Raw genomic sequence first — 144179 nt, 5'->3', positions numbered from 1 at the left:
ATTGTCCGGGTATTCAGTCATCCTGGCAGGAGGATCGTAGGCTTGAAAGTGCGCTGTAGATGGGCGTAGATGCGGAAATGTCCCGGGCACACGCTGGAGCTCTCAGTCTAAGCGTCCTAATTAGATACAAGTGAATGTGTTGTTTAGCTTTGACCTCACATTATGTGGTTTGTAGATCTAACAGAAAATTGTATGTAACGGGGTTTTGAGGGCGCCCCATAGTGTCTTTGGGTTCCCTAAACCTAGTTAACTCACTATGCCTGACAGGCGGATCCTGAGCCTCCGCTATCTGGGAGCTGGGGTACATGTCTGCGGCAGTGCCTCCACCCAGTGGGGCATCCGGGGTAGGGATGTGGGGTCCCACTGGGAACATACTTGGTGCAATGAGACTGACACAGCCTAACTGGAACTAACTTTATATAGTAAGTAGCAAATGAACCAACATACATGGGAAAATACAATAGAGTAACACAGATAACAATGCAATGTGGATTTTCCTCACCCACCCACTAGCACACCTGCGTCCTACCCCCTTATCTTCACCCTAATGGCCATTGGTGCACATAGGAGAGTTGGGGCCCTTATAAGTCCTGCTCCGCAGGGTCACTGAAGCAGCCTGAGATGTGCAATGTCCACTCTGGACCTCAGAGTCTTTACTGTGAGTGAGGAGACAGGTGCCCTGTGGTGATACAGGGAGAGGCTTGGCTTACCCTCACAACACCATTAACCCGATCAGTCCGCTGCAGTCTCCTCTCACTGGATTCACCAGACGTCTGGACTCAGCGCTTGTCTTTGCCAGGGGTCCCTCTCTCAGCTGGTGTGGTCTTGGGTGAAGCAAGTTCTCTCAGCAGGGTTCTATCTCTGTGCTGCAGTCTTTCACAGCTAGTCGCATGTCCTTTCTCTGGCTGAGCATGTGGTAACTTCTAGAAGTCTTCCATGACCTCCTTCCTCAGAGCTGTGTAGGAAGTCCTCCCAGGACATTAATAGGTGATAAAACCTGAGCAGAAGGATAAGAAGTCATCCAGAGCTGGTGTCTATCTCCCTCAGTCTTCTCATCTCCTCACACACCACTTCCTGGTCACACTGTGATGATGCCACAATCATGTGACTGAAAAAGCCAAGTCCTGTGATCAATGCTCAATGTTTTATTAACAGCATACTGAGTCCATCTGCCATCTACTGGGCATTTCAGATAATACAGCCTGTGTAAAATACACAGGGTTACATGTACAACAAAAGTTGAACATGTATGGCCAGCATTAATCAGTAGTAAGGGAAAACAAGGGGGAGTAAAGCAGGTTTATTGTACATAGGTATGAAAAATAAGTACTGCCATCTAGCGTTTGAAAGTGAGTTAGCATACAAGTAATCATCAGATTCAAACAGCAATTCTGTTCAGTACTTTAATGCCCTCTAGTGGCCTTAGTTAACATTGCAGCTCATAATAATTAAGTCTGGATGAGAAGGAAGCTGTCAGTTAGCAAACTGTGTGGTGTACCAATCTGACCATTGTTGCCATTTGGCTTTTTCTTTTTGGAATGATGCACACGAAGGAGTCATAAGCAGTTCATATGTATGATGAGTTTGTGTCGTGGATATAATCTCTGCGAGAGAAGGGGGTTGGATACAATTCCATTTTCTTGTGATAGAGATTCTGGTAGCCAAGAGTATGTGAAGGGCCACCGTGCGCGAGCGCACCAGGATTTGTTCAATTGATAGGTTCAGTAGGGCTAGTTCGAGGGAGGGAGGGATCGGCTGTTTCAGGATCGTGGAGAGCAAGATAAATACTTCAGTCCACAGCGTGGCTATGGGTACGCAGTTCCATAGAATGTGTTTAAGTTTGCCTACGTGTCCACACCCCTTCCAACATGCAGCTGGGGAGTCTCCCTTGAATTTTGCCAGAAGAGACGGTGTGATGTACCATCTGAGGGCGATTTTCATCTGTAGCTCTCTGAGCGAGGCGATAAGTGTGGCCTTGTGTCCTAAGGTGAAAGCTTTCATCCACTGAAGAGATGAGAAGGCGACCCCCATGTCACGCTCCCATTTCACCAGGGGATGGGTCTCCGTGAATATCGTTTTTTCTCCAAGGATAGGGTATATTGTGGAAATGCTCTTTGTCGTCCACGAGGAAGAGGATAGGTAAGTCCATAATGCAGAGGGGATCTGAGGACGTAGTTGGGGATTCTGGCGGAGGCAGGCAGTGATCTGACCATAGCAAAGCCATTCTGAGGGTCCTAAATGCAATTTCGTAGATATTTTGGCGAAGGTTTGGGTTTTCCCTTGGAGTATAGGGAGTCCAACTCGTTGGGCCCACCAGAGCTCTTTTTTACTTTAGGTTTTTCCACCAGAGCTCCACCTTATATCAGATGTGCCCACCAGATCTCCTTCTTACATCACGTGAACCCATCAAAGCTCCCTCTTACATCAGATGTGCCCGCCAGAGCTCCCCATTACATCAGAAATGCTCACCTGAGAACTTTTTTTTTACATCTGCTGTGCCAACCAGAGCTCCTTCTTATATCAGGGGTGCCCACCAGAGCTACTTCTTACATCAAGTGAACCCACTAGAGCTCCCTCTTACATCAGATGTGCCCACCAGAGCACCCCCTACATTAGATGTGCCCACCAGAGCTTCCTCTTACTTATGTGCCCACCAAAGCTCCCCCTTACATCATATGTGCTCACCAGAGCTGCTTCATACATCAGATGTGCCTACCAGAACTCCTTCTTACATAAGGTGTGCCTACCAGTACTCCTTCTTACATCAGGTTTGCCCACCAGAGCTCCTTTTTACATCAGGGGTGCCCACCAGTGCTCCCTCTTAAATCAGATATACCCGCCAGAGCTCCCCCTTATATCAGAAATGGCAACCAGAGTTCTTTCTTACATCAGATGTGCCCACCAGAGCTCCCCCCTACATTATATGTGCCCTCCAGAGCTTCCCTCTTACATTAGATGTGCCAACCAGAGCTCCCCCTTACATCATATGTGCCCACTAGTGCTGTTTCTTACATAAGGTGTGCTCACCAATGCCCCCCCCTTACATCACAGGTGCCCACCAGAGCTCCCTCTTACATCAGATGTGCCCACCAGAGCTACTCCTTTCATCAGATGTGCCTACCAAAGCTCCTTTTCACGTTAGATGTGCCCACCAGCCAAATGCCTGCTGTTCTGATCAATGTATTCTGACAGCGGCGGAATCCCCAGTGTTAGAATACAATAGCACATCGGAGAGGATTCCTTCATCATCCACTTCAAATGTGTGGATGGGGGGTCTATATTGCATCCACTGACATCAATGCTGAAAGGGGGTCTTTATTGCATCCACTGACATCAATGCTGAGGGGGGTCTTTATTGCCTTCACTGATATCAATGCTGGGGGTCTTTATTGCCTTCACTGACATCAATGCTGGGGGTCTTTATTGCATCCACTGACATCAATGTTGAGGGGGGTCTTTATTGCATCCACTGACATCAATGCTGAGGGTCTTTATTGCCTTCACTGACCTCAATGCTGAGGGTCTTTATTGCATCCACTGACATCAATGCTGAGGGTCTTTATTGCCTTCACTGACATCAATGCTGAGGGTCTTTATTGCCTTCACTGACATCAATGCTGGGGGTCTTTATTACATCCACTGACATCAATGCTGGGGGGGGGGTCTTTATTATGTCCACTAATATCAATGCTGGGGGTCTTTATTGCGTCCACTGACATCAATGCTGAGGGGGGTCTTTATTGCATCCACTGACATCAATGCTGGGGGTCTTTATTGCATCCACTGACATCAATGCTGCGGGGTTTTATTGCGTCCACTGACACCAATACTGGGGGGTTTAATGCGTTCACTGACACCAATACTGGGGGGTTTAATGCGTCCACTGACACCAATACTGGGGGGTTTAATGCATCCACTGACATCAATACTGGGGTGTTTAATGCGTTCACTGACACCAATACTGGGGGGTTTAATGCATTCACTGACATCAATACTTGGGGTTTTAATGCGTTCACTGACATCAATACTGGGGGGTTTAATGCGTCCACTGACATCAATACTGGGGGGTTTAATGCGTTCACTGACACCAATACTGGGGGGTTTAATGCGTTCACTGACACCAATACTGGGGGGGTTTAATGCGTTCACTGACATCAATACTGGGGGGGTTTAATGCGTCCACTGACATCAATACTGGGAGGGTTTAATGCGGCCACTGACATCAATACTGGGGGATCTTTAATGCGTTCACTGACATCAATACTTGGGGTTTTAATGCGTCCACTGACATCAATACTGGGGGGTTTAATGCGTCCACTGACATCAATACTGGGGGGTTTAATGTGTTCACTGACATCAATACTGGGGGGTTTAATGCGTCCACTGACATCAATACTGGGGGGTTTAATGCGTTCACTGACACCAATACTGGGGGGTTTAATGCGTTCACTGACACCAATACTGGGGGGGTTTAATGCGTTCACTGACATCAATACTGGGGGGGTTTAATGCGTCCACTGACATCAATACTGGGAGGGTTTAATGCGTCCACTGACATCAATGCTGAGGGGGGTCTTTATTGCATCCACTGACATCAATGCTGGGGGTCTTTATTGCATCCACTGACATCAATGCTGCTGGGTTTTATTGCGTCCACTGACACCAATACTGGGGGGTTTAATGCGTTCACTGACACCAATACTGGGGGGTTTAATGCGTCCACTGACACCAATACTGGGGGGTTTAATGCGTCCACTGACATCAATACTGGGGTGTTTAATGCGTTCACTGACACCAATACTGGGGGGTTTAATGCATTCACTGACATCAATACTTGGGGTTTTAATGCGTTCACTGACATCAATACTGGGGGGTTTAATGCGTCCACTGACATCAATACTGGGGGGTTTAATGCGTTCACTGACACCAATACTGGGGGGTTTAATGCGTTCACTGACACCAATACTGGGAGGGTTTAATGCGTTCACTGACATCAATACTGGGGGGGTTTAATGCGTCCACTGACATCAATACTGGGAGGGTTTAATGCGGCCACTGACATCAATACTGGGGGATCTTTAATGCGTTCACTGACATCAATACTTGGGGTTTTAATGCGTCCACTGACATCAATACTGGGGGGTTTAATGTGTTCACTGACATCAATACTGGGGGGTTTAATGCGTCCACTGACATCAATACTGGGGGGTTTAATGCGTTCACTGACACCAATACTGGGGGGTTTAATGCGTTCACTGACACCAATACTGGGGGGGTTTAATGCGTTCACTGACATCAATACTGGGGGGGTTTAATGCGTCCACTGACATCAATACTGGGAGGGTTTAATGCGTCCACTGACATCAATACTGGGGGATCTTTAATGCGTTCACTGACATCAATACTTGGGGTTTTAATGCGTCCACTGACATCAATACTGGGGGGTTTAATGCGTCCACTGACATCAATACTGGGGGGTTTAATGTGTTCACTGACATCAATACTGGGGGGTTTAATGTGTTCACTGACATCAATACTGGGGGGTTTAATGTGTTCACTGACATCAATACTGGGGGGTTTAATGCGTTCACTGACATCAATACTGGGGGGTTTAATGCGTTCACCGACATCAATACTGGGGGGTTTATTGTGCCCACTGAATTCAGTGCTGAGGGTCTTTATTGCATCCACTGACACCAATGCTGGGGGGTCTTTAATGCGTCCACCTGCACCAATGCTGGGGGTTATTAATGTGGGGGAGGGGTTTAATAATACTGACACCTGTGCTAGGAGTTAATAATGCAGCCTCTGACACCAATGCTTGGAGGTCTTTAATGCATCCACCGACATCAATGCTGGGGTTATTTAATGCGTCCACTGACATCAATGCTGGGGGGGGGGTCTTTTTTGCATTCACTGACATCAATGCTGGGAGTCTTTTTTGCATAGACTGACACTAATACTAGGGGGTCTTTATTGCGTCCACTTTCATTAATGCTGAGGGGGGTTTTTATTGCCTTCACTGACCTCAATGCTGAGGGTCTTTGTTGCCTTCACTGACATCAATGCTGGGGGTCTTTATTATGTCCACTGACATCAATGCTGGGGGGTCTTTATTATGTCCACTAATTTCAATGCTGGGGGTCTTCAATGCGTCCACTGACGTCAATGCTATAGGGTTTTTTAATGCATCCACTGTAATCCATGCTGAAGGGGGTCTTTATTGCCTTCACTGACATCAATGCTGAGGGTCTTTATTGCATCCACTGACATCAATGGTGGGGGTCTTTATTGCATCCACTGACATCAATGGTGGGGGTCTTTATTGCATCCACTGACATCAATGCTGGGGGGGGGGGTCTTTATTGCCTTCACTGACCTCAATGCTGGGGGTCTATATTGCATCCACTGACCTCAATGCTGGGGGTCTTTATTGCCTTCACTGACATCAATGCTGGGGGGGGGGGGGGGGGGGGTCTTTATTATGTCCACTAATATCAATGCTGGGGGTTTTTTAATGCGTCCACTGACATCAATGCTGGGGGTCTTTATTGCATCCACTGACATCAATGCTGGGGGTCTTTATTGCCTTCACTGACATCAATGCTGGGGGATCTTTATTGCCTTCACTGACATCAATGCTGAGGGGGGTCTTTATTGCATCCACTGACATCAATGCTGGGGGTCTTTTTTGCCTTCACTAACCTCAATGCTGGGGGTCTTTATTGCATCCACTGACATCAATGCTGAGGGGGGTCTTTATTGCCTTCACTGACATCAATGCTGAGGGGGGTCTTTATTGCCTTCACTGACCTCAATGCTGGGGGTCTTTATTGCCTTCACTGACATCAATGCTGGGGGTCTTTATTGTCTTTACTGACCTCAATGCTGGGGGTCTTTATTGCCTTCACTGACATCAATGCTGGGGGGGTCTTTATTTCCTTCACTGACATCAATGTTGGGGGTCTTTATTATGTCCACTAATATCAATGCTGGGGTCTTCAATGCGTCTACTGACATCAATGCTGGGGGTTTTAATGCATCCACTGTCATCCATGCTTCAGGTTTTAATGTGTCCACTGACATCAATGCTGAAGGGGGTTTTATTGCATCCACTGACATCAATGCTGGGGGTCTATATTGCATCCACTGACATCAATGCTGGGGGGGTCTTTATTGCATCCACTGACATCAATGCTGGGGGGGTCTTTATTGCCTTAACTGACATCAATGCTGGGGGGGGGGGGGGGGTCTTTATTGCCTTCTCTGACATCAATGCTAGGGGTCTTTATTGCATCCACTGACATCAATGCTGGGGGTCTTTATTGCCTTCACTGACATCAATGCTTGGGGTCTTTATTGCATCCACTGACATCAATGCTGGGGGTCTTTATTGCCTTCACTGACATCAATGCTGGGGGTCTTTATTATGTCCACTAATAGCAATGCTGGGGTCTTCAATGCGTCTACTGACATCAATGCTGGGGGGTTTTAATGCATCCACTGTCATCCATGCTTCAGGTTTTAATGTGTCCACTGACATCAATGCTGAAGGGGGTCTTTTTTGCATCCACTGACATCAATGCTGGGGGTCTTTATTGCATCCACTGACATCAATGCTGGGTGGTGGGGGTCTTTATTGCCTTCCCTGACATCAATGCTGGGGGGGGGGTCTTTATTGCCTTCACTGACATCAATGCTGGGGTCTTTATTGCCTTCACTGACATCAATGCTGGGGGTCTTTATTGCCTTCACTGACATCGATGCTGGGGGGGGGGGGGTGTCTTTATTGCATCCACTGACATCAATGCTGGGGGTCTTTATTGCCTTCACTGACATCAATGCTGGGGGGGGGGGGGGGTCTTTATTGCCTTCACTGACATCAATGTTGGGTTGTCTTTATTGCCTTCACTGCCATCAATGCTGAGGGGGGTCTTTGTTGCATCCACTGACATCAATGCTGGGGGTCTTTATTGCATCCACTGACATCAATGCTGGGGGTCTTTATTGCATCCACTGACATCAATGCTGGGGGTCTTTATTGCCTTTACTGACATCAATGCTGGGGGATCTTTATTGCCTTCACTGACATCAATGCTGAGGGGGGTCTTTATTGCATCCACTGACATCAATGCTGAGGGGGGTCTTTATTGCATCCACTGACATCAATGCTGAGGGGGGTCTTTTTTGCCTTCACTGACATCAATGCTGAGGGGGGGTCTTTATTGCATCCACTGACATCAATGCTGAGGGGGGTCTTTATTGCATCCACTGACATCGATGCTGGGGGTCTTTATTGCATCCACTGACATCAATGCTGGGGGTCTTTATTGCATCCACTGACATCAATGCTGGGGGGGTCTTTATTGCCTTCACTGACATCAATGCTGGGGGTCTTTATTGCCTTCACTGACATCAATGCTGGGGGTCTTTATTGCCTTTACTGACATCAATGCTGGGGGTGTTTATTGCCTTCACTGACATCAATGCTGGAGGTCTTTATTGCATCCACTGACATCAATGCTGAGGGTCTTTTTTGCCTTCACTGACATCAATGCTGAGGGTCTTTATTGCATCCACTGACATCAATGCTGGGGGTCTTTTTTGCCTTCACTGACATCAATGCTGGGGGGTCTTTATTGCATCCACTGACATCAATGCTGGGGGTCTTTATTGCCTTCACTGACATCAATGCTGGGTGTCTATATTGCATCCACTGATATTAATGCTGAGGTGGGTTTTTATTGCCTTCACTGACCTCAATGCTGGGGGTCTATATTGCATCCACTGACCTCAATGCTGAAGGGGGGTCTTTATTGCCTTCACTGACATCAATGCTGGGGGTCTTTATTACATCCACTGACATCAATGCTGGGGGGGGGTCTTTATTATGTCCACTAATATCAACGCTGGGGGTTTTTTAATGCGTCCACTGACATCAATGCTGAGGGGGTCTTTATTGCATCCACTGACATCAATGCTGGGGGTCTTTATTGCCTCCACTGACATCAATGCTGGGGGTCTTTATTGCCTTCACTGACATCAATGCTGGGGGATCTTTATTGCCTTCACTGACATCAATGCTGAGGGGGGTCTTTATTGCATCCACTGACATCAATGCTGAGGGGGGTCTTTATTGCATCCACTGACATCAATGCTGGGGGTCTTTATTGCCTTCACTGACATCAATGCTGGGGGTCTTTATTGCATCCACTGACATCAATGCTGGGGGTCTTTATTGCATCCACTGACATCAATGCTGAGGGGGGTCTTTATTGCATCCACTGACATCAATGCTGGGGGTCTTTATTGCCTTCACTGACCTCAATGCTGGGGGTCTGTATTGCATCCACTGACATCAATGCTGGGGGTCTTTATTGCATCCACTGATATCAATGGGGGGGGGGTCTTAATTTCATTCACTGACATCAATGCTGGGGGGTCTTTATTGCATCCACTGACATCAATGCTGAGGGTCTTTATTGCATCCACTGACATCAATGCTGGGGGTCTTTATTGCCTTCACTGACATCAATGCTGGGGGCCTTTATTGCATCCACTGACATCAATGCTGAGGGGGGTCTTTATTGCATCCACTGACATCAATGCTGAAGGGGGGTCTTTATTGCCTTCACTGACATCAATGCTAGGGGTGGTTATTGCATCCACTGACATCAATGCTGGGGGTCTTTATTGCCTTCACTGACATCAATGCTGGGGGCCTTTATTGCATCCACTGACATCAATGCTGAGGGGGGTCTTTATTGCATCCACTGACATCAATGCTGAAGGGGGGTCTTTATTGCCTTCACTGACATCAATGCTAGGGGTGGTTATTGCCTTCACTGACATCAATGCTGGGGGTCTTTATTGCATCCACTGACATCAATGCAGAGGGTCTTTATTGCCTTCTCTGACATCAATGCTGAGGGTCTTTATTGCCTTCACTGACATCAATGCTGGGGGTCTTTATTGCCTTCACTGACATCAATGCTGGGGGTCTTTATTGCCTTCACTGACATCAATGCTGAGGGGGGTCTTTATTGCCTTCACTGACATCAATGCTGGGGGTCTTTATTACATCCACTGACATCAATGCTGAGGGGGGTCTTTATTGCATCCACTGACATCAATGCTGGGGGTCTTTATTGCATCCACTGACATAAATGCTGGGGGTCTTTATTGCCTTCACTGACATCAATGCTGAGGGGGGTCTTTATTGCATCCACTGACATCAATGCTGGGGGTCTTTATTGCCTTCACTGACATCAATGCTGAGGGGGGTCTTTATTGCCTTCACTGACATCAATACGGGGGTCTTTATTGCATCCACTGACATCAATGCTGGGGGGGGTCTTTATTGCCTTCACTGACCTCAATGCTGGGGGCCTTTATTGCATCCACTGACATCAATGCTGGGGGTCTTTATTGCCTTCACTGACATCAATGCTGAGGGGGGTCTTTATTGCCTTCACTGACATCAATGCTGGGGGTCTTTATTGCATCCACTGACATCAATGCTGGGGGGTCTTTATTGCATCCACTGACATCAATGCTGGGGGTCTTTATTGCCTTCACTGACATCAATGCTGGGGGTCTTTATTGCATCCACTGACATCAATGCTGGGGGTCTTTATTGCATCCACTGACATCAATGCTTAGGGGGGTCTATATTGCATCCACTGACATCAATGCTGGGGGTCTTTATTGCATCCACTGACATCAATGCTGGGGGTCTTTATTGCATCCACTGACATCAATGCTTAGGGGGGTCTATATTGCGTTCACTGACATCAATGCTGGAGGTCTTTAACCACTTTATGACTGCCTGCCTCACGAGCAGGCAGCTAGGGGGCGAGTGCTCGTCAGCGGGAAAGCCGATGCACAGGGCAAGCGGCTCCAATTGCCGCCTGACACCCGCGATTGTTCCCCGCTGAGAGAGAAGAATGGTCAGCTGTTGTAAACACAGCCGGCCTTCCTTCTCCCTGGAATGATCATAGTGCCCCTGTGATCCTGCTATATAGGAACACAGGTCTCTGTGATCATTTCACAAGCCACGCCTCTAGGTACACATTTAACCCCTGATCACTCAGTGTTAACCCCTTCCCTGCCAGTGTCATTAGTACAGTAACAGTGCATATTTTAGCACTGATTACTGTAGTAATGTCACTGGTCCCCCCAAAAGTGTCAAAAATGTCAGTCAGGGGTCCGATCTGTCCACCACAATGTCGTAGTCCCGCTAAAAATCGCAGATCGCGACCATTATTAGTAAAAAAAAATTAAAATTACATAAATCTTTCCCATAGTTAGTAGACGCGATAACGTTTGCGCAAAGCAATCAAAATACGCTTATTGTGATTTTTGTTTACCAGAAATATGTAGCAGAAAACAAATTGGCCTAAAATGTTAAAAAATTTTGATTTTTTAATTTTTTTTTTTTTTGGGAATGTCATATAGCAGAATGTAAAAAAAATATATTTTTTTTTTTTTCAGAATTGTCGCTGTTTTTTTGTTTATAGCGCAAAAAATAAAAAACGCACAAATACCACCAAAAGAAAGCTCTATTTGTGGGAAATAAAGGACATCATTTTTATTTATGTACAGCGTCGCAGGACTGCGCAATTCAACGCAGTCCTGAATCACAAAATATTGCCTGGTTATTAAGGGGGCAAATCCTTCCGGTCCAGAAGTGGTTAATGCATCAATAGACACCAATGCTGGGGGATTTTAATGCATCCACTGACATCATTGCTGGGGGTCTTTAATGCATCTGCAGACATCAATGCTGGGCATTTTAATGTGTCCACCGGCACTAATGCTGGGGGTTTTAATGCATCCACTGACACCAATGCTGGGGGTTTTAATGCGTCCACTGACATCAATACTGGGGGGTTTAATGCGTCCACTGACCTCAATGCTGGGGAGTTTTAATGCGTGCACTGACATTAATGCTGGGGGTCTTTACCACATCCACTGAAATCAATGATGGGGGTCTTTAATGCGTCCACTGACATCAATGCTGGGGGTCTTTAATGCGTCCACTGACATCACTGATGAGGGGTCTTTATTATGTCCACTGACATCAATGCTGGGTCTCTTTAATGCGTCCACTGACATCAATGCTGGGGCTCTTTAATGCGTCCACTAACATCAATGCTGGGGGTCTATAAATGCATCCACTGACATCAATGCTGGGGGGTTTTATTGCGTCCACTGACATCAATGATGGGGTTTTTTTTGCGTCCACTGACACCAATGCTGGGGGGTCTATAAATGCGTCCACTGACATTGATGCTGGGGGTCTTTAATGCGTCCACTGACATCAATGATGGGGGGGGATGTAATGCGTCCACTGACATCAATGCTGGGGCTCTTTAATGCGTCCACTGACATCAATGCTGGGGGTCAATAAATGCATCCACTGACATTAATGCTGGGGGTCTTTAATGCGTCCACTGACATCAATGCTGGGGGGTTTTATTGCGTCCACTGACATCAATGATGGGGGGGGGGGGGTTTGCGTCCACCGAAATCAATGATGGGGGGGGTTTTATTGCATCCACTGACATCAATGCTGGGGGTTTTAGTGATGCGTCCACTGACATCAATGCTGGGGGTCAATAAATGCATCCACTGACATCAATGCTGGGGGGTTTTATTGCGTCCACTGACATCAATGATGGGGGGGGGTTTGCGTCCACCGAAATCAATGATGGGGGGGGTTTTATTGCGTCCACTGACCTCAATGCTGGGGGTTTTAGTGATGCGTCCACTGACATCAATGCTGGGGGTCTTTATTTCATCCACTGACACCAATGCTGAGGGGTCTTTAACCTCTTGCCGACCAGCAACTACAGTATTACTGGGGCAGGGCGGCTCGGCTGCGCAAAATCACATCGGTCTATGTGATTTTGTGCACGAGGCAGAGGCATGAGGTGTTTAGACACAGCAGAAGGTGGGCCATGGAAGAGGGGCAGCAATTGCCGCTGGCCTCCCGCAGTCGTCTGAGAAACTGATAGAAGACCCGCCTGCTTATGTAAACGAAGCAGGCAAGTCTTCTGTCAGACAGGCAGGGAGAGATCAGGAGTTTCAGCTAAGCTGAAACCCCGATCTCTCTGTGACTATTACAGAGCCCCCCCCAGTCAATCACTTTTAGGCATACATTAACTCCTTTGATCACCCTCAGTGTTAACCCCTTCCCTGCCAGTGTCATTTATACAGTAACCGTACATATTATTTAGCACTGAATACTGTTTTTTGTCACTGGTCCCCAAAAAGTGTCAAAAATGTCAGTTAGGGGGCCAATCTGTCTGCCAAAATGTCGCAGTCCTGCTAAAATAATACTGCTCGCCGCTATTTCTAATAAAAACAAACAAATGTATAAAAATTTAAAAAATCGATTCCGTAGTTTGTAAACACTATAACTTTTGAGCAAATCAATTAAAATACTCTTTTTGTGATTTTTGTGTCATATTGATAAATTTGCTACAGTTTTCTTTTTATGTATTGTATAGAAAGCTTGTATATGGTGTGACAGGAAGTCAGGTAAATCTGTGAATGTAGTCACAGACAGGAGCTACACTTCCACCTGGGTTAGACAAATCACCAATTACTATAGGGTGTCGGCTGCAGAGGTAGCCAGGACTGTCTAAGGAAGTTGAAAGGCCTTCAGTTGTTCAGAATGAGGAAATGAAGGCCTCTATAATTTGTCCAAAGGAAGTTCTATTGATTGCTGCCTCCTGTCGCCGTGTGGGCTGGGAGAGGAGGACAGACAGATGAGTGCCTCCCGACAAGCTGGTGAGCATGGGAGAAGACCCCCTGAAGTGATGTGCGCTAAGGAGGGTAAACAAGTGTGAAGACTACTCAAAGTGAGGTCTTGGATCGTATCTAGGTGAAAAGAAACCAATGGACATTTCCTGTGTGAAGGGGAAATTAACCAGTTGTGAAGACTTCTCAAAGGTGAGGACATGGACTGTTTTTCTATGTGGAGAGAAAACAAAGGGACATGTTCCATATGAAGAGGAAAAGGGACATGTTAAATGAACTTAGCTGTGTGAAGAGATTATAAATGAACTATTGATGGTCTGCTGTAGGATCAGCAAAGTCTGCCCAACAGTAGGTTGGAGACAGACTCTTAGGTAGGTTCCAGTGTGAGAAGGTAGACGCTCACATTGGCAAGGATTTATTTTGTCTTTTATTTTATTTTGCTGGTTTTGACACTTGCAGTCTGGTAAAGAAAAAATGCATTAATAAACCAAACTGTTGTTTGCAAGCACTTCTCGGCTATCTTCTTGTGAAAACGCACCCCCCAAGGGGTCATCCACGCCCGCCACCGAGCTAATCCCTCACAATGGGTAAACAAGATATGAAAATAAAGATGAATTGAATTAAAAAACAGAAAATTACTTGGCACACCCAAACATTATATATGTGTGTGTATATATATATAATATATATTTTCTCTTACGTCCTCCGACAGTCGCCGCCTCTTCATATTCGTCACAATGGGGTATTAGACTTTGCTCCGAAGGAGAAGCTAGGCAACAGAATATGTTAACATTAAAGCTTTTAACATATCCCACCCTCAAGGGGTGGTCCCCTCAGTCAATACCCTCCTACTTCCTGCAACCATATCTCAGTTTCAATGTCTAGCTTGTCAGGAGTAGCTGGTTCTCTCTGTGCTGGGGCTTTGTGCCCCAGCCTCTTTCTTTTTTTTTGATTTTTTGTTTGAGTTTTTTTTCTCTCTCTTTACTTAGCTGTTCTTTTTGTCAGCATTAGTTAGTTCTTCTGACGAAGAAGATCATGCGGGCTGGGTCTCGGGCTGATCCCCCTGGTCGCAGGTCGTGGATCAGTGGCTTCCCAGCCTGCCATCGAGCGTTCAGCCAGGTAACGCTCCTGGCACAGTGAACGACCCATCCCTGTTCGGTGCAGGGATGATTGGTGAGGTGGCTACCTCACTGGACGCTGTGCGGTTTCTTAACCCCAATTTTGTGCGTCTTGTATGCGACTCTCCCTGCCTCATGTGCAGCGGCTTGTTCGCCTGTGCGGGTCCCCCACACCATTGAGAGGTAAGTGTATCTATGTGGGGACCTGTCTGTCGGGGGGGGGGGTGTCAGTCTGGGACTGTGTAACCTGCCTCTGTTCACACTGTTTGTCTCCCTATCACTCTGCTGCATGCTGCGGGCTGCAAGGGGGGGGGGAGCTGTGTGACACTGTCTGTGTCAGCCTTGTTCAGTGTGAGAAGCTGTGTGCTGTGGGGCATGTTTTGTGGCATGTTGGGGCACGATACAGCGATCGCTGCGGCGATCTGCCATGTTTTTTTATATGGATGGTGTTATATGCATAACTGTACTGTAGGAGCGGCGGTTTCGGCGCCATACGGCGCCATTTTGCCTGCACTCGCTCCGGCCGCATGTTCTCCATGCAGGCGGCCATTTTCTTGTAGCCTCCCATAGGCTTTAATAGAGCGCCCTGGTTTCATCACTTCCTCTTCTCCTGGGTACACCGATCGAGGCAGCAGCAGCGGCGAGGGTCTCCTCAGGTTTTATCCTTCTGTTCTTGCTATATCCATTGCCTGTGTTCAGTTTATTGTTCCCTGTGGGGGTCTCATTGTGCTTGTGTGTGGTGCGGTGGGCTGCGCTCGCCGCGCTTGTTAAAGGGGCAGTTAACCCTTTATTCTCCGGCATATCATATTGGGGCAATGGATTCTCAGGAGGGCAAATTTCCTGCCAGCTTGGTGGAAAGCCAGGGGACCGCTGTTTCCCCCCCAGGGGGGGATTTGGCCACTATTGTGGTTGGCCTTGCTGCTCAGGTGCAGATGCTGGTGGCTACTCAATCTACTAAAAGACCCAGAGTTTCTATTTCCTCTGATTCTGAGGGTGAAGGTGATGGGGCTGTTATGGCGGGGGTCTCCTTATCAGGGTCCCGCTCCTCCCTGGATCTAGTGGGGTCCGAGGTGGAGGCTGAGGTTGAGGGGGTGATAATTCTCCCCCTGGCTCGCCTGAAGAGCTTGCAATCATGGATGAATTGATTGCTTCCATAAAACAAACGCTGCGTTTGCAGGATGAAGTGTGTCCCCCCGCTGCCTTGGCGGCTTATGGGACGCAGAGAAAACGCAGGACGCCGCAGGTTTTTCCCTGCAATGATGATTTTCAGTGCGCTGTTAAGGAACAATGGCGCAATTTACGCAAACCTTTTGCTGTGCCAAGTAGGTTCAAGCTGCGTTATCCTTTTTTGCCTTCCACTGATGAACGGTGGTGTGTGCCACCCCCGGTGGATCACGCAATTGGGGTTTTGAACAAATCCACTGCGATTCCTGCAGAGGATTCCCCGGTGTTCCGTGATGCCACGGATAGAAGACTGGAGTCTCTTGCCCGTCATACTTATTCTGTTACGGGTTCGATGCTTAAAGCTCTGTTTGCCTCTCTTATGGCGGCCCAGGCTGTCGCAAGTTGGACGCAGATGCTTAGGCGCTTCCTAGTGGCCGATTCGGCCTCGCCGGCGACCCTGGATATGGTGGATCAAATCCACCAGGGTGTCATGTATCTGTGTGATGCGGACTTGGACTTAGTCCCTGTTGGCTGCATGTGTACACAGCGTGGCGGTGTTGTCTCGCCGCCTGGTTTGGTTGAAGTGTTGGTCGGTGGACCAATCGTCGCGTAAGACCTTAGCCAATCTGCCTTATGATGGGTCTCGCCTTTTTGGGGAGTCCTTGGATGCGTTGATTAAGGGGATCACCGGAGGTAAGAGCACTCTCTTGCCCCATTTCCCCAAGGCTAAGGGGACTTCTGGGAAGAAACATGCTAATTTTCGGCCTCCTCAGGGGTCCTTTCGTGCCTTTCGGTCGCACTACAAGGGCAAACCGTTCAAGGGACAGGGCTCTCAAAAGAAGCCCTGGTCTGGTAAACAGAAGTCCGGTCAGTCCGGACCCGCTGCTCATAACAGTGCGGCCTGAAGGGGCGCCCTCACCCAGTTTTGAGGTGGGGGGACGCTTGCTCGGTTTTCTTCAACCCTGGTTGGCCCGCGTGCGGGACCGGTGGGTTCAGGAGATCGTTCGATCTGGTTACAAGATCGAGTTTCTCTCTCGGCCGGAGAGCAGATTTTTTCCCTCAACTCTTCAACTGTCTCCAGAGCGTTTACGGGACCTGCACCTGGCGGTGCGAGACCTGAGGGCTCAGGGAGTGGTGGTTCCGGTGCCTCATCGGGACAGATTTCGGGGGTTTTATTCCAATCTGTTCACCGTGCCCAGGAAGGAGGGCAAGGTTCGTCCAATTCTGGACTTGAAGGCTCTAAACCGCTCTGTGCGGGTTCGCAAGTTCCGCATGGAATCCCTGCGGTCGGTGGTGGCTGCCCTGGTTCCGGGGGAATTCATGGCCTCCATCGATTTGAAGGATGCGTATCTTCACATCCCCATTTTCGAGGGTCACCAGAGGTACCTTCGATTCGCCATTGCGGAGGATCATTACCAGTTCGTGGCGTTACCTTTTGGTCTCGCCTCGGCTCCACGGGTTTTCACCAAGGTGCTTGCACCGGTTCTGGCATTGCTGAGGGCCCAGGGCATCTCTGTCCTGGGGTATCTGGACGACATCCTGGTTCGGTCTGCGACCAGCCAGGGTCTGGAAAAGGACCTGTCTGTCACGATGCAAACTCTGCAGGAGTTTGGTTGGACGATAAATTTTCCAAAGTCGATGCTGAGTCCGTCGATTCGTCTTCCCTACCTGGGAATGATCCTGGACTCGGTTCAGGCAAAGGTCTTCCTGCCGGAAGACAAACTCAGGACTCTTCAGGAGGAAGTCAGGTCCCTCAGGGACGTTCCGCACTCGTCTCTGCGGACGTGCATGAGATGTCTTGGATTGATGGTCTCTGCCTTCGAGGCGATTCCCTTCGCCCAGTTTCACACGCGGGGTCTCCAATCGGAGATCCTGTCCATGTGGGACGGGCGACCTCAATCTCTGGATCTTCACATCTCGTTGGGCCATCGCACCAGAAGGGACCTTCTGTGGTGGCTCCAGTCCCCGATGGTGTCGGGGGGCAAGTCTTTTCGTCCTATCTCGTGGACGGTGATCACTACGGATGCCAGCCTGTCGGGCTGGGGTGGTGTTCTGGGCGTTCTGTCTGCCCAGGGAACTTGGTCGGAGGGGGAGTCCTCCCTTCCGATCAACATTCTGGAATTGCGTGCGATAAATCTCTGCCTTCATGATTGGACGGACCGGCTGCAGGGCTGTCCGGTTCGGGTGCAGACGGACAATGCCACGGCGGTGGCCTACATCAACCACCAAGGGGGCACCAGGAGTGCCCGAGCGGCTCGAGAAGTGGCCGACATTCTGTCTTGGGCCGAGACTCATGTCCCGGCGATAACGGCGGTTCACATTCCAGGGGTGGAGAACTGGCAGGCGGACTATCTGAGTCGCCAGACCCTGGATCAGGGGGAATGGTCTCTCCACCCGGTTGTCTTCCAGATGTTGTGCGCGAAGTGGGGTCTTCCAGATGTGGACCTGTTCGCGTCTCGTCTCAACAACAAGGTGAGAAGGTTCGTGGCAAGGACGCGCGACCCTCGGGCAGACTCGTTGGACGCGTTAGTGGCCCCGTGGCATCAGTACAAGCTGATGTATGCATTTCCACCGATTCAGTTGCTGTCCAGGTTCCTTCGCAGGTTGCACTCGGAACGCAGCACGGTGATTCTTGTGGCGCCGGATTGGCCTCGCTGGTCCTGGTACGCAGACCTCGTGAATCTGGCGGTCGACGCCCGTGGCGTCTGCCTCTTCGAGACGATCTCCTGTCTCAAGGGCCGATATACCATCCTGCTTTACAGTCGCTGGCTTTGACGGCCTGGCTGTCGAGACCGAGGTCCTGAAGGAGAGGGGTCTCTCCCCTGAGGTCGTTCATACCTTGATCAACGCGAGGAAGTCTTCCTCGGGGAAGGTTTACTACCGTACTTGGAAGGCCTATTTTGCCTGGTGTGAGTCCAGGGGGTTTTCACCCCGCACGTACTCGGTTTCTCGAGTATTGTCCTTCCTTCAAACAGGTGTCGATCAGCGTTTGGCGCTGGCTACGATAAAGGGTCAGGTGTCTGCGCTGGCCGTTCTTTTTCAACGTCCCGTGGCTTCCTTCCAACTCCTTGGTTGGCACTTTTGTTCAGGGTGTGCGGCATCTGGTTCCTCCTAGGAGGGAACCTCTGCCTCCTTGGGACTTGAATCTCGTTCTATCTGTGTTACAATGTGCTCCTTTTGAACAGATCAGGGAGATCTCGTTGTCTATGTTGTCCAAAAAGGTCGCCTTTTTGGTTGCGATCACTTCGGCTCGCAGAGTGTCGGAGCTGGTGGCTTTGTCCTGCAAGTCTCCGTATCTGGTTATTCACTTGGATAATGTGGTCTTGCGACCTAATCCTTCCTTTCTTCCGAAGCGAGTTTCGGAATTCCATCTCAATGAGGATATTGTCTTGCCTTCGCTGTGCGCGAAGCCTAAACATCCGAAAGAGGTGAGACTACATTCTTTGGATGTTGTTCGGGCGATTAAGGTTTACCTTAAATCGACTGAGTCTTTTCGAAAGACGGATTCTTTGTTTGTTCTTCCAGAGGGTCCTCGGAAGGGCATGGCGGCGTCGGCTTCTACCATCGCCAAATGGATCAGGCAGACCGTTGAACAGGCATATGTCTTGCAGGGGAAAGTTCCCCCTATGCCTGTGAAGGCGCACTCTACTAGATCTCTGAGTAGAGATGTATAGAACTGTTCGCCGGCGAACAGTTCCCGGCGAACTTCGCATGTTCGCGTTCGCCGCTGCGGGCGAACATATGCGATGTTCGGTCCGCCCCCCATAATACATCATTGAGGCAAACTTTGACCCTGAACCTCACAGTCAGCAGACACATTTCCAGCCAATCAGCATACCTCCCTCCCACAGCCTCCCACCTCCTATAAATAAGCAAGGGCAGCATCCATCTTAGATCATTCTGAAGCAGTGTGTGTAGTGAGAGTAGGGAGAGAGCTGCTGCTGCTGCTGCTGCTGTTAAGCTAGGGACAGTTAGTCAGTGTTCCTGGTCTTGCAGTGTTCTTGGTCCACTACTGCTGTAAGGACAGCACCCCAAAAAGCCCTTCCAAGGGCTGGTATTTGTGTATTTTTTTTATATATATATATATATATATATATATATCTAGCGTCCCCAAAAGCCCTTTTAAGGGCTGGTAATTGAGTTGTTTCTTCTTATATATATATATATATATATATATATCTATCTATCTAGTGTCCCCAAAAGCCCTTAATTGAGGTTTTTGGCTGGTAATTGAGGTTTTTTTTTTTTATATATATACATATATATATATATATATATATATATATTTAGCGTCCCCAAAAGCCCTTTTAAGGGCTGGTAACTGGTAATAGAGTTTTTCCTATATATATATATATATATATATATATATATATATATATATATATATTGTACACTGCAGTTGCCTGCCCGCTGTGTGTGAGAGGCCACAGACCTACCACAGACTGTACTGTGTGCACACCACACTCATTTCGGGTGGCACAGGCACAGTACCTGGCATTTTAAAAAATATTTTTTTTTTCCTCTGTCATAATTGCAGTGAGTGCTGTGTCAGGTCCACAGAGTGCACTGTACCCACTGCAGTGCACTGCCCACCACTGATATATATACGGTGGCACAGCATCTTGTTGCAATAAATTGAAAAAAAAAAATATTTTTTATTATTGCAGTTGCCTGGGCTGCCAGTGACTGTCAGGTCCACAGAGTGTACTGTGCCCACTGCAGTGCCACTGTGTGCCCACCCACCACTGATTTATAAGGTGGCACAGCAGCTTGCAAAGTAAAAAAATATATATATTTTTTTTAAATTGCAGTTGCCTGGGTGCCAGTGACTGCTGTCAGGTCCACAGAGAGTGTACTGTGCCACTGCCCACCCACCACTGATATATAAGGTGGCACAGCAGCTTGCAAAGTAAAAAAAAATATATATTTTTTTAAATTGCAGTTGCCTGGGTGCCAGTGACTGCTGTCAGGTCCGCAGAGAGTGTACTGTGCCACTGCCCACCCACCACTGATATATAAGGTGGCACAGCAGCTTGCAAAGTAAAAAAAAATATATATTTTTTTAAATTGCAGTTGCCTGGGTGCCAGTGACTGCTGTCAGGTCCACAGAGAGTGTACTGTGCCACTGCCCACCCACCACTGATATATAAGGTGGCACAGCAGCTTGCAAAGTAAAAAAATATATATATTTTTTAAATTGCAGTTGCCTGGGTGCCAGTGACTGCTGTCAGGTCCACAGAGAGTGTACTGTGCCACTGCCCACCCACCACTGATATATATGCCTGCAAGAGAAAAAGCCAGCCGCAGAGAAGCCGTATTCCTGAAAATATAAGAAAAATGCTGTTTTTTAGGGGTTCTGGACATGCTACAGAGCTGAAACTTGACAGGTACACTTTTTAGACCCCCCAGACACTGAATACAAAAAATGACATGCCTGCCTAAAAAAATGCCCGCTAAATGCCTGCAAGAAAAAAAGCCAGCCGCAGAGAAGCCGTATTCCTGAAAATATAAGAAAAATGCTGTTTTTTAGGGGTTCTGGACATGCTACAGAGCTGAAACTTGACAGGTACACGCTTTAGACCCCCCAGACACTGAATACAAAAAATGACATGCCTGCCTAAAAAAATGCCCGCTAAATGCCTGCAAGAAAAAAAGCCAGCCGCAGAGAAGCCATATTCCTGAAAATATAAGAAAAATGCTGTTTTTTAGGGGTTCTGGACATGCTACAGAGCTGAAACTTGACAGGTACACGCTTTAGACCCCCCAGACACTGAATACAAAAAATGACATGCCTGCCTAAAAAAATGCCCGCTAAATGCCTGCAAGAAAAAAAGCCAGCCGCAGAGAAGCCGTATTCCTGAAAATATAAGAAAAATTCTGTTTTTTAGGGGTTCTGGACATGCTACAGAGCTGAAACTTGACAGATACACTTTTAGACCCCCCAGATGCTAAATCCAAAGAAATTTTTTATTTTTATTTTTTTTTAATTTTTCCAATAATTGGCTCTCTATCAAAAAATTATAATTTTTAAGAACTTTTTTTTGCGTGATCCCTCTCCGGCATGCCACAGTCCAGGTGTTAGTCCCCTTGAAACAACTTTTCCATCACTATTGTGGCCAGAAAGAGTCCCTGTGTGTTTTAAAATTCGCCTGCCTATTGAAGTCTATGGCGGTTCGCCCGGTTCGCGAACATTTGCCGATGTTCGCGTTCGCCGTTCGCGAACGGCGAATTTTAGGTTCGCGACATCACTATCTCTGAGTACGTCTTGGGCCTGTCGTCATGGGGCTTCTGTAGCCCAGGTGTGTAAGGCGGCGACCTGGTCGACCGTACACACTTTCACAAAATTCTACAAGGTGGATGTTCAGGCATCGGCGGATGCTTCCTTTGGCCGCAAGGTTCTTAGTGCGGCTGTTCCCTAGGGTCACCTGTTGGGATCCCTGGCTGTTGGGATAAGTTTTTTTTTTTTGATCCCCTGGTTATTTGTTTTTCCTGGGTTGTTGCTCCTGTTGAGCAAGTTTTTTTCCTATTGCCCAGCTGGTTTCCTTCCTTTGGTAAGGTTCCTTTCTTTGATGCGGAGACTGCGTTGCCTTACGGCGCGGATGCGTTTCCCACCCCTCATGTTTGCACTGCTTTGGGACGTCCCCATTGTGACGAATATGAAGAGGCGGCGACTGTCGGAGGACGTAAGAGAAAACGGAATTTTTGTAAAATCTTACCTGTAAAATTCCTTTCTCTCAGTCCTCCGACAGTCGCCGCCCCCGCCCCTCTTTTGGGGTTTTTGGTTATATACTCTACTGCTATTCCACTGAAACTGAGATATGGTTGCAGGAAGTAGGAGGGTATTGACTGAGGGGACCACCCCTTGAGGGTGGGATATGTTAAAAGCTTTAATGTTAACATATTCTGTTGCCTAGCTACTCCTTCGGAGCAAAGTCTAATACCCCATTGTGACGAATATGAAGAGGCGGCAACTGTCGGAGGACTCAGAGAAAGGAATTTTACAGGTAAGATTTTACAAAAATTCCGTTTTTTTGTCGTTTTGAATACTTTGAAGCGCAGAGGAGGGGTTTGGAGTCTTTTAGACCCCAGATCCCTCCATAAAGAGTACCTGTTGCTGCCTATTACTGTCACAAGGGATGTTTACATTCCTTATCAAAGCAGTAAAAGCGATCAGGAAAACTATTTTAGAGGGACAGTGTAAAAAAGAGAAAAAAGACAAAAAAAATAAATTTTTTAAAATCGCCCCATCCCTTTATGCTTGCACCCCAAAGAAAACGCATACGTAAGTCGCGCCCACAAATGTAAACCGCATTCAAATCACAAATGTGAGGTATCGCCGTGATCTTTAGAGCGAGCGCAATAATTATACCACAATACCTCCTCTTTATCTCTAAACAGGTAAATGTTTAACATTTTTAAATCATGCGCTATGGAGATTTTTAAGTGCCGTAGTTGGTCGCCATTCCACAAGCGTGCGCAATTTTAAAGCATGACACATTAGCTATCTATTTACTCGGCATAACATCATCTTTCAAAAATTATACAAAAAAAAATAAGCAAATTGTAAGGGATTAGCTCGGTGGTAGGCGTATGGGTGACCCCTTGGGGGGGTCGGCACACAGGGAGATAGCCGAGGAGTGGTTGAAAAACAATAGTTTGGTTTATTAGGTCAATTTTCTTCATACCAGTGCATGCAGCAAAAACATCAAAATAAAATAAAACAGAAAATAAATCCTTGCCTCTGTGGGCGGCTACCTTCTCACAACTGGAACCTGCCTAAGTGTCTGTCTCCAACCTACCGTCGGGCAGACTTCCTTGTCCTACAGCGGACACTCAATAGTCCTTTTATAATAGCTTCACAGGGCAACACAGTCCTTTGTTTCTTTCACATCAACAGTTCGTCTTCTCACCTTTGAGACGTATTCACCCTTGGTTACCGTCCCGGGCACACATCACTCCGGGGGGTCTTCTCCCAGGCCCACACATCCTGTCGGGAGGCACACGCTGACTGTCCTCCTGCTCCCAGCCCACATGGCTTCAGGACACAGCTTCTGGAGGCAGCAAACAATAGGACTTTCTCTGAACAAATTATAGAGCCTTAACTCCCTCATTCTGAACAGGTGAAGGCCTTTCAACTTCCTGCTGGCTAGCTCTGTAGCCAACACCCTAAATTAATTAATGGACTTTCTAAATCAGGTGGAAATGTATCTCCTTCCTGTGACTACATTCCCAGATTTAGCTGACTTCCTGTCACATACCCCCCCCTCTTGTTTCAACCCTAGGGTTGGGACACATATTTCCAGGCACGCATGTGTCAGGCACTGCTGACTCACTGATAAGCCTCCTATTATCCTCAAGCTTCCGGATGAAACTGTTTTGTCATCTTCATTGACGGATTTCTCATAAATGCCACACAGTTTGTCTCTCATCTCATATACACATTCTTCAACTGCATTTTTGGCATTATTTTGCTCCTTCTCGTTTCTGTCATCTTCATTGACAGCTTTCTCATAAATGTCAGACAGCTTGTCCCTCATAACCGTCTGTCCAATCCACCATGGAGGACCGTGATCCATAGGCAACTCAATTGGGCTAGTCTTAATGTCTTCAACATTCTTAAGACGCCTCTCTCTGCAATCCATAAATGTTTTCCACAAAACTTTGAGAACCTTTGCTTCACTAAGCTTTGTTCCAAGTAGGGACTCTTGACATCCCTCTGTGACTTGAGTTGCCTCTCCATACAGCTGTACACAATCATTGACTTTTTGTTGTAAAAGGGAATGATCTTCCTTCTTGAGCTTTGCTTGCTCTAAGATGCTGTGCAGAGGATTTTCCAATTGAGACAACAGGCTGTCACACATTTCTTCAAAGTGACCCCTGTTCCTTTTCCCAGAGATATCAATATCATTCACCAAACATTTCATATTCATAGGCAGATCTGAAGCATTTGCACTCATCAACTTCTTAAACTTTTCGCCCTCCTGAGCGAGTCGCAGTAAAGGCCTACTATTTGATTTGATATTGAGTTTATATTTCTTGCCAAACTCTTCACAGAAGAAGCCAACCAGAACATTATCAATTTTCCTTCCACCAACATAGGGGTCAAAAGCAACAACACAGTTGAACCCAGCGATCTGGGTGGTATCCATTATAGACCTCCTCTCTGCATCAGTGAAGAAGCATGGAACTGCAACACATTCTTTTACAGGTTTCTTCAATGCACTTTCTGCTGAACTATTTGACCGCTCAAGGTCACCTAGTTCTTTTTCTCTATCTGAATTCCACATGGAATGCATCTCAAGATCACGATCAAACTTCTGCCACCCGTCTTTCACCAGTTCCATTTTGGAAACACTCCCTGAAAGGCACTTATTCATTTGCTTCACGTTTTCACCAACAGCCTTAGTTTTCTCCACTAGGTTTTCAGCCTGAACTGAGAAATCACCACATTTCTTACTCAGCTCCTTTGTTTGCTGAAGTTCTAATGATACATTTTCCAATGCTTGAAGTTTTTGAAGGAACGGTTTATTCCAAAGGGGTGATTCAAGCCACATGTCGTCACATTTCTGAGGCTCACTCAGGACAGACCCCAAAACACTGATCCTTTTAAAAACTGCATCAGGCACACTATCCCCTCTTTGGGACAGATCCTCTGTTGCCTGGAATTCCTCTTCCAGTTCCTGCAACGGAATCTTCATCTCTTCTACTTGCTGTTCTAAGGCTCGCTTAGACTTTTCTAGCTCCTGAACGCTTTTCACAACATCATCCTTGGAGCTGACCAATTCTTCCATTTCTGTACGCAGCTGTTTAACACTTTCTAGTTCAGCCTTACACTCTAGAGCTTCCTCCAAAGAGCGAGCCAAGAACAGGGCTTTGCTCTCGTTATCACGCACCTCCGTTTCTGCACGTGCGCGTTCTTCTGCATATTTTGCAGACACAGTCTTCTCTTCACCAAGCATCTGATCAAACTTCTTTTTCACATCTTCAACACACTGTAATGAACCAACGCTTTCTTCCATGCGTTTTTTCATATCCGCTATCTGAGCTTGCAATGTTGCGACTTGCTCTGATAGGTTTTTCTTTGCTTCCGCCTCCTCTTTTAATTGTTCCAGGAAGCCATTTTTCTCATCTTCCATTTGTTTGAGCTTTGTGCTAAAACTCAGCCTTTGACACCTCTCTTCCTGTAAGAGTTCCTGCGTGTCTTGCAGCTGCGATTCCAAGATAGAAAAATCTTCCGCAATTTCTCTAGATTTTCTGTCTGCTTGAGAAAGCTGATTTGTAACATTGTCCAACTCAACCTGCAGTCGGTTTGCCTTCTCTGACAGCTTAGCACACAATCGGTCACCTTCTGACACCTTGACTTGCGATTCCAGAAGCTGTGCCTCTACTTTTTCCCTCTTATATTCACAATCTCCTTTTCCCTGCATAAGAGCCTTCACCTCATTGGCTAGCATCTGGGAATAAGAATGTAATTCTGCCACACAGGCTTCTTTCTCCTTTAACTGCTGCTGGACACGTTGGGCTTCCCCTTTCCAACTTTCACAGTCCGCACGCCATTCATCTACCACATTGCTCAAAGTAGTGAGCTCATACACAGTACTCAGTAATTTAGCCTCTCTTTCACTTTTCTCGTTGTCGCTGAGAGACAATGTCGTTTTCAGAGCGACATTCTGTTCCTGCGACTCCTGCAGGTCTATTTTTGTAGCTCCCAAAGACTGAAGACTTTTTTCCAGCTGATTACGCAACTCCAACATATCAGCCATACTTTGCTTCTGCAAAGTCTGAATTTCACTTTCCTTTTCCATGAGGATGGTATCTTTCTCCATTATAGTCTCTCTGCGTTTTTGCAACTCGACCAAAAGAAGAGCAGTGGATTCTTCCCACTGTAACACATGAGACTTGAGTAGTTCATTCATTTCCTGCAAGTTTCTATGCTCCATTTTAAGCAATTCCAAGGCTTGTTCCTTTTCTTCCATTTTCCGTTGCAAGGCATCCAACTCAGCCCTGCACACATACTCGGTTTCCTCCAAACCGATGGCCTCCATTGGCTGCTGGCGTCTCTGTTTCCAGCCTGCCATGCTCTCTTGATGAGCCTTTTGTTGAGCTGCAAAGCTCTGCTGAAAATCCGCATTTGCCTGCTGTTGAGCTGCATTTGCTTGCTGTTGAGCTGCATTTGATATAATCAGATGTTTCAACATCTCCTCCATTTTGAGCTTACTTTTCATCTGAGCACACTGCGTCTCCATAGCAGTTTCATCAGTGTTGCTAGGGACAACAACCTTCCTCTTTAGTAGACTCTCTTTAGGCATGGATGGGGCTGGTTCAGACGGTAACATCCCCTCCATCCATAGAATCCGGTCTCTCATTTCATCTATCTTTGCATTCTTCAGGCGTTTTGAACGCCCCATCTTCAATAACTCCACAAACAAATTTTTCACAGTCCAGCAAAAAATTTTCAGACCACTGTCTCTTTAACACATGTAGTTTTTCTCTCTCTTGCAAGATCTCTTTTCCTGCACACACAGTTTGTACAGTCACTTGCACCAGACACAACAAAGTTCATCAAATAATTTTGAGACCGCTGTCTCTTTAAAACACTTTTTTTTTCTGTCAGGATCTTCTCTCCTGCACACATAGATTGTGCAATCTCATGCACCAGATAAAGTTCATCAAACATTTGCACTTCCTTGCAGGGATCTCTGCTTATGCCCACTGCATACCTCCACCATATGTAAGGGATTAGCTCGGTGGTAGGCGTATGGGTGACCCCTTGGGGGGGTCGGCACACAGGGAGATAGCCGAGGAGTGGTTGAAAAACAATAGTTTGGTTTATTAGGTCAATTTTCTTCATACCAGTGCATGCAGCAAAAACATCAAAATAAAATAAAACAGAAAATAAATCCTTGCCTCTGTGGGCGGCTACCTTCTCACAACTGGAACCTGCCTAAGTGTCTGTCTCCAACCTACCGTCGGGCAGACTTCCTTGTCCTACAGCGGACACTCAATAGTCCTTTTATAATAGCTTCACAGGGCAACACAGTCCTTTGTTTCTTTCACATCAACAGTTCGTCTTCTCACCTTTGAGACGTATTCACCCTTGGTTACCGTCCCGGGCACACATCACTCCGGGGGGTCTTTTCCCAGGCCCACACATCCTGTCGGGAGGCACACGCTGACTGTCCTCCTGCTCCCAGCCCACATGGCTTCAGGACACAGCTTCTGGAGGCAGCAAACAATAGGACTTTCTCTGAACAAATTATAGAGCCTTAACTCCCTCATTCTGAACAGGTGAAGGCCTTTCAACTTCCTGCTGGCTAGCTCTGTAGCCAACACCCTAAATTAATTAATGGACTTTCTAAATCAGGTGGAAATGTATCTCCTTCCTGTGACTACATTCCCAGATTTAGCTGACTTCCTGTCACAAAATTTTACGGTTTAGTTTTTTTTTTTTTAATTGAACTGTATTTTTTTAAAACAAATTGCGTTTAAAAGACCGCTGCGCAAATACAGTATGACATAAAATGTTGCAACAACGGTCATTTTATTAATTAGGGTCACTGCTAAAATATATCTGCATTTTTGAATACCTTGGATTTTTTCAATCTGCCTCTATTGGCTGCCGAGTAAACCGGAAGTGACGTCGCTTCCAGATTACATCGCTTCTGGGTTACTACATCGGAAACACACAACCACGTCAACAAAATGACATACGGGTACGTGATTTTGCGTGAAGTGGTTAACCACTTAAGCCCCGGAAGATTTTACCCCCTTCCTGACCAGGGGGTATTTTGCGATTCGGCACTGCGTGACTTTAACGGACAATTGCGCGGTCGTGCGACGCTGTACCTAAACGAATTTGACGTCCTTTTTTTCCCACAAACAGAGCTTTCTTTTGGTGGTATTTGATCACCTGTGCGATTTTTTGATCACGCGCTATAAACAAAAAAAGAGCGTCAATTTTGCAAAAATAACAATATTTTTCACATTTTTTTATATGAAATTCCCCCAAAAAAAAAAGTAAAAATCAAAATTTTTTTAAATTTTCGGCCAATTTGTTTTATGCTACATATGTTTGGTAAAAAAAATCGCAAAAAGTGTATTTTGATTGGTTTGGGCAAAAGTTATCGCGTTTACTAACAAAGGGAAAGATTTTTGTCATTTTTGTTGTTTTTTTTTTTAACGCGTAATGGCGGCGATCTGCGATTTTTTTTGCAGTACTGCGACATTGGGGCGGACAGATCGGACCCTTGACTGACATTTGTGACACTTTTGGGGTTACCAGTGACATTTCTACAGTAATCAGTGCTATACATATGCACTGTTACTGTAAAAATACACTGGTTGTGAAGGGGTTAACTTTATTTGGGAGGGAGGGGCTGTGTGTATCCCTAGGGGCGTGCTTTCTACTGTGATTGGCTGTGGCTTGAGCTGTAAGGACACTGATCAACGGATCTACATACTAGATCCGTTTGATCAGTGTCTTTACAGCGAGGAGAATGACAGGTGGCTTGTTTACACAAGCTGCCTGACATTCTCCCTCTCCCCCGCCGATCGCCGAGTGACCGGCGGACATCGGGTCCGCTGGTCACACGCGCGGGGGGGTCCGTGACCACGCGGGAGTGGGAGCGCGCCTCCGGGGGCGCGCGCTCGCTCCCTAGACCCTCACAAGCTAGTGACGTAGCCCTACGTCACTTTGCCTGTGAGGGGCTGACTGCCGACGTAGATCGGCGTTAGGCAGTCGGCAAGTGGTTAAAGTGTATTTTTTCCAAATTTAGGTTTGAAAGACTGCTGCGCAAATACAGTGTGACATAAAATATTACAACGACCGCCATTTTATTCTCTATTGTCTCTGCTAAAAAATAACTCTCTAATGTTTGAGGGTTCCAAGTAGCTTTCTAGCAACAAATACTGATTTTAACTTGTAAGCAACAAATGTCAGAAAAATCTCTGGTCTTCAAGTGGTTGATAAAGACCTACTGAAAGTAAAAACATGTTTGCAGCATGGCCCCAGCACCATTGATTCATTTAAAACATTATGTGTAACGCCTCACTCACTGTGTGCTGCCCAGTGCTTGCCGCGCTACCCGCCGCCATGATTGAACGTGATGATGACGCGGAAGGGGGCGGTAACCGTTTCGGTTACCGCACCCCCGCGTCATCACGTTCATGCTGCCGGCCCGTCCTCCAGTGACGCTTCCGATGCCTGTGATTGGTTTGCTGCTGCTGGCCAGTCACATCCAGGCAAACCGCGGCCGGCCCTCCCCGCTGCCAGTGATTGGTGCACGATCATCTCCTCGGCTGCTGCTGCTGGCCAGTGACCGACAGTAGGGCAAACTGCGGACCCGGAAGGACACCTACTGTACCAGTCCTATACGGGAATGTTAAAAAATAAATGTAAATAAATTTAAGCATCCAATCCTGAGTCACCTTTCTGTGAGAACTCTTTTCTGCCTGTTTGTGGGACTGTTAGGTTCGGCCAAAGAGTAGTAAGCGCCACATTTTGTCCAGCTGCACCTTCATGACTGCCTGAACAGCTTTATTTCGGCAAGCAGGAGCACCACTGTTCTTTCTCCAAGAGTAAGTGCCGCATTTGTGCACCATCAGATCTGTTCCATCCATACCAGTCTGCCTGCACCTCATGACTGTGACTTGGGCCTAAAAGATTACTGTGCTGCATTTTGTGCATCTCACTGTCTGACTGTGCCATCCATACCAGTCCGCCTGCACCTCATGACTGTGGCTTGGGCCTCTGACCACCTCCTGTATCATGTCTGCAGCCTCTGACCTCCTCCTGTATCATGTCCGCAGCCTCTGACCACCTCCTGTATCATGTCCGCAGCCTCTGACCACCTCCTGTATCATGTCCGCAGCCTCTGACCACCTCCTGTATCATGTCCGCAGCCTCTGCCCACCTCCTGTATCATGTCTGCAGCCTCTGACCACCTCCTGTATCTTGTCTGCAGCCTCTGACCACCTCCTGTATCATGTCTGCAGCCTCTGACCACCTCCTGTATCATGTCTGCAGCCTCTGACCACCTCCTGTATCATGTCTGCAGCCTCTGACCACCTCCTGTATCATGTCTGCAGCCTCTGACCACCTCCTGTATCATGTCTGCAGCCTCTGACCACCTCCTGTATCATGTCTGCAGTCTCTGACCACCTCATGTATCATGTCTGCAGCCTCTGACCACCTCATGTATCATGTCTGCAGCCTCTGACCACCTCCTGTATCATGTCTGCAGCCTCTGATCACCTCCTGTATCATGTCTGCAGCCTCTGACCACCTCCTGTATCATGTCTGCAGCCTCTGACCACCTCATGTATCATGTCTGCAGTCTCCGACCACCTCATGTATCATGTCTGCAGTCTCTGACCACCTCCTGTATCATGTCTGCAGTCTCTGACCACCTCCTGTATCATGTCTGCAGTCTCTGACCACCTCCTGTATCATGTCCGCAGTCTCTGACCACCTCCTGTATCATATCTGCAGTCTCTGACCACCTCCTGTATCATGTCCGCTAAATGTACAGTGTGTGTCGTAAAACGTTTGACATTTCGAACATGGGAGAGGCAGCGCTGTCTAGCCACGCTAAAGGTGCAAAGCACCAGTCTGCAGCTACGTGCTTGACCGCTTCCAATCTGATCGCTGGCTTTTTTTTACCCGTACGCCTGAAGTGACACCGGCTCCCAGCTGCGGCAGCGGTGCTTCCATCTCATCCACTGTAAAACAAGGGACCATTTGAGTCACGCTGTATCCAGAAACGAAACCCTAACTGCAGAGGTACTGTACACTACAAAGATTGTCATTTATTTTAGTAAAAATATGCTGGGTGTGACATAGATTTTCTTCTTATTTAACATGTATACATAGACATTTCATGAAACATTAGGTCATGAATATTTACGTGAAGTCATGGAAAAGTCATGGAATTTTATTGGTGAAAATGTGTATGAACCCTGGATATCTTGATATCCGTAGGGTTATACTGCCCCCTACAGGAGTAGGACACTAGGCAGGAAAAAAGTTCTGGCCACACCCATGGGCAGTCCCAGGGGGTATATCCTCTCTCTCCCTGCCACAGGGTGTCAGTTTTTTTTCTGCCTAGTCAGGAGTAAGGACCTAAGTTGCTTGCTGGGATCTCTGGTCCTGGCAAGCTTTTTTAGATAAATCTTTTTTTTTTTGTTAGCTTTTTTCTCCAGTTGTTCCTGTGAGATCTTCAAGCAATTATACCGGATCTGGGCGACGGGCTGGATGTTGAGATACAGTGGTCACCCCAGCCGGCCTACGAGCGCGTGCAGACCCAGCTCCGCGCTGGGTCGGCCGCGACATAGTCCCGCTGGACAGGGACTGGCCCGCGGGTTAAACGTCCCGCCGAGTCGCATACGACCGGTCGACGGCCAAGTCGCAGCGTCTCCTTTGGCCGACACCCCCCCCCCCACACTGGGCGGTGAGGGGTTTTTGTCTGGAGTGGCACCTGCTCTGTTCCGGTATGGTGAGTAAATGTTTCCCCCCTGCTCCTCATGGCTGACTCTGGGGTGGACCCGGGCCCCTCCCTGGGATGGTCGGACCCACACTAATCTGGGTTCCCCTCTGTTCCCCTGTGCACCCTCCCCCTGTGGTGTCCCTCTCCCCCCCTCCCTTTCTCCCTACGGGGGGGGGGGGGTTTGTGTGTGTGTGGGGTGGCTAGCTGTTCATTCAAGCCGCTAAGGGGGTGGGGGGGTCCCGAGTGCGGACAGCTGTTGTGCGGGGGGTTTCCTCCCTGGCTTCCCAGGGCCTACCTGCCGATCGATCGTCTGTTAGTAGATGTGGGGACCCCCCTTCCCACCGCAGCGCGCGGGGCTGCCATTTGTTTGGAGTCTCTCATGTGGCTCATGGGGGCGGGCATCTTGGTACACCCAGCTCGTTTTGTTTGCAGAGCTGGGCAGCTGTGGGAGTTACTGAGGGCGTGTGAGCGGGCGGAGCCCCTCCCTAGAGACGGGAAGATCGCTCGACAGGACTTCCTTGTCATGTAGACAATGCTGAGAGCAGTCCTTTTGAACTCTGGTGCATCATGTGGTGAGCCTTTTGGGGGTCTCTCTCTCTCTCTCTGCGGGGGTTTCGAGGCACGCTGTCTCATTGAGGGGCGCTGTAGCGCTGGGTGACATAAAAAAAAAAAAAGGTGTTTTTTTTTTTTTCCAATTTAGTCATACTTTGCTGACGGGTTCCCCTGGTGTTGCCATGGACCCTGCTGCACATGTGTCCCCACCTGATCCCCTCAAGGTGGCCGCAGGGCCCTCCAATTTTCCGCTCACCATTGATGCGCTTTCGGCTGTCCTGGAGTCATTTGTGTCCTGGGTGGAGGTGGCCTGTCAGAGACGGGGGGCTAAAAAGCGACCCCGCCTACCCCTGTCTTGTCTGATGCCTCAGATTCTGATCCTGAGCCAGTCGCTGCTGCTGCAGGTTCCTCCTCTGGGGCTGCTGTCTCGCGCCCCGTCTCCTCTGATAGTGAGGATGACCTCTCTGCCTCCGCCATAGCGCAAGACAAGGCACTAGTGGACGCACTGATTGTGTCTGTCCGGGAGACCCTAAAACTGGAGGTTGCACCTGCGGATGCAGCTCATACGGAAGTTGCCTTTGGCACTCGCAAGCCCTCCAGGGTGGCAAAGGTGTTTCCCTTTCCCAAATGCTTTGACAATATCATTAAGAAGGAGTGGGTCCATCCAAAACGACCCCCAGGGATGCCCAAACGGATTGCTAGGCGCTACCCGTTTGAAGAGTCCCTCCTTAACCACTTAAGCCCCAGAGGATTTGGCTGCTAAACGACCAGGGGGTATTTTGCGATTCGGCACTGCGTGACTTTAACAAACAATTGCGCGGTCGTGCAACGCTGTACCTAAACAAATTTGACGTCCTTTTTTTCCCCACAAACAGAGCTTTCTTTTGGTGGTATTTGATCACCTGTGCGATTTTTTTTTTTGATCACGCGCTATAAACAAAAAAAGAGCGTCAATTTTGCAAAAATAACAATATTTTTCACATTTTTTTATATGAAATTCCCCCAAAAAAAAATGTAAAAATCAAAATTTTTTAACATTTTCGGCCAATTTGCTTTATGCTACCTATGTTTGGTAAAAAAAAATCGCAAAAAGCGTATTTTTATTGGTTTGCGCAAAAGTTATCGCGTTTACTAACAAAGGGAAAGATTTTTGTCATTTTTGTTGTTTTTTTTTTAACGCGTAATGGCGGCGATCTGCGATTTTTTTTTTTTGTTTTTTTTTTTTGTTTTTTTTGCGGTACTGCGACATTGGGGCGGACAGATCGGACCCTTGACTGACATTTTTGACACTTTTGGGGTTACCAATGACATTTCTACAGTAATCAGTGCTATAAATATGCACTGTTACTGTAAAAATACACTGGTAGTGAAGGGGTTTACTTTATTTGAGAGGGAGGGGCTGTGTGTGTCCCTAGGGGCGTGATTCTTACTGTGATTGGCTGTGACTTGAGGTGTAAGGACACTGATCAACGGTTCTACATAATAGAACCGTATGATCAGTGTTTTTACACCGAGGAGAATGACAGGCAGCTTGTTTACACAAGCTGCCTGACTTTCTCCCTCTCCCCCGACGATCGCCGAGTGACCGGCGGACATCGGGTCCGCCGGTCACACGCGTGGGGGAGTCCGTGACCGCGCGGGAGCGCGCCTCCGGCGGCGCGCGCTCGCTCCCCAGATCCCCCAGGCTAGTGACGTTAATTAACGTCACTCTGCCTGTGAGGGGCTGACCGCCGCAGTAAATTTACTTGCGGCGGTCGGCAAGCGGTTAAAAAATGGACGGTGCCACCTTTGGTGGATCCGCCGGTTTCCAGACTAAATAAGGCTACTGTTATCCCGTTGGAGGATTCCCCGTCCTTTCAGGATCCAGTTGATCGTAGGGCAGAATCTGTGTCCCGTTCCATATTCTCCCTGGCAGGGTCGGCCTTGAGGCCAGTGTTTACCATTGCTCTGGTTTCACAGACGTTGACGGAATGGGCCAAGCTGTTACGCCATGACCTGGAGGGGAGAAGTCTCCCTCCTGCCGTGGCGGAGTTGCTGGAGCAAATGGTCCAGGGGCTACAGTTTGTTTGTGACGCCGCACTGGACGCTGCTCCATTGCTGGGGCGTGTGTCGATCTCGGCGGTGGTCCTCCGGCGCATGGTATGGTTGAAGTGCTGGTCGGCGGATCAGGCTTCCAAAAAAGCCTTGACTGATCTCCCTTTTCAGGGGGATCGCCTGTTTGGTGCTACCTTGGATGAGATTATCAAGGATCTCACTGGGGGCAAGAGCACCTTTCTACCACAGGCTAATAAGGGTAAGGAACCTCATTGCAGACAGGGACCTTCCTTTTCAGCTCACAAGAAGTTTTTTCGCTCTTCCAGGGCGGGCGACAAGGCGAAGCCCGGGGGGTTTCAAGAGACCCTGGTCTGGTAAGCAAAAATACGGTCCTTCCAGACCTGAGGATAAGACCGCTTCAGCCTGAAGGTGCGCCCCCACCCATATCAGGGGTGGGGGGGTGTCTTCGCCGGTTCCCGGACCCGTGGCTCTCCAGGATTCAAGACAAATGGGTTCACGAGGTCATACGGTTGGGATACAAGATCGAGTTTCGATCGCTTCCAACAAGGAGTGGAGTCCATTCGCACAGTGGTGGCCTCCCTGCATCTCGGGGATTTTCTGGCATCCATTGACATCAAGGATGCTTATCTTCATGCTCCCATTTACGCAGGACACCAGCGGTTTCTGCGCTTTGCTGTGGGAGAGGACCATTATCAGATTGTGGCGTTACCCTTTGGTCTCGCTTCTGCTCCCCAGGTTTTCACAAAGGTTTTGGCCCCAGTTCTGGTGCTGTTGCGGCAGCGGGGCATATCGGTCCTGGGCTACCTGGACGACCTCCTCCTCGATACGGAGTCTCCGCAGGCTCAGTTTCATACGCGGACTCTCAAAAAGGAGATTCTTCTCAAATGGAACCGGAATCCCAATTCCCTGGACAATCGGATCCGGCTGAGCGAGCGGACCAGGGAGTCTCTGGCTGCTCAGGGGCTCTGGTCCCTGGAAGAATCCAGGTGGTCGATAAATGTGTTGGAACTGAGAGTGATCAGGTTTTGCCTGGTTCACTGGATCGAGCATCTTTAGGGCTACCCGGTTCGGATTCAGTCGGACAATGCCATGGCCGTGGCTTATGTCCATCACCAGGGGGCACCAAGAGTGTTCTGGCGGCCGTATAAGTGGCCGGCATTCTTCATTGGGCGGAACGGTTTGTTCCGGCTCTTACCGCAGTTCACATTCTGGTCATGGAAAATTGGCAGGCAGACTTTCTCAGCCGTCAGACCTTGGATCAAGGGGAATGGTCTCTTCATCCAGAGGTGTTTCACCAGTTGTGACTTCATTGGGGCACCCCAGACGTGGATCTGTTGGCATCTTGGCTCAACAGGAAGATGCAGAGGTTTGCAGCCCGCTCCCGTGATCCTCGGGCGGACGCCGCAGACGCGCTGGTTGCTCCGTAGGGGCAGTATCAGCTGCTGTATGCCTTTCCTCCTCTCAAGTTGCTGCCGAAACTTCTTCGCAGGATAGAGGCGGAGGGAATTCGTCATCCTTGTGGCTCCGGACTGGCCTCATCGGGCCTGGTAACGCCGACTTGGTCAGGCTGGTCGCGGACGCTCCTTGGCGACTTCCTCTCAGGGAGGATCTGCTGTCTCAGGGACTGATCTTCCATCCTGCTTTATGATCGCTGGCTTTGACGGCTTGGCTGTTGAGAGCCAGATGCTGAAGGACAGGGGTTTCCGTTTGTTATTCCTACTCTGATTAAAGCGAGGAAAGCGACTTCCAGAAAGATCTATCATCGCACATGGAAGTCTTATATCGCGTGGTGTGAGTCCCTCGGGGTTCCTCCACATTCTTACTCAGTGGCTCGGATATTGGCCTTCCTGCAACGGGGGGTTGGCCTTCCTGCAATGGGGGGTTGAGCAGAAGCTGGCCTTGAGCACTATCAAGGGTCAGGTTTCAGCATTGGCGATCTTCTTCCAGAGGCCACTGGCTACTCATTCTTTGGTGCGGAACTTCATCCAGGGGGTGCGGCACCTGGCTCCTCTGGTGCGCGCGCCCTTGCCGCCCTGGGATCTTAATTTGGTGTTGTCAGTTCTCCAGAAACCTCCCTTTGAAAATATTAGGGAGATTCCCTTGCTTACCTTATCCCAGAAGGTGGCCTTTTTGGTGGCTATCACTTTTGCATGCAGGGTGTCAGAACTGGCTGCGTTGTCCTGTAGTTCCCCCTATCTGGTGGTTCATAGGGATAAGGTGGTTCTTCGTCCGAATCCATCCTTCCTTCCTAAGGTGGTTTCCGACTTTCACTTGAATGAGGATATTGTGTTACCTTCCCTGTGTCCTAAGCCCAGTCATCCTCGGGAGTTTGCGTTACACTCCTTGGATGTGGTTCGGGCGATCAGGGTGTACTTGGCTACTACTGACTCTTTTCGTAAGGCTGATTCACTTTTTGTGATCACGGATGGCCCTAGAAAGGGGTTGTCTGCGTCTGCCGCGACTATCTCCAGATGGATCAGACAGACGGTGGTGCAGGCTTATTCTATTAAGGGTCGGGTTCCTCCGTTCCCTGTTAAGGCGCACTCTACTCGGGCTCTTAGTGCTTCAGGTTTGCAAGGCGGCTACCTGGTCGTCGGTTCATACCTTTACAAAATGTTATAAGGTTGATGTGCTGGCATCGGCGGATGCCTCTGTTGGCCGCAAGGTTTTGCAGGCTGCTGTTTGAGGGGACCTTTGGTCTACCTCGGGGGTTTTGTTTTTTTCAGGTGGGTCTCATCTGCTTGTTTCGATGAGTCCTCTGGTCTTCTGGTTGGCTCTGTTTTTGGCCTTCTGGATTGGATTTTATTTTGATTATCCCACCCCTCATTTATGGCACTGCTTTGGGACGTCCCTACGGATATCAAGATATCAGTCCTGCGTCTGTCAATGAGCGACAGAGAAAACTGGATTTTTGACTTACCGTAAAATCCTTTTCTCTTAAGCTCATTGACAGACGCAGTACCGCCCCTCTATTTTGAGTTGGGTTGGTATGAGTCTCTGACACTGCTTTGTTACATAACTGACATCCTGTGGCAGGGAGAGAGAGGATATACCCCCTGGGACTGCCCATGGGTGTGGCCAGAACTTTTTTCCTGCCTAGTGTCCTACTCCTGTAGGGGCAGTATAACCCTACGGATATCAAGATATCAGTCCTGCGTCTGTCAATGAGCTTAAGAGAAAAGGATTTTACGGTAAGTCAAAAATCCAGTTTCTGCTGCTTCTCCTGAGTATGGGGATACCCCATGTGTGAGACTTTTTGGCAGTCTAGCCACATACAAGACCAAGAAAACGAATCCCCGCCTTCAGGCTTTCCAAGGGCGTAAATAGTTGATTTCACTCCTCACTACCTATCACAGTTTCAGAGGCCATGAAATGCCAAGAAAGCACAACCCCCCCCCAAGTATCCCTTATCGGAAAGTAGACACCCTAAGCTATTTGCAGAGAGGCATGTTGAGTGTTTTGCAGATCTCACTTTTTGTCACAAAGTTTTGAAATAGGAAAAAAGCGTAAAATAAATGCTTTTTCCTTTATTTTCTTAATTTTCCAAAATAAATGAGAGCTGCAAAATACTCACCATGCATCTTAACAAATAAAAACACTTTTTATTATTAATTTATTTTTTAGGAACCACAATTTTTACTCCCTGGTCATGTGAGCAGCACTGAAGGGAGCTAAGTAAGGAACGATATCAGGGAACCTCAGCGTGCCTTGGATTACCGAGTGTTCCCGGAAAAGAACAACAAGAACAGCGATAACCCACCAGAGATCCATCCATTACCATACCCTGTGGAGGAGAGGAGTGTTCGTTGGTTCACAGCTCTACCCATACATTCATCTGGTAAGAGGCTTATCACTCCCACTCCACCTGGATGGTGTTAGGGGTTACATTCTTCTGGTTTACCTTGGTGTGTGATCTCTGGAGCGGAACTATATATTTATATGCCCTATTATTCATCTTTCTGGTAAGAAACTACGCTGCTGGTGGTGGGATACTGAACTTTATTTACGTGGTTTTCACCTCTCCAGCTCTACGGTTTCATCACAAGAAGTTTTGATTTGGACTTTATTTGTGCATATTTTGGGACTGTTTTTCATCACGATACAAACTGTGTAGTCACTCACTGGTGTTTTCACTGTTATTGCTGCCGATTGAATTTATTTTGTATCAAGCAATTCCTTATATATGTTAATAGCACATTTGGACATACTAGACCTCCTCTTTATTTTCGTTTTTGTAGTATCATGTTTTTAGATGCAATATCACCATTCACCTGTTTTTTTAGTATTTGTCCACAAGATGGTGCTGTATATATATTTTGAGATGTGCCATAATATATCCATGCACTGCTATTTTATATGTAGCATATTTTATGTACTAGATCCGGATTGTTATGATGTTTTTTTTTTAGCCTTAGGCTCCGTTCACATGTCAGCGTATGGATCACGGGCAGAACCGCCGCGGTTCCGCCCGCGATCCGGAGATTATTGCAAATCGCGGGACGCCTGTGCGTTGCCCGTTGATTTGCAATAGACCCCAAATGCTGAGTGATGTTGCCGCGATTTCCGCCTGCCGAATCGCGGTAACATCGCGCAAAAAAAAATTGCGGGACGCAATACGCTCCAAAGAAGCTCTTGTACTTTTTTGGTCGTAATGCGTCCCGCGATTTTTTTGGGTCTATTGCAAATCAACGGGCAACGTACAGGCGTCCCGCGATTTGCAATAATCTCCGGATCGCGGGCGGAACCGCGGCGGTTCTGCCCGTGATCCATACGCTGACATGTGAACGGAGCCTAAATGATTTATGTTTATATAAGGTGTTTCAAGTGCTGCCCTTATGTGTTGAGTGATAGGTGTTAATATACGTCTTTTTCACTTTTTTAATGATTTGACGTTTAGGTCTCAGCCTTTTCCGGTATGCAATTGGCCAGATCTTCCATCACTATCAGCAGTATTTTCTATACAGTCCCTGCCTTTTCTTGTTCATAGTTCAGTTGTTGGAGTATCCCACTCACCCCTTCTCTTATCCAAGTTCTCAATAGACCCTAAAAACCAAAGAAACTGGACTGGTTCTTGTCTGAGGTAAAAACACTTGGAAATATGTTTGAATGCTCTACTGTTGCCAATGGTAACCCAGGGGAACCCACACTCGGCAGCTCCCAGAGTAGTGCTACATTTGTTTGAAAGTAATGCACTATAAAGCTGCCTTGGCTCTCTGATGAGCTGATAGGGCCCAGCCTGGTCCAACAGGATCGATTGTACTGCCTTATCAGTGGCCCTGCATCAGAGCTTTATTATAGGGTAGCCACATTTATATCCAGGATGCTGGTAATGATCAGTGAGCCAGCTCCTTTCCATTTACTTGGCTACATAGAAATTGGTTACCTTAAAGAATAAGTCCACCCTAACACTAAAATCCCTACATCTACAGACATCCACGATTTTAGACCAACCTATCTAACCATGTAAAGAAGAAATCACTATACATACCTTTTTTGAAGCCGATCCGATTAGGTACCACGCTAAGGTGTCAGCGGCGGCTTCGCTTTGGGGACAGGTGCAGAGGAGGCAGCTGACAACGGAAGCCCCATAGTAACTCTGTGGGTGACGTCACTTCCTCTTAATTTCACAGCCGTTGTCGATTGTGTCCTCTGCAGAGCTTCCGCTGCTGGAGACCGGACTAGATCGGCTTCAGAAGAGGTATGTTTTACATCATGGATCATGGATATCTGTAGATGTCGCAGTTTTAGTATTAGAGTGGACTCCCCCCTTAAGTCACGAAATACCTTCTTTTGGGCTGTTTTATATAAACATGTATTATACACCCCCCCTTTTTTTTTTCTTTTTTTTTCTGAGATAACTGTATTACTTGACTTCTTTGGGCTTAAACAGACCATGCATATCCTATAGCATGTTCAAACTGCAAAATGAAGTTCCTCTGGAGAATGTTGTTATAAATGCACACACTTGTTAGCACCAAACATGTTTATTCGCTGAGAAAAAAAAATCTTAATTTGGGGAGCAACCTCTTTTTTGGCTGGGAAAATTCAGACCAACAAATATTGTTTTTTTTTTTTTTTTTCAGAATTGTCGCTCTTTTTTTGTTTATAGCGCAAAAAAATAAAAGTCGCACAGGTGATCAAATACCACCAAAAGAAAGCTCTATTTGTGGGAAAAAAAGGACATCAATTGTATTTGGGTACAGCGGCGCACGACCGCGAAATAGTCCGTTAAAATAACGCAATGCCGAATTGCAAAATATGTCCTGGTCATTAAGGGGGCAATTCCTTCCGGTCCAGAAGTGGTTAAAGACCACTTCTGGCCAGACTCCTCCAGACAGTAGATGGGTGGTTTTCACCAGTTCTGTGCTAATGGCACTACTGGACATCTTCCGATGTTGAAGGGAAGTACTGTAAGCATGATGTGTCTTTCATCTGCTGTATTGAGTTTCCTTGGCCAACCACAGTCCTTAACGTTGCTGGTTTCTTTGTGCTTCCTATAAAAAGCTTGATGAATTGAATTAACCACTTGCTGACCGCTCACTCGAGCTCTACTGCGGCAAAGTGGTTGGTTATCGCCCAGCGACGTAAACCTACGTCGCTGGACTCCTCCCCTTGTGGGCAGCGCTCACGCGCCGCCGGAGGCTCGCTCCCGCTGTATTCATTCACAGCAGGAGTCGGGCCAGGGGAGGAGCGGCGGCGATCGCCTCTGCTCTTCCCCGATCGTCAGGGAATCAAGTTTGGAGATCCGCCCGCTTGTGTAAACAAAGCGGGCGGATCTCCTAAGTGACAGGCAGGGTCAGATTGCAGGGTTCAGCATAGCTGTACATGCGATCTGTCCCTGTGTCACTCAGTCACCTCCCCCACACATGTTAGTAAGCACCAGGCATACATTAACCCCTCCCTCTCCAATAAAATTAACCCCTTCCCTGCCAGTGTCATTTTTATAGTAACAGTGCATATTTATAGCACTGATTACTGTAGTAATGTCACTGGTACCCCCAAAAGTGTCACAAATGTCAGTCAAGGGTCCGATCTGTCTGCCGCAATGTCGCAGTCCCGCAAAAAAATCGCAGATCGCCGCCATTACTCGTTAAAAAAAAAAAACACCAAAAATGACAGAAATCTTTCCCTTAGTTAGTAAACGCAATAACTTTTGCGCAAACCAATCAAAATACGTTTATTGTCATTTTTTTTTTTTTACCAAACATAGGAAGCAGAAAACAAAAAATTTAAAACAATTTTGATTTTTACATTTTTTTGGGGGGAATTTCATATAAAAAAAAATGTGAAAAATATTGTTATTTTTTCAAAATTTACGCTCTTTTTTTGTTTATAGCGCAAAAAGTAAAAATCGCAAAGGTGATCAAATTCCACCAAAAGAAAGCTCTGTTTGTGGGAAAAAAAAGCCGTAAATCTTGTTTGGGTACGGCGTCGCATGACCACACAATTGTCCGTTAAATTCGCACAGTGCCGAATCGCAATAAGTGGCCTGGACGTAAGACAGCAAAATCCTCCGGTGGTAAAGTGGTTAATGCTGGTTTGAAACCAAAAGGTAGTCACATCAAATATTGATTTGATTTAGATTTTTCTTCTGTTCTCTTACGTTTTAATTTTGTAAATTGATAAAAAGAAAGATTTGAAAATATACTGTATATTTTTTTAAAGCGTTCTTACTTACTACAGCATTTCGTCACACTTGCTTATAACTTTTGCACAGTACTGTGACTCTAACACTCTACCTTCTGTCTTAGGGTATTCATGTCTACCTTGCAAAGAAAATGATAGAAGACCAGGGTAGAGATTATATGAATAACAGTGTTGCTAAGGTGAGTCCAGTCCTGTCAGACAGTCATGGTTGACATACACTATATCACCAAAGTATTGGGACGCCTGCCTTTACACGCACATCCTTTACACGCACATGAACTTTAATGTCATCCCAATCTTAGTAAGTAGGGTTCAATATGGAGTTGGCCCACCCTTTGCAGCTATAACAGTTTCAACTCTTCTGGGAAGACTGTCCACAAGGTTTAGTAGTCCGAGTGTGTCTATGGGAATGTTTGACCATTCTTCCAGAAGCGTATTTGTGAGATCAGGCACTGATGTTGGACAAGAAGGCCTGCCTTACAGTCTCTAATTCATCCCAAAGGTGTCCCTTTGGGTTGAGACCAGGACTCTGTGTACGCCAGTCAAGTTCCTCCACCCCAAACTCTCACATCCATGCCTTTATGGACCTTGATTGTGCACTGGTCTAAATAATTTGGTGGAGGGGGGGGGGGATTATGGTGTGGGGTTGTTTTTAGGGGTAAGTTTGGTCTTTTAGTTCAAGTGAATGGAACTCTTAAGACGTCAGCATACCAAGACATTTTGGACAATTTCATGCTTCCAAATTTGTGGGAACAGTTTGGGGATGGCCCCTTCCTGTTCCAACATGACTGCGCATCAGTGCACAAAGCAAGGTCCATAAAGACATGGATGAGCGAATCGGAGGTGGAAGAACTTGACGTATTTTTTTTTTTTAACTCCTTTCTTGCCCTTGTAGCCCCCTTTTGGCAGGGCTGGTCGAGAAAGGAGCCCTCCCTTAAAGGGTAACTGCACTTTCGTGGGGGGAATAAAATAGCAAATAAAGAAAAAAACAATATAGCGTATACAATTGTGACACATTCATATTGTAATTGAATGTTATTAAAAATGACCTTTCCTTTTCAATCTGCAATCTTCTGAAAATGCAATGCAATATGGCTACCTGAAGCTGTTTTGTACACAGATTGTGTACTGACCACACCCCAGAAAAAAAATGTCCTGCTTGTGTGATTGGCTCACCAATTTTCCCAGAAGTATGTATAAGATACAAGTCAGATTTCTGGCATCCCCTGCAACAAAATTTCATTTTTGGTGAGATACTCCCAATAGGAACACGTCTAAAGGGATGCAGGTCCAGCGGATTTCCTCATTGGAGCCCTGCAGCTGCCACAGCTGACAGATAATTATGAAACCACTCCCATTTGACCCACTCATCACAGAGGTACAGAAGAACAAACAATGATTTCTTCAGAACAATAAACGTTAGAAATCTGCAACAATGTTTGTTAAAATCCTTGCAATGTACAGAAATTACCATGTACATTGCCATAACCCCGGTAATTAACATCAAAGTAGCGTCGTAAATACACAGTGGGCGGTCCGTAAGTGGTCAAGGATGAATCACCAATCATAACCGTCATCTATAGCATACTTGATCTGGTGAACAATTTTGTCCTTTGTCCTTCCCAATGCGTATCAGGTATACACCTACACATGTCCTGGTTTCGTCATCACACGTCATTCCAATTCAATTTTCTGTTTTTTTGTTTTTGCCCTGTGTGTGTGTGTGTGTGTGTGTGTGTGTATTAAGTATCTCACAAAAGTGAGTACACCCCTCACATTTTTTTTATATTTTATTATATCTTTTCATGTGACAACACTGAAGAAATGACACTTTGCTACAATGTAAAGTATTGAGTGTACAGCTTGTATAACAGTGTAAATTTGCTGTCCCCTCAAAATAACTCAACACACAGCCATTAATGTCTAAACCGCTGGCAACAAAAGGGAGTACACCCCTAAGTCAAAATATCCAAATTGGGCCCAAAGTGTCAATATTTTGTGTAGCCACCAATATTTTCAAGCACTGCCTTAACCCTTTTGGGCATGGAGTTCACTAGAACTTCACAGGTTGCCACTGGAGTCCTTTTCCACTCCTCTATGACGACATCACGGAGGTTGTGGATGTTAGAGACCTTGTGCTCCTCCACCTTCGAGTTGAGGATGTCCCACAGATTCTCAATAGGGTTTAGGTCTAGAGAAATGCTTGGCCAGTCCATCACTTTTACCCTCAGCTTCTTTAGCAAGGCAGTGGTCATCTTGGAGGTGTGTTTGGGGTCATTATTATGTTGGAATACTGCCCTGCGGCCCAGTGTCCGATAGGAGGGGATCATGCTCTGTTTCAGTATGTCACAGTACATGTTGGCATTCATGGTTCCCTCAATGAACTGTAGCTGTAGCTCCCCAGTGCCAGCAGCACTCATGCAGCCCCAGACCATGACACTCCCACCACCATGCTTGACTATAGGCAAGGCACACTTGTCTTTGTACTCCTCTTCTTTTTCCTGCCGCACACGCTTGACACATCTGAACCAAATATGTTTATCTTGGTGTCATCAGACCACAGGACACGGTTCCAGTAATCCATGTCCTTAGCCTGCTTGTCTTCAGAAAACTGCTTGTACATCATCTTTAGAAGAGGCTTCCTTCTGGGACAACAGCCATGAAGACCAATTCGATGAAGTGTAAAATGTATGGTCTGAGCACTGACAGGCTGACGCTGACCCCCACTCCTTCAACCTCTGCAGCAATGCTGGCAGCACGGCACTCCGACGTCTATTTCCCAAAGACAACCTCTGGATATGATGCTGAGCATGTGCAGTCAACTTCTGTGGTCGACAATGGCTAGGCCTGTTCTAAGTGGAACCTGTTCTGTTAAACCGCTGTATGGTCTTGGCCATTGCGCTACAGCTCACTTTTAGGGTCTTGGCACTCTTCTTATAGCCTAGGCCATCTTTATGTAGAGCATCAATTCTTTTTTTCAGATCCTCCGTTCTTTGCCGTGATGAACTTCCAGTGACCAGTATGAGAGAGTGAGAGCGATAACACCAAATTTAACACACCTGCTCCCCATTCACACCTGAGACACTTAAGCCGGCCATAGACGGATCAAAATCATTTTTATTTTTTTTTATTTATGTTAGTTGAACTGGATGGACAAGTGTCTTTTTCAATCAGATTAAGTATTTAACTATGAAATTCAGCCAGTTCAGCAGGCACCAGTCAAATTTTGATTCATCCATGGGCAGGCTGGTTATTGATTGACTTCAGTACCAGCCTGTCAGTTTTATTTTAGTGCGATCACTGCTGCTGGCTATAGCCCGTTGTTGAAGGAAAGAAAATTGCATAACATATGGCCAGTCTTATGGGCCATACACACTATAAGATTTTCTGAAGACTTTTTCCTTTAGATTTACCAAAACCAGATAATATGAGGTCAAACCTAAACACTTTCAATTTGTATGCAATCTGGCAGGGCCTTGCACTACATAGAAAAGGTAAATCTGAAGGAAAAAGTCTTCAGAAAATCTTATAGTGTGTATGGCCCTTTAGGTGTGAATGTAGCCTATGTCCTCCGACATACTAAAGACTGATGCAGGGTCCATAGCTCTGCGTTGGCCATGAGGACATTAAAGAGCATTCTACTGTCAGAGCACCATCTGTCAGGGGAACAAAATAACAGGTAAGTTAAATTGCTTTCACTGTCCCCTAATTTTAACAAGAATTTTCAGGTTTCCTAGAGTTGGTCTTTAACCACCTCCCACCCGGCCATTGTACATATACGCCGGGTGGGAGTCTCGTCCTTCTGAATGGACGTTCCGGAACGTGCTTCAGAAGGAGCGAGATCGCGCCACCGCGTGCACGCGCAGCGGCGCGATCTCGATGTGCCTGTGTCCCTCGGACACAGCGCAACGAGATGCATCAGGAGGGCCCTGTGATTGGCCCTTCTGATCACATGACGGCTGTGTCCAATCACAGCCGTCATGCAATGTAAATACAGCCGTTGTAACGGCTTCGATCTCTTCTCCTCCCTGACAGATCCTGTCAGGGAGGAGAAGAAGAGGATCAATACTGGAGCTGCGGTGATCAGTGAGTATTTCTAAGTACTCACTGATCACAGGGGGGTCTGTGCTGGTAATCAGATGATTGATTACCAGTGCAGCCCTGGGGGGGGGTGCCACTAGAGCCACCAGGGATGCCCACCCATGACCACCAGGGATGCCCACCATGGCCACCAGGGATGGCAAACAGCCTGCCAGTGGTGCCCTCCTATCAGTGCTGCCCACCAATGCCATATATCAGTGCTGCCCACCAGTGCCCGTTATTGCCATCCACCAGTGCCGCCCACCAGTGCCCATTATTGCCCACCAGTGCCGCCCATCAGTGCCGATCAGTGCCGCCGATAAGTGCCCATCAGTGCTGCCTATCAGTGCCCACCAATGCTACATATCAGTGCTATCTATCAGTGCCACATATCAGTGCCCATCAGTGCTGCATATCAGTGCCACCCCATCAGTGCCAACCAATCAGTGTCTCCTCATCAGTGCCTGTCAGTGCGGCGTCATCAGTGCTTATCAGTGCAGGAAAAAACGTATCTATTCACAAAATTTTATAACCTAAACAAAAAAACTTTTTTTTTTTTTCAAACTTTTCTGTACTTTTTTATTTGTGCACCAAAAAAGAAAAAAACTGGCAGTGATCAAATACCACCAAAAGAAAGCTCTATTTGTGGGGAAAAAATGACACAAATTTGGTTTAGGTACAATGTTGCATGACCGCGCAATTGTCATTCAAAATGCAACAGCGCTAAAAGCTGAAAATTTAACCCCTGTGGGCTCCACTGGTCCCCCCCCCCCACCCCACTGTACTCCCTCCCCTCTCCTGCCAGCTGCTGCAGGGGATGTGTCACAATAGAGAACCAGGAAGGAGTCAGTAAATATGTAATTTACCAGCTCCTTCCTTTTCTGAACGGACAGAGTCATAGCCAGTGACATTGTAAAAAAATTAAATAAAATGATAAAAAATAATACAATTAAAATACCAAAAAATAAAAACGACTGACACCAGTGGGTGAACTTCCAGGATCATAGAGGTCACACTTGCGGCTCGGCCCTGGCATTGACATTTCACCACCGTGGGGAGGCCCCAAGATGGCAGTAAGGGGGCCCACTCTTGTGAAAGGGCCCCACAACAAGAGTAAAGGGCCCAAGGATCAGTGGGAAGAGCCCCAGGCTTGATGGTCAGGGGCCCGGGGGGGGGGGGCCTTAATGTTTTTTGCACTGGGGCCCTGAAGGTTCTAGTTACGCCTCTGGCAAAATCCCTAGCTGAACTGGGGACTTGGACAGAAGGGGGAGATATAGAGCAGCAGGATCAACCAGCTTTTTTGCAGAATACAGAAAACGAATCTCATAGTGACTGAGTGAGTATGAAGAGCATGTGATACACCATTTATTATTATAATTATAGTTTATGATGTGGGTTTAGTGAGACGTTAAGTAAATGAGACACAGATACTGTATGTTGTAATTATCATAAGCCTATTGGTCTTTTTAATGTGTCAATTTTCAAATACGCTATAGCTAAGGTATAATGATGTTTAAAACAGTTTGATGTCTGTATTCTAGCTTCTGTATTTGTGTCATTCTTCCAGGTGTTCCTAATTCAGAAAAATGCCATGGCCTCAGCACTGCTATCATACCCAACTTCTGAAGTCCCCACTAATCAGCCTCCCCCTTATACTGCCCAATAAGGGAAGAAGAAGAAGCCACAAAGACAGAATACGATAGAATTGAATACAATGAAAGATCACACAGGAAAAAGTAATCAAGCCTGTTTTAACACAATGCTTAATAAATGCTTATGAGTCACAATGCTAATAATGACACAATATCTCTTTCATACCAGATAACACGACTGGAGTGAATTAGTTGGTATTGGCTGGGGGAAAGGGGTCAATGTCATTGCTTTCAGTGCAAACTATGATAATGTCCAGCATTTTAGAATAGGGTTACAGTTTATTTAGGGGTACATTCACACTGGCCATTGTGTTACAAAGCACCGGCTGGTGTGTGGTGGAAAGACACCAAGGTGCCAAAGTGCCAATCACAGTACAGCGCACTGTTCACTTTTTCTTTGTATATAAAATCCATGGAAATGTCACTCACAAGGTGCCATTTCACAAAGTTCTATTGGCCGCCATGCAGTGCGAGGAGGTGGTTTGTCTTGATGATCTGGAAAAAAGTATGGCTTGCTATACTTTTCTTAAGTGCACACCACTGCAATGTGGTGGTATGAACCAGCCAGGTAGCAGAGGTGGGTGACTCGAGTTACATGACTTGACTCGAGTCAGACTCGAGTCACCTGTTTGAGGACTTGCAACTTGCTTGACAGAATTCTATAAATGACTCGACTTGACTTTGACTTGCGACCTATGACTTGCGACTTGACTTTGACTTGCGCCCTATGACTTGCCCTGACTTGACCCCCGCTGCTTTGGTGTGCCGCCCTCGACTGTCTCCGGCTCTCCGCTGCACTGGTTGCTAGGGAAGGCCAGCCCGATTGGCATCTAGCAACCAGTGACGTGTGGCATGCCCACAGCCCCTGCATCTCCTGTACCAATGCTCGCAACCTCTGACATCTCTGTATCATGCCCGCAGCCCCTGCATCTCCTGTACTATGCCCCCAGCCTCTGACATATCCTCCTGTACAATGCTCGCAGCCTCTGACATCTCCTGTGCCATGTCCACACAGCCTATGACCACCTCCTGTACCATGTCTGCACTTTTTCCACTTTGAACCGGAGTTAATATGTATAAAGCCCTATATGCTTACATATCTGTCTTATCTATAATACACTCTTCAGATGTGCTTAAAAATGCATGGTTTTCCTTTTTATGAACAAGAATACAATGACATGCTGTTGAGCTGGTATAATAATGCTATGGGGCTGGTATGAAAATATTTCCAGGGCTGAATTTTATTCCCAGTCCGGCCCTGTCTGTAGCCTTCTGTGGATGTCAGACAGCCTGCATCCCTCCTTCATCAAGAACTCAATGACTGCACCTTGTTTCTGCTTGGAATCCGAACACAAAATCTTATGCCTTATTTTATACCAGCCTATCTGGCCTACTTTATACCAAATCATCCCTCTACGTGTTACCGAGCATGCCTCCAGGAGGGCACTATGCCATATATCTGGTGTCCAAAGGTAAACGGATTATGGATCCGGGTCCACAATCTCCTACATACATTACTTTACTCTAACATTCAGGAAAAACCATTGCAAAACTTTTCTTCATAAAACCTTTGACTCACTTCTTCATACTGAACAGTTGCTGGTCACTCATTTCTTTATATATTCCACAAGTACTTTATTTGAATTAAAAAAAAAGTGCGGATACATGGGCCCAAAGGCCTGAGAATGAATACAAGTGCAGTAACAACAGTCAACTGTATTGTCCATTTTTAAGAACAAAGTGCAGCAACATGAAGGCAAATAAAGTCCATCATATTGCAAAGACTTCAAAAAGAAAATGGGTGCTTCATCTCTATGGCCAGGGATTCATAGGCACTCATCTTTATGATCCAATCATTGTTATTGAATTTTTACAAAGAAAGAAAATAAAATACACCAGACACAACTGGACATCGCATTTGACAATGTGTCACACCATTGGATTACATAATGAGCACACCGCTCTCAGGTAAGGAAAATAAGGCATACATAATACAATATATACTATATTGTAAAAAAGTATTTACATGCAGATGAACTTTATTAGCATCCCAGTCTTAGTCCATAGGGTTGGATATTGAGTTAGCCCACCCTTTGCAGCTATAACAGCTTCAACTCTTCTGGGAAGGCTGTCCACAAGGTTTAGGAGTGTGTCTATGGGAACGTTTGACCATTCTTCCAGAAGCGCATTTGTGTGGTCAGGCACTTATGATGGACGAGAAGGCCTGGCTCGCAGTCTCTGGACTAATTCATCCCAAAGGTGTGCTATCAGTTTGAGGTTAGGACTCTGTGCAGGCCAATTAAGTTCCTCCACCCCAAACTCGCTCATCCTTGTCTTTATGGACCTTGCTTTGTGCACCTCAACTCGATAGAACACCTTTGGGATGAATAAGAGCGCAGACAGCGAGCCAGGCCTTCTTTCCACCATCAGTGCCTGACCTCACAAATGTGCTTCTGAAAGAATGGTCAAACATTCCCATAGACACTCCTAAACCTTATGGACAGCCTTCCCAGAAGTGTTGAAGCTGTTATAGCTGCAAAGGATGGGCCAACTCAATATTGACTCCTACGGACTAAGGCTGGGATGTCATGAAAGTTCATGTGCGTGTATAGGCAGGTGTCACAATACTTTTGACAATATAGTGTATTAAGAACCAAGCCCACTCATAATCTCAATTGGACAGAGGGGCTTTCAAAAGAGAAAAATATCCAAGAACAGACATTCCCCAGACATTCCTAATTTCTAGGGAAAACAAAGCCTGAAACAAAAGAGAAGGAAAAGAAAGGAGAAACAACAAGGAAAGCATGCCATGTACACCACAACACCATACAGTATTCATGAACTGTCTGTTTGAATCAAACATAGATTTGGGCTCAAGTAGACCATATAAAATTAAAGGATTTCAGAAGAGGTAATAGGTGCATTCAGTTTGGCTTACACGGTGGGGTCTACTATGGGAAGTTGTATGTATCTAGAAATGCAGAGATAGCAGCATCCGTAGGCTGGGCAGTGGTAGGTTAATCCTTTAATTTGTACAATGTGGAGTAGTACTTCTGGAAAGCATTAGCGATATCAGTTGGATGGGAGACTTGTGAATTCCTTACCAAATCCATTACAAAGGGAAGCCAGGACTTTAGTTGCCTGGTCCTCAGCATGCTGGCCAAGAGTTTGCTTGCTCTGTTACCTTGGGCATAGCATGTCGCTTTTGCAGTCTTTAATGCTTTCTCCTGTTCATTCAACAGAAGTAGCAGGAGTTGTTGCCTACACCACAAAAGATTTTCAGTAAGGGTAGAAGTGGGTTAAGTTTTAGATTGTACTGTACCTCTAAGGATTTAATTTTTGACAGCAATAAGTCGACACCTTGCATCCTCCTCCTCTCTCCTGCCGCTAACTGTAGCAACACGCCTCTACTGTACACTTTATGAGCACACCAGACATTGAAAATAATAGTGTCCACACTGGTTAGAAAATTCTTGCAAGAACGGTTCCAGTTGATCTCGAGTTTGTTTCAAGGATAAGAAGTATGTGCTATTGCGCCAAAGAATAGGAGACACGTTGAGATCTTCTTTGAAGTCTCTGGTACACAAAGAAAGAGACTGAATGTTTAATGGCTACCATCACATTTATTTTTTTTCTCTAGTGCAGGGGTGTCAAACTCGGTTTCTTCTCGGGCCACATCAGCATTATGATTGCCCCAAAGGGCTGGTTGAATCTGTAAGATTAGATGTCCAGAGCACCCCACCCCCTCTTACATCAGATGTCAAGAGCCCCCCCCCCCCCCCCCACCATCAGAATTTAAGAGTTTCCCACCCTCCATTACCTTGTGCTGCTGCTGGGAAGAAGCTGGGGCGTTGCTGGGAAGAAGAAAGTGCAGGGTCTAGAGGAGGACCAAAGGAGGGCTAGAACTCTCCTGTAGCTGCAGGAGAGGTGCGAGGGCCACATAAAATAGCCTGGAGGGGTGGATTCCGGCCACGGGTCTTGTGTTTGACACCTCTATATGTAATCCTTGTGAGTACATTCAGGCTGGGTTCACACTGATGTGATGCAGGAACCACCACAATTTCTGTGTGGGTTCCTGCATCGCATCTGGCTCGCAGGCACTTCACACTGCTCTCTGCTAACCACTGCGGGTGTCAACGTAATCTTAATGACACCCCAAATCAGTTTGTAGAATGCAGTGCGAACTGTGAAATTGGCCAGGGATCGGATTGCATGGGTCTGAACTCCATGCAATCAAATTGCAGTGCGGACCAAATAAAGGGTCCTCCACCATTTCAGTTCCAATGCAATGCAATTTCAGCTATACAAACTGGTGGTGGTGTAATGGTGTGGGGGATATTTTCCTGGCACACTTTGGGCCCCTTAGTACCAAAAAACTTTGTTTAAACACCACGGTCTACCTGAGTATTGTTGCTGACCATGTCCATCCCTTTATGACTACATTGTACCCATCTTCTGATGGCTCAGTGTACTCATCTTCTGATGGCTCCTTCCAGCAGGGTAAAGTACCATGTCACAAATCTCAAATCATCTCATTACTGGTTTCTTGAACATGACAATGAGGTCACTGTACTCCAATGTTCTCCACACTCACCAGATCTCAATCCAATAGAGCACCTTTGGGATGTGGTAGAACGGGAGATTGGCATCATGGATGAGCAGCCGACAAATCTGCAGCAACTGTGTGATGCTATCGTGTCACTATGGAGCATAATCTTTGAGGAATCCTTCCAACACCTTGTTGAATCTATGCCAGAATTAAGGCAGTTCTGAAGGCAAAAGGGGTTCCAACCCGGTACTAGCAAGGTGTACCTAATAAAGTGGCCAGTGAGTGTAGTTCTTCTTTAATCTCCCTGGTGGTATGATTCTCTCCGATTTTAGGTGCTGAAAGCGGTACAATTATTTTGCTAGTAATTCTTAATGACGAGCAGCACAAACCAACTATTTACATATGATTTTTTTTTACTGTGCGTTCTTCTTTATGACATCTAGGGTATGATAAAGTTTGAAACACAAAATCAAAAAAATAATATAATAAATGACTCTAAATAAGTTAAAGTATATAAACTGTGCATATATACACACGTTATATATATATATATATATATATATATATATATATATATATATATATATATATATATATATATATATAATAAATATATATATATACATATTATATATATACAGTAGAACCTTGGATTGCGAGCATAATTCGTTCCGGAAGCATGCTTGTAATCCAAAGCACTCTTATATCAAAGCAAATTTTCCCATAAGAAATAATGGAAACTCAGATGATTCGTTCCACAACCATTTATTCATAAATCCTTCAATTTATACTCCATTATAGCATTGCGATTAGTGTTGAGCGAACACGGACTGTATTATTCGTGTTCGTACCGAATAATTGGATTTTTTTTACCCGAACACGGACACGGACACTTTACTGTATGTTCGGGTAAAAATCCGTGTTCGGTCGTTTTATTTCCGGGTTTTGCATGCTTTGGCGCTCTTTTCATGGCGGGCTTTCAACAGCCAATCAACAATCGTTTAACTGGTGTGCCTTAAGCCATCCCAGCCATGCCTGCAAATGTCTTAGTAGCTGTGATTGGCCGTCTGAAGCATGTGACCAAGTCTTTATAAGTTCGAGGCAGCCGCCGCAGCAGCGTCATTCTGCTGCTTAGCTAAGGGACAGAGCACACATCAATGTGCTGGCTGCTGATTAGGGAAAGATAGGCAGGAAAAAACCATTTGTGTCCGGATAGAATTGAGGGACAGGTCGGAGTGTTTAGGCAGGGCGAGTTGTAGGCATTTTAGGGATAGAGTCTGCTGAATTATAGGGTCAGTGTCTTCTACAAACTACAATCGATATTGCTGTGTGGGGGGTGGGGTGAATCTGCACTCAATCCTGATCTACGATCTCTTCTCAATCCTGTTAGGGACAGAGTCTGCTGAATTTTAGGGAAACTGTGTTCTACAAACTACAATCGATATTGCTGTGTGGTGTGGGATTGGAGATAGGCAGGTGTCAGTGATCCACATCCATTTTTCTGTGTGTGAGCTGCAGTGAACACAATCTTTTTGGGCTGCAGTGAACACAATCTTTTTGGGCTGCAGTGAACACAATCTTTTTGGGCTGCAGTGAACACAATCTTTTTGGGCTGCAGTGAACACAATCTTTTTGGGGTGCAGTGAACAAAATCTTTTTGGGGTGCAGTGAACACAATCTTTTTGGGCTGCAGTGAACACAATCTTTTTGGGCTGCAGTGAACACAATCTTTTTGGGCTGCAGTGAACACAATCTTTTTGGGGTGCAGTGAACAAATCCTTTTTGGTGTGCAGTGAACACAATCTTTGTGGGGTGCAGTGAACAAAATCCTTTGTGGGGTGCAGTGAACACAATCTTTTTGGGTGTCAGTGAACAAAATCCTTTTTGGGGTGCAGTGAACAACATCCTTTTTGGGGTGCAGTGAACACAATCTTTTTGGGGTGCAGTGAACAAAATCCTTTGTGGGGTGCAGTGAACACAATCTTTTTGGGGTGCAGTGAACACAATCTTTTTGGGGTGGAGTGAACAACATCCTTTTTGGGGTGCAGTGAACAAAATCCTTTTTGGGGTGCAGTGAACAAAATCATTTTTGGGGTGCAGTGAACACAATCTTTTTGGGGTGCAGTGAACACAATCTTTGTGGGGTGCAGTGAACACAATCTTTTTGGGGTGGAGTGAACAACATCCTTTTTGGGGTGCAGTGAACAACATCCTTTTTGGGGTGCAGTGAACACAATCTTTTTGGGGTGCAGTGAACACAATCTTTGTGGGGTACAGTGAACAGAATCTTTGTGGGGTGCAGTGAACACAATCTTTGGGGGGTACAGTGAACACAATCTTTTTGGGGTGCAGTGAACACAATCTTTGTGGGGTGCAGTGAACACAATCTTTTTGGGGTGGAGTGAACAAAATCATTTTTGGGGTGCAGTGAACAACATCCTTTTTGGGGTGCAGTGATCAAAATCCTTTTTGGGGTGCAGTGAACACAATCTTTTTGGGGTGCAGTGAACAAAATCCTTTGTGGGGTGCAGTGAACAGAATCTTTGTAGGGTGCAGTGAACACAATCTTTGGGGGGGTACAGTGAACACAATCTTTTTGGGGTGCAGTGAACACAATCTTTGTGGGGTACAGTGAACAGAATCTTTGTGGGGTGCAGTGAACACAATCTTTGGGGGGTACAGTGAACACAATCTTTTTGGGGTGCAGTGAACACAATCTTTGGGGGGTACAGTGAACACAATCTTTTTGGGGTGCAGTGAACACAATCTTTGTGGGGTGCAGTGAACACAATCTTTGTGGGGTGCAGTGAACACAATCTTTGGGGGGGTACAGTGAACACAATCTTTTTGGGGTGCAGTGAACAACATCCTTTTAGGGTGCAGTGAACACAATCTTTGTGGGGTGCAGTGAACAACATCCTTTTAGGGTGCAGTGAACACAATCTTTGTGGGGTACAGTGAACAGAATCTTTGTGGGGTGCAGTGAACACAATCTTTGGGGGGTACAGTGAACACAATCTTTGTGAGGTGCAGTGAACACAATCTTTGTGGGGTGCAGTGAACACAATCATTGTGGGGTGCAGTGAACTCAATCTTTGTGGGGTACAGTGAACACAATCTCATACTTCTGAAGATTTGAGGGTGCTGCCTGTTCCATACTCCCCCTACTCCTCATCTAGCCTTTTAGGGGTACAAACAATAGTAATTGGGGCCTAGTGTGGTTGTGTACGTGTGATATACATACACTTTTTTTGGATCATATTTTCTATTCCGCTATTTAATCAAAAACCTTTGGGGATCAGTTAAATTGGGGGATAGTCTGTGTTGGTACGTGTGAGAGAGATCCACCTTTCCAAGTTGTTGGGGTTCATCTCATACTTCTGAAGGTTTGAGGGTGCTGCCTGTTCCATACTCCCCCTACTCCTAGCCTTTTAGGGGTACAAACAATAGTAATTGGGGCCTAGTGTGGTTGTGTACGTGTGATATACATACACTTTTTTTGGATCATATTTTCTATTCCGCTATTTAATCAAAAACCTTTGGGGATCAGTTAAATTGGGGGATAGTCTGTGTTGGTACGTGTGAGAGAGATCCACCTTTCCAAGTTGTTGGGGTTCATCTCATACTTCTGAAGGTTTGAGGGTGCTGCCTGTTCCATACCCCCCCTACTCCTCATCTAGCCTTTTAGGGGTACAAACAATAGTAATTGGGGCCTAGTGTGGTTGTGTACGTGTGATATACATACACTTTTTTTGGATCATATTTTCTATTCCGCTATTTAATCAAAAACCTTTGGGGATCAGTTAAATTGGGGGATAGTCTGTGTTGGTACGTGTGAGAGAGATCCACCTTTCCAAGTTGTTGGGGTTCATCTCATACTTCTGAAGGTTTGAGGGTGCTGCCTGTTCCATACTCCCCCTACTCCTCATCTAGCCTTTTAGGGGTACAAACAATAGTAATTGGGGCCCAGTGTGGTTGTGTACGTGTGATATACATACACTTTTTTTGGATCATATTTTCTATTCCGCTATTTAATCAAAAACCTTTGGGGATCAGTTAAATTGGGGGATAGTCTGTGTTGGTACGTGTGAGAGAGATCCACCTTTCCAAGTTGTTGGGGTTCATCTCATACTTCTGAAGGTTTGAGGGTGCTGCCTGTTCCATACTCCCCCTACTCCTCATCTAGCCTTTTAGGGGTACAAACAATAGTAATTGGGGCCCAGTGTGGTTGTGTACGTGTGATATACATACACTTTTTTTGGATCATATTTTCTATTCCGCTATTTAATCAAAAACCTTTGGGGATCAGTTAAATTGGGGGATAGTCTGTGTTGGTACGTGTGAGAGAGATCCACCTTTCCAAGTTGTTGGGGTTCATCTCATACTTCTGAAGGTTTGAGGGTGCTGCCTGTTCCATACCCCCCCTACTCCTCATCTAGCCTTTTAGGGGTACAAACAATAGTAATTGGGGCCTAGTGTGGCTGTGTACGTGTGATATACATACACTTTTTTTGGATCATATTTTCTATTCCGCTATTTAATCAAAAACCTTTGGGGATCAGTTAAATTGGGGGATAGTCTGTGTTGGTACGTGTGAGAGAGATCCACCTTTCCAAGTTGTTGGGGTTCATCTCATACTTCTGAAGGTTTGAGGGTGCTGCCTGTTCCATACCCCCCCTACTCCTCATCTAGCCTTTTAGGGGTACAAACAATAGTAATTGGGGCCTAGTGTGGTTGTGTACGTGTGATATACATACACTTTTTTTGGATCATATTTTCTATTCCGCTATTTAATCAAAAACCTTTGGGGATCAGTTAAATTGGGGGATAGTCTGTGTTGGTACGTGTGAGAGAGATACACCTTTCCAAGTTGTTGGGGTTCATCTCATACTTCTGAAGGTTTGAGGGTGCTGCCTGTTCCATACCCCCCCTACTCCTCATCTAGCCTTTTAGGGGTACAAACAATAGTAATTGGGGCCTAGTGTGGTTGTGTACGTGTGATATACATACACTTTTTTTGGATCATATTTTCTATTCCGCTATTTAATCAAAAACCTTTGGGGATCAGTTAAATTGGGGGATAGTCTGTGTTGGTACGTGTGAGAGAGATCCACCTTTCCAAGTTGTTGGGGTTCATCTCATACTTCTGAAGGTTTGAGGGTGCTGCCTGTTCCATACTCCCCCTACTCCTCATCTAGCCTTTTAGGGGTACAAACAATAGTAATTGGGGCCTAGTGTGGTTGTGTACGTGTGATATACATACACTTTTTTTGGATCATATTTTCTATTCCGCTATTTAATCAAAAACCTTTGGGGATCAGTTAAATTGGGGGATAGTCTGTGTTGGTACGTGTGAGAGAGATCCACCTTTCCAAGTTGTTGGGGTTCATCTCATACTTCTGAAGGTTTGAGGGTGCTGCCTGTTCCATACTCCCCCTACTCCTAGCCTTTTAGGGGTACAAACAATAGTAATTGGGGCCTAGTGTGGTTGTGTACCTGTGATATACATACACTTTTTTTGGATCATATTTTCTATTCCGCTATTTAATCAAAAACCTTTGGGGATCAGTTAAATTGGGGGATAGTCTGTGTTGGTACGTGTGAGAGAGATCCACCTTTCCAAGTTGTTGGGGTTCATCTCATACTTCTGAAGGTTTGAGGGTGCTGCCTGTTCCATACCCCCCCTACTCCTCATCTAGCCTTTTAGGGGTACAAACAATAGTAATTGGGGCCTAGTGTGGTTGTGTACGTGTGATATACATACACTTTTTTTGGATCATATTTTCTATTCCGCTATTTAATCAAAAACCTTTGGGGATCAGTTAAATTGGGGGATAGTCTGTGTTGGTACGTGTGAGAGAGATCCACCTTTCCAAGTTGTTGGGGTTCATCTCATACTTCTGAAGGTTTGAGGGTGCTGCCTGTTCCATACCCCCCCTACTCCTCATCTAGCCTTTTAGGGGTACAAACAATAGTAATTGGGGCCTAGTGTGGTTGTGTACGTGTGATATACATACACTTTTTTTGGATCATATTTTCTATTCCGCTATTTAATCAAAAACCTTTGGGGATCAGTTAAATTGGGGGATAGTCTGTGTTGGTACGTGTGAGAGAGATCCACCTTTCCAAGTTGTTGGGGTTCATCTCATACTTCTGAAGGTTTGAGGGTGCTGCCTGTTCCATACTCCCCCTACTCCTAGCCTTTTAGGGGTACAAACAATAGTAATTGGGGCCTAGTGTGGTTGTGTACGTGTGATATACATACACTTTTTTTGGATCATATTTTCTATTCCGCTATTTAATCAAAAACCTTTGGGGATCAGTTAAATTGGGGGATAGTCTGTGTTGGTACGTGTGAGAGAGATCCACCTTTCCAAGTTGTTGGGGTTCATCTCATACTTCTGAAGGTTTGAGGGTGCTGCCTGTTCCATACCCCCCCTACTCCTCATCTAGCCTTTTAGGGGTACAAACAATAGTAATTGGGGCCTAGTGTGGTTGTGTACGTGTGATATACATACACTTTTTTTGGATCATATTTTCTATTCCGCTATTTAATCAAAAACCTTTGGGGATCAGTTAAATTGGGGGATAGTCTGTGTTGGTACGTGTGAGAGAGATCCACCTTTCCAAGTTGTTGGGGTTCATCTCATACTTCTGAAGGTTTGAGGGTGCTGCCTGTTCCATACTCCCCCTACTCCTCATCTAGCCTTTTAGGGGTACAAACAATAGTAATTGGGGCCCAGTGTGGTTGTGTACGTGTGATATACATACACTTTTTTTGGATCATATTTTCTATTCCGCTATTTAATCAAAAACCTTTGGGGATCAGTTAAATTGGGGGATAGTCTGTGTTGGTACGTGTGAGAGAGATCCACCTTTCCAAGTTGTTGGGGTTCATCTCATACTTCTGAAGGTTTGAGGGTGCTGCCTGTTCCATACTCCCCCTACTCCTAGCCTTTTAGGGGTACAAACAATAGTAATTGGGGCCTAGTGTGGTTGTGTACGTGTGATATACATACACTTTTTTTGGATCATATTTTCTATTCCGCTATTTAATCAAAAACCTTTGGGGATCAGTTAAATTGGGGGATAGTCTGTGTTGGTACGTGTGAGAGAGATCCACCTTTCCAAGTTTTTGGGGTTCATCTCATACTTCTGAAGGTTTGAGGGTGCTGCCTGTTCCATACCCCCCCTACTCCTCATCTAGCCTTTTAGGGGTACAAACAATAGTAATTGGGGCCTAGTGTGGTTGTGTACGTGTGATATACATACACTTTTTTTGGATCATATTTTCTATTCCGCTATTTAATCAAAAACCTTTGGGGATCAGTTAAATTGGGGGATAGTCTGTGTTGGTACGTGTGAGAGAGATCCACCTTTCCAAGTTGTTGGGGTTCATCTCATACTTCTGAAGGTTTGAGGGTGCTGCCTGTTCCATACTCCCCCTACTCCTCATCTAGCCTTTTAGGGGTACAAACAATAGTAATTGGGGCCTAGTGTGGTTGTGTACGTGTGATATACATACACTTTTTTTGGATCATATTTTCTATTCCGCTATTTAATCAAAAACCTTTGGGGATCAGTTAAATTGGGGGATAGTCTGTGTTGGTACGTGTGAGAGAGATCCACCTTTCCAAGTTGTTGGGGTTCATCTCATACTTCTGAAGGTTTGAGGGTGCTGCCTGTTCCATACTCCCCCTACTCCTAGCCTTTTAGGGGTACAAACAATAGTAATTGGGGCCTAGTGTGGTTGTGTACGTGTGATATACATACACTTTTTTTGGATCATATTTTCTATTCCGCTATTTAATCAAAAACCTTTGGGGATCAGTTAAATTGGGGGATAGTCTGTGTGGGTACGTGTGAGAGAGATCCACCTTTCCAAGTTGTTGGGGTTCATCTCATACTTCTGAAGGTTTGAGGGTGCTGCCTGTTCCATACCCCCCCTACTCCTCATCTAGCCTTTTAGGGGTACAAACAATAGTAATTGGGGCCTAGTGTGGTTGTGTACGTGTGATATACATACACTTTTTTTGGATCATATTTTCTATTCCGCTATTTAATCAAAAACCTTTGGGGATCAGTTAAATTGGGGGATAGTCTGTGTTGGTACGTGTGAGAGAGATCCACCTTTCCAAGTTGTTGGGGTTCATCTCATACTTCTGAAGGTTTGAGGGTGCTGCCTGTTCCATACCCCCCCTACTCCTCATCTAGCCTTTTAGGGGTACAAACAATAGTAATTGGGGCCTAGTGTGGTTGTGTACGTGTGATATACATACACTTTTTTTGGATCATATTTTCTATTCCGCTATTTAATCAAAAACCTTTGGGGATCAGTTAAATTGGGGGATAGTCTGTGTTGGTACGTGTGAGAGAGATCCACCTTTCCAAGTTGTTGGGGTTCATCTCATACTTCTGAAGGTTTGAGGGTGCTGCCTGTTCCATACTCCCCCTACTCCTCATCTAGCCTTTTAGGGGTACAAACAATAGTAATTGGGGCCTAGTGTGGTTGTGTACGTGTGATATACATACACTTTTTTTGGATCATATTTTCTATTCCGCTATTTAATCAAAAACCTTTGGGGATCAGTTAAATTGGGGGATAGTCTGTGTTGGTACGTGTGAGAGAGATCCACCTTTCCAAGTTGTTGGGGTTCATCTCATACTTCTGAAGGTTTGAGGGTGCTGCCTGTTCCATACCCCCCCTACTCCTCATCTAGCCTTTTAGGGGTACAAACAATAGTAATTGGGGCCTAGTGTGGTTGTGTACGTGTGATATACATACACTTTTTTTGGATCATATTTTCTATTCCGCTATTTAATCAAAAACCTTTGGGGATCAGTTAAATTGGGGGATAGTCTGTGTTGGTACGTGTGAGAGAGATCCACCTTTCCAAGTTGTTGGGGTTCATCTCATACTTCTGAAGGTTTGAGGGTGCTGCCTGTTCCATACCCCCCCTACTCCTCATCTAGCCTTTTAGGGGTACAAACAATAGTAATTGGGGCCTAGTGTGGTTGTGTACGTGTGATATACATACACTTTTTTTGGATCATATTTTCTATTCCGCTATTTAATCAAAAACCTTTGGGGATCAGTTAAATTGGGGGATAGTCTGTGTTGGTACGTGTGAGAGAGATCCACCTTTCCAAGTTGTTGGGGTTCATCTCATACTTCTGAAGGTTTGAGGGTGCTGCCTGTTCCATACTCCCCCTACTCCTCATCTAGCCTTTTAGGGGTACAAACAATAGTAATTGGGGCCTAGTGTGGTTGTGTACGTGTGATATACATACACTTTTTTTGGATCATATTTTCTATTCCGCTATTTAATCAAAAACCTTTGGGGATCAGTTAAATTGGGGGATAGTCTGTGTTGGTACGTGTGAGAGAGATCCACCTTTCCAAGTTGTTGGGGTTCATCTCATACTTCTGAAGGTTTGAGGGTGCTGCCTGTTCCATACTCCCCCTACTCCTCATCTAGCCTTTTAGGGGTACAAACAATAGTAATTGGGGCCTAGTGTGGTTGTGTACGTGTGATATACATACACTTTTTTTGGATCATATTTTCTATTCCGCTATTTAATCAAAAACCTTTGGGGATCAGTTAAATTGGGGGATAGTCTGTGTTGGTACGTGTGAGAGAGATCCACCTTTCCAAGTTTTTGGGGTTCATCTCATACTTCTGAAGATTTGAGGGTGCTGCCTGTTCCATACTCCTCCTCCTACTGCTCAACCATCCTTTTAGGGGTACAAACAATAGTAGTTGGGGCCTAGTGTGGTGGTGTACGTGCGAGATACATACACTTTCTTTTTGATCATATTTTCTATTCCGCTATTCAATTAAAACCTTTGGGGATCAATTCAATTGCGAGATAGTCTGTGTCGGTACGTGTGAGATCCACCTTTCCAAGTTGTTGGGGTTCATCTCATACTTCTGAAGATTTGAGGGTGCTGCCTGTTCCATACTCCTGCTCCTACTGCTCAACCATCCTTTTAGGGGTACAAACAATAGTAATTGGGGCCTAGTGTGGTTGTGTACGTGCGAGATACATACACTTTTTTTGATCATATTTCCTATTCCGCTATTCAATAAAAACCTTTGAGGATCAATTGAATTGCGGGATAGTCTGTGTCGGTACGTGTGAGATCCACCTTTCCAAGTTTTTGGGGTTCATCTCATACTTCTGAAGATTTGAGGGTGCTGCCTGTTCCATACTCCTCCTCCTACTCCTCATCCATCCTTTTAGGGGTACAAACAATAGTAATTGGGGCCTAGTGTGGTTGTGTACGTGCGAGATACATACACTTTTTTTGATCATATTTCCTATTCCGCTATTCAATAAAAACCTTTGAGGATCAATTGAATTGCGGGATAGTCTGTGTCGGTACGTGTGAGATCCACCTTTCCAAGTTTTTGGGGTTCATCTCATACTTCTGAAGATTTGAGGGTGCTGTCTGTTCCATACTCCTCCTACTCCTCATCCATCCTTTTAGGGGTAGAAACAATAGTAATTGGGGCCTAGTGTGGTTTTGTACGTGCGAGATACATACACTTTTTTGGATCATATTTCCTATTCCGCTATTCAATAAAAACCTTTCTAGGGCAAGATCTTAAATTACAGAAATATGAGGAGACCGTCAAATAAGGGCCGTGGCCTGGGTCGTGGTGCTGCTGGTAGAGCTCCTGTTGCAAGGAGAGGACGTGGTCGATCTGTGCCAGCTACACGCACAAGTGAAACACCTTCCTCAAGTGTGAGTAGGCGACAGAACCTGCATCAGTATTTGGTAGGGCATCAAACGCCCCTAGAAGTGATGAGGCCAGAACAAGTTGAGGCGATAGTAGATTGGTTTGCTGCTGACAGTGCCTCCAGTTCCTTCACATTGTCTCCCACCCAGTCTACTGCAGAAAGGTCAGAGTTGGCACCTGCAGCCAATGTCCAACCGTCTTTCACCTCACCCCCTTGCAAATCAGGCCAGCAGTCTGAGCCCCAAGCCATACAGCAGTCTCTTATTCTTTTTGAGGACTCTGTCAGCAGGGTTTCCCAGGGCCATCCACCTAGCCCTGCCCCAGAAGTGGAAGAGATTGAGTGCAGCGATGCCCAACCACTTATTTCTCAAGATGAGTACATGCAAGGATCATCGCAGCACGTCTCCGATGATGACGAAACGCAGGTGCCAACTGCTGCGGCGTTCAGCATTGTGGAGACCGACAAGGAGGGCAGGGGTGAAGACTGGGTGGAAGATGATGTGGAGGACGATGAGGTCCTCGACCCCACATGGAATGAACGTCATGCAGGTGACCTGAGTAGTTTGGAGGAAGAGGCGGTGGTCGCACAGAGCCACCAGCACAGCAGAAGAGGGAGCAGGGTGCAGAAGCGGAGCGGCCGTGCCCTAGACACTACGCCCGCTACTGCCCAACGCAGCAAGGGAACGAGCGCACCAAAGTCAGCTCTAAGGAGTTCTCTAGCGTGGAAGTTCTTTAGAAAATGTGCTGATGACAGGACACGAGTGGTTTGCACCCTGTGCAATCAGAGCTTGAAGCGAGGCATAAACCTTCTCAACCTGAGCACAACCTGCATGATCAGGCATCTAAGTGCAAAGCACGAGCTGCAGTGGAGTACACACCTTCAAAACCAAGAAACGTCTCTGGCTCATCCTGCTTCCTCTTCTGCTGCAGTCTCGGCCGCTCCAGCCACATCTGTAGTGATACCGGCACCTGCCACCCCGCAAACAGACGATCTGTCAGCAACACCACCACCTGGGTCACCAACAACCATCTCCACAATGTCCCGTGGAAGCGTTCAGCTTTCCATCTCCCAAACACTTGAGAGGAAGAGGAAGTACCCCCCTACCCACCCGCGATCCCTGGCCCTGAATGCCAGCATTTCAAAATTATTGGCCTTTGAAATGCTGTCATTCCGTCTGGTGGAGACGCACAGTTTTAAAAAGCTTATGTCGGTGGCTGTCCCACAGTACGTCGTGCCCAGCCGCCACTACTTTTCCAGGCAAGCCATCCCTTCCCTGCACAACCAAGTGGGGGAAAATATCAGGTGTGCACTGCGCAACGCCATCTGTGCCAAGGTCCACCTAACTACGGATACGTGGACCAGTAAGCACGGTCAGGGGCGTTATATCTCCCTAACGGCACACTGGGTAAATGCAGTGGCGGATGGGCCTGAGGCGGATAGCAATTTGGCGCATGTCCTTCCACCACCGAGGATTGCAGGGCGCTTCAGTTTGCCTCCTGTTCCTAACTCCTCCTACTCCGCTTCCTCATCCTCTACCGCCTCCTCATCCGGACAGCGTAACACCTTCACCACCAACTTCAGCACGGCCAGGGGTAAACGACAGCAGGCAGTTTTACAACTTGCCTGTTTGGGGGACAAACCACACACCGCGCAGGAGTTGTGGAGGAGCATGGAACAGCAGACAAATGAGTGGTTGCTGCCAGCGAGCCTCAAGCCCGGCCTGGTGGTGTGCGATAACGGGCGAAATCTCATAGCAGCTCTGGGCCTAGCCGGTTTGACGCACATCCCTTGCCTGGCGCATGTGCTGAATTTGGTGGTGCAGAGGTTCCTTAAAAACTACCCCGATATGTCAGAGCTGCTGCAGAAAGTGCGGGCCGTTTGTGCGCACTTTCGGCGTTCTCACCCTGCTGCTGCTCGCCTGGCAGCGCTGCAGCGTAACTTCGGCCTTCCCGCTCACCGCCTCATATGTGACGTGCCCACAAGGTGGAACTCCACCTTGCACATGCTGGAAAGACTGTGCGAGCAGCAGCAGGCCATAGTGGAGTTTCAGCTGCAGCACGCACGCGTGAGTCGCTCTGCGGAACAGCACCACTTCACCACCAATAACTGGGCCTCCATGCGAGACCTGTGTGCCTTGTTGCGCTGTTTTGAGTACTCCACCAACATGGCCAGTGGCAATGACGCCGTTCTCAGCTTAACTATCCCACTTCTATGCCTCCTTGAAAAAACAATTCGGGCGATGATGAAGAGGATGTGGCACAGGATGAGGAGGAGGAGGAGGATGAAGAGGTAACATTTCCAAGGCTTTCAGGGCAGTCATTCGCAAGGGGCTCCGAGGGTGGGTTCCTGCACACGCAAACGCCAGGGACGCAATTGTCCAGCAGGGGCACAGTTCTGGAGGATGAGGAGGATGAGGAGGAGGAGGAGCTGGAGGAGGAGATGGAACCATGTTCACAGCAGGGTGGCACCCAGGCCAGCTCATGGCCATCACTGGTGCGTGGCTGGGGGGATACAGAGGACACGGACGATACACCTCCCACAGAGGACAGCCTTTCGTTGCCTCTGGGCAGCCTGGCACACATGAGCGATTACATGCTGCAGTGTCTCCACAACGACCGCCGAGTTGCCCACATTCTAACTTGTGCTGATTACTGGGTGGCCACGCTGCTGGATCCCCGTTACAAGGACAACGTACCGTCCTTAATTCACTCACTGGAGCGCGATCGCAAGATGCGCGAGTACAAGCGCACGCTGGTAGACGCCATGCTGCTGGCATTCCCATCTGACAGCGGGGCCACAGTGGAAGCACAAGGCAGAGGAGGAGGAGGAGGAGGTCGCCAACGCAACCAGGGCACCGCCAGCACCTCAGAAGGCAGGGTTAGCATGGCCGAAATGTGGAAAAGCTTTGTCAGCACGCCACAACAAACAGCAGCACCAGCAGCTCAGATGGAACGTCTTAGCAGGAGGCAGCATTTTACCAACATGGTGGAGCAGTATGTGTGCACACGCCTACATGTAGTGAATGACGGGTCTGCCCCCTTCAACTTCTGGGTCTCCAAATTGGGCACATGGCCTGAGCTTGCCCTTTACGCCTTGGAGGTGCTGGCATGCCCTGCAGCCAGTGTATTATCTGAACGGGTATTTAGCACGGCTGGGGGCGTTATAACAGACAAGCGCAGCCGCCTGTCCAGAGACAATGTGGACAAGCTCACGTTCATTAAAATGAACCAGGCATGGATCCCACGGGACTTTTCCGTACCTTATGCAGAATAGCAATGGATACCGACCTTACCCACCCATTGTTCCATTTTTGCTCTTTCTCACTCTTTTGGGGTGTACCCTCATTTAAAATTTTTGAAAAGAAGCAGTGTTGGCTACCTCGTCCTCCTCCTCAGGGCCAGATTAATGTAGGGGCTATTGGAGCTGCAGCTCCAGGCCCCTACCTTTTATATAGGCCCCGGGTTGGCCATATTCACTGTTACCGCTCTTCTGTCACTTGTAAACACAGAAGTCTGGCTTCTATGCTCGCTTCCCCAGGCAGCACCCTCAGAACCTCCCCACACAGCGTGAAGGCCGGACAAGGAGGGACAGTTGGCGATGCATGGATGTGTTTATGGGCTTCAGAGACAGCATCCCATGTTGAATTAGGCATGCATGGCTGCACCCTTCCTCCTCTGGGTGCATGGCAAGGCACGGCCCTTAAGGCCCTTCAAAATCCTCAGCACCAAGCCCATGATGCTGTTAATCCGGCCCTGGTCCTCCTCCACCGCCGCTTCCACCTACACCGCCCATAGGTGTGCGCAGCCTATTGCATTAAGGTGTGCACCCCAAAGTTGAAATACACATGCATGTGTTTGCCAGCAGGGAGAGTAATGTATCGGGGCCATGTACCTGTAGGCAAGGAGAAATAGAGCAGAGCAGGTCCCAGGGAGATCTTTCCCATCTCCTCACTGGCAATGCTATGTGCCCTAGGTGATTAGGGTGTGCACAGGCACACCCAGCACACCCTGTGCGCACGCCTATGTCACCGCCACATCCACCACCACCTCAACCTCCCTCCTACTCCATATGGGCCTCGTCCTTCAGAGATGAAGAAGAACATTGTTTTATTTTTCTGTTTTTTTTTGTTGTTTTAAGTTATTTCCCTATCCACATTTGTTTGCAGAGCACTTGCCATGCTCTTAATTACGTTTTGCTGCCATTTGCAGCACTCTAGCCCTTTCCTTTGGTGTTTTAGAGCCATTTTAGTGCCTTAAAGTTCGGGTCCCCATTGACTTCAATGGGGTTCGGTGTCCGGGAAAAGTTCGGTAAAAGTCCGGGACACGGACCCGGACTTTTTTTTAAAGTTCGGCCGAACCCGTCGAACACGGACATCTAGGTGTCCGCTCAACCCTAATTGCGATAGGTTGTGTAACCATAAAATGTCCATCCACAAATAGCCGCTTCCACAAGGGGATTGGAAGCAAAATCCAGCAGGAGCTACAGGGTATCAAAGAGAAGAGAGGCGCCTCTAAGTGTAGCAATATGGTTCCATTTAATGAAGGTACAACATTTAACAAGTCACATGATTGATGAATAAAACAGGCACATCTAAGTATGCAGGCATCCGGGGTAAAGCTGTCCACATAGACCATCTTCTGAACCGCCGCCTGCTAGTCTGTAATCCTGACCGGGAAGACCACCCTGCAGTAAAGCGATCTGAAAGCGAGGGGCAGCATGGAAAGGATGACGTAGATGACGGTGCGGTCATAGGATGGTCCTATGTGGACAGCTTTACCCCTGATGCCTGCATACTTAGATGTGCCTGTTCCAATCATCAACCATGTGAGTTGCTAAATGTTGTAACTTCATTAAATGTAACCATATTGCTACACTTAGAGGCGCCTCTCTTCTCTTTTATACTCAGCTGTGACTTGAGGCTACTTGCATATCAAGACATCGCTTGTATATCAAGTCAAAATTTATTTGAAAATCTTGCTTGTATTGCAAAGCGCTCTTAAACCAAGTTACTCTCAAACCAAGGTTTTACTTTGTATATATATATATATATATATATATATATATATATGTGTGTGTGTGTGTATATATATATATATATATATATATATATATATATACACACACATATATATATATTTATATATATACATAGAGAACAGATCAAAAGTTTGGACCCACGTTCTCATTCAAAGAGTTTTCTTTATTTTCATGACTATGGAAATTGTAGAGTCACACTTCAAGAGGTAATCACCTGAAATGGTTTTCACTTCACAGGTGTGCCCTGTCAGATTTAATAAGTGTGATTTCTTGCCTTATAAATGGGGTTGGGACCATCAGTTGTGTTGTGCAGAAGTCAGGTGGATACACAGCTGATAGTCCTACTGAATAGACTGTTAGAATCAGGGCTGTCTTTAACCACTTGCTGCCCGCCATCAAATGAGCGGTGTGACCATTGTTCTGGGCCGCCGTTATATGGCGGCGGCCCATTCAGGCAGGGCAGGCGCGCGATCGTGTGCGCGCCGCCCTGCACTGTCGGTGGCGGCGTGTCCCCGGGACACAGCGCGTCACCGGCAGGGGGGAAACAGCCAATGGGCATGGCTGTTTCCCACGTGATCGGCTGTGATCTAATCACACAGCCGATCACAATAGTAAAGCCCAGAAGATGACAGCGCATGCGCGATCGGGAGCGCGGTCATGTCGGTGGCTCTGTGTTCCCTAGGAACACAGCTAGTCACTGACAGTGGCTGTTTACTATGTGATCGGCTGTGAATCCATTCACAGCCGATCACAAAATGTAAACACAGAGCAGTAACTCACTGTTACTAGCTCTTCTCCCCTCACACAGTTTCCAGTGTGAGGAGAGCAGAGCCAGAAACAGTGAGTTACTGCTCTGTACACCTGTAAAAGTAAAAGCACACTAATAAAGGTCCCCACACAGTCCTCAGCACCCCCCCCCCCCCAATTACACCTGTCAGCCAACAGTCACCTCATCAGTGCCCAGAAATTGCCACCCACAAGGCTATGTTCACATGTGAGCGTAGCGATTGCGGGCAGAATCACTGCGATTTTCCCCGCAATTCGGAAATCATTGCAAATCGCGGGACGCCTGTGCGTTGCCCGTGATTTGCAATAGTACCCCAAACGCTGTGTGATGTTGCCGTGATTTCCGCCTGCGGAATCTCGGTAACATCCGCAAACATCGCATGACGCCCAAAAAAGGTACAAGAGCTTCTTTGGGGCGTCATGCGTTGTTTGCACGATGTTACCGCGATTCGGCAGGCGGAAATCGCGGCAACATCGCACAGCGTTTGGGGTGCTATTGCAAATCACGGGCAACGCACAGGCGCCCCGCGATTTGCAATGATTTACGGCTCACATGTGAACGTAGCCTAAAGTTCACCTGTCACCAGAGACTGCCATCAGTACCGCCGTGCACCATCGCCCGTCATCTGTCACCCATCGGTGACCATCGCCTGTCACCCCATCAATCACCGTCACCTGTCACCCCATCAGTCATCGTCACCTGTCACCCCATCAGTCATCGTCACTTGTCACCCCATCAGTGATTGCCATCTGTCACCCCATCAATAACAGATTATTGGGTGGGGCTGGGGAAGACCCAGCTGTCATGGTACACGTGGGTACCAATGACATAGGCAGAGGAAGATGGAGAGTCCTAAACGATTTCAGGGACTTAGGCGCTAAGTTGAGGACTAGGACCTCCAATGTAGTATTTTCCGAGATACTACCTGTACCTCGAGCCACACCGGAGAGGCAGCGGGAGATTAGGGAAGTTAACGAGTGGCTGAGGAGCTGGTGTAGTAAGGAGGGTTTCGGGTTCCTGGAGAACTGGGCCGACTTCTCAGTCGGCCACCGGCTCTTTGGTAGGGACGGATTGCACCTAAATGGGGAGGGTGCAGCCGTACTGGGTGCGAGGATGGCCAAAAAGTTAGAGGGGCTTTTAAACTAGGTGACGGGGGGAGGGTACAGATGTAGAATTAGCCAGTGGAAAGCAAGTTTCAGAGGGCAGAAATGGGGGCATTAGCGGTAGGGTGTTCGGAGCTCCTATACCCAGGGTGGGTATGGGGAAAAATCAAGAGAGCAGCCTAATAACAACAAATGAGGATATATGTAACCGATCAAAATTAAGAGGTTTGTATACCAATGCCAGAAGCCTGGCCAACAAGATGGGAGAGCTGGAGCTGCTGATGTTTGAGGAGGACTTAGATTTTGTGGGGATAACTGAGACTTGGTTTGACAGCTCTCATGACTGGATGGCGACCATTCAGGGGTATTCCCTTTATCGCAGAGATAGAGAAGGTAAAAAAGGGGGAGGGGTATGTCTGTATATTAAGAACAGTATACAGGTAAATATGAGGGATTATATTAATAATGGAGCTAAGGACGAGGCAGAATCCCTATGGGTAGAGCTTCAGAGGGAAGGCACGGTGGGGAAGGTAATATTGGGCGTATGCTATAGGCCCCCCAACCAGAGGGAGGAGGGTGAGGCGGACCTCATGTTGCAGATAGGATTGGCAGCAAGGATGGGAAATGTCATTATAATGGGGGACTTTAATTATCCAGATATAGACTGGGCAGAAGGAACCGCGCACTCAGCCAAGGCTAGGCAGTTCCTAAATGTTTTGCAGGACAATTTCATGGGTCAGATGGTGAATGCATTGACAAGAAACAATGCGGTACTTGACCTACTGATTACCAACAATACAGACCTGCTCACGGATATAGAAATACGGGACAACTTAGGAAACAGTGACCATAGGTCAATTGGTTTCAGTATTAATTACAGTTATAGGAAACACAAGGGTAATATAAGGACACTTAATTTCAAAAGAGCCAATTTCCCTAAACTGCGCTCTCTGCTAGAAAATATCAAATGGGATAGAACCCTGGGAACAAAGAACACGGAGGAAAAATGGGAGTGCTTCAAGAGCATACTTAACAGGGGGTTTGGCCAGTGCATTCCAAAGGGAAATAAATTTAAAAGAGCAAAACTAAACCCTGGGTGGCTAAACTCCAACATAAAAATGTATATTAGTGCTAAAGAAAAGGCCTTCAAAAAATACAAGACTGAGGGGTCATTGGCAGCATTTAAGCATTACAAAGAGTGTAATAAGAAATGTAAAAACGAAATCAGGGCGGCTAAAATAGAACACGAGAGACATATAGCGGAGGAGAGTAAAAAGAACCCCAAGAAGTTCTTTAAGTATATAAACAGTAGGAAAGCAAGGCCAGAACACATTGGCCCCATAAAAGATGATAAAGGAAATATGGCCACTGAGGACAGAGAAAAGGCGGAAGTGTTAAATAATTTCTTCTCTTCAGTCTTCACAAAGGAATCGGGGGGGCTACACTAACCCAGCTTGTAAGGCCGAACTAAATAATACACCCCAGGAAGTGCCGCCATGGCTAACAGAAGATAGACTTAGAGCTAAACTAGAGAAACTTAACATAAATAAATCCCCGGGACCGGATGGCTTGCACCCGAGGGTTCTTAATGAGCTCAGCCAGGTGATTGCCAGACCATTATTCTTGATCTTTAAGGATAGTTTACAGACGGGTATGGTGCCAGCTGATTGGAAAAAAGCCAACGTGGTACCAATATTTAAAAAGGGGCCGAGATATATCCCGGGTAACTATAGGCCGGTCAGCCTAACTTCAGTAGTATGCAAAATTTTGGAGGGGATGTTAAGGGACCACATACAAGACTTTAGTAATGAAAATGATATTATTAGTAGTAATCAGCATGGATTCATGAAAAATCGTTCGTGCCAAACCAATCTATTAACCTTCTACGATGAAGTGAGCTGCCACCTAGATAAAGGAAAGCCTGTGGATGTGGTGTATCTGGACTTTGCAAAGGCCTTTGACACCGTTCCCCACAAACGCTTACTGTACAAACTAAGGAAGGTAGGTATGGACTATAAGGTGAGTACCTGGATAGAGAACTGGCTCCAGGGGAGAGTACAGAGGGTGGCGATTAATGGGGAGTACTCGGATTGGGCGGGGGTGGAAAGTGGGGTCCCCCAGGGTTCTGTCCTGGGACCAATCCTGTTTAATTTATTCATAAATGATCTAGAGGAGGGGATATCTAGTACAATCTCAGTATTTGCGGACAATACTAAACTAAGCATGCCAATATCTTCTATGCAGGATGTGGAAACCTTACAAGCGGACCTGAACAAAATAACGGGGTGGGCAACTACATGGCAGATGAGATTTAATGTTGAAAAATGTAAAGTAATGCACTTGGGGGCCAGAAACCAGAAAGCAAGCTACTCACTAGGGGGGGAACCTCTGGGTGAGTCTAGGATGGAAAAGGACTTGGGGGTACTGGTAGACAACAAGCTTGGTAGTGGCATGCAATGCCAAGCCGCTGCAAGCAAAGCCAACAGAATACTGGCATGTATAAAAAAGGGGATTCACTCCAGAAATAAAGAGATTATTCTCCCACTCTACAAGACTCTGGTCCGGCCACATCTGGAGTATGCTGTCCAGTTCTGGGCACCGGTCCTAAGGAAGGATGTGCTGGAACTGGAGAAAGTCCAGAGAAGGGCAACAAAAATAATTAGGGGAATGGAGGACATCAGCTATGAGGAAAGACTACAAGCACTGAACTTATTCTCTCTGGAGAAGAGACGATTGAGGGGGGATATGATATCAATGTACAAATACTGTACTGGCGACCCTAGCATAAGGAACAAACTATTCAGAGAAAGGGGATACAATAAGACACGTGGCCACTCACTAAAACTAGAGGAAATGCGGTTTAACCTTAAAGTGCGTAAGGGGTTCTTCACTATAAGAGCGGTAAGGATGTGGAATTCTCTTCCACAAGCAGTCGTATCAGCAGGGAGCATTGATCGTTTCAAAAAACTATTAGATGGACACCTGAAAGACCACAACATACAGGGGTATACAATGTACGGTTAAAAGCGGACACACACACACATCATAGGTTGAACTGGATGGACTGATGTCTTTTTTCAACCTCACTAACTATGTAACTATGTAATCATCGTCACTTGTCATCCCATCAGTGATCGTCGTCTGTCACCCCATCAATCATCGTCACCTGTCACCCCATCAGTGATCGTCATCTCTCACCCCATCAATAATCATCACCTGTCACCACATCAGTGATCGTCATCTGTCAACCCATCAATCATCGTCGCCTGTCACCCCATCAGTCATCATCATCTGTCACCCCATCAGTCATCATCACCTGTAACCCCATCAGTCATCGTCATCTGTCGGCCCATCAGTCATCGTCACCTGTCACCCCATCAGTCATCGTCACCTGTCACCCCATCAGTCATCGTCATCTCTCACCCCATCAATAATCATCACCTGTCACCACATCAGTGATCGTCATCTGTCAACCCATCAATCATCGTCGCCTGTCACCCCATCAGTCATCGTCATCTGTCACCCCATCAGTCATCATCACCTGTCACCCCATCAGTCATCGTCATCTGTCACCCCATTAGTCATCGTCACCTGTCACCCCATCAGTCATCGTCACCTGTCAACCCAACAGTCATCGTCATCTGTCAACCCATCAGTGACCGTCACCTGTCAACCCATCAGTCACCTGCCACCCATCAGTGATCATCCGCAGTCAACCGTCACCCGCCGCACAGCCCATCACAACCAGCATGTCAAAAAGGATGTACAGCAGCGAGGAGGCCCTTCAGGTCCTCTCCATTACTGATGAGAGCATCGGGGAGCTCTCATCAGTATCCGAATCCAATTCCGATCCCCGATTCGGAATTTGAAATCGCTAATAGTAGCGGACCGGAGATGGACTCGGACTATTCCTGTACACTTTCCTTTATACAATTTATTTTGGGGTGCAATTTATGCTATATACATGCAACCACTTACTGACCGCCTAACGACTATATACGTTGGTCATTAAAAGCTAAATACTGGGGTTATGGCAGCAGATAGCTGCCATAACCCCGGTATTTTTTTAAACAGCGGGCGGTTGGCTTTCAGATAAGGGTGGTCCCAGTGGCGGATTCGCCGCGGAATTATCCTTACGGTGCAGGGGAAGAGGTCCCCCGCCCCCCCCCCCTCCCGCCGCATCTGAGACGTTTTCCCAGCTTACCGAACCCGTCGGCAGCGGGGAAAACTATCCGGTCCCGGATCCTCAGAGACAGGAATTCGAGTGAAGGCAAGATGGCCCTCACTCGACTCTATGTTCTTGGAGGACCGGAGCTACGTCAAAAGTCGTTGCCTAGAAACCGGTTTAAAGGGCCGCTTTTTTTTTTTCAACAATTTTTTTTTTCTTTTTTAGTGTAGTTGTGAGGTCTTTTTGACCTCAGATCTCTCAATAAAGAGGACCTGTCATGCCTATTTCTATTACAAGGGATGTTTACATTCCATGTAATAGGAATAAAAATGATCCAAACATTTTTTTTTTTAAATCTGTGTAAAATAAAAAAATAATAAATAAAATAAATAGGAAAAAAAAAAAATGAAAGCACCCTGTCCCCGTTAGCTCGCGCGCAGAAGCGAATGCATACGCAAGCCCCGCCCACATATGTAAACGGTGTTCAAACCACACATGTGAAGTATCGCCGCGATCGTTAGAGCGAGAGCAATAATTTGAGCCCTAGACCTCCTCTGTAACTCTAAGCTAGTAACCTGAACAAATTTTTAAAGTGTTGCCTATGGGGATTTTTAAGTACCAATGTTTGGCGCCATTCCGTGAGCGTGCGCAATTTTGAAGCATGACATGTTGGGTATCTAATTACTCGGCGTAACATTATCTTTCACATTTTGGAAAAAAATTGGGCCAAATTTACTGTTTTCTTATATTTTAAATAAAAAAAGTGAATATTTTTCAAAAAAATTGCATTTGGAAGACTGCTGCGCAAATATGGTGTGATAAAAAATATTGCAACAATCTCCATTTTATTCTCTAGGGTCTCTGCTAAAAAAAATATAGAACGTTTGGGGGTTCTAAGTAGTTTTCTAGCAAAAAAAATGATTTTAGCTTGTAAACACCAAGTGTCAAAAATAGGCCCAGTCTTAAAAGTGGATAAATGGACAACTTTGTGTAAATTGCTACTTGATGTTAGGCCTCTGTATGTGGTTAGGCTATGCCAAAGCGTTACACATGTGGTATCACCATGCTCAGGAGGAATAGCAGAATGTATTTTGTGGTGCAATTTTTGATATGCACATGCTATGTGTTGGAAATATTTCATAAATGAACAACTTTGTGTAAAAAAAAATGCATTTTCATTTTCTTTCCACAGTTTCCAAAAACTTGTGGAAAAAATGACACTTTCAAAAGACTCATTATGCCTCAAAAATTATACGTTGGGGTGTTTGCTTTCCAAAATGGGGTCATTTTATGGGGGTTTCCATTGCCCTGGTGCTCCAGGGCCTTCAAAAGTTCGATAGGTTGTCAGGAAATTATATGTGTAATTTATGCTCCTAGAATGCCGGACGGTTCTACTTGGATGTTAGGCCTCTGTATGTGGGCAGGCTGTGAAAAAGTCTCACACATGTGGAATCGCCATACTCAGGAGGAGTAGTAGAATGTGTTTTGGGGTGTAGTTCCTAGTATACATATGCTGTGTGAGAGAAATAACCTGTTAATACGTCAATTTGTAAAAAAAAAAAAATCTTAATTTTGCAAAGAATTGTGGGAAAAAATTACAACTTCAAAAAACTCACCATGCCCCTTATTAAATACCTTGGAATGTCTACTTTCCAAAAAGGGGTCATTTGGGGGGTATTTATACTTTCCTGACTTTTTAGTGTCTCAAGAAATGAGATAGGCCTTCAGTACATCAGGTGTGATCAAGTGTGATCAATTTTCAATGAATAGCACCATAGCTTGTGGACTCTATAACTTTACAAAGACCAAATAATATACACTCATTTGGGTTATTTTTACCAAAGATAAGTAGCAGTATAAATTTTGGCCAAAATTTGTGAAGAAAAATTACTAATTTGCTAAATTTTATGACAGAAACAAAGAAAAATGCGTTTTTTCACAATATTTTCAGTCTTTTTTTATTTATAGCACAAAAAAAAAAATCCAGTAGTGATTAAATACCATCAAAAGAAAGCTCTATTTGTGTGAAGAAAAGGACACTAATTTTTTATGGGTACAGTGTTGCATGACTGAGTAATTGTCATTCAAAGTGTGAGAGCGCTGAAAGCTGAAAATCGGTCTGGGCAGGAAGGGGGTGAAAGTGCATTGTAGGCAAGTGGTTAAACATGTAAAAAATCACAATACACGCCCAAAAGGGGCAACTATTAAAATACATGTCACACATGAGTGATATTATAGGAAATATCACTATGACATTTGTAGCAATTGACGCAGATATTATCCTAATTGCTGGTCACTAGCTGGTTGACCAGCAATTATAGGTGTATAGGTGTTCATGGTGATATTTCCTAAATAAATCAAGTCTGACATTTATTTTAATACTTGCCCCTTTTGGGTGTGTATTGTGATTTTTGACATGTTTAAATAAAGACAATTCTTTATACATTGTCTGTCTCATGTTAGTGCCAATAAAGTCCATCATAGCAGGACTATGTCTTGTTAATTTTGTTAGTATACACTCTACTAGGATGCGGCATTGGTAAAGGTCTCCCTTTTTTTACTTTTCTAAGGTGAAAGCAAGTTCTCGCTAAAGGTGCTTAAAATACTGAATGAACCCTCTCCACACTGCTATACACCCTTCTAGAAAACTTTACATAAAAACAGGGATTTTTAGTTCACATGAATTGTAATGCATTGCAATACATGTTTAAGCTGGCCAACTGCGTCAAAGTAATCCCTCTCTGGCCAGACCTACACTACACTATACTACTCTACACTACACTACTTTGCAATAAGCTAATCCCCTCCACCCTGCCATAATCCCTCTCTCTGTGCGGCCCTGACGGGCTTGCAACTCTCTCTCTGTTTCTTTGGCCTCACCAGGCTCATAGCTCTCTCTCTGTCTCTTTTGCCTCGCCAGGCTCACAGCTCTCTCTTTCTGTCTGCAGCCCAGCCGGGCTTACAGCTCTCTCTCTGTCTCTTTGGCCTCACCAGGCTCACGGCTCTCTCTCTCTCTCTCTGTCTCTCTGTCTCTTTGGCCTCACCGGGCCCACGGCTCTCTCTCTGTCTCTTTAGCCTCATAGCTCTCTCTCTCTGTCTCTTTGGCCTCACCGGGCTCACGGCTCTCTGTCTCTTTGGCCTCACCGGGCTCATGGCTCTCTCTCTGTCTCTTTGGCCTCACCGGGCTCACGGCTCTCTCTGTCTCTTTGGCCTCACCGGGCTCACGGCTCTCTCTCTGTCTCTTTGGCCTCACCGGGCTCACGGCTCTCTCTCTCTGTCTCTTTGGCCTCACCGGGCTCACGGTTCACTCTGTCTCTTTGGCCTCACCAGGCTCATAGCTCTCTCTCTCTGTCTCTTTGGCCTCACCGGGCTCACGGCTCTCTCTCTGTCTCTTTGGCCTCACTGGGCTCACAGCTCTCTCTCTGTCGCCTCGCCGGGCTCACAGCTCTCTCTCTGTCTCTTTTGCCTCTTCGGCTCACAGCTCTCTTTCTGTCTGCAGCCCCGCCGGGCTTACAGCTCTCTCTCTCTCTCTCTGTGGCCGTACCAGGCTCGCAGTTCTCTCTCATCGGCCCTGATATTTGCAGGAATGTAGATATTTATTGTAAACTTCAGTATACCTGTCGGGATTCGAACCCGTGACCAGCCACATCCCATGCAGTAGCCCTGCTTACTAGGCTACAGTCCTCTCTGCACATTCCTCCCTGAAGCCTATTATTCCACCCTAGTCTTGCCAAGCCTTGCTCATCACCCTTGATTCCCCACACCTGGTACTTCCCTATATAAGTCCAGCCCCTTGCACTCCAGCTTGCTGATTATTGAGCTCCTGAGCCTTGATCAAGCTTCTCCTCACCTGCTGCTCTTGCCTATTACCAGAAATCCACTGCTGACCAGGAATTGACTACTGACTACTCTTCTGCTTTGTCCCTACCTACTGAACCCTTCCGATCCCTATTGTCTGACCACGCTTACTGCTGCCCCCCCCCGACCTTTGGCCCGTCTGACTTCTCTCTGGTTATCCCTTGTCTGCTCCTCCACCTCCGGACCGAATCTGCACTCTGCCTGGCTGGGTGATCCTGGGGACCGCGACCTGGTGTTAGCTTGCAGCGCAGTCTATCCCCACCATCAGGGGCTCTAGTGAAAACCAGCTAGCACTTAGTTTCCGCACTTCAGGTGAACCTGTGTCCTCATCAAAGTACTAGGAATAAATCCTGCGAGCGACCCTGAGGCTCTAAATCAATCAGTTATTTGCCGCAGACGCTCCACTTCTCATAATAAAATATATAAATATATAGTGTTGCGCAAATAAAAAATTATTAAATTAATTAAAACAAAGTAAAGGAGAGTGAACCCCTACAACCAAAAGGTTGCACAATGGGTATGTGAAAGTGAAAAATCTTAATTAGATAATAGATGATAAATGAAAATCGAGTAAGTGCCCTCTGAAGCGTGAATCCCAACAACCAAGCAGGCTGTACAACGGGTATATGAAATAAAGTTGATAATGTCTGCTTGGTTGTAGGGGTTCACTCTTCAGAGGGCACTCACTTGCGTTTTTCACATCACTTCATCTATTATCTCATTAAGACGTTTTCTTTTTTATCTTAATTATTTATCTATAGGAGCACTTTTGTATATCATTTTAAAAGTAGTTTTATCATCAACTTTTATTTCACAAATAAGCACTTGATTTTTTACGGCTGCACATCATTTACATTTTTAGGATTATAGAAGATTTTAAGAAGTATTTATCTTTCTATTAGTTTTACTCTTATATTTATGGTTCATCCAGTAGGGACATATTGCGCTGATTCTTCCTTTTCTCTTTGACTTACTTTGTATGTGGTGACACTAAGGAATTAGCTGCGGAGTCCGGGTGCTCCATTTTGCTATCAGCCCCCTCCTTATCCCCGCTCTTTTTTCTAGTGGTAGCACATAGGTTTATTCTCCTATATATTTGTGTATTAAATTAATTAATTTTGTGCTTAAATAATTAAAAATCTAAAATATTCATATGTGTCCATATTTGGACTTTATTTATTGGCTTTTTTGCACTTTGCACACTGGACTTTTATATCTATATATTTTCTCTTTTCTATGAATATTATATTATATATTATATTTTACTTCTTTATTAGCACTACTGGCACTTTAATATTATGTCACTTCATCATTATGAATATTTTGGATTTTTAATTATTTAACCACTTGCCGACCAGTCACGTTGACCGTACTGCGGCAAAGTGGTTCGTTATCGTCCAGCGACGTAGTACTACGTCGCTGGACTCCTCCCCCTGTGGGCGCGCTCCCGCTGTTTTCATTCACAGCGGGAGTTGGGCCAGGGGAGGAGCGGCGGCAATCGCCGCCGCTCTTCCCCGATCGTCGGGGAATCTAGTTTGGAGATCCGCCCGCCTGTGTAAACAGAGCGGGCGGATCTCCTCAGTGACAGGGAGTGACAGATCGCAGTGTTCAGCATAGCTGAATATCCGATCTGTCCCTGACTCACTCAGTCACCTCCCCCCACACACGTCAGTAAGCACCAGGCATACATTAACCCCTCCCTCTCCAATAAAATTAACCCCTTCCCTGCCAGTGTCATTTTTACAGTAACAGTGTATATGTATAGCACTGATTACTGCAGTAATGTCACTGGTAACCCAAAAAGTGTCAAAAATGTCAGTCAAGGGTCCGATCTGTCCACCGCAATGTCGCAGTCCCGCAAAAAAAATCGCAGATCGCCGCCATTACTCGTTAAAAAAAAACACCAAAAATGACAGAAATCTTTCCCTTAGTTAGTAAACGCAACAACTTTTGCGCAAACCAATCAAAATACGCTTATTGTGATTTTTTTTACCAAACATAGGTAGCAGAAAACAAATTGGCCAAAAATTTAAAAAAAAATTAGATTTTTACATTTTTTTGGGGGGGAATTTCATATAAAAAAATGTTAAAAATATTGTTATTTTTTCAAAATAAACGTTCTTTTTTTGTTTATAGTGCAAAAAGTAAAAATCAAATACCACCAAAAGAAAGCTCTGTTTGTGGGAAAAAAAAGGACGTAAATTTCGTTTGGGTACGGTGTCGCACGACCGCGCAATTGTCAGTTAAAGTCGCACAGCGCCGAATCGCAAAAAGTGGCCTGTATGTAAGAAAGCAAAATCCTCCGGTGGTAAAGTGGTTAAGCACAAAATTAATTAATTTAATAATTTTTTATTTGCGCAACACTATATTTATCTAATTAAAGTACTACCTGGTGTCCATCCTGTATCCAGTACAGCTACCACCGTAGCCAACCCGGATTGTCTGACCAGATTTCCTGCACCTACTACCAGGCTGCGGTCCTTGCCACTGGGCTCCACTCCTACCTCCGGCCAGCAGTCCTCTGACTCAGGTGAGCCTGTAGGATTGTAACAATACCACAGCACAGACCTGTAAGGGCAGGGAAGTAGGTGGTCCTGTCTTCCTGTTTCTTAATAACTCACCAGATGTCCTCTGATTTCAGGGATCTAAATAAACAGAAAAGATGTTAAAGATAGAAGACCACATTTGGATTTCGACGGTCAAAGTAAAAAATAAAACCTGGATTTCCAAATTCATCATATTCAAAGTGAAAAAGAAAGTTGTCGACGTCTTCTCCACGGGGCATGTCCCAGAAATCGACCCTCCGGTACACCCTTCTGGGTCCATCCTGTGGAAGAACAACATTAATCACTGCTCTGCAAAGGGGACATGAATTTCTTTGCTCCCTCCATGTTCCAATGCAGCTTGAATGAAATACATGGGAGCAGGGTAGGGTTGTAGTGTCCTCTCCTGCTTCCATTTCACTCAAGCAGATTGTACATGTGGGCAGCTCTTGATACTCCCTGGCCGGTGGTCTGGCTGGTGCTGGCTGGTCCTCAGCAATGATGCGCTCCCTTGGAGATCGACTCCTGTTGGACCTGGCGTTCTCCCGTTGCTGTCGTAGAGCAGTTCTTGACCGTGTGCGATGGGCAATTGGTGAATCCATGCCTGTAATAATAATGGATAGATTTCAGCATTTCTGTCATATAACCTTTTCTATCAGAATTATAAACCTTAAATGACTAGTGCAAATGTCTAATTTTTAACAGATTTCAAGTGTGATAGGTGGCTGTCTCATAGGTAAACCTGAAAATAGGAGATAATTTAACTACTTCAGCCACCGTGATGTACCCGTACGTAGCCAGATTGAAGTGGTTATACCGGGATAGGACCTGCAGCTACAGGCAACATTCCAGTATCTATTTTTTTAACCAGCAATGCTCTTTAATGTAAAAGTGATCCTAGTGGCTAATTTAGTGATAGCTAATTAGCCGCTGGATCGCGTTTACTGGCAGCGGAAGGGGCAATGTGGATTCTCCTGTTCCACTGGGGAGCCCTGGACTGAATCCAGCAGTTCCGCCAGCTAACCATAGGGATGATTGAAGATCGGAACATCCCCAGATCTCTATAAAGAGGACCTGGCACTGCTCCAGCTATCACAAGGGATATTGTTCATCCCTTCTGAGTAGCCATAAAAGTAAACAAAAAAATTGTAAAAAAAATTATTAAAATAAAAAAAAAAAATGGAAATCCCCCCTGTCCCCCCCTGGTCATGCGCAAAGGCAAATGCATATGTAGGTCACACACACACATATATCAATGGCGTTCCCACCGCACATCACACATGAGTTATTGCCTCAAACGTTGTAGCAAGAATATTATATGCAATGATTATAGCGCTAAGTGTCCTGTGTAACACTAAACTGGTAAACTGTAAAGGCTTTTAAAGCATCGTCTATGGATAATTTATTGTGTCGTTCCATTTGTTTGCTCAATTTTAAAGCTTGACATGTTAGGTGTCTATTTACGTGGCTTAACATCATTTATATTTGACCAAACCATTAGGTATTCTACGGTGTTTTTGTGCATTGAAATGCATTATTGCCCTCCAAATAGATTAGCAATTGAAAAACAGCTGCGCAAATACCGTGTGATATAAAAAAACTGCAACACCCACAATTTAATCCTCTCATGCCCCTGCTTTAAAAAAAATGTTTTGGGGTTCTAAGTAATTTTCTAGCAAAAAATGCTGATTTTACATATTTGCATCTGCCAATTTATAACTTACTACATAGTTATGACTACATAGATGGCAGAATTGATACTCGTGCCATTCAAGATATTGGCAGAGGCTCTTTATATACTTGATTATGTTTCTATATTGTATTTTTTAGAGCAATTAAAGTATTGTGTTTACGCCTATGTGCCCGCCTTTACAGGTGATTACATTAACTTGGTACACACCCTCTATTTGTCTTGTAGCACCCTACAGGTAGGTGCTAAGTAAGTATATAGTGGGCCTTGTCTGCCTAACAGCAGGGCTGTGATTTGTTAGGTAGGGTGTCAGGGCTTCCAGATGTGCCTGCTGAAGGGGAAGTATCCCCACTGGCTTCTGTTAGAGGCTTCTCATAGGGCAGTGTGGGAAGCCCAATCAGGGGACACATCCCAGCTTGTAACTACCCCAGAAGGCAGATTAGGCTGTGAATGATTCTGGGAGTGGGTATAAGTTTGGGGGAAGTGCATGACAGGGTGTCTTTGGGGGGAGCAGAGTCCCAGGAAGGAGAGTGCGGCTGTCTCTCCTCCTGTCTGAGGAAGGAGGATGTCGCGGGTTGTCGCCCGAGTATCCAGAGAGTGCTGAGTTGAGCTGAGGGGATCCGGTGTGCCGAGAACCTACGGAGAGAGAGGGGGGGGGGTCCAGTCCCAGGAAAGCCTACACAGGTTGTGAGTACTGCGGATTGTCCCTGGGGGTCTGCCTAGAGTGAGAGGGGACCACTCCGGGAGAGGTTCTGGGATCCAGTGTCAGCTAGTTGTAAAGGGGGTACCTAGGTAGAGGACCCTGAATTTGCAAAGGCAGTACATAGTCAGTGGACCCTGAAGAGTTCAAGGTCAAAGGGGGCACCTGCAGTTTGGGCCCTGAATTGTACAGTGCGTGCCAGTTACAGTGACAGTTATACAGAGTTCTACAATATACTACCTCAAGCTGTGCCAGGCGGGGGAAAGTATTCAGTGACTTTTACTGCACAACAGTATCAGGAGTTCTATGGTTCTCAGTCTTGGATCTACTGGACTATAAGTCAGGGATTCAACACTTCTTCTGCTATACAGAGTGTTCTCAGAGTCAGTGAGCGTTGGCTGGCGCCGGCTGGCGTCAAGGAGGCGCCAACGGGCATTTTCAGGATCAAAGTCCCAATTGTAATTAGTTTGAGCCTAAAGGAGTATCCCACTCATTCCCTTCTCTCATCCCCTTTAATTTATAATAAAAACCCAAAAACAAAGATGCTGGAGTTGTCGCTGCTTCAGTTGTCACACCCAGGGACTCAGCTCACATGGGCTGGAGAGGATTCCGCTACTAATGGCAGACCCACATCAGGCCAGAGGCCTGGAAACCAAGTTGCTACGGTCTAAAGAGTGCTTATGTCCTTTTTCTTTTTTTACTAAATGCACCAGCATTCTCTTTGTATCTCCTGTAATGTACCTGTGGTGAAAAGTGCATTCTTTGTGATATACAGTTTCTCTATAGGTTTTTTTTTTTTTCTTGTGTAAAATTTAGCGGCCTCTCGGCCCCTGGGCCTTAGCGCAGAGAGGCCGCATATTTGCGTGAATTGCAGTCAATATCGCTTTGCAGACAACGGATGTTTGGATGACATGACAGCCAACTACGGTGGTCATGTGATCTTAAGCTATGCCCCACCTCTGGGCATCTTAACCCTTTCATTCCTAAGCCTTTTTTGACACTTGTTGCTTACAAGTTAAAGCCAGTATCTTTTGCTAGAAAATTACCTAGAACCCCCAAACATTTTATATATATATTTCTCTATCATCCATTGACAGACGCAGCTCCATATAATTCTTCACCATTGGGTTATGCTATAATACATCATACTGTATATTTTCTTGAAAACTACACACAAACTAATTTTAGTGCACAAAATTAGACCCAGTTTTTCTGGTAAAATATAAAAGATGGCGCTGTGTCCGGTAATACGTCACCAACACTGAAAATTGCGCACTCCTGTGAAATGGCAACAACTGCGGTACCTGAGATTGTCCATTGGCAACACTTTAAAAGCCTTTATAGGTTATCCGTGGGCTCTGGCACTAGAATGTTTTCTCTCACTATGAGGTTCATAGCGATACCTTACATGTGTGATGCAATCATTCTTTACATATGCATGCCAGACCTAAGCACACAATTGCATTTGGCATGATCATGGGGGCAGGCGGGAGTCATTTAAATTGTTCATTTTTAATAATAATTTTTTTATTCACATTTTTTTTTGTTACACTCTTTTAACCACTTCCTTACCGCTGGGCGTCATATGACATCCAGGGGTTTAGGTGGGGATATCTGAATGATGGGTGCAGATGCAGGCATCATTCAGATAATATTTTTTTCAGCCTGCGATTCCCTTCACCATAAGAACAATCATAGTGGCTGTTCAGTCGTTTGATTGTTCTTATAGGTGGCGGGAGAGGACATCTCCCCCTTCCGCCACCCTCCGGTGCTTCTACTGACTCTCCCGTGCCATCGGCTTGCCGGGGAAGGAATCGGCCGCCGGCGGAAGTACACCATAGAGACTGCTGAGGACCAGATGGTCCCCTGCAGTCTCTTTGACTTTTGAAGGCCAGGGCATGAGGTGATGACGTCACGCCTGGCCTGTCAGTTGTTAATACTGCTGTGACCTCGGTTGTATAGCCGAGATCGTTTTTTTTTATTTCAGGCTTTCCAGCCTGTAGGAGGAATCTGAGGTCTTATTGACCCCAGATCACTCCATAAAGAGAACCTGTCATGCACTATTCCTATTACAAGGGATGTTTACAGTCCTTGTAATAGGAATAAAAGTGATAAAAAAAATAAAATATAAAAAAAAAAATTAAAAAATTAAAGTGCCCTTATCCCCGCCTGCTCACATGCATAAGAGAACGTAAGCGTTCGTCATGGCCACATATGTAATATGTAAATGGCGTTCAATCCATACATGTGAGGTATCGCCGCAAACGTTAGAGTGAGAGCAACAATTCTAGCACAAGACCTCCCCAGTAACTCTAAACTGGTAACCTGTAAACTTTTTTAAAGCATTGCCTATAGAGATTTTTAGGTACCAAGGTTTGGCGTCATTCCACAAGTGTGCGCAATTTTAAAGCCTGACATGTTAGGTATCTATTTACTCGACATAACATAATCTTTCACATTATACAACAAAATTGGGCTAACTGTAGTGTTTTTTTTTTTTTTTTTATTTATGAAAGTTTGTTTTTTCCCATAAGAGCGCATCTGAAAAATTTCTGTGCAAATACCGTGTCGTGTGCCATAAAAAGTTGCAATGACCACCATTTTATTCCCTAGGGTCTCTGCTAAAAAAAAAAATATATAATGTTTGCGGGTTACAAGTAATTTTCTAGCAAAAAAATGATGAATTTTACATGTAGGAGCGGAGTGCCAGAAATGGCCTGGTATGGAAGTGGTTAAAATATATTTTTTCATTCAACTTTATTGCTATTACAAGGGGTGAACAAGACCCCCTGTGATAGCTTTGGCCGGTGACAGGCACTCCTCGTGGAGAAATCAAGGGTCTGTTAGATCGTCGATCCCTCCCCTGCCCTACAAGACAGCTGATCAGACAAAGGACTGATTTTTTTTTTTTTAATACACATTTTGTTTTTTTTTGCTAAAATATAATAGATAATGTTGCATCAGGTAAATAGATACCAAACTTGTCATGTGCATGCTTGTGAAATGGTGACAAACTGCGCTACCTAAAATTGTCCATAGGCAATGCTTTAAAAGCCTTTAAGTGCCGGTTCACATTTCTGCGATGTGGGAACGCTGGGAATATACAGCGTGTTCCCGCATCGCATCCGCACCCCTGGCAGTTCACACTGCCATATGCGACAGGCTGGGGGTGTCAATTAACAGTTAACAACACCCCCAGATCAGATTGCATATCGCAGTGCAATCTGAAAGTTCGCACAGAATCGGATCGCACTAGTGTGAACCACCATGCGATCCGATTCTGCTGCGGACCAAAAAAGGGTCCTGTGCGAGTTAGGTGCGATTGCGGTGCAAATTCAGTCATACAAACTGTACTGCACAGAGATCGCATGTAATTTTAGGAGCAGTGCGCTCCGAATTACATGCGATCTCGGTGATCGCACAAATGTGAACCGGCACTTACAAAAAAAAAAAACAATATTTTTCATTTTCTTCTATATAACATTTCCAAAAAAAGAATAAAACATCAATTTTTTCATCATTTTAGGCCAATTTGTATTCTGTTACATATTCTTGGTAAAAAAAAAAATCCCAATAAGTGCATTTTGATTGCTTTGCGCAAAAGTTATTGCGTCTACAAACCAGGGGAAAGATTTATGTCATTTTTTTTTCTACTAGTAATGGCGGTGATCTGCGATTTTTAGCGGGACTGCGACATTGCGGCAGACAGATTGGACCCCTAACTGTCATTTTTGACACTTTTGGGGGGACCAGTGACATTACTACAGTAATCAGTGCTAAAAATATGCACTGTTACTGTAATAATGACAAGGGCAGGGAAGGGGTTAACCCAGGGGCGATCAAAGGGTTAAGTGTGAGCCTAGGGGAGTGTTTTCTAACTGTATGGGGGATGGGCTTGTGAAATAAACTCAGAGACCTTTGATCCTATATGGGAGAATCACAGGCACTCTGTGAAAATTTCAGAGAGAAGAACGGTCTACTGTCTTTACAACAGCTGACTGGTGTTCTCTATCAGCGGGGAGCCATCGCGGGTGCACAGCAGCAATCGCGGCCGCCGGCCCTGTTGATCGGCATCCCTGCTGCCTAGTGGGGGTGGGTGCGTGCCGGCGGCGGCATGGGCTCTCCCCCCAGGAGTGCTCCCGCAAACCGCTGTACAGGTACGGCGATTGGCGCAGCTGAGCCAGCCTGCCGCAGTATATATGCGATGGGCGGTCGGCAAGTGGTTAAGCAAGCTTTGGGCAGGGCAAACCTAAATCCTAATGAAAATGTCATTTAAACAAGTTGCTAGCAAGCTTCAGCAAGCAACCACCATTTTCCTACACAGCAAGAAGTGCTGAAGCTCCCCCAATTCTACTAGAAGCATGTTTAACCTCTCTGGCGGTCTAATTATGTACAGATTACTGTGCTAAAAGCGCTACATTGTTTTGCATGCAAATCTGTTCTTTTATATTTTAAAACTCACCTTCCCCTGCGATCCCCTGCTGTCCTCCCCTGCCGTCCTCCCCCCGCTGTCCTCCCACTGTCCTCCCGCTGTGTGCTCGGCCGATGCTGACACCTGTCTTTCCGTTCCCTTCCCTGTGAGTGTTGCGACGCAGGGGGGTGGAACCGGCGGCAAATTCAAAAATGTAAATACACTAAATGAAATGATACAAAGTTGTGATCCTAACGGATTACACTGTATCATGCCATTTCACCACAGGATTTCACCTGGTGACTTTTCCAGTGCCCTGCCTGTGCTTTTCCAGTTCTTTGTGCCTGGAAAATAGAGAACGACCATGGCGTCCAAAAAGTTTTCTTTTTGCGCAAAAGCACTTTTAGACGAACTGGAAAACAGCAACAGCGAAACTGAGTTACTTGAAGAACAGAGCGATAGCGATTCATGGGAAAATTCGTCATCAGGTACGGAAAGTGACGACAGCGACGATTCTGATGTCTCTTTCTGGCGCAAAACTCTGTTGAAAATTCTGAAGAATCATTTGATATACTTCCCAAATTCCACAAGCTATGTGCTAGGAAGAGACATCAGAATCGTCGCTGTCGTCACTTTCCGTACCCGATGACGAATTTTCCCACAAATCGCTATCGCTTAGTTCTTCAAGTAACTCCGTTTCGCTGTCGCTGTTTTCCAGTTCGTCTAAAAGTGCTTTTGCGCAAAAAGAACACTTTTTGGACGCCATGGTCGTTCTCTATTTTCCAGGTACAAAGAACTGGAAAAGCACAGGCAGGGCACTGGAAAAGTCACCCGGTGAAATTCTGTGGTTAAATGGGATGATACAGTGTAATCCGTTAGGATCACAGCTTTGTATCATGTCATTTGGTGTATTTACACTTGAATTTGCCGCCGGTTCCACCCCCCCCCCCCCCTGCGTCGCAACGCTCGCAGGGAAGAGAACCGGAAGGCAAGTGCCAGCAATCGGCCGAGCACAGAGCGGGGAGAGAGTATGAGGACGACCGGGAGGATGGCAGGGGGGACGGCGGGGGATCGCAGGGAAGGTGAATAACATTCTGTGGTAATCCCAAGTGTGGCTCGGGGTTACTGCTTTTGGTACTGAAAGTTAACCCCGAGCCACACTCGGGAATACCCCCAGGGAGGTTAATGTGACAGTCAGCTCTCTGTGATGTGTGTATCACCTCTCTAAACTGGAGTGCTTTAAATGCATCAATAAAGCTGCTAGAAGTTGGGAAGAAGTTTGCAGCTCATACTGATCTTACTCAAACTAATGCCTGTGGGAACAAGGCTTAAGCCAAAGGTCCCCAAACTATGGCAAGGTGGTTTCCATAGACCAGCCCCTGTGAGAAGGCCCTACATGCAGAGCTTTCTCATTGCAAGCTACTGTATTCAGAAAGTCTGAGGGTGGAAGGCAGATGGTTCCAGCACCTGGCATTATTTCAGACACCCTTAGGTGGTGTGAACTCCTTTCCAATGGTGCTTATAGGCCTGGTTGTGACCTCCCTATGAGGGAAAGCACAGGGGATGAAAACTGAAAGTTGAGTCTCATAGAACACCAATGCTGGGCCACCTTTTCCTATTAACACAAGGACCCCATTCCTTCCACTGACATAATGGCATTCATAACTCCTAAAGACCACCGATCTGGTAGTATGCATTTTTTTTACCCCCCCACCCCCCACCTCAAAACAGAGTTGTTTGGAGCCTGTTTACAGAAAATCATTTTTTTGGGCTTTAGCACTTTCTGAGCCACTGACCCAGAAACACATGCAAAGATTTTCTGATGTCACTTGTTGCTCTGAGGCTGTGACTCCCATTGTATAGAAGTCAGAGAACCAACTGGACAGCTAAGTAACTAGCAGGAACCGGCCGAGATCGGAACCATGTATGGGCAGGCTGAATGTACCCTAGTTGATCGATCAACCTGGGTACAACCAGCCTGTCCGAGTTTATAGGTGATTATTGCTAGTGGCTGTTATAGCTGCTAGCAAAAATCACTGTGTTCTCTCAGTGCGGCATCTTCCCCCGCCAGGAGAACACAATGGCTCTGTGGGAGTCGGTGTTGATGGGGAAATCGATCGATTTTCTTTATTGCAACCCATGGTTGCAGGAAAGAAGTTCGCTCTGTGTAAGGCTTGGCTTAGAAAATCAGTGCTCCTCATCTCACCCATTGATTCTCACCTTTCTAGTGGAATGTCATTTGAAATTTATTATAAGAAGATCTTGGAGTAGTCATATAAGAAGGCAAAAATGACCCAACCCACCAGGATACACTTAGAAGGTAAAATTTGACTTTTTAGTGGATTGATCCCTTTAAGTATATGATAATTATGTCATGAATTACATAGTTGATCCTCAGTTACCAAAAAGAGAAATGGCTTTTCCTGAGTAGGTTGTATTCATCACAAGCATGTGACACCTTGTCCTGAAACCTACAACTCCCCTTTCCCTATTTATATATGTGAGCGATTCCCCATCATACTAGAGCAGAAACGTACTTTATATACAAACCCTGAACAGTGAAACGGTAATGCCATCATTTAACCACTTTACGTCTGCTCACAGTAATACTACTGCGGCAGAGTGGTTCGTTATCGTCTGACGACGTAGTATTAACGTTGTCAGACACTCCCCCTTCTGGGCGGCGCCTGTGCGCCGCCGGAGGCTGGCTCCCGCTGTTTTCATTCACAGCGGGAGTCGGGCCAAGGGAGGAGCAGTGGCGATCGCCGCTGCTCTGCTCCGATCGCCGGGGATCTAGTGTGGAGATCCGCCCGCCTGTGTAAACACAAGCGGACGGATCTCCATAGTGACAGGGAGTGACAGATCGGACTGTTCAGCATAGCTGGACATCCGATCTGTCCATGACTCACTCAGTCACCTCCCCCCCTACACGTCAGTAAGCACCAGGCATACATTAACCCCTCCCTCTCCAATAAAATCAACCCCTTCCCTGCCAGTGTCATTTTTACAGTAACAGTGCATATATATATAGCACTGATTACTGCAGTAATGTCACTGGTACCCCCAAAAGTGTCAAAAATGTCAGTCAAGGGTCCGATCTGTCCGCCGCAATGTCGCAGTCCCACAAAAAAAAATCGCAGATCGCCGCCATTACGCGTTAAAAAAAAAACACCAAAAATGACAGAAATCTTTCCCTTTGTTAGTAAACGCAATAACTTTTGCGCAAACCAATCAAAATACGCTTATTGCGATTTTTTTTACCAAACATAGGTAGCAGAAAACAAATTGGCCAAAATTTTTTTTAAAAATTGGTTTTTACATCTTTTTTGGGGGGAATTTCATATAAAAAAATGTTAAAAATATTGTTATTTTTTCAAAATAAACGCTCTTTTTTTGTTTATAGCGCAAAAAGTAAAAATCACACAGGTGATCAAATACCACCAAAAGAAAGCTCTGTTTGTGGGAAAAAAAGGACGTAAATTTCGTTTGGGTACGGCGTCGCACGACCGCGCAATTGTCAGTTGAAGTCGCACAGCGCCGAATCGCAAAAAGTGGCCTGGACGGAAGACAGCAAAATCCTCCGGTGGTAAAGTGGTTAAGGAGGAACTGAACTCTGAAAGGTCTTCCCAAAATCGGCCAGGCAGAGGTGAAAGGAGCATTTACCAGTATTACCTGTGCTCTTCTTTTTCCATACAATGAGAATCCTGTGTTTAGGCTCTTATTACTGCTATAGCTGACCTTGGAAGCTGCTACTAGCACAATTGTTTCCCCAAATTATGGCTCTAACAGTTATGTACTAAAGAAAAAAGACTTCACCAGGGGCTGCGCTCCCCTCAGAAATAATACTGTGCAAGATTAAAAATCACAGAAATTGTTTGTGCTTAACCGCTTGCCGACCGCCGCAAGTAAATATACTGCGGCGGTCAGCCCCGGCCAGGCAAAGCGACGTATATATACGTCACTAGCCTGTGACCGGCTTGTGAGCCAATAGCGGGCGAGCGCGCGCCCACTAAGGCGCGCGCCCCCCCGGCTCGTTCACTGAGGAGTCCGTGCGTGTGACCGGCGGACCCGATGTCTGCCGGTCACTCTGCGATCGTCGGTAAAGAGGGAGAAAGGCAGGCGGCTAATGTAAACAAGCCGCCTGTCATTCTTCCCTGTGTAAAAATGGACATCAGACAGTTCTACTATGTAGGACCATTGATCTCTGTTTTTACACTAGTAGCCATGTCCCATCACAGTTAGAAGCACGCCCCTAGGACACACTTAACCCCTCCAATACAGTTAACCCCTTCACTGCCAGTGTCATTTTTACAGTAACAGTGCATATGTATAGCACTGATTGCTGTAGTAATGTCACTGGTACCCCCAAAAGTGTCAAAAATGTCAGTCAAGGATCCGATCTGTCCGCTGCAATGTCGCAGTCCCGCAAAAAAAATCGCAGATCGCCTCCATTACTCGTTAAAAAAAAAACACCAAAAATGACAAAAATCTTTCCCTTTGTTAGTAAACACGATAACTTTTGCGCAAACCAATCAAAATACGCTTTTTGCGATTTTTTTTACCAAACATATGTAGCATAAAACAAATTGGCCGAAAATGTTAAAAAATTTAGATTTTTACATTTTTTTGGGGGGAATTTCATATAAAAAAATGGGAAAAATATTATTTTTGCAAAATTGACGCATTTTTTTGTTTATAGCGCATGATCAAAAAACCGCACAGGTGATCAAATACCACCAAAAGAAAGCTCTGTTTGTGGGAAAAAAGGACATCAAATTTGTTTAGGTACAGCATCGCACGACCGCGCAATTGTCCGTTAAAGTCACGCAGTGCCGAATCGCAAAATACCCCCTGGTCAGGAAGGGGGTAAAATCTTCCGGGGCTTAAGTGGTTAATAAACCTAAAAAGTTAAAGAAAAACCATTAAGGGCTCTTTCACACGGTCCGCCTCCGTAGGCGGCGGATGACAGCTCCGTCTCCGCTTGCAGAGCAGAGAGGGAGGTGTCTCAGCCCCCGCTGCCCTCTATGGGGGATCGGATGAGAGAGGACCGCCTGTCCGCTCTCATCAGATCCGATCCGATTACTGAACGGATGGAAAAATAGGGTTTCCATCCGTCCAGATTTCACGGACAGGATCGGATGCGGGTGGCAGCGGGTGTCAGTGGAGGTGTCTCCGCTGACATCCGCTGCCCCATAGAGCTGCATGGAGGATCCGATCAGATCCACCTAAAAAACTGACAGGCGGATCTGATGGGATCGCCCGTGTGAAAGAGCCCTAAACCTTTCACTGCCAAGATTTCTGCTAGGAGGGGGAATTGGGGGGGGGGAAGTGAGTTGGGAAAAAGATTTGAACTGTGGGGGGGGGGGGCTGTCAGGTAAGCTGTTTGGGGCCCCTGTCAGGAGGCTGTTCTGGGCCCCTGTGATTTCTAATGGCAGCTCTGATCCTGAGTGTGAAAAAGTGATTTCTCTTCCCTCCAACTAGAAAGGAGGAGAGAAAACATTGACAGATCATTTACAGTACAAATCGGGTCCAGGTCTCTATTGTCCTCCCCCCCCACACACACATATCCAGACACTAGACCCGACCTCACTGGTAAGGTGACATGACAGCTAATGACACTTACCGTCTCTCCTGGATACAGATGATTAGATATAGAAGCTGTAATGTCAGAAAAATCCGCTGTAGGGCGCTGTGACGGCAGTGACAGGAGACACTCCCTCTCCCTGGCAACCACAGTAAAAATGGCGCCTGCGCGTGCCACACGTCACATGATCCGCCTGCCCCCTGCACCAATCAGAGGAAGCGCGAGCCCACCTCCGCGCGCTGCCAGTGAGGCCGCTCATCCCCGATGCTTACTGACAGGAGTGAGAGAGCTGGGGAGAGGATTAGACTTTGTCCTCCCTCCAGCCTGCAGGTGGCAATAGAGAGCGCCGCTGTATAGTGAGGGAAGCCTGCCCGTCCTCCCTCTATCACCCTGGTCACATGGCTGGAGGGAGGAAAACAAAACATGCTTCCCGGTGTGGTGGTAAGTACAAGGGGGGAGAACTCAGCCCAAGACCTTCCCTCTCTCCTCCTCATCCTTAGAGCCCTCTCACCTACCCCTCTGCTCTCTTCCCTAGAACCCCATCTCCTCACCTCCCCCCCCATCTCCTCACCTCCCCCCCCCATCTCCTCACCTCCCCCCCCCCATCTCCTCACCTCCCCCCCCCCCCATCTCCTCACCTACCCCCCCATCCCCTCACCTCCCCCCCCATCCCCTCACCTCCCCCCCCATCCCCTCACCTCCCCCCCCCATCTCCTCACCTACCCCCCCCATCTCCTCACCTACCCCCCCCCCATCTCCTCACCTACCCCCCCCCCCCTCCATCTCCTCACCTACCCCCCCCCCCTCCATCTCCTCACCTACCCCCCCCCCCATCTTCTCACCTACCCCCCCCCATCTTCTCACCTACCCCCCCCATCTCCTCACCTACCCCCCCCCCCCATCTCCTCACCTACCCCCCCCCCCTCCATCTCCTCACCTACCCCCCCCCCATCTTCTCACCTACCCCCCCCATCTCCTCACCTACCCCCCCCCCCCCCAGGCTTATATTATATGGAGCCCAGAAAATGTCATTGGTAATCCTTGTTAAAGTCTCCCAGTAAATATATCAGTGCTTTTCCCATCAGCCTGTCAGTCTTTTCTCTTTTTATTTATTGATTTATTTTACCATGAAAGCAGACATTTATTTTCTACATTTTCATCTTATTTTTTTATTTCCATGACTTTCTTGCATTTATAAAGCATTTCTCTGCTAAAGCCCCCCTCTGGACGAACCCTTCACCACTTTATCCAAAACAACAGCAAAACCATAAATGTTGGCTTAGTGCCGCTTCACATTTCTGCCATCACAGAGATGGCATGTAATTCTGAGCGCTCCTAAAATAACATGCCATCTCTGTGCGCTGCAAATTCACCCATACAGATTGTATGACTCAATTCCCACCGCAATCGCACCCATCTCGCACAGGACTCTTTTTTTTGGTCAGCAGCAGAATCGGATGGCATGGTGGTTCACACTAGTGTGATCCGATTCTGTGCCAACTTATAGATTGCACTGCGATATGCCATCTGATCTGGGGGTGTCGTTAACTTTTAATTGACACCCCCAGTGTATGGCATATGGCAGTGTGAACTGCCAGGGGTGCGGATGCGATGCGGGAACACGCTGTATATTCGCAGCGTTCCTACATCGCAGAAATGTGAACCGGCACTTATACAATAATTTTTAATGTATATTTATGAAAATCCATGAGTAAAAATACATTGTAATTAAAAATAGCCAACAATAAAATGACTTTAAAAATATATTTTATGCATTAATAATAGTGGTGGGGGAGGGGATGTATGCTCAGAAATGAGGACACCCGTTGATTGAAAAGAGGGGGTCTCATGGATTTTGTATGCAGTGAAGTAACAATTGCCACCACAGTCCATGCAGCTGCTATGGTGCCTGGGTGGGGGAGGGGGGGGGGGCTGTTGGCTCTGACCCTGTACCCCCATTGTGATATTTCCAATAAAAAGAGCTGATGTTAGATATATAGGGGTCTTCAGGATCATTATTGTCCCTTGTCACTAATTCCCCTTTGCAGGCTGTGCAGTAAAAATAATTTATCTGTCTTAGTAGAGAACCCCCCTCTCTTCCTCACCCCCTCTCTTCCTCACCCCCTCTCTTCCTCACCCCCTCTCTTCTTTTGACCCCCCCCTTTCCTTAGAACCTCCCTCTTCCTCAGACCCACCCCTCTCCTATACCCCATAGCACACATAACATAGTGATGATGACGCGGAAGGGGGCGGTAACCGTTTCGGTAACCGCACCCCCGCCTCATCACGTTCATGCGGCCGGCCTGCCCTCCAGTGACGCTTCCGCTGCCTCATTGGTTGATAATCTCCCGGCTGTTACTGCTGCTGCTAGCCAGTCACAGTGTCTCCAGGCAAACTGCGGCCGGCCCTCCCCGCTGCCTGATTGGGTCATCTCCTCGGCTGCTGCTGGCCACTGACTGACAGTAAGGGCAAACTGCGGACCCGGAAGGACACCTACCTGTACCAGTGCTATACTCTGAATGTAATAATGCCCCCCCTCAGTGCTTTTTAGCCCCCCCAGTGTTCTTTAGCCGCACCCCCCCCCCCAGTGTTCTTAGTCCCCCGCAGTTCATTTAGTCCCCCCCGTGCTCTTAGCCCCCCCCCCCCCGGTGCTCTTCAGCTCTCCACAGTGCTTTTCATCTCTTCCCCCCCCCCCCATGCTTTCTGGCTCCCCCAGTGCTCTCCAGCTCCCTGGCTCCCCCCTCAGTGATTTCCAGTTCCCCCAGACAGTGCTCTCCAGTCCCCCCCCCCTCTCCCCCTGTGCTCTCCATCCCCCTGGGTACTCGACGCCGAATTAAAAAAAACTGACTGCATTCAAAACAGCCAAACTTGGTGTTTTGAATGCTTGTCGGTGCTGGGGGGGGGGGGGGGGGTTGGGTCTTTTAGACACCCATATCCCTCCACAAGGAGTACCTGCAGAAAAAAAAAAGAATAAAAAAATACCAATATCCGATCACCAAAACATCAGTATCGGCATTAAAAAAACAATATCCGTCGATCGCCACTAATTTTAACCCACCTCCCCTCTTCTGCACTTGTGGTACTGTCAGTATTAATAACCCCCTCCCCCCACATTGGTGGTCATGGAATGGGTTGCATTTCAATGCCATTGACCACCAATGTGGGAAAGGGGGTTAATTATACTGACACCTGTGCTAGGGGTTAATAATGCAGCCTCTGACATCAATACTAAGGGATCTTTAATGTGTCCAATGACATCAATACTGGGGGGTTTAATGCATTCACTGACACCAATACTGGGGGGTTTAATGCGTTCACTGACATCAATACTGGGGGGTTTAATGCGTTCACTGACATCAATACTGGGGGGTTTAATGCGTTCACTGACATCAATACTGGGGGGTTTAATGCGTTCACTGACACCAATACTGGGGGGTTTAATGCGTTCACTGACATCAATACTGGGAGGTTTAATGCGTTCACTGACACCAATACTGGGGGGTTTAATGCGTTCACTGACACCAATACTGGGGGGTTTAATGCGTTCACTGACATCAATACTGGGGGGTTTAATGCGTTCACTGACATCAATACTGGGGGGTTTAATGCGTTCACTGACACCAATACTGGGGGGTTTAATGCGTTTACTGACACCAATACTGGGGGGTTTAATGCGTTCACTGACATCAATACTGGGGGGTTTAATGCGTTCACTGACACCAATACTGGGGGGTTTAATGCGTTCACTGACATCAATACTGGGGGGTTTAATGCTTTCACTGACATCAATACTGGGGGGTTTAATGCGTTCACTGACACCAATACTGGGGGGTTTAATGCGTTCACTGACATCAATACTGGGAGGTTTAATGCGTTCACTGACACCAATACTGGGGGGTTTAATGCGTCCACTGACATCAATACTGGGGGTTTTAATGCTTTCACTGACATCAATACTGGGGGGTTTAATGCGTTCACTGACATCAATACTGGGGGATCTTTAATGCGTTCACTGACATCAATACTGGGGGGTTTAATGCGTTCACTGACATCAATACTGGGGGGTTTAATGCTTTCACTGACATCAATACTGGGGGGTTTAATGCGTTCACTGACACCAATACTGGGGGGTTTAATGCGTTCACTGACATCAATACTGGGAGGTTTAATGCGTTCACTGACACCAATACTGGGGGGTTTAATGCGTTCACTGACACCAATACTGGGGGGTTTAATGCGTCCACTGACATCAATACTGGGGGTTTTAATGCTTTCACTGACATCAATACTGGGGGGTTTAATGCGTTCACTGACATCAATACTGGGGGATCTTTAATGCGTTCACTGACATCAATACTGGGGGGTTTAATGCGTTCACTGACATCAATACTGGGGGGTTTAATGCGTCCACTGACATCAATACTGGGGGGTTTAATGCGTTCACTGACATCAATACTGGGGGATCTTTAATGCGTCCACTGACATCAATACTGGGGGGTTTAATGCGTTCACTGACATCAATACTGGGGGGTTTAATGCGTTCACTGACATCAATACTGGGGGGTTTAATGCGTTCACTGACATCAATACTGGGGGATCTTTAAAGAGGAAGTAAACTCCCCCAATAAAAACGAGGAAAAAAATGCCCTGTAAAGAAAAAGGCATAATGAGCTAGTATGCATCGCATACTAGCTCATTATGTAGTACTTACCTTAAAACGAAGCCCCCGCCGTGCCGCCACCTCAGCGACAGGACGGCGACATGTCCGGCCGTCCTGCTTCCGGGTTCGCGTCCTCCGGCCATCTGATTGGCCGGAGGCGCGATTACATCACTCCCGCGCATGCGCGCGGGAGCCGCCGTTCACGGCACTGAGCTCTGAAGGAACGGCACGGGTGGCCGTTTCTTCAGAGCGCCTGGGCCGATGACGTCATCGGCAGTAGGCACTCTAAATATCTATTAAACGGTGCAAGTTTAGGAGATATTTATAGCACCTATAGTTAAGCCTTAATATAGTCTTACCTATAGGTACAAGTTTGTGAGGTGGGTTTACAACCTCTTTAATGCGTCCACTGACATCAATACTGGGGGGGTTTAATGCGTTCACTGACACCAATACTGGGGGGTTTAATGCATTCACTGACATCAATACTGGGGGGTTTAATGCGTTCACTGACATCAATACTGGGGGGTTTAATGCGTTCACTGACACCAATACTGGGGGGTTTAATGCGTTTACTGACACCAATACTGGGGGGTTTAATGCGTTCACTGACACCAATACTGGGGGGTTTAATGCGTTCACTGACATCAATACTGGGGGGTTTAATGCTTTCACTGACATCAATACTGGGGGGTTTAATGCGTTCACTGACACCAATACTGGGGGGTTTAATGCGTTCACTGACATCAATACTGGGAGGTTTAATGCGTTCACTGACACCAATACTGGGGGGTTTAATGCGTCCACTGACATCAATACTGGGGGGTTTAATGTGTTCACTGACACCAATACTGGGGGGTTTAATGCGTTCACTGACATCAATACTGGGGGGTTTAATGCTTTCACTGACATCAATACTGGGGGGTTTAATGCGTTCACTGACACCAATACTGGGGGGTTTAATGCGTTCACTGACACCAATACTGGGGGGTTTAATGCGTCCACTGACATCAATACTGGGGGTTTTAATGCTTTCACTGACATCAATACTGGGGGGTTTAATGCGTTCACTGACATCAATACTGGGGGATCTTTAATGCGTTCACTGACATCAATACTGGGGGGTTTAATGCGTTCACTGACATCAGTACTGGGGGGTTTAATGCGTCCACTGACATCAATACTGGGGGGTTTAATGCGTCCACTGACATACTGGGGGGTTTAATGCGTCCACTGACATCAATACTGGGGGGTTTAATGCGTTCACTGACATCAATACTGGGGGGTTTAATGCGTTCACTGACATCAATACTGGGGGATCTTTAAAGAGGAAGTAAACTCCCCCAATAAAAACGAGGAAAAAAAAGCCCTGTAAAGAAAAAGGCATAATGAGCTAGTATGCATCGCATACTAGCTCATTATGTAGTACTTACCTTAAAACGAAGCCCCCGCCGTGCCGCCACCTCAGCGACAGGACGGCGACATGTCCGGCCGTCCTGCTTCCGGGTTCGCGTCCTCCGGCCATCTGATTGGCCGGAGGCGCGATTACATCACTCCCGCGCATGCGCGCGGGAGCCGCCGTTCACGGCACTGAGCTCTGAAGGAACGGCACGGGTGGCCGTTTCTTCAGAGCGCCTGCGCCGATGACGTCATCGGCAGTAGGCACTCTAAATATCTATTAAATGGTGCAAGTTTAGGAGATATTTATAGCACCTATAGGTAAGCCTTAATATAGGCTTACCTATAGGTACAAGTTTGTGAGGTGGGTTTACAACCTCTTTAATGCGTCCACTGACATCAATACTGGGGGGGTTTAATGCGTTCACTGACACCAATACTGGGGGGTTTAATGCGTCCACCGACATCATTGCTGCGAGTTTTATTGTGCCCACTGAATTCAGTGCTGAGGGTCTTTATTGCATCCACTGACACCAATGCTGGGGGGTCTTTAATGCATCCACTGACATCATTGCTGGGGGTTTTAATGCGTCCACCTGCACCAATGCTGGGGGTTATTAATGTGGGGGAGGGGTTTAATAATACTGACACCTGTGCTAGGGGTTAATAATGCAGCCTCTGACACCAATGCTTGGAGGTCTTTAATGCTTCCACCGACATCAATGCTGGGGTTATTTAATGCGTCCACCGACATCAATGCTGGGGGGGGGTCTTTATTGCCTTCACTGACCTCAATGCTGGAGGGTCTTTATTATGTCCACTAATTTCAATGCTGGGGGTCTTCTATGCGTCCACTGACGTCAATGCTATAGGGTTTTTTAATGCATCCACTGTAATCCATGCTGAAGGGGGTCATTATTGCCTTCACTGACCTCAATGCTGGGGGTCTTTATTGCCTTCACTGACCTCAATGCTGGGGGTCTTTATTGCATCCACTGACATCAATGCTGGGGGTCTTTATTGCCTTCACTGACCTCAATGCTGGGGGTCTTTATTGCCTTCACTGACCTCAATGCTGGGGGTCTTTATTGCCTTCACTGACCTCAATGCTGGGGGTCTTTATTGCATCCACTGACATCAATGCTGGGGGTCTTTATTGCCTTCACTGACATCAATGCTGAGGGTCTTTATTGCCTTCACTGACATCAATGCTGAGGGTCTTTATTGCCTTCACTGACATCAATGCTGGGGGTCTTTATTGCATCCACTGACATCAATGCTGGGGATCTTTATTGCCTTCACTGACATCAATGCTGGGGGTCTTTATTGCCTTCACTGACATCAATGCTGAGGGTCTTTATTGCCTTCACTGACATCAATGCTGGGGTCTTTATTGCATCCACTGACATCAATGCTGGGGGTCTTTATTGCATCCACTGACATCAATGCTGGGGGTCTTTATTGCCGTCACTGACATCAATGCTGGGGGTCTTTATTGTCTTCACTGACATCAATGCTGGGGGTCTTTATTGTCTTCACTGACATCAATGCTGGGGGTCTTTATTGTCTTCACTGACATCAATGCTGGGGGTCTTTATTGCATCCACTGACATCAATGCTGGGGGTCTTTATTGCATCCACTGACATCAATGCTGGGGGTCTTTATTGCATCCACTGACATCAATGCTGGGGGGGTGTTTATTGCCTTCACTGACATCAATGCTGGGGGTCTTTATTGCATCCACTGACATCAATGCTGAAGGGGGTCTTTATTGCATCCACTGACATCAATGCTGGGGGATCTTTGTCTTCACTGACATCAATGCTGAGGGGGGTCTTTATTGCATCCACTGACATCAATGCTGAGGGGGGTCTTTATTGCATCCACTGACATCAATGCTGGGGGTCTTTTTTGCCTTCACTGACCTCAATGCTGGGGGTCTTTATTGCCTTCACTGACATCAATGCTGGGGGGGTCTTTATTGCCTTCACTGACTTCAATGCTGGGGGGGTCTTTATTGCCTTCACTGACCTCAATGCTGGGGGTCTTTATTGCCTTCACTGACATCAATGCTGGGGGGGTCTTTATTGCCTTCACTGACATCAATGCTGGGGGTCTTTATTGCCTTCACTGACATCAATGCTGAGGGGGGTCTTTATTGCCTTCACTGACATCAATGCTGGGGGTCTTTATTGCCTTCACTGACATCAATGCTGAGGGGGGTCTTTATTGCATCCACTGACATCAATGCTGGGGGTCTTTATTGCCTCCACTGACATCAATGCTGGGGGTCTTTATTGCCTCCACTGACATCAATGCTGGGGGTCTATAAATGCATCCACTGACATCAATGCTGAGGGGGGTCTTTATTGCCTTCACTGACATCAATGCTGGGGGTCTTTATTGCCTTCACTGACATCAATGCTGGGGGTCTTTATTGCCTTCACTGACATCAATGCTGGGGGTCTTTATTGCCTTCACTGACATCAATGCTGGGGGTCTTTATTACATCCACTGACATCAATGCTGGGGGGGGGGGTCTTATGTCCACTAATATCAATGCTGGGGGTCTTTATTGCGTCCACTGACATCAATGCTGAGGGGGGTCTTTATTGCATCCACTGACACCAATACTGGGGGGTTTAATGCGTCCACTGACATACTGGGTGGTTTAATGCGTCCACTGACATCAATACTGGGGGGTTTTAATGCGTTCACTGACATCAATACTGGGGGTTTTAATGCGTTCACTGACACCAATACTGGGGATTTTAATGCGTTCACTGACATCAATACTGGGGGGTTTAATGCGTTCACTGACATCAATACTGGGGGGTTTAATGCGTTCACTGACATCAATACTGGGGGGTTTAATGCGTTCACTGACACCAATACTGGGGGGTTTAATGCGTCCACCGACATCATTGCTGCGAGTTTTGTTGTGCCCACTGAATTCAGTGCTGAGGGTCTTTATTGCATCCACTGACATCATTGCTGGGGGTTTTAATGCGTCCACCTGCACCAATGCTGGGGGTTATTAATGTAGGGGGAGGGGTTTAATAATACTGACACCTGTGCTAGGGGTTAATAATGCAGCCTCTGACACCAATGCTTGGAGGTCTTTAATGCATCCACCGACATCAATGCTGGGAGTCTTTTTTGCATAGACTGACACTAATACTAGGGGGTCTTTATTGCGTCCACTGACATTAATGCTGGAGGGTCTTTATTGCCTTCACTGACATCAATGCTGGGGGTCTTTATTGTCTTCACTGACATCAATGCTGGGGGTCTTTATTGCGTCCACTTTCATTAATGCTGGAGGGTCTTTATTGCAGGGCTTGACAAATTTTCCTGAAATCTAGGAGCCAGCTAAAAAAGTTAGGAGCCAGTTTTTTTTTTTTTTTTTAAACTAACTTCATCCAATTGCGCTAGAGGAGAGTGGGGTTCTAGTCGTATTTATGTGTAAATTTAGTATCCATTTTATTAAATAAAGCTTGGTTGTTAGTTTAAAAAAAAAAAAAAAACTGGCTCCTAACTTTTTTAGCTGGCTCCTAGATTTCAGGAAAATTTGTCAAGCCCTGGCTTATTGTGATTTTTGTTTACCAAAAATATGTAGTAGAAAACAAATTGGCCTAAAATGTTAAAAAATGCTAATGTTATAAAGCAGAATGTGAAAAATATTGTTTCTCTTACGTCCTCCGACAGTCGTCGCCTCTTCATATTCGTCACATATGGGGTATTAGACTTTGCTCCGAAGGAGTAGCTAGGCAACAGAATATGTTAACATTAAAGCTTTTAACATATCCCACCCTCAAGGGGTGGTCCCCTCAGTCAATACCCTCCTACTTCCTGCAACCATATCTCAGTTTTAATGTCTAGCTTGTCAGGAGTGGCTGGCTCTCTCTGTGCTGGGGCTTTGTGCCCCAGACTCTTTCTTCTTTTTTGATTTTTTGTTTGAGTTTTCTCTCTACCTTTACTTAGCTGTTCTTTTTGTCAGCTTTAGTTAGTTCTTCGGATGAAGAGGATCATGCGGGCTGGGTCTCGGGCTGATCCCCCTGGTCGCAGGTCGTGGGTCAGTGGCTTCCCAGCCTGCCATCGAGCGTTCAGCCAGGTAACGCTCCTGGCACAGTGAACGACCCATCCCTGTTCGGTGCAGGGATGATTGGTGAGGTGGCTACCTCACTGGACGCTGTGCGGTTTCTTAACCCCCATTCTGTGCGTCTTGTATGCGACTCTCCCTGCCTCATGTGCAGCGGCTTGTTCGCCTGTGCGGGTCCCCCACGCCACTGTGAGGTAAGTGTATCTATGTGGGGACCTGTCTGTCTGGGGGGGTGTCAGTCTGGGACTGTGTAACCTGCCTCTATTCACACTGTTTGTCTCCCTATCTCTCGGCTGCATGCTGTGGGCTGCAAGGGGGGGGGGGGGGGAGGAGCTGTGTGACACTGTGTGTGTCAGCCTTGTCAGTGTGAGAAGCTGTGTGCTGTGGGGCATGTTTTGTGGCATGTTTGGGCATTATACAGCGATCGCTGCGGCGATCTGACATGTTTTTTTATATACAGACATGTGTGCATTACTGTACTGTGGAGCGGCGGTTTCGGCGCCATTTTGCCTACACTCGCTCTGGCCGCATGTTCTACATGCATGGCGGCCATTTTCTTGTAGCCTCCCATAGGCTTTCATAGAGCGCCCTGGCAGCATCACTTCCTCTTCTCCTGGGTACACCGATCGAGGCAGCAGCAGCGGCGAGGGTCTCCTCAGGTTATATCCTTCCTATCCATTGCCTGTGTCAGTTTTATTGTCCCTGTGGGGGTCTCATTGTGCTTGTGTGTGGTGTGGTGCGGTGGGCTGCGCTCGCCGCGCGTGTTAAAGGGGCAGTTAACCCTTTATTATCCGGCATTTGTTATAGGGGCAATGGATTCTCAGGAGGGCAAATTTCCTACCGCCTTGGTGGAAAGCCAGGGGACCGCTGTTTCCCCCCCAGGGGGGGATTTAGCCACTATTGTGGCTGACCTTGCTGCTCAGGTGCAGATGCTGGTGGCTGCTCAATCTACTAAAAGACCCAGAGTTGCTCTTTCCTCTGATTCTGAGGGTGAAGGTGATGGGGTTGTTATGGCGGGGGCCTCCTTATCGGGGTCCCGCTCCTCCCTGGATCTAGTGGGGTCCGAGGTGGAGGCTGAAGTTGAAGGGGTTGATAATTCTCCCCCTGGCTCGCCTGAAGAGCTTGCAATCATGGATGAATTGATTGCTTCCATAAAGCAAACGCTGCGTTTGCAGGATGAAGTGTGTCCCCCCGCTGCCTTGGCGGCTTATGGGACGCAGAGAAAACGCAGGACGCCGCAGGTTTTTCCCTGCAATGATGATTTTCAGCGCGCTGTTAAGGAACAATGGCGTAATCTGCGCAAACCTTTTGCTGTACCAAGTAGGTTCAAGCTGCGTTATCCTTTCTCGCCTTCCACTGATGAAAGGTGGTGTGTGCCCCCCCCAGTGGATCACGCAATTGCGGTTTTAAACAAATCCACTGCGATTCCTGCAGAGGATTCCCCTGTGTTCCGTGATGCCACGGATAGGAGATTGGAGTCTCTTGCCCGTCATACTTATTCTGTTACGGGTTCTATGCTTAAGGCTCTGTTTGCTTCTCTCATGGCGGCCCAGGCGATCGCAAGTTGGACGCAGATGCTTAGGCGCGTCCTAGTGGCCGATTCGGCCTCGCCGGCGACCCTGGATATGGTGGATCAAATCCACCAGGGTGTCATGTATCTGTGTGATGCGGACTTGGACCTAGTTCCGTTGGCTGCACGTGTGCACAGCGTGGCGGTGTTGTCTCGCCGCCTGGTTTGGTTGAAATGTTGGTCGGTGGACCAGTCTTCACGTAAGACCTTAGCCAATCTGCCTTATGATGGGTCTCGCCTTTTTGGGGAGTCCTTGGATGTGTTGATTAAGGGGATCACCGGAGGTAAGAGCACTCTCTTGCCCCATTTCCCCAAGGCTAAGGGGGCTTCTGGGAAGAAGCATGCTAATTTTCGGCCCCCTCAGGGGTCCTTTCGTGCCTTTCGGTCGCACTACAAGGGCAAACCGTTCAAAGGTCAAGGCTCTCAGAAGAAGCCCTGGTCTGGTAAACAGAAGTCCGGTCAATCCGGATCCGCAGCCCATAACAGTGCGGCCTGAAGGGGCACCCCCACTCAGTTTTGGGGTGGGGGGACGCTTGCTCGGTTTTCTTCAGCCCTGGTTGGCCCGCGTGCGGGACAGATGGGTTCAGGAGATCGTTCGATCTGGTTACAAGATCGAGTTTCTCTCTCGGCCGGAGAGCAGATTTTTTCCCTCAAATCTTCAACTGTCTCCAGAGCGTTTACGGGACCTGCACCTGGCGGTGCGGGACCTGAGGGCTCAGGGAGTGGTAGTTCCGGTGCCTCATCGGGACAGATTTCGGGGGTTTTATTCCAATCTGTTCACCGTGCCCAGAAAGGAGGGCAAGGTTCGTCCAATTCTGGACTTGAAGGCTCTGAACCGCTCTGTGCGGGTTCGCAAGTTCCGCATGGAATCCCTGCGGTCGGTGGTGGCTGCCCTGGTTTCGGGGGAATTCATGGCCTCCATCGGTTTTGAAGGATGCGTATCTTCACATCCCCATTTTCGAGGGTCACCAGAGGTACCTTCGATTTGCCATTGCGGAGGATCACTACCAGTTCGTGGCGTTGCCTTTTGGTCTCGCCTCGGCTCCGCGGGTCTTCACCAAGGTGCTTGCACCGGTTCTGGCATTATTGAGGGCCCAGGGCATTTCTGTCCTGGGGTATCTGGACGACATTCTGGTTCGGTCTGCGACCAGCCAGGGTCTGGAGAAGGACCTGTCTGTCACGATGCAAACTCTGCAGGAGTTTGGTTGGACGGTAAATTTTCCAAAGTCGACGCTGAGTCCGTCGGTTCGTCTTCCCTACCTGGGAATGATTCTGGACTCGGTGCAGGCGAAGGTCTTCCTGCCGGAAGACAAACTCAGAACTCTTCAGGAGGAAGTCAGGTCCCTCAGGTACGTTCCGCACTCGTCTCTGCGGACGTGCATGAGATGTCTGGGATTGATGGTCTCGGCCTTCGAGGCGATTCCCTTTGCCCAGTTTCACACGCGGGGTCTCCAAGCGGAGGTCCTGTCCATGTGGGACGGGCGACCTCAATCTCTGGATCTTCAAATCTCGTTGAGTCATCGCACCAGAAGAGACCTTCTGTGGTGGCTCCAGTCCCCGATGGTGTCCGGGGGCAAGTCGTTTCGTCCTATCTCGTGGACGGTAATCACCACGGATGCCAGCCTGTCGGGCTGGGGTGGTGTTCTGGGCGTTCTGTCCGCCCAGGGGACTTGGTCGGAGGGGGAGTCCTCCCTTCCGATCAACATTCTGGAATTGCGTGCGATAAATCTCTGTCTTCATCGCTGGACGGACCGGCTGCAGGGCTGCCCGGTTCGGGTGCAGACGGACAATGCCACGGCGGTGGCCTACATCAACCACCAAGGGGGCACCAGGAGTGCCCGAGCGGCTCGAGAAGTGGCCGACATTCGGTCTTGGGCCGAGGCTCATGTCCCGGCGATGACGGCGGTTCACATTCCGGGGGTGGAGAACTGGCAGGCGGACTGTCTGAGTCGCCAGACCCTGGATCAGGGGGAATGGTCTCTCCACCCGGCTGTCTTCCAGATGTTGTGCGCGAAGTAGGGTCTTCCAGATGTGGACCTGTTCGCGTCTCGTCTCAACAACAAGGTGAGAAGGTTCGTGGCAAGGACGCGCGACCCTCGGGCAGACGCGTCGGACGCGTTAGTGGCCCCGTGGCATCAGTACAGGCTGATATCCACCGATTCAGTTGCTGTCCAGGTTCCTTCGCAGGTTACACTCGGAACGCAGCACGGTGATTCTTGTGGCACCGGACTGGCCTCGCCGGTCCTGGTACGCAGACCTCGTGAATCTGGCGGTCGACGCCCCGTGGCGTCTGCCTCTTCGAGACGATCTCCTGTCTCAAGGACCGATATACCATCCTGCTTTACAGTCGCTGGCTTTGACGGCCTGGCTGTTGAGACTGAGGTCCTGAGGGAGAAGGGTCTCTCCCCAGAGGTCGTTCATACCTTGATCAACGCGAGGAAGTCTTCCTCGGGGAAGGTTTATTACCGTACTTGGAAGGCCTATTTTGCTTGGTGTGAGTCCAGGGGATTTTCTCCCCGCACGTACTCGGTTTCCCGAGTGCTGTCCTTCCTTCAAACGGGTGTCGATCAGCGTTTGGCGCTGGCTACGATAAAGGGTCAGGTGTCTGCGCTGGCCGTTCTGTTTCAACGGCCCGTGGCTTCCAACTCCTTGGTTGGCACTTTTGTTCAGGGTGTGCGGCATCTGGTTCCTCCTAGGAGGGATCCTCTGCCCCCTTGGGACTTGAATCTCGTTCTGTCTGTGTTGCAACGTGCTCCTTTTGAACAGATCAGGGAGATCTCGTTGTCTATGTTGTCCAAAAAGGTCGCCTTTTTGGTGGCGATCACTTCGGCTCGCAGAGTGTCGGAGCTGGCAGCTTTGTCCTGCAAGTCTCCATATCTGGTTGTTCATTTGGATAAGGTGGTCTTGCGACCTAATCCTTCTTTTCTTCCGAAACGAGTTTCGGAATTCCATCTTAATGAGGATATTGTCTTGCCTTCGCTGTGCGCGAAGCCTAAACATCCAAAGGAGGTGAGATTACATTCTCTGGATGTTGTTCGGGCGATAAGGGTTTACCTTAAATCGACTTAGTCTTTTCGAAAGACGGATTCTTTGTTTGTTCTTCCAGAGGGTCCTCGGAAGGGCATGGCGGCGTCGGCCTCTACCATCGCCAAATGGATCAGGCAGACCATTGAACAGGCCTATGCTTTGCAGGGGAAGGTTCCCCCTGTGCCTGTGAAGGCGCACTCTACTAGATCTCTGAGTACGTCTTGGGCCTGTCGTCATGGGGCTTCTGTAGCCCAGGTGTGTAAGGCGGCGACTTGGTCGACCGTGCACACTTTCACAAAATTCTACAAAGTAGATGTTCAGGCATCTGCGGATGCTTCCGCAAGGTTCTTAGTGCGGCGATTCCCTAGGGTCCCTTGTGGGGACCACTGGCTGTTGGGATAAGTTTTTTATCCCCTGGTTATTTGTCTTTTCCTGGGTTGTTGCTCCTGTTGAGCACCTGTTTTTTCCTGTTGCCCAGCTGGGTTCCTTCCTTTGGTAAGGTTCCTTTCTTTGATGCGGAGACTGCGTTGCCTTTTCGGCGCGGATGCGTTTCCCACCCCTCATGTTTGCACTGCTTTGGGACGTCCCCATATGTGACGAATATGAAGAGGCGGCGACTGTCGGAGGACGTAAGAGAAAACGGAATTTTTGTAAAATCTTACCTGTAAAATTCCTTTCTCTGAGTCCTCCGACAGTCGCCGCCCCCGCCCCTCTTTTGGGGTTTGGTTGTATACTCTACTGCTATTCCACTGAAACTGAGATATGGTTGCAGGAAGTAGGAGGGTATTGACTGAGGGGACCACCCCTTGAGGGTGGGATATGTTAAAAGCTTTAATGTTAACATATTCTGTTGCCTAGCTACTCCTTCGGAGCAAAGTCTAATACCCCATATGTGACGAATATGAAGAGGCGGCGACTGTCGGAGGACTCAGAGAAAGGAATTTTACAGGTAAGATTTTACAAAAATTCAGTTTTTTTTTTTTTTTCAGAATTGTCGCTCTTTTTGTGGGAAATAAAGGACATCATTTTTATTCATGTACAGCGTCGCAGGACTGCGCAATTCTTCGTTAAATTAACGCAGTGCCGAATCACAAAATATGGCCTGGTTATTAAGGGGGCAAATCCTTCGGGTCCAGAAGTGGTTAATGCATCAATAGACATCAATGCTGGAGAGTTGTAATGCATCCAATGCTGGGGGTTTTAATATGTCCACTGACATCAAAGCTGGGGGGTCTTTAATGCGTCCACTGACATCAATGATGGGGGTCTTTTTTATGTCCACTGACATCAATCCTGGGGGTCTTTAATGCATCCACTGACATCAATGCTGGGGGGTCATTATGTCCACTGACATCAATCCTGGGGGTCTTTAATGCGTCCACTGACATCATTGCTAGGGTTCTTTAACCACTTACCGCATAGTAACATACCGATACGTCGGTACACTTTGCGGGTTTATACCGGGATGATGCCTCTAGTTAGAGGCATCATCCCGGTACCGTGGTTTGAAGCCGACGGTCGGCTTTCCGTCGGTAACGACCGATGCGGCTCGGGAGCCGCTCGATCGTTACCCGGGGGGGGGGGCGGGAGGGGACGCCCCCCCTCCCGCCGCCTTCCGTGGCTTTGTCCGGGGCTCCCGTCCCACCGGGAGCCCAGAGCACTCAGCCAGCACATCCCTGGCTGGATGGAGTCCCGATGAATGCCGGAAACGGCATCGATCGGGGCTCCAATTACGTTACCCGGAGGCGGCGTCCATGACGTCACTTCCGGGTTACTGTGCTGCAAAAGGCGGCAAATTTAAAAAACGGCTGTATGCAAAAATGCCGTTTTTGGCGTTTTGCATACAGGGAAGTGTAGTGGAGGGGTCTAGAGTCTTTTAGACCCTCGATCCCTCCATAAAGTGTACCTGTCGCACATATTGCTGTCACAAGGGATGTTTACATTGCTTGTGACAGCAATAAAAGTGATCAGATTTTTTTTTTTTTTTTTTAAAACCTGTAATAAAGTTTAAAAAAAAAATAAAAAATAAATAGGAAAAAAAAAAATAAATAAATTTGCCGCCCCCGTCACCGTTAGCTCGCGCACAAAAAGAAACGTATACGCAATTTAATCGCTGTTCAAACCCCACATGTGAGGTATTGCCGCGATCGCCGGAGCGTGCGCAATAATTTAAAAAAAAGAGCTACACTCTACCTCTAAACTGGTAACCGTTAAATAAATTTAAAGCGTCGCAGATTGAGATCTCTATTGACCGTAGTTTGTCGCCATCCCACGGGGGGGCGCAATTTTAAACCGTAACATGTTGGGTATCTATTTACTCGGCGTGACATCATCTTTCACAATATACAAAAAAAAATGGGCTAACTTTACTGTTTAGTATTTTTTAAATGCAGTGAAATGTGATTTTTCAATTTTTTTCCAAAAAAATGGCGTTTTAAAGACCGCTGCGCAAATACCGCTTGACAAAAAGTTTTGCAATGACCGACATTTTATTCTCCAGAGTCTTTGCTAAAAAAATATACATAATGTTTTGGGGTTCTAAGTAGTTTTCTAGGAAAAAATACTGGTTTTAACTTTAAACAAAAAGTGTCCGAAATAGGGCTGGGGCTTAAGTGGTTAATGCGTCCACTGACATTAATGCTGGGGGGTCATTATGTCCACTGACATCAATCCTGGGGGTCTTTAATGCGTCCACTGACATCAATGCTGGGGGTTTGTTTTGTCATGTTTTTGGGGTTGTGTTCAATATGTGCAAAGAGAGATCACACACATACTTAAAAGTATAACATTTATTAAAAGTAATGACAGATACAGATAAAGATAAAGAAAATCTAACAAGAATACTTAACTAAAGACGTTTCCTTCCATGGAGTCCCATTTGCTATTATGCAACATGGCACAGGTAATCAGGACCAGACACTTGCCTCATGGCTGTTCTGGGTGAGACTAAAGTCTTACCAGTTTGGGCAGTGGTATTTAGACTTGTAAATGGAAAAGACCACCCCTGGCCAACACCCTTGTAAGCAACAATATGACATTCACATTCCTGAGGAGAAAGGGCTCGCTTATCCATTGTTTGGACAGTGATTTCACCTTTTAAGGGGAAGGGTGGGCTTGGTCATCCTGCATTCCTCAAGCCTTACATCAGAAAGGTATAAGCTATACATATGACCTTATATGGCTTCTTGACCAGGTTTTTAATGCGTCCGCCGGCACCGATACCGGGGAGTTTTAATGTGTGCACTGATGATCAATGGTGGGGATCTTTTTTGCGTCCACTGACACCAATGCTGGGGGGTCTATAAATACGTCCACTGACATCAATGATGGGGGGGTGATGTAATGCGTCCACTAACATCAATGCTGGGGGTCTATAAATGCATCCACTGACATTAATGCTGGGCATCTTTAATGTGTCCACTGACATCAATGCTGGGGGGTTTTATTGCGTCCACTAACATCAATGATGGGGGGGGGGTTTGCGTCCACTGACATCAATGATGGGGGGTATTTTATTGCGTCCACTGACATCAATGCTCGGGGTTTTTATTGCGTCCACTGACATCAATGCTGGGGGTTTTAATGCGTCCACTGACATCAATGCTGGGGGGTTTTATTGCGTCCACTAACATCAATGATGGGGGGGGGGGGTTTGCGTCCACTGACATCAATGATGGGGGGGATTTTATTGCGTCCACTGACATCCATGCTGGGGGTTTTAATGAGTCCACTGACACCAATGCTGGGGGTCTTTATTTCATCCACTGACACCAATGCTGGGGGGTCTTTAACCTCTTGCTGACCAGCAACTGCAGTATTACTGCGGCAGTATTACTGGGGCAGGGCGGCTCGGCGGCTCGGCTGCGCAAAATCACATAGGTCTATGTGATTTTGTGCACGATGCCGAGGCATGAGGTGTTTAGACACAGCGGAAGGTGGGCCATGGGAGGAGCGGCGGCAATTACCGCTGGCCTCCCGCAGTCGTCTGAGAAACTGATAGAAGACCCGCCTGCTTATGTAAACTAAGCAGGCGAGTCTTCTGTCAGACAGGCAGGGAGAGATCAGGAGTTTCAGCTAAGCTGAAACCCCGATCTCTCTGTGCCTATCACAGAGCCCTCCCCCCCCCCCCCCCCCCCAGTCAATCACTTTTAGGCATACATTAACTCCTTTGATCACCCTCAGTGTCAACCCCTTCCCTGCCAGTGTCATTTTTACAGTAACAGTGCATATGTATAGCACTGATTACTGTAGTAATGTCACTGGTACCCCCAAAAGTGTCAAAAATGTCAGTCAAGGGTCCGATCTGTCCGCCGCAATATCGCAGTCCCGCAAAAAAAATCGCATATCGCCGCCATTACTCGTTAAAAAAAAAAAAAAAACACCAAAAATGACAGAAATCTTTCCCTTAGTTAGTAAACGCAATAACTTTTGCGCAAACCAATCAAAATACACTTATTGTGATTTTTTTTTTTTACCAAACATAGGTAGCAGAAAACAAATTGGCCAAAAATTTAAAACAATTTTGATTTTTACATTTTTTTGGGGGGGGGGGGGGGATTTCATATGAAAAAAATGTGAAAAGTATTGTTTTTTTCAAAATTTACGCTCTTTTTTTGTTTATAGCTCAAAAAGTAAAAATCGCAGAGGTGATCAAATTCCACCAAAAGAAAGCTCTGTTTGTGGGGAAAAAAAGACGTAAATTTTGTTTGGGTACGGCATCGCACGACCGCGCAATTGTCCGTTAAAGTCGCACGGAGCCGAATCGCAAAAAGTGGCCAGGACGTAAGATAGCAAAATCCTCCGGTGGTAAAGTGGTTAATGCTGGTTTGACACCAAAAGGTAGTCACATCAAATATTGATTTGATTTAGATTTTTCTTCTGTTCTCTTGTGTTTTAATTTTGTAAATTGATAAAAAGAAAGATTTGAAAATATACTGTATATTTTTTTAAAGCGTTCTTACTTAATACAGCATTTCGTCACACTTGCCTATAACTTTTGCACAGTACTGTAATTCTAACACTCTACCTTCTGTCTTAGGGTATTCATGTCTACCTTGCAAAGAAAATGATAGAAGACCAGGGTAGAGATTATATGAATAACAGTGTTGCTAAGGTGAGTCCAGTCCTGTCAGACAGTCATTGTTGACATACACTATATCACCAAAGTATTGGGACGCCTGCCTTTACACGCACATCCTTTACACGCACATGAACTTTAATGTCATCCCAATCTTAGTAAGTAGGGTTCAATATGGAGTTGCCCCACCCTTTGCAGCTATAACAGTTTCAACTCTTCTGGGAAGACTGTCCACAAGGTTTAGTAGTCCGAGTGTGTCTATGGGAATGTTTGACCATTCTTCCAGAAGCGCATTTGTGAGGTCAGGCACTGATGTTGGACAAGAAGGCCTGCCTTACAGTCTCTAATTCATCCCAAAGGTGTCCCTTTGGGTTGAGACCAGGACTCTGTGTACGCCAGTCAAGTTCCTCCACCCCAAACTCTCTCATTCATGCCTTTATGGACCTTGATTGTGCACTGGTCTAAATAATTTGGTGGAGGGGGGGGGGGGGGGATTATGGTGTGGGGTTGTTTTTAGGGGTAAGTTTGGTCTTTTAGTTCAAGTGAATGGAACTCAAGACGTCAGCATACCAAGACATTTTGGACAATTTCATGCTTCCAAATTTGTGGGAACAGTTTGGGGATGGCCCCTTCCTGTTCCAACATGACTGAGCATCAGTGCACAAAGCAAGATCCATAAAGACCAGGGTGAGCGAATCCAAGGTGGAAGAACTTGACGTATTTTTTTTTTTTAACTCCTTTCTTGCCCTTGTAGCCCCCTTTTGGCAGGGCTGGTCGAGAAAGGAGCCCTCCCTTAAAGGGTAACTGCACTTTCGTGGGGGGAATAAAATAGCAAATAAAGAAAAAACAATATAGCGTATACAACTGTGACACATTCATATTGTAATTGAATGTTATTAAAAATGACCTTTCCTTTTCAATCTGCAATCTTCTGAAAATGCAATGCAATATGGCTACCTGAAGCTGTTTTGTACACAGATTGTGTACTGACCACACCCCAGAAAAAAAATGTCCTGCTTGTGTGATTGGCTCACCAATTTTCCCAGAAGTATGCATAAGATACAAGTCAGATTTCTGGCATCCCCTGCAACAAAATTTCATTTTTGGTGAGATACTCCCAATAGGAACACGTCTAAAGGGATGCAGGTCCAGCGGATTTCCTCATTAGAGCCCTGCAGCTGCCACAGCTGACAGATAATTATGAAACCACTCCCATTTGACCCACTCATCACAGAGGCACAGAAGAACAAACAATGATTTCTTCAGAACAATAAACGTTAGAAATCTGCAACAATGTTTGTTAAAATCCTTGCAATGTACAGAGATTACCATGTACATTGCCATAACCCCGGTAATTAACATCAAAGTAGCTTCGTAAATACACAGTGGGCGGTCCGTAAGTGGTCAAGGATAAATCACCAATCATAACCGTCATCTATAGCATACTTGATCTGGTGAACAATTTTGTCCTTTTGTCCTTCCCAATGCGTATCAGGTATACACATACACATGTCCTGGTTTCGTCATCACACGTCATTCCAATTCAATTTTCTGTTTTTTTGTTTTTGCCCTGTGTGTGTGTATATTAATATATTAAGTATCTCACAAAAGTGAGTACACCCCTCACATTTTTTTAAATATTTTATTATATCTTTTTATGTGACAACACTGAAGAAATAACACTTTGCTACAATGTAAAGTATTGAGTGTACAGCTTGTATAACAGTGTAAATTTGCTGTCCCCTCAAAATAACTCAACACACAGCCATTAATGTCTAAACCGCTGGCAACAAAAGGGAGTACACCCCTAAGTCAAAATATCCAAATTGGGCCCAAAGTGTCAATATTTTGTGTAGCCACCAATATTTTCAAGCACTGCCTTAACCCTTTTGGGCATGGGAGTTCACTAGAACTTCACAGGTTGCCACTGGAGTCCTTTTCCACTCCTTTATGACGACATCACGGAGGTGGTGGATGTTAGAGACCTTGTGCTCCTCCACCTTCGAGTTGAGGATGTCCCACAGATGCTCAATAGGGTTTAGGTCTAGAGAAATGCTTGGCCAGTCCATCACTTTTACCCTCAGCTTCTTTAGCAAGGCAGTGGTCATCTTGGAGGTGTGTTTGGGGTCATTATCATGTTGGAATACTGCCCTGCGGCCCAGTCTCCGATAGGAGGGGATCATGCTCTGTTTCAGTATGTCACAGTACATACTTCAGTATGTCATCTGGTACTCAAGGGGTCATCTGGTAAGTGGGCTGTGATTGCGGTGGAGGCAACATAGATGCACTAATCCCACTGGAGCTTATATCAAGTGTTGTTCATGGTCACTTTATTAAAGAGGAAGTAAACCCTCCTCTGACACTTTTACCTATAGGTAAGCCTATATTAAGGCTTACCTATAGGTACTGTAAATATCTCCAAAACATGTACCGTTTAGGAGATATTTACCTTACATGCAGCCAGTGACATCACTGGCGCATGCGCTCTGAAGGAACGGCCGCTGGTGCCGTGACTGTCGGCTCCCACGCACGTGCGTGGGAGTGACGTCACCGCGGCATCCGGCCAATCAGATACTGGACATGTCGCCCGTCTTACAGGTAAGCGGGCGGCACGGCGGGGCTCATTCTAAGGTAAGTATTTCATAATAGGCTAGTATGCTGTGCATACTAGCTCATTATGTGTTTCTCTTTCAGGTTGCAAAAAAAAAAAGTTGTATGGGTTTACAACCTCTTCAAGCACAAAGAGCACTTTTTTGGATTATCCCACAGAAGTTTACACCAAGTATTGTCACCTATCAAGCATAAGAACACTTTTTAAGTCAATTGAACATTATTGACTCACTTGTGATTAGTCACGATATATGCATGAAGGACTGATATAGTTAATTTGCAGTTTTGCACACAGTGCACAGTCACTTTGGAGTTTTATATATGTATATATCTATTTATAAACAAAAGCTTGAAATAATGATTCCCATAAAGGAACCACAGTGGGACCGCAGAGATGGATGAAGGTGGGTTTAGCTGTTAATGGCACAGTGCTGTAGTCTATTACCCAGCGCCTATGAGGTTTACTGTATGGGAGCAGCATCTGTTTATATGAGAGAGCCCCTGCGAGGCCGCCTGTGTGGATAGTAACAGCTTAACCCACCTTCATCCATCTCTGCGGTCCCACTGTGGTCCCTTTATTCCAAGCTCTCCTTTATGGTTATTTGGTAAGAGGCATGTTTATTTTGTTAACACGTGGTGTCACATTGAGTGTTGGGACGACACTGTGGCTCGTGGACCTTTTTCCAGTGATTTGATATAGACTTATATGCTAATTTTCGCTGGGAAGTCGGTAAGGAGCCATCACACTGCATTGTTTGGGTCACGTTGTGCTACATGGGATGTCTGAACCTGCTGACCTTTAAGAAAGGATATATATAATATATGGAACACTTCAGTGAAGATTCACGTGTCACATTTAATTATTTTTGGAATTATTCACCTTATATTATATTTTAGTATAATGCATGTCATCACCCTTTACTTTTGAGGTGTTGCACATTTATTTTTCACCTGTATATTTTTTGTTTTTTTTCAACATTTTTTATTGGATGTGTTGATTTCTATTCCATTTAATTACCGAGCGCACTAGTTTAATTTTTTTCTCAACCAGCTAAATACACTTGTAAAATACAAAAACATGAATGGGTTCACCTGCCACAGTATTTGTATTTCTGCCCAGCCAGTATGTGTATAGCAAGCTGGAAGACAGCCACACATGGATATTTTTTCTCAAATGATCCCATTGTAGTCATTCATCATTCTCTCTTATAGTTGGGCAATATAGAGATATCTAAAAGAAACACAAACCAGAGCGCTATATGGAAAATGACCACAAGATGGTGCTGTAATGTATCGATATGACAGTTGTCTGTGGTAAGATCTCACAAATCAATCATATGTTCAAATAATCCAAGATTAAATTAAATGTTTATTAGAATTCTAAGACGGCATCATAAGCCTTGTAGGGTAAAATAATTTAAAACTGTAAGCTTGTGTAAGCCTGTATGATGCGGGAAGAGCATAAGAAGTTGCATACCAGCCCATGGAGGTGGAGGAAACCCCACCTATGAGGGTAACCTGGTAGCATGCCATCCAAGCCTTGTTTTGGTCCAGTGGGTGTGGCATCCTCCCAACTCTCCAGCAGTTCCTACTTGATCGCTTCAAGCCCGCTGTGACATCTCCAGCGCTTTGTAGGCCACTGCTCCCCTTATCCATCCATTGGTGGGAACCCCCCCTGGAGCCCCCCTTAAGTTCCCCTGGGCATATCATCGATTGAATCATACAACAGTCCTCCTGGGTTTCCTCCACCTCCATGGGCTGGTATGCAACATCTTATGCTCTTCCCACATCATACAGGCTTACACAAGCTTACCGTTGTAAAATATTTTACCCTACAAGGCTCATGATGTCGTCTTTGAATTTGAAATTAACATTTTATTTATTTTTGAATTATTTGAACATATGATTTATTTATGAGATCTTACCACAGAGAACTGTCATAGCGATACATTATAGCACCATCTTGTGGTCATTTTTCATATAGCGCTCTGAGTTGTGTGTTTCTTTTGGATTGTCATTCCACAACTTCATGTGGAATAGTCTGAGCAGCTGGGTTAGTGACCTTTCTTCGGCTTCACACCCTCAATTACATCCTTTTAGCGCCTGGATGTTGGTAGTTTCAATATAGAGATATATAGAAAGTAACTATCGCCTGGATGTTGGTAGTTTCAATATAGAGATATATAGAAAGTAACTATCAAGTATCAAATGTTCTCATTACTTCTCCTAAATGTTTTTTAACAGTTGGGGTTCATACACCTCTGCCAGACAGCACAGCAGACTGTATAGCAGGCTTTTATTATGCATTGGTAAGGCTTTAACCACTTTTGGATCGGAAAGGATTTCCCCCTTAATGACCAGGCCATTTTCTGTAATTCACCACTGCGTTATTTTACCGGACAATTGCGCAGTCGTGTTCCTTAATAAAATCAATGTCCTATTTTTCCCACAAATAGAGATTTCTTTTGGTGGTATTTGATCACCTGTGCGATTTTTTTTTTTTTTTTTTTTTTTTTTTTGCGCTATAAACAAAAAAGAGCGATAATTCTGGGAAAAAAAAAAACTATTTTCTCTTACGTCCTCCGACAGTCGCTGCCTCTTCATATTCGTCACTATTGGGGTTATTGACCTTTGCTCCGTAGGAGTAGCTAGGCAACAGAATATGTTAATATCAAAGCTTTTAGCATATCCCACCCCTAGGGGGTGGTCCCCTCAGTCAATACCCTCCTGCTTCCTGCATTCCTACCTCAGTTTCAATTTGCCTAGCTTAGGAGTTAGCTGGGTTCCTGTACTGGGGCTTTTCAGTCTCAGCCTTCTATCCTTTTTTTTTTTATTTTATTTCAAGTATTTCTCTCTTTCTTTTACTTAGCTGTTATTTTTCAGCATTAGTTAGTTCTTCGGATGAAGATGATCGTGCGGTGCTGGGTCTCGGGCTGGCTTTCCAGGATCCTCAGGGTTCTCAGGGCCAGTGGCTTCCCAGCCTGCCATCGAGCGTTCAGAGTTTCCCTGGCATATTGAACGACCCATCCCTGTTTGCTGCAGGGATGCTGCGGTGAGGTGGCTACCTCACCGGACGCCATTTGCGGTTTCGCACCGCAGTTCCACTGCGTCCTGGCTGCTACTCTCCCTGTCCTTAGTGCAGCGGTTTGATCGCTTGTGCGGGCTCCCCACGTCATCCGGATGGTAAGTGTATTCTGTGTGGGGACCTGTCTATTTTGGGTGTCAGTCTGGGACTGTGGGACCCTGCATGTCTGTGTAATATGTTGAGCTCCCTGTCAGGTATAGCTGCCTTTCTGTGGGCTGCAAGGGGGGGGGGGGCTCTCCTGCTCTGCTCTGTGTGACAGGCTGTGTTATCTGTGAGACATGCGGTATGCTGTGTGGGACATGCTTGTGAGACATGTTTTGGGCATACTGTGCGGCGACCGCTGCTGCGATCCGCCATTTTTTTGCAGCAAGCTTAGGTGGCCGGTCCTGTGTGGTAAGCGCGGCGATCGCTCAGGCCACATGTCAGCGCTGTTCTCTATCTACCTGTGAAGTCCCCTGCCGGCGGCCATGTTTGTGTAGCCTTACATAGGCTTTATAGGGGCGGTCAGTCTTGCATCACTTCCTTTTGCTCTGGGACAGCGATCGGTGCAGCAGCCTGTGTGATCTCTCCAGGTTTTACCTTTCCATATTCCTGTATTCCTTGCCTAGTATTCTTCTCCCTGTGGGGGTCAGTGTGTTCGGTGGGTGCGGTGGGCTACGCTCGCCGCGATCTTAAAGGGGCAGTACTCCTTTTTTTCCTAAAACACTGGGGCATGGATTCTCAGGAAAGCAAGGGGCTGCTGCTTCCCCCAAGGGGGCTGATTTGGCTGCTATTGTGGCAAACCTAGCTGCTCAGGTGCAGATGCTTGTGGCTGATCGATCCACAAAACGGCCCAGAGTGTCAATTTCCTCTGATTCAGAGGGCGATGGGGCTGCTATGGCTGGTGGACCCTTCTCAGGGTCCCGTTCATCTCTAGACCTTGTGGGGTCTGAGGGGGAGGCTGAGGTAGAAAGGGTTGATAATTCCCCCCCTGGCTCGTCTGAAGAGCTTGCACTCATGGATGAGTTGGTTGCTTCTATCAAGCACACGCTGCATTTGGAGGAGGAACCATGTCCTCCTGCTTTGCTGTCCTCTTATGGGACGCAGAGGAAACGCAAAACATCACAGGTTTTTTCCTTGCTCTGCGGAATTTCAGCGCGCTGTTGATGAGCAATGGCGCAATTTAAAGAAGCCTTTTGCTGTGCCGAGTAGGTTCAAGCTGCGTTACCCCTTTACGCCCGCTACTGATGAGCGTTGGTGTGTACCACCTCAGGTGGATCACGCGGTGGCTATTTTGAATAAGTCTACTGCGATTCCGGCGGAGGATACCCCGGTGTTCCGGGACCCCACGGACAGGAGATTAGAATCTCTTGCCCGTCATACTTGTACGGTTACTGGTTCCATGCTGAAACCTATTTTTGCTTCCCTTATGGCAGCCCAGGCTGTCGCGGATTGGATGCAGGTGCTCAGGCGCATCCTGGTGGCTGACTCTGCCCCGCCGACAACTTTGGCTATGGTGGATCAAATTCATCAGGGTGTCATGTATTTGTGTGATGCGGACTTGGATTTAGTCCTTTTGGCTGCGTGCGTCCAAAGTGTGGCGGTGTTGACACGCCGTCTGATATGGCTAAAGTGTTGGTCTGTTGACCAAGCTTCTCGCAAGACTTTAGCTAATTTGCCCTATGCGGGATCTCGCCTTTTTGGCGATTCTTTGGATACTCTGATAAAGGGAATTACCGGGGGTAAGAGCACGCTCTTACCCCAGACTCGCAAGTCTAAAGTTGTTTGTGGTAAGAAGACTACCTCATTTAGACCCTCTCAGGGGTCCTTTCGTGCCTTTCGGTCGTACTATAAGGGCAAGCCCTTCAAAGGCCAAGGCTCCCAGAAGAAGCCGTGGGCAGGTAAGCAGAAGTCGGGCCAGTCCGGGTCCACTGCCCATAACAATGCGGCCTGAAGGGGCGCCCTCACCCAGTTCTGGGGTGGGGGGACGTTTGCTCGGTTTTCTTCAACCCTGGCTGGCCCGCGTTCGGGACAGGTGGGTTCAGGAAATTGTTCGATCTGGATACAAGATCGAGTTTCTCTCTCGGCCGGCGAGCAGATTTTTTCCCTCGAATCTTCAGCTGTCTCCGGAGCGCTTGCAGGATCTGCACCTGGCGGTGCGGGACTTGCGGGCCCAGGGCGTGGTGGTTCCGGTGCCTCTTCGGGACAGGTTCCGGGGGTTTTATTCAAATCTGTTCACTGTGCCCAGAAAGGAGGGCAAGGTACGTCCAATTCTGGACTTGAAAGCTCTGAACCGCTTTGTGCGGGTTCGCAAGTTCCGCATGGAATCCCTGCGCTCGGTGGTGGCTGCCCTGGTTCCGGGGGAATTCATGGCGTCCATCGATCTGAAGGATGTGTATCTTCATATCCCCATTTTCGAGGGTCACCAGAGGTACCTTCGATTCGCCATTGCGGAGGATCACTACCAGTTCGTGGCGTTACCCTTTGGTCTCGCTTCGGCTCCGCGGGTGTTCACCAAGGTGCTTGCGCCGGTTCTGGCTTTGTTGAGAGCTCAGGGCATCTCTGTCCTGGGGTATCTGGACGACATTCTGGTTCGGTCTGCGACCAGTCAGGGTCTGGTGAACGACCTGTCCGTCACGATGCAGACTCTACAGGAGTTTGGTTGGACGATAAATTTTCCGAAGTCGATGCTGTGTCCGTCGGTTCGTCTTCCCTACCTGGGAATGATCCTGGACTCTGTTCAGGCGAAGGTCTTCCTGCCGGAAGACAAGCTCAGGACGCTTCAGGAAGAAGTCAGGTCCCTCAGGGACCGTCAGTGCTCATCCCTCCGGACGTGTATGAGGTGTCTGGGGTTGATGGTCTCGGCTTTCGAGGCGATTCCCTTCGCCCAGTTTCACACGCGGGGTCTCCAAGCGGAGATTCTGTCCAGGTGGGACGGGCGACCGCAATCTCTGGATCTCCAGGTTTCATTGAGCCATCGCACCAGAAGGGATCTTCTGTGGTGGCTGCAGTCCCCGGCGGTGTCGGGGGGGCAAGTCTTTTCGCCCTTTCTCGTGGACGGTGATCACCACGGATGCCAGCCTGTCGGGCTGGGGTGGTGTTCTGGGCGTTCTGTCCGCCCAGGGAACTTGGTCGGAGGAGGAATCCTCCCTTCCGATCAACATTCTGGAATTGCGAGCGATAAATCTCTGCCTTCGGCGTTGGACGGACAGACTGCAGGGCCGTCCGGTTCGGGTGCAGACAGACAATGCCACCAAGGGGGCACCAGGAGTGCCCGCGCGGCTCGGGAAGTGGCCGACATTCTGTCTTGGGCCGAGACACACGTCCCGGCGATAACGGCAGTTCACATTCCGGGGGTGGAGAACCGGCAGGCGGATTATCTGAGTCGCCAGACCCTGGACCAGGGGGAATGGTCCCTTCACCCGGATGTCTTCCAGATGTTGTGCGCGAAGTGGGGTTCACCAGATGTGGACCTGTTCGCGTCTCGTCTAAACTACAAGTTGGAAAGGTTCGTGGCAAGGACGCGCGATCCTCGAGCAGACGCGTCAGACGCGTTAGTGGCTCCCTGGCATCAGTATCGTCTGAGGTATGCCTTTCCGCCGATTCAGCTGCTGTCCAGGTTCCTTCGCAGGTTAGCCTCAGAACCGCACACGGTGATTCTGGTGGCGCCAGACAGGCCTCGCCGGTCTTGGTACGCAGATCTCGTGAATCTGGCGATCGACGCTCCGTGGCATCTGCCTCTTCGAGAAGATCTCCTGTCTCAAGGACCGATATTCCATCCTGCTTTACAGTCGCTGGCTTTGACGGCCTGGCTGTTGAAAGCGAGGTCCTGAAGGATAGGGGTCTCTCCCCTGAGGTCATTCACACTTTGATCAAGGCTAGAAAGACCTCTTTCGGGGAAGGTTTACTACCGTACTTGGAAGGCCTATTTTGCCTGGTGTGAGTCCAGGGGGTATTCCCCTCGCTCGTATTCGGTATCAAGAGTGTTGGCTTTCCTTCAAACGGGCGTGGACCAGCGTTTGGCGTTGGCCACGATTAAGGGTCAGATTTCTGCGCTGGCCGTTCTCTTTCAACGCCCTGTGGCGTCTAATTCCTTGGTTAGCACTTTTGTTCAAGGGGTGCGACATCTGGTCCCTCCTAGGAGGGAGCCTTTGCCTCCATGGGACTTGAACCTTGTTCTGTCCGTGTTGCAACATGCTCCTTTTGAAAGGATCAGGGAGATCTCGTTGTCTATGTTGTCCAAGAAGGTCGCTTTTTTGGTGGCGATCTCTTCGGCTCGCAGAGTGTCGGAGCTGGCAGCTTTGTCTTGCAGATCTCCGTATTTGGTGGTTCATTTGGATAAGGTGGTCTTGCGACCTAACCCGTCTTTTCTTCCGAAAAGGATTTCGGAATTTCACCTTAATGAGGACATTGTCTTGCCTTCGCTTTGCGCGAAGCCTAAACATCCAAAGGAGGTGGCTTTGCACTCCTTGGATGTTGTTCGGGCGATCAGGGTTTATCTGTCGTCGACTGAGTCTTTTCGCAAAACGGATTTTCTATTTGTCCTTCCAGAGGGACCTCGGAAGGGCATGGCGGCGTCGGCTTCTACCATCGCCAAATGGATCAGACAGACCATTGAACAGGCCTATGCTTTGAAGGGGAAAGTTCCCCCCATGCCTGTGAAGGCGCACTCTACCAGATCTCTGAGTAGGTCTTGGGCCTGTCATCATCGAGCTTCTGTGGCCCAGGTGTGTAAGGCGGCGACTTGGTCGTACGTTCACACCTTCTCAAAATTCTACAAAGTGGATGTTCAGGCATCGGCAGATGCTTCCTTTGGCCGCAAGGTTCTTAGTGCGGCAGTGCCTTAGGGTCCCTTATTTTTGGGTCCTTGGCTGTTGGGATGTTTTTATCCCTAGGTTACTTGTTCTTCCTGGGTTGTTGCTCCTGTTGAGCAAGTTTTTTTTCCTGTTGCCCAGTTGGTTTCCTTCCTTTGGTAAGGTTCCTTTTTTTCTGATGTGGGTACTGCGTTGCCTTAGGCGCGGCTGCGTTTTTTTCCCACCCCTCAGGTCTACACTGCTTTGGGACGTCCCCAATAGTGACGAATATGAAGAGGCGGCGACTGTCGGAGGACGTAAGAGAAAACGGAATTTTTGTAAAATCTTACCTGTAAAATTCCTTTCTCTGAGTCCTCCGACAGTCGCCGCCCCCGCCCCTCTTTTGGGGTTTGTTTATGTACTCTACTGCTATGCTACTGAAACTGAGGTAGGAATGCAGGAAGCAGGAGGGTATTGACTGAGGGGGGGTATGCTAAGAGCTTTGATATTAACATATTCTGTTGCCTAGCTACTCCTACGGAGCAAAGGTCAATAACCCCAATAGTGACGAATATGAAGAGGCGGCGACTGTCGGAGGACTCAGAGAAAGGAATTTTACAGGTAAGATTTTACAAAAATTCAGTTTTTTTCATTTTCTGCTATATAACATTCCCCCCCCCCCCCCCAAAATGTAAAAATCAATTTTTTTCATCATTTTAGGCCAATTTGTATTCTGTTACATATTTTTGGTAAAAAAAATCCCAATAAGTGCATTTTGATTAGTTTGCGCAAAAGTTATCGAGTCTACAAACTAGGGGAAAGATTTATGTCATTCTTTTTTTTTTACTAGTAATGGCGGCGATTTTTAGCGGGACTGCCACATTGCGGCGGACAGATCGGACCCCTAACTCACATTTTTGACACTTTTGGGGGGACCAGTGACATTACTACAGTAATCAGTGCTAAAAATATGCACTGTTACTGTACTAATGACACTAGCAGGGAAGGGGCTAACCCAGGGGCGATCAAAGGGTTAAGTGTGAGCCTAGGTGAGTGTTTTCTAACTGTATGGGGGAGGGACTTGTGAAATGAACTCAGAGACCTGTGATCCTATATAGGAGGATCACAGGCGCTCTGTGATCATTTCAGAGAGAAGAACGGTCTGCTGTGTTTACAACAGCTGACCAGTGTTCTCTCTCAGCAGGGAGCGATCGCGGGTGCACAGCAGCAATCGCAGCCGCTGGCCTCGTGGATTGGCATCCCTGCTGCGTAGTGGGGGGCGATGCAAGGAGGCGGGGACACGCGCTCTTCCCCCAGGAGTTCTCCCACAAACTGCTGTACAGGTACGGCGATTCGCGCAGCTGAGCCTGCCTGCCGCAGTATATATGCGGCGGGCGGTCGGCAAGTGGTTAAGCAAGCTGTGGGCAGGGAAAACCTAAATCCTAATGAAAGTGTAATTTAAACAAGCTGCATGACCCAGAACCCTAGGCACTTTTTAGGGGCATTTATTGGGTTTTAGGGCTTCAAAATGGTGTCTTTTGATTCCATATATTTATCTACATTACGGTCACCTTGGCATAGCAGAGTCAATTTACCCTAAACTACATTACAGTCACCTTGGCATGGAAGAGTTTGGTCACCCTGGCATAGTAGAGTCAGTTCACTCTAAACTACATTACGGTCACCCTGAGTTCGGTCACCCTGGTATGGCAGCAGGCTAAGTCAGCTAAACTTCATTACGGTCACCTTGGTATGGCAGGCTAAGTCAGCTAAACTTCATTAGGGTCACCTTGGTATGGCAGGGTCTGGTCACTACGGTCACCCTAACACTTTTACTGTCCGTACAGAAACGAAATTATTAAATCTAACTATAATGTTATACAGAACACTAACTACACTGCATATCCCTTTCCTCACACTAAAAGAACAGCAGGAGTAACACTAATGCTTGCACTCTATTCCACAGCCCCTGTATTACTGTGCTAGAGATTTGGCGGGGCTAGGTTATATACTGGGGGGCGTATTCACTAATGATTGGCCTCTGGACCCCCTAGTCACTCCAATCAGCTTTTCCTAATGTTTCTGGGCCAATCACAGGCTTTTTAAGCCCATTTCCTGACCCAGGCATTTTGGGCCATTCTGGTCGCCGAATTCCGAACTTTTCCGGCAAAAAGTTTGAAATTCGGCCGAATTTCGAACAGCCAATGTTCGGGTCGAACTGATGGTCGACTCAAACCCTTCGATCATCCCTACTGGCAACAGTGGACCATACCTGCACAAAGTGTGTGGGCACCACCACTTGTAGTCTCTACCAGGGGAGCATGTGACACTGATATTGCAGTATACAGGGATGTTATCACCCTATAACAGGTCCAAATAAGCGCCTTCATGGCAGGATCAATGGGAGTTATGTTAATGAAAGTTGCAGAATAAAATAAATGAAAACAAAATAAAAGCAATTTTTAAAACTACTGGAACGTGAAGGCTCTGAGGAAGAGGCTAAGCCTCGAAACGCGTAAGCCTTTCCAGCTTCAGGGGTTTGGCCTTTGATCTTGATGCGGATGACAACGTATCTATTTGATGTGCTTTTACCAAGAACTCATTTGTGAGTATTTTTATACCTTTTATTTGAACAAATCTTTGTAGAGGATAATGCACTAGGCCAGTGCGCCCTTGTGTTTGTTTTTCGTTTTTAAAGCTTTGGTATTGTAAGAGGGCCACTTTGAGAGAAATAGGACACATTTTTGGGATTTATATGAATTTTGTGTCTTAGTACTTAGTGTTTAAATGAGAGTGCCCTTCCTTACTTAACTATTTATATGGCTGGATACCTGTCACAGGGTTCTTGCAAGCGTCACTCATCTCCATGTGCCTCTAGAGAGAGGAGGCGCCGCGTCATCACTCACAGCGTAATACAGTGGTCCGCACTGCAGGCGACTGCTGTAATCTGTAATCCCGCAAGGGTGACCGAAAGCGTGTATTGTCTTCATGCATGTAAGTGCAATTTTACTCTTCAATAAATGGTATCTATGATAATGCACTATTGGCGGTCCCTCTTCTTTCCCCATTTTTATTGAGGACAAGAGCAGCGATTACCCATCAGGGATCCATCCATTGTCACATTCTAGTAAGGAGAGGAGTGTTCGTTTGATTACAGCCCTACACATATTTAAATCTGGTAAGAGGCTTACCTCCTCCCACCTCACCCGGGAGGCATTAGTGGATATCCCTTTTGCTTGCTTTTGGTGTGTGTTCTCTGGAGTGGATCTTCTCATTTACATGCCCTTATTATTCATCTTTCTGGTAAGAAGCTATGCTGGTGGTGGGATACTGAACACTATTCACTTGGCTTCCACATCTTAACTCAGCGGTCTCATCACGGACATTGTCAATTGGATTTCATTTTGTATATTATTTGGGACTGTTTCTGTCACGATTTCATTTGTGTTGTCACCCAAATTTTTTGATATTCACTGGTGAATTCACGGCAATATTTGTGTATCAATGTTATTTGTACCAGCAGTTTTTTATTTTATTCACTGTTATGTATGACCCTTAAGCACATTTGGTCGGTTTTATTCCAGACCCTTCTTTCATGTTTGATATCATTCATGTGATTTCATTTGAACTTTTACACAATTTGATTGATTAGCGCACCTAAACTAACAGATCTGTCTCTCCTGAGAAGCAGAACAGAGCCACAAATGTGTTTTCCTAGCACCTATTTAGGAAGGTGCTACATCATTATAACACTTAATTATTCTTTGTTTTTTAACAGCACATCATTGCGGGATCTTTCACAATAGCGGCATCTAAGAACTCCAGTGGTGGCAAGGTGACTTACTGACCTCTGAGAATAGCAGAAAATATTCCATTATAACAAATATATATATATAATGGTCAGGGGAGTGAACCTGGTTATCACTATCAAGAAGCTTAAAAAAGGCCTTCATTTGAGGGTGGTTTATCAATACGTATGCTTCCAATATCTGACGCGGTTTGACCCGCACCTCAATGGGGCAGCCCCTTCATGGCGACTTTGTGGGCACATTTATTGGCCAGTCATCTTGGTCGGGGGCCACAGGCCCCGCTGCCACATTTACAGTTAAGCGGCGGTGTCGGGGTTGGGCTGTCCCCACCTGGTCATGACCTTTTCATTAAAGCAACTTGGAGCTTTATTTTCTTCAGCATACTGGATAATAGTTTAACTGTGAAGCTGTTTGAATATTTGTGGTTCACGACAAATGTTGCACCATTTTTTTTTTTTTTTTCCCTATGAATGTTCATTTTTTTTTTGTTTTATTTCTGGATGTAATTAATAAATAAATAAAGATTGAAAATAAAAAAGGCCTTCATTTTGCATGGCATTTTGTAGAAGCTACATTTATTTTTTACATCCCAGTGTGTAAAGGCTAATTAAACTCCTCTACTCCCTAGACATGACAAGCATTTTAAGCTTGCAATGGAAGGGGAGGGGCCGCTTACAGTTAATTTTATTTATAAAGCCGTTACAGTCTATATGGCAATCCTGCCCCATACCAGCATGCTGTAGAGAAGGACCCTTGCTGTCTGTGTGAAAGCAGTGGACTTTCTGCAGAGGTCCCACACACTCCCTGCTGAGCCAGAGTTGGAGCTCTCCAATCCATAGGGAGAGCTCTAGTTAAGTAGGGGGTAAGCTAGACCTTTTCAGAGAGAGCACCGCTTCCACACAGAGAGCAAGGCTCCTTCTTCTTCCCAGCATGCTGGCAGAGGACCAGCCTTTCTACTCAGGCTGTGGCTTCTTTGTAAAGAAAACAAAGGGTAAGCCCTTCCACATCTTTTGTTTTAATGCACCTCAAACATATTTAGCTGGTTAAGGCCCCTTCCAGATGGAGCGGATCTGTCCAAGCGGAATCCACCTGCCCAGCGGGAGATCTCTCCACTGATCCCTTCTGAGCGGGCGGATGACAGGTCCATGTCCACTCCACTATGCAGAGTGTACACAGACACATGGGCTCTAAGAAAGGGAGCATGTCTCCCGAAACGCGTCAGCTTTCCAACTGCAGTGATCTCATTTCCCCAATGCTGGAGTTGTGACTGATATGCTTTTTATCTTCTCATGTTTATAGGTATGTTTTTGGCATTTCCAATACATCTTTTATGGTGTTAAAGGTAATACACTAGGCGTTTGCGCCATCCTTTTTTTGTTTTTGGCGTAAACGGACAAAGCTCGCTCTCCTCTATGGGGCTGTCAGATGGAAATGGACTGCATGTCCATTTCCATCTGATTGTCATCCAATCCGCTGGACGGATGGCTAATGTATCGCCATATGTCTATTTTTAGGGGGCTTTATCGGATCAGATGCCTGGCGGGTGTCACCAGACACATGTCCACTGACATCCGCTGCCCCATAGAGAACAATGGGTGGTCTGATTGGGTCTGCCTGAAAAACTGACAGGCAGACTTGATGGTGTGAAAGGGGCCTTAACCACTTAAGCCCCGGAAGATTTTACCCCCTTCCTGACCAGGGCCTATTTTGCGATTCGGCACTGCGTGACTTTAACGGACAATTGCGCGGTCGTACGACGCTGTACCGAAATGAAATTTACATCCTTTTTTTCCCCACAAACAGAGCTTTCTTTCTGTGGTTTTTGATCACCTGTGCGATTTTTTTTTTTTTTTTGATCATGCGCTATAAACAAAAAAAGAGCGACAATTTTGCAAAAATAACAATATTTTCTCTATCGCTCATTGACAGACGTAGTCCTCGGTGATACAGCACCTTCGGGTTATGTTGCCTCCACAGGAGTAGGACTAGACAGGAAATAAAATGCTCTGGCCACACCCTAGGGGCAGTCCCAGAGGGTATATCCTCTCTCTCTCTGCCTCAGCAAATCAGTTTTTTTCTGTCTAGTCAGGAGTAAGGACCTAGATACGTTGCTGGGATCTTCGGTCCTGGCAGGATTTTTTTCTTAGAAAATAATTTTTTAAGACCGCTTTTTTTCTCCAGTGTTCCTGTGAGATCTTCAAGCAAGAAAGCTGAACTGGGCGACGGGCTGGATGTTGAGATCCAGTGGTCACCCCAGTTCAGCCTACGAGCGCGTGCAGGCCATAGCTCCGCGCTGGGTCGGCCGCGACATAGTCCCACTGGACGGGGACTGACCCTGCGAGTTAAACGTCTCGCTGAAACGCCAAAGACCATGAGTCACGGCGCCCGTATTGGTCGACAGCCCTCCTACCTCGGTGGAGAGGGGTACTGTCAGGAGTTGGCGCCCGCCTGGTTCCGGTATGGTGAGTAGTATGTTCCCCCTTTCCCCCTGACGGGTCTTGTGGTGAACGCGGGCCCCTCTCTGTAATGGTAAGGATGGGTTCCCCTCTATCCTACAACCTGTCACAGATCCCCCTAATTGAGTGTGATTTTTGTGTACAAGAAGCCAGGAGGCTTGGTTTGGGAGCTGACAATCTAATTGTAAAGATGTGTAAATGATTGTAGTCAGTGGCAGTACTAGAACTTTACTGTGATAGTATAAGGTATCCTACCTGTCAGTAGCCACAGGGCGATGTCTATACATGTATACTGCATTCCAGATCATTCCTCCAGCTAAGCAGCGGACCGCATACGGCCCGCTAGGGTCCGGTACCTCCGACCACGCTGACCACCATGAGGGTGAAGGGTTGTGAGGCCGAGATCCTTCTGCAGACATGCCGCTATTCTGTGCAGGCCGCCGCCATTGTCTGGTAGATCGCACGAGGCCGCCATTTTGGTGTAGCCTCGTGTCTCCAGCATGGGGGCGGCCATGTTTGAGGTGACTCAAACACCTCATGGAGCCAGGGGGAGGAGCCGGCAGGCGTGTTAAGGGGCGGAGCCGCCTCTTTTACCCAGGAAATAGGGCCAAAGACTTCCTGTCTGTAACCAGACAAGCACTGAGCAAGCTGATGAAAACTTCTGTGCATCAGGGATGAGCCTTGGGGTCTGTCTCTCTCTCTGTGGGGTCCAAAAAGGCAGGTAACACTGAAGGGCGCTGTTGCGACTGGGGGATTTACTTTGTCATTTTTTGTCGCTTGCAAGTGTCTTGTATAATCATTGACCCTGCCGCATAGGTATCCCCACCTGATACCCTCAAGGTGGCCACAGGACCCTCCAGTACCCCACTTGTTTTTAATGCATTATCGGCAATTTTGGAGTCTTTGGTATCCCGGGTGGAGGTGGCCTGTCAGGGACGGGGGTCAAGTAGCGACCCCCGCCTACCCCTATTGTTTATCAGATACTTCAGATACGGATTCGGAACTGGTCAATGCAGTTGCAGGTCCCTCTTAGGGGGCTGTTGTCTCAGGTAATATCTCCTCAGCAGTGAGGAGCACGTTTCTGCCTCCGCCATAGCACAAGAGTGGTGGATGCACTAGTTGTGTCCGTCCGGGAAACCTTTAGTCTTGAGGTTACACCGGCAGAGGTAGCTGAGACTGAGATTCCTTTTTGGTACTTGTTAGCCTACCAAAAGGGCGAAGGATTTTCCTTTACCCAAATGGGGTCGTTTTGAAACGAACCCCTGTTATTTCCAAACGCATGGCTAGGTGCTATCCGTTTGAGGAATTCCTCTTTATAGGATAGACGGTACCACCTGCTGTCTTGCCACAGACTGTTAGGATAAAAAGACCTCGTAACTAACGAGGACCTTCCTTTTCTGCTCATATAGAGTTGTTCGTTCCGCGAGGGCGGGCGATAAGGCGAAACCCTCCAAAGCCCCTTTAGAGGGGTTTCAAAGGGCGCTGGTCGGGTAAACAAAGAGTCCGGCTCAGCCAAGCCTGAAGAATATAGCCTGATGCGCCCCTACCCATCTCTGGGGTGGGGGGGGATGTCTTCACCGGTTTCTGGAGGACACAGGATCGAGTTTCGATCACTTCCACCGGTGCGATTCTGCCCTTCTAACATTGAACGGTTTCAGGGGTTCTATTCAAACCTATTCACAATGCCCAGGAAAGAGGGCAAGGTGCGTCCAAATCTGGACTTGGGAAGAAATAGTTCATCCGTACAGTGGTGGCCTCCCTGCATAAAAGAGATTTCCTGGCGTCCATAGACATATAGGATGCCTATCTTTATATCCCCATCATCGCAGGACATCAGCGTTTTTTTCACTTTCCCAAAGATCATCCCTGGTTCCCACCAGGAGACTGAACTATCTGGGCCTAAGGTTGGATACATCCTGGGCAAGAGTTTCTCCTTGCTGGGAAACTCCAGAAGGTTCAGTCAACGATTCGGATGTTGCTGTCCGTCAATTGGCTGGGACTGATGGTGGCCTTAGAGGCAGTACCGTATACCCAGTCTCATACCCGAATTCTCCTGAAGGAGATTCTTTTTTAATGGAATCAGAATTCCGATTCCCTGGACAATCGGATCCGGTTGAGCGAGCGGACCAGGAAGTCTCAGATGCTCAACCAGGGGAAGTCATTTCTTCCGATAGTATCCAGATTACCAATAAGGGTATCGGAACTGAGAGCGATCAGATTTTGTCTGATTTACTGGATGGAGCAGCTCTAGAGCAGCCCGATTCGGATCCAATTGCATATGGCCTCTTCATCCAGAGGTTTTTTCCCTAGCTGTCCCTTCATTGGGACATCCCGGATGTGGATCTGTTGGCACCTTGGCCTAACAGGAAGGTGCGGAGGTTTGTAGCTCGCGCCACGATCCTCTAGCGGACGCAGCAGAAACGCTGATCGCCCCGTGGGGGCAGTATCAGCTACGGCATGCCTTCCATCCTCTCAAGTTGCTGCGGGAACTTCTTCGCAGGATAGAGGTGGAGGGAATTCCAGTTATTCTGGAAATTCTGGATTGACCTCGTCAAGCCTGGTACGCCGACTTGGCGAGGCTAGTCGCGGACGCTCCTTGGAGACTTCCTCTCAGGGAGGATTTGCGGTCTCAGGGACCGATCTTCCATCTTGCTTTACAGTCGCTGGCTTAATGGCCTGGCCATTGAGACCCAGGTACTGAAGGACAAGGGAGTGTCAGCTTCAGTTATTCCTACCTCCAGTTAAAGCAAGGAAAGCGACTTCCAGCACATGGAAGTCTTATATTGCATGGTGTGAATCTATTGGATTTCCCCCACAGACCTATTCGGTGACCCGAATTTTGGTCTGTCTGCAACAAGGGGTTGAGCAGAAACTATCCTTGAGCACGATCAAGGGTCAGGTTTTCGGCGTTGGCAATCTTCTTTCAAGAAACCTTTGGCTAATCATTCCTTGGTGCGGAATTTCATCCAGGGGGTGCGACATCTGGCTCCGCCAGTGCGCGCACCCTTACCGCCTGGTATCTTAATTTAGTGTGGTCGGTTCTTCAGAAACTTCTCTTTGAAGATATTAGGGAGATTCCCTTGCTTACATTCAAAGAAGGTGGCCTTCTTGGTGGCCATTACTTCTCTACGCAGGGTGTCAGAACTGGCCGCATTATCCTGTCGTTCCCCAGATCTGGTGGTTCATAGGGATAAGGTGGTTCTTCTTCCGAATCCATCCTTCCTTCCTAAAGTGCTTTTCGTAAGACGGACTCACTTTTTGTGATCACGGATAGCCCTTGAAGGGGGTTGCCTGTGTCTGCCGCGACCATATCTACATGGATCAGTCAGACGGTGGTACAGGCTTATTCTATTAAGGGTCGGAATCCTCCGTTCCCTGTTAGGGCGCACTTCACTCGAGCGCTCAGTACTTCCTGGGCCTTTCGCCATCAGGCGTCAGTGGTCCAGGTATGTAAAGCGGCCACCTGGTCGTCGGTACATACCTTTACAAAATTTTATAAAATTGATGTGATGGCATCGGCGGATGCCTCATTTGGCCGCAAGGTTTTGCAGGCCGCAATTTGAGGAGACCGGTGGTCTACCTCGAGGGTTTTTTTCTGTTTGAAAATTTTTTTGTTGAGTCTCATCATTAAGGATGAGCATTGTAAACTTCTAGTTGGCACCGGTTGGGCCTTCTAGATTTGGATTTGATTTCCATTTTCCCACCCCTCATTTGTGATACTGCTCTGGGACTTCCCGAAGGTGCTGTATCACCGAGGACTACGTCTGTCAATGAGCGATAGAGAAAAATGGATTTTTGTAAAATCTTACCGTAAAATCCTTTTCTCTTAGCTCATTGACAGACGTAGTACCCGCCCCTCTGTTTTTTTGAGTTGGGTTGGGTTAAATTCTCTAAAGACTGCTTTTATGACATAACTGATTTGCTGAGGCAGAGAGAGAGAGGATATACCCTCTGGGACTGCCCCTAGGGTGTGGCCAGAGCATTTTATTTCCTGTCTAGTCCTACTCCTGTGGAGGCAACATAACCCGAAGGTGCTGTATCACCGAGGACTACGTCTGTCAATGAGCTAAGAGAAAAGGATTTTACGGTAAGATTTTACAAAAATCCATTTTTTCACATTTTTTTATATGAAATTTCCCCCCCCCCCCCCCCCCCAAAAATGTAAAAATCAAAAATTTTTAACATTTTTGGCCAACTTGTTTTCTGCTACATATGTTTGGTAAAAAAAAATTCGCAAAAAGCGTATTTTGATTGGTTTGCGCAAAAGTTATTGCGTTTACTAACTAAGGGAAAGATTTTTGTCTTTTTTTTTTTTTTTTGCACGACTGCGACATTGCGGCGGACAGATCGGACCCTTGACTGACATTTTTGACACTTTTGGGGGTACCCGTGACATTACTACAGTAATCAGTGCTATACATATGCACTGTTACTGTAAAAATGACACTGGCAGGGAAGGGGTTAACTCTATTGGAGAAGGGGGGGGTTAAGTGTGTCCCTAGGGGCGTGATTCTAACTGTGATTGGATGTGGCTTTTCATGTAACAGCAGAGATCTACGGTCCTACATAGCAGGACTGTATGATCTCTGCTGTTACACAGGGGAGAATGACAGGCGGCTTTGTTTACATTAGCCACCTGCCTTTCTCCCGGTGTAACCGACGATCGCGAGTGACCGGCGGACATCGGGTCCGCCGCTCACACGCGCGGGGGGGTCCGCGAGCGAGCGGGAACGCGCCTCCGGCGGCGCACGCTTGCTCCCTAGAGCCTCACAGGCTAGTGACATACCCCTACGTCACTTTGCCTGTGAGGGGCTGAATGCTGACGTAAATAGTCGTTAGGCAGTCGGCAAGTGGTTAAACTGAATGTTCAGTTCTGGCTTTAACCCTTATACTTCTGCAGTCATAAAGACTATAAAAATTCAAACTCCGGGCTGTTATACTTTTGTGTGACGATGTACCCAAATAACATTGATGTGCTTTTTTTCCCCCACAAATAGTTTTCTTTTGGTGGTATTTGATCACCTCTGTAATTTAAATTTTTTGGCTATAAACAAAAAAAGAGCGACAATTCTGAAAAAAAAAAAAGAAAACTATATTTTTTACATTCTGCTATAAAACATTCCCAATACAAAAAATGTAAAAATCCCCTTTTTCTTTTATCATTTTATGCCAATATGTCATCTGCTTCATATTTTTGGTAAAAAAAAAAAAATCCCAATACGAGTATATTGATTGGCTTGCACAAAAGTTATTGTGTCTACAAACCAGGGCAAAGATTTATGTCTTTTTTTATTTTTATTTTTTTTGCTAGTAATGGCTGCGTTCAGCGATTTGTAGCAGAACTGCGACATTGCGGCAGACAGATCGGACTCCTAACTGACATTTTTTACACTTTTGGGGGGACCTGTGACATTACTACAGTAATCAGTGCTAAAAATTTGTACTGTTACTGTACTAATGACACTGGCAGGGAAGGGGTTAACACCAGGGGCGATCAGAGGGTTAAATGTGTCCCTAGGGGGTGCTTTCTAACTGTGTGTGGGATGGGCTTGCTGAATAACCACAGAGACCTGTGTTCCTAAATAAGAGGAACACAGGATCCCTGTGTTTATTATTGACAGAACAGCGGTCTGCTGTGTTTACAACGGCAGACCGCCGCTCTGTCTCCATGGGAAACGATCGCGGGTGCCTAGTGGACATCGCAGCCACCGGACCCACTGCTTGGCTCCCTCTGTAGTCAACTGGCGTGTGCGCGCCCCCACTAGCGGTCCCGCAAAACGACGTACAGCTATGTCATTTCGCGGGACAGGGCCAACCTGCCGCAAGTGATTAAATAGCCTCTCCCATAATCGCCCTTAGCAGCTTGTGAGAGACTCAGGAGTCCAGTTATGGCTGAACACAGGACTACAAATCCCACAGCTGCGTTATCCTTTCACGCCCGCTACTGATGAACGTTGGTGTGTGCCACCTCCGGTGGATCACGCGGTAGCGGTTTTGAATAAGTCTACTGCAATTCCTGCTGAGGATACGCCGGTGTTCCGGGATGCCACGGACAGGAGGCTGGAGTCTCTTACCCGTCATACTTATTCGGTTACCGGTTCTATGCTCAAAGCTATTTTTGCTTCACTTATGGCAGCTCAGGCTGTCGCAAATTGGACGCAGGTGCTTAGACGCGTCCTGGTGGCTGACTCTGCCCCTCCAGAGACGATGGCTATGGTGGATCAAATCCATCAGGGTGTCATGTATTTGTGTGATGCGGACTTGGATATAGTACCGTTGGCTGCACGTATGCACAGTGTGGCGGTGTTGTCACGCCGCCTGATTTGGCTGAAGTGTTGGTCTGTGGACCAGTCTTCGCGCAAGACCTTGGCTAATCTACCCTATAACGAATCTCGCCTTTTTGGCGATTCCTTGGATACACTGATTAAAAGGGATCACGGGTGGTAAGAGCACGCTCTTGCCCCAATTCCACAAGGCTAAGGCGGCTCCTGGTAAGAAGACTGCTTCTTTTCGGCCCTCTCAGGGTTCCTTTCGTGCCTTTCGGTCGCACCATAAGGGCAAGCCATTCAAAGGCCAAGGCTCCCAGAAGAAGCCGTGGACAGGTAAGCAGAAGTCCGGCCAGTCTGGATCCGCTGCCCACAACAGTGCGGCCTGAAGGGGCGCCCTCACCCGGTTCTGGGGTGGGGGGACGCTTGCTCGGTTTTCTTCAACCCTCGCTGGCCCGTATTCGGGACAGGTGGGTTCAGGAAATCGTTCGATCTGGCTCCAAGATCGAGTTTCTCTCTCGGCTGGAGAGCAGATTTTTTCCCTCAAATCTTCAACTGTCTCCGGAGCGTTTGCGGGATCTGCACCTGGCGGTGCGGGACCTGCGGGCTCAGGGAGTAGTGGTTCCGGTGCCTCACCGGGACAGATTTCGGGGGTTCTATTCCAATCTGTTCACCGTGCCCAGGAAGGAGGGCAAGGTGCGTCCGATTCTGGACTTGAAGGCTCTGAACCGCTTTGTGCGGGTTCGCAAGTTCCGCATTGAATCCCTGCGGTCGGTGGTGGCTGCCCTGGTTCCGGGGGAATTCATGGCCTCCATCGACTTGAAGGATGCGTATCTTTACATCCCCATTTTCGAGGGTCACCAGAGGTACCTTCGATTCGCCATTGCGGAGGATCATTACCAATTTGTGGCGCTGTCTTTTGGGCTCGCTTCGGCTCCACGGGTGTTCACCAAGGTGCTTGCACCGGTTCTGGCTTTGTTGAGAGCCCAGGGCATCTCTGTCCTGGGGTATCTGGACGACATCCTGGTTCGGTCGGCGACCAACCAGGGTCTGGTGTCAGACCTGTCCGTCACAATGCAGACTCTGCAGGAGTTTGGTTGGACGATAAACTTTCCAAAATCGACGCTGTGCCCGTCGGTTCGTCTTCCCTACCTGGGGATGATTCTGGACTCAGTCCAGGCGAGGGTCTTCCTGCCGGAAGACAAACTCAGGTCTCTTCAGGAAGAGGTCAGGTCCCTCAGGGACGTTCCGTGCTCGTCCATCCGGACGTGCATGCGCTGTTTGGGATTGATGGTCTCAGCTTTCGAGGCGATTCCCTTCGCCCAGTTTCACACGCGGGGTCTCCAAGCGGAGATCCTGTCCAGGTGGGACGGCGACCACAATCTCTGGAACTCCAGATTTCCTTGAGTCATCGCACCAGGAGGGATCTTCTGTGGTGGCTCCAGTCCCCAACGGTGTCGGGGGGCAAGTCTTTTCGTCCTCTATCATGGACAGTGGTCACCACGGATGCCAGCCTGTCGGGCTGGGGTGGTGTTCTGGGCATTCTGTCCGCCCAGGGAACTTGGTCGGTGGAGGAATCCTCTCTTCCGATCAACATTCTGGAACTACGAGCGATAAATCTCTGCCTTCGACGTTGGACGGACAGGCTGCAGGGCCGTCCGGTTCGGGTGCAGACGGACAATGCCACAGCGGTGGCCTACATCAACCACCAAGGGGGCACCAGGAGTGCCCGGGCGGCTCGGGAGGTGGCCGACATTCTGTCTTGGGCCGAGACACACGTCCCGGCGATAACGGCAGTTCACATTCCGGGGGTGGAGAACTGGCAGGCGGATTATCTGAGTCGCCAGACCCTGGACCAGGGGGAATGGTCACTTCACCTGGATGTCTTCCAGATGTTGTGCGCGAAGTGGGGTCTTCCAGATGTGGACCTGTTCGCGTCTCGTCTGAACAACGAGGTGAAAAGGTTCGTGGCACGGACACGCGATCCTCGGGCAGACGCGTCAGACGCGTTGGTAGCTCCGTGGCATCAATACCGACTGCTGTACGCATTCCCACCGATTCAACTGCTGTCCAGGTTCCTTCGCAGGTTGAACTCGGAACCGCACACGGTGATTCTTGTGGCACCGGACTGGCCTCGCCGGTCCTGGTACGCAGACCTCGTGAATCTGGCGGTCGACGCCCCGTGGCGTCTGCCTCTTCGAGAAGATCTCCTGTCTCAAGGACCGATATTCCATCCTGCTTTACAGTCGCTGGCTTTGACGGCCTGGCTGTTGAAACCGAGGTCCTGAGGGATAGGGGTCTCTCCCCTGAGGTCATTCACACTTTGATCAACGCGAGGAAGTCTTCCTCGGGGAAGGTCTATTACCGTACTTGGAAGGCCTATTTTGCCTGGTGTGAGTCCAGGGGACATTCCCCTCGCACGTACTCGGTGTCTAGGGTGTTGTCCTTCCTTCAAACGGGTGTTGACCAGCGTTTGGCGCTGGCTACGATCAAGGGTCAGGTGTCTGCTTTGGCCGTCTTTTTCAACGTCCTGTGGCATCTAACTCCTTGGTTAGCACTTTTGTCCAAGGGGTGCGACGTCTGGTCCCTCCTAGGAGGGAACCCCTGCCTCCTTGGGACTTGAATCTTGTTCTGTCCGTGTTACAACATTCTCCCTTTGAACAGATCAGAAAGATCTCGTTGTCCATGTTGTCCAAGAAGGTTGCCTTTTTGGTGGCGATCACTTCGGCTCGCCGGGTGTCGGAGCTGGCAGCTTTGTCCTGCAGGTCTCCGTATCTGGTCATTCACTTGGATAAGGTGGTCTTGCGACCTAACCCTTCTTTTCTTCCGAAGAGGATTTTGGATTTTCACCTCAATGAGGATATTGTCCTACCTTCGCTCTGCGCGAAGCCTAAGCATCCGAAGGAGGTGGATTTGCACTCCCTGGATGTTGTTCGGGCGATCAGGGTTTACCTGAAATCGACTAACTCTTTTCGCAAGTCGGATTCCTTATTTGTCCTTCCAGAGGGTCCTCGGAAGGGCATGGCGGCGTCGGCTTCTACCATCGCCAAATGGATCAGACGGACCATTGAACAGGCATATGCTTTGAAGGGAAAAGTTCCTCCTATGCCTGTGAAGGCGCACTCTACCAGATCTCTAAGTACGTCTTGGGCCTGTCATCATCGGGCTTCTGTGACCCAGGTGTGTAAGGCGGCGACTTGGTCGTCCGTTCACACCTTCACGAAGTTCTACAAGGTGGATGTTCAGGCATCGGCTGATGCTTCCTTTGGCCGCAAGGTTCTTAGTGCGGCAGTTCCTTAGGGTCCCTTGTTTTGGGCCCTTGGCTGTTTGGGATATAATTTTATCCCTAGGTTATTTGTTTTTTCCTGGGCTGTTGCTCCTGTTGAGCACCTTTTTTTCATGCTGCCCAGCTGGTTTCCTTCCCTTGGTAAGGTTCCTTTCTCTGATGTGGAGACGACGTTGCCTTAGGCGCGAATGCGTTTCCCACCCCTCATGTTTGCACTGCTTTGGGACGTCCCCATTGTGACGAATATGAAGAGGCGGCGACTGTCGGAGGACGTAAGAGAAAACGGAATTTTTGTAAAATCTTACCTGTAAAATTCCTTTCTCTGAGTCCTCCGACAGTCGCCGCCCCCGCCCCTCTTTTGGGGTTTGGTTGTATACTCTACTGCTATTCCACTGAAACTGAGGTATGGATACAGGAAGTAGGAGGTTTTTGACTGAGGGGACCACCCCCTGGGGGTGGGATATGTTAAAAGCCTTAATATTGACATATTCTGTTGCCTAGCTACTCCTACGGAGCAAAGGTCATAACCCCATTGTGACGAATATGAAGAGGCGGCGACTGTCGGAGGACTCAGAGAAAGGAATTTTACAGGTAAGATTTTACAAAAATTCTGTTTTTTTTTTTTTTTTTTTTTTGTGCCCGTCCGCTAATTCTGGATGACCTGAAAAGGGATTGGATAGTTAGGTTTTTTTTTTTTTAAATCTCACCTTGTAATTGTAGATCGTAAATACTCACCTCAGGGTACTTCCTCCCTCGGAGCCATGGCTCACCCCGTCACTTCCTGCCTCGCGATGATTCCTGGGAGCTGAACGTCATAGCTCCCAGGAATCGATGCGACGGCACCGGCCCCGCACGTCATTTCCGGGCGACGCCGCATTCCCCTGCTAAACAGCTTCTGGGCATGCCCAGAAGCTGTTTAGGAATGCAGCGCCGCATTGGAAGTGACGAGAGGGGTCGGTGCGGCGCATTCTGGGAGAAGAAGACGCAGAAGAGGACCGCACCGGCTTCAGCTGCCTACAAGAGAGATGGAAACGCTGTGGAAGAAATTTTATAAGTAAGTATTTCTTCTAAAAGGTAAGTGCGAACCGGGACAGATCAGAGGCTAGCCATTGTGGAATGTGCTAGCCCTGACTGTCCCGGGAGTGTGCTTATTGAAAAATGACATCTGTGCCCGGAACTCCGCTTTAATTTAGGTGAGTTCATTGGAGAAATAAGTCACATAGATAAATAATCAGATTTTTCCAAACCGCTTTTATTTGTATTATTGCTTGTAATTTACTTGCACATTAATATTGATTGTTTTTTCAAGTGTATATTGTAACTAACTTGGAATTTGCTTTGTTTTAGATAAGCATCGTGTTCTGTCAAATGGCACGGGCTCCATCACTGGAAAAGTCAGGAGACGGCGTACTGTCTACAGCCGATCCCATCTGGAATTGTTGCTTAAAACCTTTGAAACCAACCCCTATCCAGGCATCTCAGTGAGGGAGAAGCTGTCCCAACTCACAGGTGTACATGAATCCAGAATTCAGGTATGGAGCTCATATTTATATCCTCTTTAGTGCAAGTTCAGGGTGACTTTCTGTTTATGATAGTTTGCCAATCAGAATGATTGTTACAATGACAATATTTGTAGCTACTTAAATGTGCTACACCTTCTGTAAATTCAGCCGATTGGATAAGTTATACCATTTAGACAAAGTTTCTCTAAAGGCCCAATAAACAGCTGTCTCTTCACAGATGTAGCTTGTTATCAACTTAAAGGAAACCTGTGCTAAGCCAAATATGGAAGTTTCCATTGCAGACTTTTCCGAAAAATGTCTTTTGCCTGACATGCTACTCCACTGGCTTCAATATGTTAAGTCATTTACCCAGAATAAGTTGGTAGTTAATGATTTCAGACTATACTCTTGCATCCTTGATCTAGGTCAGTGACAGAGTTTTCTGTGTCAGAGGCTAGCATTTTCAGATGAAGGGGAATAATGGCAACTTCAATATTTTTTACAGTACTAGTTTCTGTTATGTCCACAGTGCTGATGTTTACTGCTGGGTAAAATAAAGTCACCAGTGCTGGAAGACTCTTCCGTGGACAAAGGCACATGCCACCATCCAATGACTAGTGCTACAGTTCTGTCTCACTATTGTATTAACCAAGAATTAGGCTGTCATGAGAATAATGAGAATAAAAACATGGGCTAGTGCTGTTGCATTTCTCAGATCTGTGGTAGTGCACATGCTCCATTGATTAAATAGTAAGTTTGACGTTTTATGATGTATGACAACAATCCATTAATATTGGTCTTTTATAAGTAATATGAACTTAGTAAAGGCTTTGACATAGGATTTATTTATTTATTCCCCTTACTTTTTGTCCCAGAGGCAAGAAAGGATGAGGTCATTCTACCTTCCAAAGCTATCCTATTGGAAAAACTGCCTCTTTACTTCTGCAAACTTTTAGATTTCCCCTCACTTCCTGTGCTGGTGAAAATGGTAACCATTTAGTCTTTCCAACAGTGACTCATCCAGCAGTAAAAATTTGAGAGATGTTCCAACCTTCCTCCACTTAATCCAAAACTAAAAAAAAAAAAGTTGTGTTCTTTCATTTTAAAGTAGAAGTCCACTCTAACACTAAAATCCCTCCATCTACAGACATCCACGATCCAACACTAACCTATCTAACCCTGTAAAAAGTTTCTTTTTAAGCCGATCCAACTCGATCCCACGCTGAGCTGTCAGTAGTAGCTTCGCTGTTGAGGCGGGTGCAGAGGACACATCCAACAAAGGAAGCCCCATAGTAAGTCTATGGGTGACGTCACTCCTCGTTCATTTTACAGCCGTTATTAGCCATGTCCTCTGCAGAGCTTCTGCCTAAGATTGAATCAGATTGGCTTAAAATAAAGTATGTATACTGAATTCTTCTTTAGAGGGCTAGATAGGTCTATGTTAGATCGTGGATGTCTAAAGATGCAGGGATTTTAGTTTTAGGGTGGACTTATCCTTTAACCACTTGCCCACCGCTCACATTGAGCGTACTGCGGCAAAGTGGCACGATCCGTCCAGCGACGTAGACCTACGTCGCTGGACTCCTCCCCCTGTAGGCGGCGCTCGCGCGCCGCCGGAGGCGTGCTCCCGCTGTTTTCATTCACAGCGGGAGTCGGGCCAGGGGAGGAGCAGCGGCGATCGCCGCTGCTCTGCCCCGATCGTCGGGGAATCGAGTGAGGAGATCCGCCCGCTTGTGTAAACAGAGCGGGCGGATCTCCTAAGTGACAGGGACTGACAGATCGGAGTGTTCAGCATAGCTGGACATCCGATCTGTCCCTGTCTCACAAAGTCACCTCCCCCCCCACACGTCAGTAAGCACCAGGCATACATTAACCCCTCCCTCTCCAATAAAATTAACCCCTTCACTGCCAGTGTCATTTTTACAGTAACAGTGCATATATATAGCACTGATTGCTGCAGTAATGTCACTGGTACCCCCAAAAGTGTCAAAAATGTCAGTCAAGGGTCCGATCTGTTCACCGCAATGTCGCAGTCCCGCAAAAAAAATCGCAGATCACCGCCATTACGCGTTAAAAAAAAAACACCAAAAATGACAGAAATCTTTCCCTTAGTAAACACAATAACTTTTGCGAAAACCAATCAAAATACGCTTATTGCGATTTTTTTTTTTCACCAAACATAGGTAGCAGAAAACAAATTGGCCAAAAATGTAAAAAAAATTTGATTTTTACATTTTTTTGGGGGGGGAATTTCATATAAAAAAATGTTAAAAATTTTATTTTTTCAAAATAAACGCTATTTTTTTGTTTATAGCGCAAAAAGTAAAAATCACACAGGTGATCAAATACCACCAAAAGAAAGCTCTGTTTGTGGGAAAAAAATGGACGTAAATTTTGTTTGGGTACGGCGTTGCACGACCGCGCAATTGTCAGTTAAAATCGCACAGCGCCGAATCGCAAAAAGTGGCCTGGACGTAAGACAGCAAAATACTCCGGTGGTTAAGTATGGACTGTGGGCTTTCCCCTAATAGCTATTAGCAATTCTCTACACATTGAAAATGTGCCTCATCACTGCTGATGCATTCTATGTTGAAGGAAGAAATAGACCATTTCTTTTCATATTTGTAGGTCTGGTTCCAGAACCGAAGAGCCAGAAAGAATAAGGAAATTAGTCCGGAAGAAGAGGATCGGCTACATGATATTGAAAGACCACAGTTTACTTAGATCTCCCAAAAAGGCCAAGTAGCCCAGCCAGAAAGAAAACTGTATGGGGTGGAATATACTGAGAAATATGAAGATACCTACAAGACCTGTGCCCTTCCTCTGCAGACATGGATCCACTTGCATATGAACAGTTTGGCAG

The sequence above is a fragment of the Pelophylax lessonae genome (assembly GCF_965119305.1).
Source record: "Pelophylax lessonae genome assembly, contig: HAP1_SCAFFOLD_215, whole genome shotgun sequence".
Taxonomy (NCBI): Eukaryota; Metazoa; Chordata; class Amphibia; order Anura; family Ranidae; genus Pelophylax; species Pelophylax lessonae.
Note: the sequence above shows the minus strand (reverse complement) of the source record.